A 121,157-nucleotide genomic window follows, 5' to 3' on the forward strand; every position below is an offset into this window, starting at 1 on the left:
CTATGGAGGTAGTACTTCTAGCAAAGAGATGAATCAGCAAATTTGGAGAAAAACAGAAAGCAGGAAAAGGTGCTTGCTCAGAGAAGCCAAGGGAAGAGAAATGAGAATTTGGGCTGCTGTTGGTTTTTGCCTCTAACCATCTCTTGGGCAAAAGCAGTCAGTGATCTCTATGGTGTGTTGGTGGCTTTCTAGTTGAAACTACTATTAATACTGAAGGCTGAGATGGGAGAGCTGCACTCTGGGAAAGGAGGTGTTCTTGGTCCAGGGAGTCAGGCCTTCCCTTGTGATCATTTCAAAAGGGACTTGAGAGTAGTTGTGATTTAAACATTGGCCTGTTGCGGCTTTCCTGAAGTGGCTTCTGAAGGAGGGATAGGGAGCATGTGGCTCTTGAGAAGTTGTTGGACTACAGCTCCCATCAGCCTCAGCCGGCATGGCCAGCGGTCAGGGATGATGGGAGCTGGAGTCCAGCAACTTCTCAAGAGCCACAGATTCCCCTTCCCTGTCTTAAAATATACACTCCCTCTCTCTCCATTTTCAAAGATTGCCCTTTCATATTTCATTCCAACTTGGTAGCCTTAACCAGCTCAAATCCATTCTTACACATTTGCTTCTATCGGGCAAAAGATCCCTGATACTGTTCCTGGAATTGTGAACCAGCCAAGTGCCTCCAGTATTCCCACAATGCACCTGTGTGTGGATCCTGCGGCACGACTCATTCAGTGTGCAAACAGGTCCTCAGAGCCCCTCTACTGAGAAGCCACCTTCCTAACTGAGTTGGCCACTTTGCTGCTACGTGGCCTTGAGTCCATTCCCCAACACACAGATGGCTATTTTGGGGGAGAGGGTGTTTTTGCCAGTGGCAGAAGCACTTGAACAGAGTGCCAACAAGTAAAGAGATATTTAATATCAACACAGTCCCTGAACAGTTTATCAGGTATCAGCTAAACCTTTAGGGAAGAGCTAAGCTCAGCCAGCTTTTTCTGTACAGAATTAAAGCATACCCCAACGGATATACAGCTACATTTTCTATATTTATATTTATATATACGTATATATACAGTACTATCTATATATATGGCAATGTACAAAACATTGCATTAAAGAGCCCCATGCTTTTGCTATAGAGGGCAACGGTTTTTGGTGGACTTCCCCAATAGAAGATCAGCCAAGCTGCCACCCTGGGATGCATTTTTTCCCTATCTTTGCAGATGAAAACAGAAGCAGGGAGTGTCTGTCTTAACAGCCAACATTACATACAGAACGAATGCTATGCTTTTCTTTTCTTTTCTTTTCTTTTCTTTTCTTTTCTTTTCTTTTCTTTTCTTTCTTTTCCTTTCAGAGAGACATGTGCAGCCAAAACCAAGCCCGCCCAGTCTGGCCACACCCAGAGTCCGAAGCTTTTGCCCCTGGCCACACCCAGAGTCCGAAGCTTCCCCCCCCCTGCTGCCTTTTAAAAGGTAATGGATCCAGGACATGGGCAGAACCAGCAGTCGGGAGCAGGCTGCAAATTGTAGGCAGACAGGTGGGTTTGCGCTGCAAGGACAATTCAGTTCAAGGCAGACAAGAGCCGCTGCTGCATCTGCCCTGTGCTGGGGAGAGCTCTGCAGGGCACAGCACGAGGCAGCCTCATCCTTGCAGGAGGTGGAACAGTAGGGTCAGCAGAAGATTTCCTCGCCCTCCGGTGCTGCTTCTGGCGACTGAGCCTCTGGGCAAGGGAAGGAAATCACAAGCAAACAACATCAGGACCATGCAGAAGGGGCACATTATTTCCTGCTCTCCCTGCTCATAGCTGTGAAGACCTTAATGCCCAAATTCACTATTCCAAATGCAACCTTGAAGATGCTCCTGACCTGCTTTCAACCCCACTACTGAGTATCGCAACAAATCTTTCCTTGGGCAACAAACCTGCACCTCCAAAGCAGGCAGTAGTGACAGATTTCCAGGTCCCTTTCCAAGGCACACCAGGAGCTACAGAGGCACCAATCTTCTCCTGTCTGCACCAGAGGAAAGAACTGCAAGCAGTTCACATCGAGGCATAGTGCACCCAAATCCTAGCCCCGAGAATCAGATGACCCTGGAGAAGATTGCCTGCATCGCTTAAAAGGCACTTCTTCCCCTCCCTCACTTCTTATTTCTTCTAAGTGTCCAAACAGTGCTTGCCTGCTGCTGCCTCTTCTTTCCTTGCTCCACATAGTTGCTTCCTTTCCAGATGTGAAGGCTGGTCCATTATGGCAAATGGGGCACTGCCCCACTAACCTCAGTCTGCCCAGAGCCAGCGCCCCACTTGTCTGCCTTCTTACTTACAACTGGCTCAGGGGGTAACCATGGCTGTTTGCTTCCTCCTCCTCAAGTCTCAGTGTTGCCCTTGTATAACTTAGCAGGGAGGAGGAAGATGGGGACAAAGCTAGAATTAATTGGCTCTGGCACCACCTACTGTTGGTTCCCAGTCTTCTGCCCTATCTGTCTCAATGGGCACCAGCAAACACTGCAGGTAACCTGGCAGAAGGAGGTCTCATGTGTCTTAATTCCCTTGGCTCCAAGAGACGTAAAGACATCTCAGCAAGTTCAAAGAGCCCTTTGCTTACCAGCTGGCTGAGAACGGTGCCCTTTGCCTTTCTTCTTCTTCTCCTTCTTCTCCTTCGGCTTGGCCAAGCCAAAGAGGCGGTTCTGCACCTGACCCTGTCCATCAGCTGTCTTGTTGGCTTGGCTTGACGTTGTCGTGCCAAGCAGGTGGAAAGCGCCTTTCTCCTTGTGCGTCCTTGTGAGGCTGTTCCTTTTGGGCGACGCAGACAGTTCTTTCTCCAAATGGTCCTGTTGCCTGGAAGACGAGTTGTCGGGCACGGGAAGGGAAGGTGTCCTGGTCATCTTGCCGTGCTGGTTGGAAAGCTGCAAGGCAGGAGGCAAAACAAGTGGTAGAAATAAATCAGGTGTGGTGGTGGCGGCACCAGCAGTCCAGGTGTCCCATTGATAGGAGCAATCCCTCCCCGCCATGGCTGCCTACTGGATGTTTTTAAGCCAGTGTGAAACTGTTTTGCAATAAGCAGTCTGCAGGTAATTTGGCTGCGCAATCTGTCCCACAACAATTTTCTGCTAGGAAGAGATCACAGGGCGGCCTGTGGGAAACTAAGCAGGACCCAAGCACAAGAACACCCTCCTCTCCTGCTGTTTCCAGCAATTGATATTCTGAGGCATGGCTACCTCCAGCTGTGAAGGCATAGCACTGCCATCTCGTCTAGCAGCAACTGATAGCCCTTCTCCCCCATGAATGTGTCTAATTCTCTTTTAAAGTCACCCAAATCGGTGGCCATCACTGCCTCCTGTGGGAGTGAGCTTCACTGCTTAACATGCATGGTGCGAAGAGATGCTTTCTTTCATCTGTTCTGAAACCTTCAATCAGCTTCATTGGATGCCCCCGGGATCTAGTGTTAAGTGAGAGGGAGAAAAGCTTTCCTTTCTCAAGTAGGGCTGGGAAAATCTACCCCAAAACCTACTGCTCTTCAACTGGTACATAAGGACCCAACACTGGGTCTAAGATGGGTCACAGCTGCAGCACTACAGCCATACGAATACGAAGTTAAAAAAAAATAACGGAAACGGGTCTCCTACTACTAGAAGTTAGGTCTGGTTTCTGAAAAGGCTCAAGTATTCTGGTATGGGCCAGTGGGATCAGACTCAGTACAAGGTGGCTTCCTATACACATCTGCCTTTGCCAAAAACTAGAGTGAGAAGGTGACTTACTGGACTGTGGTTGGGCTCCGCCCGCAGCTGGGAGATCTGCTCCATGTCCCTCTTGAGCTGCTCCTTCTCCTTCTCCAGCTGCTTCTGGGCTGCCCGGAGGTGCTCCAGGTCGAGCTGGTAGGTGGCCTTCTTCTGCTGCAGCTCCTCCTGCTCCTTCTCCAGGCTGTGTTGCCCCTTCTGGAGCTGTTCCTCCCGCTGGGCCAGCCGGGCCTCCCGCTCCGCTACCTCCTTCTCGCGGGCCTCCCACTCCCGCTCCCTCTTCCGCTTCTCCTCCTGGTGCTGGGCCTGCTGCTTCTGCAGGTTGGCCAGCTCCTGCCGCTGCTTCTCCAGGCTGCGTTGCTTCTCCTGCTCGATCAGGGAGTTGGGGCGCAGGGAGCTGCGGGTCAGGGCCCTCTCCGTCAGGAGAAGCTTCTGGTCCTCAATGTAGGTGTCCTGCTGCACGACAACAGCCTGTGGAAGGGAGAAATGGCTTAAGGAAGGCTGGAGATCGGGGCTTTGCATGCAGGAGACGTCCTGCTCTCTCCAGGAAGGGCACAGAGAGACTCTTCTCTGAAAGGGCAGGAAGAGACTCCTCTCCTTGGATTGCCACTACCAGGCATTGTAGAAAAGAGATGGAGAACCTGAGCCCATATGTGGCTCTCTAGACTTCTACATCTGAACTTGGGGCTCTACTCAGGCCATGTCACTTCCCTATACCATGTTGTCCTCTGGTCCTTCCCTGCACCCTCCTCTAGTGTTCTTGCCTGGCTGCAATGTGTCCTTGAACTGTGTTAAACCTCTTACTTGCCTGGATGGAGACTAAGAATGGTGTATTTCTGGCCATGCCCAGTTTGACCCCATTATCATGTGGCTCCCAAAAGGCTGCCAGCGAGGGAATGTGGCCCTCGGCTTGTAAAAGATTTCCTACCCATTGTATAGACGAGACAGAGCTAGTTGTGCCCATGGCCCGAGTGGGTATGAGGCAGCTCCCTCTGTATCGGACCTCTCCACGCAACAGGGCTGGCTTGAGAGGCATTGTACCCTGACAACATCCAATGCCATGCTTTTCCCTTGCACATAATCATTCCTGCTCCTGGGAGAGACCCTTTATTTCACTGGGCCCTTTGCTGGAACCGAGGGCTCCCCCAGCATCCTGCCAGCAAGTACACCAGCAGAGGGAAGCTTAGTCTAAGCCCAAGCACCCCAACCTTTCTGATATGGAGAGGGCTTGTGAAGACTTTAAGCCAATATTATATGGTGCATTGTGCAAGCAGAGAATCCACACAGCAAAGAGCCCTTCCTTGGCCAATGGCAGTATTCCTCCCCACCCCATCCTCCTGGGACTTACTTACCTGCAACATACCCAGCAAGCTGTGGAGGTGAGTGATGCTCTGGAGAACTTGCTGCAGGAGAAAAAAAGAAAGAAGCTGCTGTCAGCTGCTGATTCAGTTACTGGAGACACTGATCTTCTGCAGTGTTTTAGCCCAAGAGGGGCAGAAGAGAGAGCACACTCTATTGATCAACCATTAGCAAACCTCAAGTGGGCCTCCGTAGCACTGATCCAAGCATCTGACACAACAGAGTGTGTTCTGGACTGGTGTTCATTGTGAGATGGGTGCTCCTCATGCATGCAAAATTGTTTTGCGGTGTCCACACAATATGGTTGGCATCAAAATGCAAGCCCATATCCTGCCCCTTCCAGAAATTTAGTATGGATATCCTTTCCAGGGGAAATCTGCTATTTTTAATTTTTTTTAAGTCTTCTTGCAACAACCCATCTGCAGATTAGACCCTCATCTGGAAGCACCCATATTCTTTTGATATTGAGGTTTTGTGCCATTTCCCTGCTGGCTTAAAATGTTTTGGTTGTTTTTAATTGTGTTGCATGCTGCTCTGGAAACCATGATCCTGAAAAGCAGAGACCAGGTTCCTTTTGGCTGTGTTCCTCAGCAAAGAAGGCAAAGTGAGAACAGGAATGTTTACCTCATTGTTCCTTTTCAGCACAAACATCAAGTTAGCTGTTCCTCCCTGGGAAAAGATCAGACAGTCTTAATGAGAACAAGGCAGAAGAAGGACAGCAAGGATCCAAGTCAGCCTCAGGCAGCAACACTCAACCCCAGGAGGAGGCAACCTGTGACCCTCCACTTATGGATGGACTACAACTCCCATCATCCCTGACACATTGGCCACAGTGCCTGCAGCTGTGGGGAGATGGAATCCAACAAAATTTGGAGGCCCACAGGTTGCCTGCCCATGCCTCGCATCAGGTGCTTAGTCCATTTTGCATCAAACTCTTTAGAAAGGGGAGACTAGGCTGTAGCTCAGAGGTAGAGTGTTTGCCTCGCATGCAGAAGATCCCATGCTCAACTTCCAGGTAGGACCCTCTCTGCCAGTCAAGTAAATAAAATAAAATAAAATAATTAAAAACAAGGCTTTATGTGAAGGATTTTTAATTTTCCAGAACGGTGATTTTTTAAAAATTTTGTTTGTTTAAATTTGTTGTTGTTCAGTCGTTCAGTCGTGTCCGACTCTTCGTGACCCCATGGACCAGAGCACGCCTATCCTTCACTGCCTCTCGCAGTTTGGCCAAACTCATGTTAGTAGCTTCGAGAACACTGTCCAACCATCTCATCCTCTGTCGTCCCCTTCTCCTTGTGCCCTCCATCTTTGTTTAAATATCAGGCCTCAAAGTTCATGTTTTTCAGGAGGAAAAATAAGGTGCTGCTGAATGAGCCAGAACGAGCCCCAAGGAAATTGCCTGGGTGGGCACCCACATGGGAGACCTTTTAAAAAAAATAAAATGTGCCTTTTAAGTGAAGGCTTTTATCCCAGTCTGTATTTCTACTGGATATGAAATTGTTTGTATACATACAGCTGTTGCTTCGCTTATGTTTTGACTGTTCGTGGGGTGGGTTTTGTTTTGTTTTTTTGTTTAATTGATAAATTGCTCTGAGGTGTTTCACAGGAAAGCAATTCATGAAATATGTAGACCTCTGGCACATCGGATACAACACTGTCTCTTCCGAATTGCAGACACACTCCAAGGTCTTAATAGCTGGAGATGCTAGGGAACGGACGTAAGAACATCCCAAGAAAAGCCCTGCTGGATCAGGCCAATGTTCTACCTCCTCCAGCAGCCTGTTCTCACAGTGGCCAACTGGGTGCCTGTGGGAAACCTTCAAGCACAAGAGGACTGCCCCCATCCCACCCCACCCCTGAGGTTTCCAGCAACTGGTATTCAGAAGCATTGCTGCCTCTAACTTTGGAGACAGGGCATTGCTGTCATGGCTAGTAGCCGTTGACAGCCTTATAGGCAATGCATCTACTGCTAAGTGACGGCCCCTCCTCAGATCCATACCTTCTTCAAAACACTGTCTGACTCTGTCCTCCGAAGATCCTGCACATCGTCTCCTTCAACCTTTTCCACCCCTGAAAAGTCAAATGTTAACGTGAGTTCCTCAGGCCCAGGAAAAAAAAAACATAGAATGATTGCAATATTCCAGCAGTAGAGCTGAGGGCAGTCTAGAACCACCTCTCAGCATCCTTATTTGAAAGGAAATCCCCCACTTTCTTTCTTTTAATTTTTTTTAAATCATTTTTTTTTAAAAAAAAGCAGTTTACAGCAATCATGCGCAAACATACACACATATAGAATTACAGGTCACTAACTATTTCAGAAAATAGTGGTGATATTCTGAGGCAATCTGCTAAGATGGAGCACAGAAAATACTTTAACTTGTACAATCAGCTCTAACTATTATACAAGCCTGCTTAATATTTGAGTGTATAATTTACATTGCTTACACATGGGATATTCATTTGAGGGGGGGTGTTTGACACCATATAGGGATTATTTGTTCTGTGTATTTTCAGAAACAAAACAAAACAAAAAAAGTTTTGGGTGCCCAGTTGACAGGGCTTTGTCTGTAGCAGCTCCCTGTTAGTGGAATGGCCTCTTGCATGAGGTGTGTCTGTCTCCCTCATTATTGACTTTCAGGAGGAATTTAAAAATACTATCATGCATTTGATAGCTGAAAGAAATGGTCTCTGCCAACCCTGAAATCACTGTTGGAAATAGTGTGTGTGTGTGTGTGTGTGTGTGTGTGTGTGTGTGTGCGTGAGAGAGAGAGAGAGAGAGGGAGAGAGGGAGGGAGGGAGAGAGATTTTTATTGATAAGTTTCTCACCATAGACTCCTTCAGGAGGAAGAGTGGGAATATAAATGGAATAAACAGATTTTAATAAAATGTTTAAATGGTCTGCATAAGACTCAGAGGATGCCTGCTGAATCTCCATGGGAAAAGCATCCCACAATATTGGGCCAATGCCACTAAAGGCTCGGTTTCATGTTGATGTCAAATGAGCCTCACCAACTCGGAGGACAACCAGCAAAACTCCTACAGATGATCTCAGCGATTGAACTGAAGCAAAAGGGTTCAGGCGGTCCCTCAAGGTACCCCAGACCCAAGCTGTTCAGGAATTTGCTAATTAATACGAAGACCTTGGACGCAAGCTCAGGAGATGGGCATGCAAAGATCAACACAAAAGCAGCGTGAAGTTCTAGGGAACACCATGGCACCTGAGGAAGAGGTGAAAAGGATACTCACCCTTGCATACATTCATTTGGTGACTGTCAAATCCTCCAAATGTCTCTGCCCTCCTGGGGAGGGAGACGGGTCCAACGCCCTCTTGCTCCAAGGTGAGGCTGCTCATCTGTTGCCCAAGGGCACTTCCAAGGCTCCTGCTCACCAACCCTTGCAACAGCTCAACTGAAAGGAGAAGAAGCCAGCAACCAGAATAAGTTGATATGTATATGAGCAAACTCCATCCGTGCTAACCTGCTAAGGCAGATCTGAATGTTAGGAAGAAACTAAGCTGTAAAGGCATCATGAGGATTCATTCAATGCTTGCAAAGCATGCAGGGCTTTACAGAGAGAGTAACATTAAGATGAAAAGAGGAAGGGCAACAGAGGCAAGAGAAACAGGGCAAGAACACGTGCAAATGAAATTATAAATGCTTAGGCTAGACTTTGGCAACCTGGTGCCCTCTAGAACTGTAAGACTACAACTCCCATCAGCCTCAGCCAACATAAACGTGCTGCTGTATCGGGACCTTTCGACAATCCGTCTTTACTTTCCCTATGAACAAAACTCCCCAACAGCAGCAACATCTAACAACTGCAACAGTCAACGGGCTAGGTGGGGCTGATGGGAGTTGGGAGTCCAAATGTTTGAGGAACAGCAGGTTGGCAAAAGCTGGTTTAGGCTTAAGTTTCAGAAAAGGATGGCGCTTAAGGGATTAAGAATCGGGTTGTGGGTTGAAGAGAGATTTGAAATGATGGTCACCAAGAACAGGTGTCCTGGCTGGGAGACTATGCCCCCTGACTTGGGGCAAAGTGGTGGACAAAACGGGGGACCAATTCCAAACTTCATTTCCTGAATTAAATCTGTCTAACCACATTAGATCCGTCTCACCTTTGCTGCAGTTTAGATCCCTGGATCCTAGCTCAGGATTGTCTACACTTAACTGGCAGCAGCTCCCAGGCCTCCAGACAAGGGATGATGCCCCCTGCCTTACACTTGAAGATGCCGGGAACTGAACCTGGAACCTTCTGCATGCGAAGCAGATGCTCCGCCCCTGAGCTACTGTACTGTATATTCAGCTAAGGCTGAATATACAGGTGAATATACATTTCCTTCCGGGGAGAGGGCAGTGAATGGAAGCTTACCTTCGGTTATCACACTCTTCATCACACTTTCCCCCTTGGGTGCCTCTTCCGTGTTGGCCCGGAACAAGGTCCTAGCCCCCAAGCTGTCCTCGTGCCCGCTGCAGTCTGTCATGTCCCGGAAGATCTTCTCCTTCTCCTCCAGTAGTGTGATAATCTGCTGGTCTTTTTGATGGAGCTGTTCTGTGGGGTGGGGTGGAAGGGGAAGGTCAGTCAAAGAACTGCTGCAGAACACAGAATGTGCCTTGGCGACTCAGTGGGACTCGCAATCACTGAGGCCCAGGCCCCACCTTCTGGCGAGTCAGGGAATCGCAGGAATCAAGAGAAACTGAGGTTACAGAGAGTTATTACCATGGAAAAAGGATGCTTTGCAAACGAGGGGACAGGGCAAGGCAAACTGATGCAAAGCAAACCAACACTGTACCTAGTCAGACCATTACTCCTTCTGGCCAAGAACTGCGCAGACCAAGGATAGGCAGCCTGGAGCCCTCCAGACGTTCGACTGAGATTCCCACCCATCCTAGCCAGCCTGGCTAACAAACAGGGCCGATGGGAGTTGTAGTCATGTAACACCCGGAGACCGCCAGGTTTGCAAAAGCTAGCTTAGGTTTAGTTTCAGAAGGTTTATCTCGAGCGAGACAAAGCATGGATTTGGAAGACAAGTTAAAACAAAACTGTGGGTGAGCTCACAGCAGCAGCAAGACTGGAGGAAGAACGAAGTGGCCACAATGAGCTACCTCTGGGAGCCTGGCACATTCACACTAAACCATGGTTTGGCTCAGTGTTACATATGAATTGAGCCAATATAGAGTAAGTGAGGGGAGGTTTAAGAGCCAGTGCAGTGCTGCAACTAGCGTGTTGGGTCTCAGTACAGGGTATTTGGAATCAAAACTCTGTGAAGTTTCCTGGGTAGCTTCTAAAAGGGGGCCACACAGGTCTAGCCTGTGGCCCTCCAGTTAGTGCGATCATCACTGACCGCAGTGGTTGGGGCTGCTGGGCTTTGGACTCTCATATTTGGATGGGCGGTGGTTCCCTAGCTCTGCACATTTTTGGCATGTTTAGGCAAAGGTTTTGGCCACAGCTTCTGTTGTTTTTACCTTTCAGTTCCCTGGCTTTGGTGTCGAGCACTCGCTTTTCCTCCTCCGATTCACTAGGGATGCCTTCATCTTCTTCCTTATCCCTGCAGGGAGAGCCAAACAGACTGAGTAGAACAGGGCAGGAAAAACATCAACATCTCTGCATCTTTTTTGAAACCCCTGAAGTGCTCATTTGGGATCTGTCAGTGGGAAGCAAGTGTTTTAGGAGGAAGAAAAAGACTTTGCAGAGGTGACAAGATTTCTGGCAAGGCTTAGAAAGCCTGGACTTGAATATATGCAAACTTTTAACAAAGATTACAACAAGTCGGCCAGTAGGTGGCCAATTTTGCCTACTGATGTCCAGCACTGGGCAATTTTGCATCAGATGGATTTGTAACTTGCATTATTTAGTAATTTGTGTATTTTGTTGCTATTTGTACTGAATTCTCATCTGGCGGTACATCTTTTCCTGGTTTATTTAACTTTACAGTAAGGCACTATCAGTCATATTTAGTTTTATGCTCATTTAAAGTTGTATGTAGACAAGATACTCAGCTGTATGTACAGATGCTACTTATTTATATAACAATTCAGTTTTAGCAGCCTACGGCTAAAAAAATGAAGTGCTTGATTGATGATTAAACTGCAGAAATGCAGTGGAATAGCATATCTTAGAATTGCTTTTGTATACCTCATTAACTTTAACAACGATGTCAACACAGCTCAGTTACACATAGACCTTTTCCCAACAAATGGATCTGTGTCTTTTGCATGCCTGCTTACTATAGTCCTGTTTAATTGTTTACAACAACAATCAGCGTGTAGAATGCTTGAGCTGGTCAGAAATTTTGGAACTCCTCCATTTTATTCAATGTGATGCAAGGACACTGAGCTTAGGAACACAGGAAGAGCTGCCTTACAACTGAATCAGGTCGTTCGTCCTTCTAGCTCAGTAAGGTTAAAACCCCGGGACAGTTAAGTCCAGTCAAAGGTGACTATGGAGTTGCAGCTCTCATCTCACTTTCAGGCCGAGGGAGCTGGCATTTGTCCATAGACAGCTTTCCGGGTCATGTGGCCAGCATGACTAAACTGCTTCTGCCACAACGGGACATCGTGACGGAAGCCAGAGTGCATAGAAACACTGTTTACCCTCCCACCGCAGTGATACCTACTTGCACTGGTGTGCTTTCCAACTGCTAGGTTGGCAGAAGCTGGGACAGAACAAAAGGAGCTCACCCCGTCACAGGGATTCAAACCACTGACCTTCCGATTGGCAAGCCCAAGAGGCTCAGCGGTTTAGACCACAGCACTACCCGCATCCCTTGTCTAGCTCAGTACCCTCACTACCCTGTCTGGAAAGTTGCTCTCCAGGGTTTCAAACAGAGGTCTGCCCCTCTGCACTAGCTGGAGATGCTGAGGAAGGCGTGCAAAGCAGATGCTCTACCAGATCTATGGTGCTTCCATTCAATATTGCACCACAACACCATCAAAAGGGGACATGTAGGCCCTTGACCTGCACATCCTAAGAGCATTCAAATACTGGTGCAATGCTCCAGGGCAGCCTCCACCTTGATGCCACCCTGCCACAGAGACACAGCCAATCCTAAACTTGTTTGCAATTGCATTCCACACACAATGCCCATGCATTCCACAGACCAACCACCAGCTGCTTACATAGTATTCATGGTGTCCTGGATGCTTTGTATCCAGCTGTTGCGCTCTTCTTTAGAGCTGGCACGAACTTCCACCATTTCTGGGTCCTTCCCTCCCATGCTGATAAGGAACAAACCCTTCTCCTCATGGGCCACTTCTCGGACAATCAGCTTCTTTAGAGATATCACTGTGGATTTTTGATCCTTTTGGGAAGAAGAGAGGAAAACAAATCAATTGGTTTTCAATCTGATGCAGCTTGACGGGTCTCTTACTTTTCTATCTTAACCATTACAAGCCCTAACCCAGACGTCTCCAAAATAGGGCCTGCGGGACTCAATTATCCAGCCTGTGGCAACCCCCGTCACCTGCAGCTGCCGCCCGCTCTTACCGGCACAGCGTGGCTGCCCACTTCCAGGTCAGCGGAGCACTGGAAATAGCTTGTGCACATGTGCAAGCGTAATTTCTGGTGCACATCCGGGTCTGAGGAGGCCTGTGCGCATGTGCACAAGCTATTTTCGGTGCTCCGCCGACTCGGAAGTGCACCGGAAATAGTGTGTGCGCACGCGTATGGGTGCACGCTCCCCCGCCCCACTGCACAATCGGTGCTGGAGGAACCAGCCCAAGGCCCGGTATGTTTGCCGACCCCTACGCCTAACCAATGGATTATTTAATACATATCCCTCTCTAAAGTAATTCAGTTTAAACACACACACACACACACACAGGTGCAGGGAGTTTCTCAAGCCTGCAGCCAATCTTAGATACTGCGAATGACAGCAAGCGACTTACTAAAGCATTCCGGTAGGTTTTAATAGTAGGGAGAATTTGGACCAGGAAAACATCTTGGCTGAACTCTTCACTACTGCTCTGATTTGTCCAACACAAGTCCACCTACTATATAATGAAGCTGCCCTAAATCAGAGCCTAAATGAGGCTCTAGATAGTTTCTGGACCAGAATAGGCTTTGGTTTAGATTGGCTTCATTGTATAGCCGAGGAGGAGAACCAGTGGCCCTTCAGAAGTTCCTGGAGTCCAGTTCTCAGCATCTTTAGCCACTGGTCATGCTGGTTGCGGCTAATGGAAACTGGAGCCCAACAACATCTGGGGAGCCACAGATGCCCCATTAGTGTTGCAGAGAGTCCGGAAACTGACTCTCTTAAGCTGTGCGTTGCTTCCTGGCAGTGTATTTCCTTACTTATACCAACACAGGAGCATCATCTCAGATTGCCAAACACGTCTCTGTGTCTCTGCAAAGCATAGGACTGAATGGAAAAGGAGAACACAAAACTTTTGAAATGCGCAGTTAGGTAATCACTGCTGCATGTTATGGCCTTGAGGTCAGCTAATGCAATGAAGACTTCTGGGGAACTTAAAAGCTTGCTGCAATCTTGTGGCATTTTGGTTGGTCCTAATAAAGAACATTGCCCCACTGGGCATTTTGGAGTCCCCCCCCCCACTTACAGACCCAAAGCACCATTGCATTTTATAGGTTTTTGAAAAGATTTTTTAAAAATCAGCTTTTAAAAGTCCATTTTGTAATTTCATTCTGTACAGTTCTGCTGTTTTAATGTGCTGCTTTACTCCTGCTTTTTCTTGCTTTTTTTAAATAACTGTGAGCTTTGCCTAGAGGGGAGCAAATGCTTTAATAAAATAATAGTAATAAATTTGAAAGGTGCTAAGGAAAATGTACATAGAGACAACAGAGCCAGGAATTTTTTGCCCCCAAACAAATATATTCAAAGGCTGTGTGAAGTATCTCTGGCCTTTGCTTAAAAATGGTAAAAAGGAGTGAAAGGAGCAGATAATTTAAAAAACAAACAAACAAAAAGTAAATACAAGAATCATCTTTGATTCAGCAACTCGCTTTTTTTTAGCCCAATGCATATTTATCATCATTATTATTATTGATGAGAAAGTGCTAAAGATCTTACCAGAGATGCAAACACATATTTCTGGTCCTTTTCCTGAAGAAATATCAGAACATCTGAGAGGAGAACAGCCTGGACTTCTGGCAAAGAGAAACACAACAAACTATGTAAAAAACACACAAACATTTGCTCACTTCTAAACCGCAAGTCGTTTGAGAGACGTGGAAGATTAGGGAAGAGGTGACTAAGTGGGCACTCAGAGAGCTCAAATGCTCCTTATCCACAAACAATGCTTTTGTCCTAAGAGGAAAAGGTGTTAAGATGGCTGTTTTTCTAAAGAGTGGTTTTGCTGGGTATAACTCTCATTGACCGCAGGCAGCTCTCCATCCATCCACCTCAACCATCAGTATCAAAAGACCAAAGTGTCAGGTCAAGTGGAGTTTCTCCAAAAGTAGTGGCCGCAAGCAGCAAGCTTCTTCCACAAGGTGCCGCAATGGCAGTGTCTGCAGATCATCATTTCACTGCACATGAAGTATTTCTAGAATACTAGTTTCTGGAAACCAAAGGAGAATTCTTCTTGCCACATGGCAGGATGCTTACAGGACAACCAATATGCTCCAAGGTGAGAGTTCACCCAGAAGGAGAGTTTAACCATCTCCCCCAGACTGTGAAGGTGGCACATCCTGGAGCAACTTAGGAGGCAATGTCAAACTTGGCTTCCACAGCCCCCTGGGCTAAACACTAATACAGCTGAATCACGCTGTACAAGAAGCAATTCATTCTTTAGGATCCACCTCTGCTATTCAGGTGTACTTTGCATAGTTTCCCAGGCACCATATTACAAGTGTCCAGCAAGCATGATGTACCACCTGCGTATTAGAAAGGCAGCTATGTCTATGTGCTGGATGCGGCATGTATCAGAAGCATCACATGGTTGTGCAGGGAAAAATAACCCCACAGGTAGCACTGGGAGGGACTCGCTTCTGAAATCCTGGAGAGTCACTGCCAATCAGAGTAGACAATACTGAGCTAGATGGGCCAATGGTGTGACTTGGTATAAGGCAGCTTACTATGGAGGGGTGGGGGAAACTGTGGCCCTCCAAATGCTGGTGGGCTCCGACTCCCATCAACCCCAGCTAACAGGGGCAATAGTCAGGGATGACAAGAGCTGGGGTCCAGCAACACCTGGGGGGGGGGTTAACCCTGCATGAAGGTCATCCCCCAAGGCCCTGTTGGTGGGCAGCTACACAGGATGGGGCCTTTGCAGCAGTGACATCCAAACTCCCACACCAGAGAGATTCACCTTGTTTCATCTTGGCTGGGGTTTGGATAGCACATTAAAGCATTGCAGTTGCAAAAGGCTTATGGAGGTTCACTGCCAAGTGATGGTTGCTGCTGCTGCTGCTGTCTTATGCCAATATTGCTGGCTTTATTGGCTGTTATTATGGTCCTGGTTTTTCTCTCTCTTTAACAATACAACAGTTTAAAAGTACAGCCGTACCTTGGACCCCAACCGCCTTGCGCATCAAAAGTTTTGGCTCCTGAACTCCGCAAACCCGGAAGTGAGCATTCCAGTTTGCAAACGTTCAGCCCGATGGGGGTTTTTGTGGCTTCCAGTTGGCTGCAGGAGCTTCCTGCAGTCAATCAGAAGCCGCGCTTTGGTTTCCAAACATTTTGGAAGTGGAACGGAATTCCGGAACGGATTCTGTTCGACTTCCGAGGTACAACTGTACTGTAGGCCTCTGGAAATCCACTGAGAGGGGGAAAGGCAGGGTACACATTTTTAAACAAGCAGCTGTGCTTAAGCAGTCTAGGAATTTAAAAGACTGTCCCAATGTGGACACCGTGGAGGGTCCAACAAATTACACCTTCATCCAATATGCAGGGACAGGAAGGGAATACAGATGGCAGGACTCACTCACCTTTCAATTTGCTGGCTGCATTTCTCAGGGAGATGGGCCCATCCCGGACAAACTTCCTGCGCCGCAGGTCCTCTCTGGCGAACATCTGCCCGCTCTTCATTCTCATGATAGACTTGCTGTCTGTCCGGGTGTAGATTTCATTGAGGCGCATCTTCTTCTCGTAGTTGCTGACTTTGCTGTTCACAGCAGTGATTACTTCCTTCACCAGGTTTAGGGACAGCACCAAATCTTGATGTTCCTCGTCGTTTTCTTAAAACACAAGGAGACCCATCTTTCAGTTCCTGCTTAATTCTTTTCGCCCAGCTCTTGAGCTTAGCTTAACTTCTCTTCCGTTCCTTTTCCCTGACCCTCTCACCTATTTGCTGAGCAAATCATGTAGAGATGGGGAACCATGGGGCCTGGGGTCGAATGGAGCCCTCCAACCCTTTCTGGCCTTCAGACACTCCCCTGGCTAAACCCTTTAGCTGACCCTTCTTCAAACCCAGAGTGTTTTTTGGCTCTTGCTTGCCTTGCTTGTAGGGGTGTGCAGAGACAAGCTTAACTGTATGGAGGTAAAATTAGCATTGTGATATGGTACAAGTGCCTAAACAGGGATCACTGCCAGAAGCAGCATGAAGAATCAGCAGACCCAGACAAACCTACACTTGCGCAGTTGAACTAAACAGAAACAAGTTAGAAGAATGAGGGTTTCAGAAGCCGCAGGAACATTTCCATGAAATGGAAGCTGCTGTGGAGACGGCTTTCTTTCACCTAGAATATATCCTAAGGCAACAGTCTCCCAGCAAGCAAGCACAAAGGGATGCTAAAATGTTTTGCAATGGATGCTTTTCATGCCACAAGCCCAATTATAAAATGCCAAGGCTTCTGAGGTCCATGTGGAAAATGGCAGCTTTTCACCTACCTTTGGTATGCTGCAGTATTCTTTGTAGCAGCACAGGATATTTGGTGATCCTCTGTGTTACTAGCAAGATGCACTCGGGAATGCCCAGACGCCTCACCACAGAGCTGCTCATCTTTTTCTACAGAAAGAAGAATGAAAGATAAAGGGTACACTCCTCACCATTAGCCTACTGCTGCTGCTGCTACTGAGCAGTTATTCCTTGCAAACTATTCCTACCTCACCCCACTTTGATCACACACACACACACATTCTGCCTGAAAACTGGAAGCCCAGGGATAAATATCTGAAGGGCCACAGGCTCCCTATCCTTGCAATACGTGGTTGACCTCGGTGAAAAAATCTGGATGGTTTTAAGGAAGAAGCACAATATACAAGAAACTTCTCCTGCATGCTTCTTCCCCCCTATTCTCGACCCCACCTCTACGCAAGAGTACATTTACAAAGCACCAGTGTTACCTTGATGAATGCTTGAAACCGTTTCTCCTTGGAATGAAGGTCTTTAAAGTAATTCACCGCCTCATTGTGGTGCCCGCAGAACTTGCCGTAGGTTTTCTTCATTCTCTCAGCGTTCTCTCCAGAAAACTGTCATAAGTTAAAACATATGTTAAGAGTTCGTCAGTGGTCTCCCCAAGTGGGTAAGGCAACCTAATCATCAGCCACTCGCTCAGTTGAGGCATCACAGCAGACCATGGTTTGTGCTAAACGTCCCAGCACTTCTTGTGGGAAAATGAAAGTGGTGGCTCTCACGGTGGTATTAATGCTTTTATTCATTTAATAGTTGCTTACTTATATCCCACTTTTCACCATCTTAGGTCTCAGAGCGGCTTACAACTACAAAAATCCCATAAATTAAGCCCCAGGAATTTAATCTCTCAGAAAAACACTAGAAAATTTTAAAACAACAGAGAAATATCCATGATGCAAAAGCCTTCTGAAACAAAATAGTTTTAACAAGACACCTGGACACCAGAGCCTGTGTGACTTCTAGTGGGAGGAAGTTCCACAGCACTGAATGCATCATTTCTTGTTGATACAAAGCTGTGCTTCTGATCCATGGGAGACCACTAATAGTGCCCCAAAACAGATGATCGCAATGATCAACCTGGGGCATACAATTTTGCATAATATTAAGGGTCAGTTTTGTTTTTTAAAACCCCTTTTACACATTTAGGATCATAACTGGACCTCAGAGAGCTATGAATTATGCAATCTGACTTCCCTGAGGTTGTGCCCCTTCTTCAGTAAACATGCCTTTCCTTCTGTTGTGCTTCAGTTCTGCTCCCATTGTGGTTTTGCTGATGCGTGTTTTTCCATTGGATTCACTAAAAGGGCTATCTGACTCCAATCAAGTGAATGTTTAAATAATCTCAAAATAAATAATGTAAGTGTCAATCATTATGCATCACTTTACAGCATCATTTTGAGTGCTTCACAGAGATGTCGCAAGGAATCAGACTAGGTCTGCTTGCAAAAGCAAATAATGCCTTTGACTCCACTAGAACGGCTGGATCCTGCCTCAAGCCTACTGAGCAGGATTTGCAGCGATGTGGGGGCTTTAGGACCTGATATAGCTATTTGCTCCTGCTCACACCTGGCAGAATATATTATGTAAAATAGACACTTAATTTGCTAACAGGGGCTGCAGAATTATGCCATTCCTCACGCAGAATCATGGCTTTTAGTTTGCTGCATGTGCAACCCATATTAGGCAGACTGAAACACAGGCTCTGTACCCTGCGCTGCCCTCAGATACTCTTCCCAGTGCTTACTTGGTTCACAAGGATGTCCCCTATCCTCTTGATGACAAAATTCTTCTCGCTTCTGTCCGCCAGCGACTCCTTCTTCCTCTCCAAAATCCGCTGGAAGAACTGGGTGTGGATGTTTAGCAGGTCGTCCAGGCAAGGGAAGACTTTTTCCACCATCTGCTGCTCATACTGCAGTTCCTGCACCATTCCTCTGCTGTACACGTCGCTCATGATCTTCAAGGTGCGGACGTGATGCATTTCCGTCTGCATCAGTTCTGAAGGAGAAGAACAGAGAGGGGTGAAGGCAAGACAGACACAGGGGATGTTAGCAGAGAAGGGAAAGCCACAAAATGTAGCACTGGCCATTACAAGCACAGGGAACTTTTTCCAGCCTAAGGGCCACAGTCGTATCTAGGCAAGTTTCCAGTGGGCACATGACAGCAATGGGACAGAAGCAAAAGAGCAACTCATGCTAATTTTGCTTTTATATAGCCAAGGTGCTGCCCTCCAGATGTTGTCCGACCACAGCACCCAACATTCCTGACCACTGGCCATGCTGGCCAGGGCTGATGGGAGTTGTAGTCTAGAAACATTCAGGTGGCATCACATTGGTATCCTCTCTATAATATACCCTTTTCTACCCTCCATCCAAACAAGCATAAAGAATCATCTGAGTTTAAGGGCACATTCAACATAGGCGAAAATACTCAAAGGCATTGCAAAGTCGGACTAGTTAGTAGTGTGGCCACAGGGTGCCTCTATAGAGGTCCCCCATCCCTGGGTCTCGAAGCATCTCTGCTCTGGTTTAGTAACTGAGGACGTTCCTATGGTTGCAAAGCCTCAAGAAATACTTGAAATCAGAACTTTTTTGAGGCAGTTCACAGACAATATAAAAGACAACAAGAATCTACAAAGAATACACACATCAAACAGTAGCAACGTGATAAAACAGTACAGCAAAACAAACAACAGAATCTCAAAAGGATGAATTCTAGAAGAAAAAGAAAACACTAAGGGGGAGAATGCCTTCTGAAATAATGAATGAGATTGGGGGAAAGGGTCTTCAATCGTCTCTATACCACCTTATCCTTTCCTGGGATTAGCAAAATAAATAAATGTAAAAAAGAGAAACCACACACTTTTGCTAATGTACAAAGGTTGCAGAATTTCATTTCTGTGCTTGCAGAATTTTGATCGTCTTAGCGTTAAATTGTGATGCTCACCATAAATGACATCTTGCCGCTTCACAACATCCTTCTTTTGTTGCCGGAGAAACTTGGCATCTACGACTTGGCTCCAGGACTGGGCTTCCAGCTGCTTTGAGTCTGTTTCGAAATCTCCCATGAGCTGGCCTTCATTCATATCTGCACCTGGATAGTGGAGAGAGGAAATCTGAATGACAAATGCTCCTAGTATTTTTATCCCCAAGTTTGCTGAGCTGCAGGGTTGATGCTTTTATCAATACATATGCTACAAAATTTAGTATTGGCTTCCAGGTGTTGGTGTCTCATCAGATGACGGCCCAAATTTAGGATCACCTGTCCACAGGGGCATACGAAGTGGGGGCGGAGGGGCGGTTTGCCCTGGGTGCCACTCTTTTTTGGGGGGGGGTGACAAGATGGCCCCTGCCTCCCCCTAGCTGTAGAGCAGCCAAGGGCACACGCCATCTGTACGGGCTGCCGCACAAGCCATGTACGAGCAGCAGCCCATACGGAGTGCGCATGTGCAGTATTCCATATGGACTGTGCATGTGTGGCATTCCATATGGAGTGCGCACGCGCGGGATGCCACACATGCGCAGTCCATACGGGCTGCCCTGCCCCAGGTGCCGGAGAGGGTTCCTCCACCACTGCCTGTCCAGGAGGCCTAAGGATCGCAGAATTTATAGAACCTCCTTGAAGACATGTCAGAATCTTTGGAACAGCAACACAGACCTTTTGGGTGATGAGCTTCAGACCCTCTGTGCTTCCTCATACAGCCCCTTCATGCAAGAGAGGAAGCTGGAAACTATGGTTCAAGGATTCGGAAAAAACCAAGAGCTGGAAGCCAGCTTTAGATCACATCTTCATAGACCAGTTCACACAAAAAGGGAAAGTGCAGCTCCCTAGTTTGCTTCCCCACTTCCATGAACAGAGGAGCAAAGTGGGAGCAAAGGGGTGACATGGGTGCAGCACAGAGCTCACTAATATTCTGGCTTACTGAGCCAGGATTTGATCACATAAACCTGTTCCACCCACCACCCAGAAGCCATTCAGCACAATGAAAATGTACTAGGTTGGCTCTCGTCAGTGCTTTAGCCTCACCTTTCTCAACACCTTGACCTGCTCTCTCCTAGTAAGTAACAGAGACCCATCTGCAAGGAAGCTAGCATTGAGGCTCTGTCCCCTCCACCCTAGCAAGTTCTTTCTGCCAGTGGCTTGCTTATCTTCCACTGGGGAAGACGAGCGCCACTGAGGCCATTCCAATGCGCCATTTACAATTTAGTGCACTTTAGTTCAAGAGGCAAGGCTTTGGGAGGCATCAGGCCCTGCCTAGTAAGGGCTCAACCGAGGACTCAGCGTTTTGCAACTTCCCTGGGAGTCCAGGCCCCTGTTAGGTCTCTAAAATCTGCACTCAGCCTCTTCAGCTGAACTGCTCCTACTGAAGCTTACTCTCCTTCAGCTTAATACCCCAGGGGCTTGGAAGTTCACCAAACAAGGAGAGCTAACAGACATTATTTGCATTTATGAGATACCAATATTGGAAGCATCATTATGTGAATTGGACCGGAGAAGTAACTACTAGAGATGAACAGAGGAGGGAAGGGTGGTGCATTTTACGGGGCAAGGGGAACCTCCCTAAGCAATATCACACCCACCCAAGAAATAATTTTGGGGGAAGGGTCTTTTTTATCCCATTCTGAGTGCAGGCAAGAAGGAATACCCTCAGTGTGGTTTGAGTTCATGAGATTGTTGCACAGTAAAATCTGACTGGCTAAGGGTCGCTTTGATGCCTTTATCACATTACCGAGCATTGAGATGATCGTTTGTAGAACCATTAAGCTCCATTCGGGTAACCATGTAATTCTTTTACCCCCCTTTTGTTTTTCAAAAGTCTTCTATAAGTTACTTGGTAGTTGTTGTTGTTGTTGTTCAGTCGTTCAGTCGTGTCCGACTCTTCGTGACCCCATGGACCAGAGTACGCCAGGCACGCCTATCCTTCACTGCCTCTCGCAGTTTGGCCAAACTCATGTTAGTAGCTTCAAGAACACTGTCCAACCATCTCAGCCTCTGTCGTCCCCTTCTCCTTGTGCCCTCCATCTTTCCCAACATCAGGGTCTTTTCTAGGGAGTCTTCTCTTCTCATGAGGTGGCCAAAGTACTGGAGCCTCAACTTCAGGATCTGTCCTTCTAGTGAGCACTCAGGGCTGATTTCTTTGAGAATGGATAGGTTTGATCTTCTTGCAGTCCACGGGACTCTCAAGAGTCTCCTCCAGCACCATAATTCAAAAGCATCAATTCTACGGCGATCAGCCTTCTTTATGGTCCAGCTCTCACTTCCGTACATTACTACTGGGAAAACCATAGCTTTAACTATACGGACCTTTGTCGGCAAGGTGATGTCTTTGCTTTTTAAGATGCTGTCTAGGTTTGTCATTGCTTTTCTCCCAAGAAGCAGGCGTCTTCTGATTTCGTGACTGCTGTCACCATCTGCAGTGATCATGGAACCCAAGAAAATGAAATCTCTCACTGCCTCCATTTCTTCCCCTTCTATTTGCCAGGAGGTGATGGGACCAGTGGCCATGATCTTAGTTTTTTTGATGTTGAGCTTCAGACCATATTTTGCGCTCTCTTCTTTCACCCTCATTAAAAGGTTCTTCAATTCTTCCTCACTTTCTGCCATCAAGGTAGTATCATCAGCATATCTGAGGTTGTTGATATTTTTTCCGGCAATCTTAATTCCGTTTGGGGATTCATCCAGTCCAGCCTTTCGCATGATGTATTCTGCATATAAGTTAAATAAGCAGGGAGACAATATACAGCCTTGTCGTACTCCTTTCCCAATTTTGAACCAATCAGTTGTTCCATATCCAGTTCTAACTGTAGCTTCTTGTCCCACATAGAGATTTCTCAGGAGGCAAATGAGGTGATCCGGCACTCCCATTTCTTTAAGAACTTGCCATAGTTTGCTGTGGTCGACACAGTCAAATGCTTTTGCATAATCAATGAAGCAGAAGTAGATGTTTTTCTGGAACTCTCTGGCTTTCTCCATAATCCAGCGCATGTTTGCAATTTGGTCTCTGGTTCCTCTGCCCCTTCGAAATCCAGCTTGCACTTCTGGGAGTTCTCGGTCCACATACTGCTTAAGCCTGCCTTGTAGAATTTTAAGCATAACCTTGCTAGCGTGTGAAATGAGTGCTATTGTGCGGTAGTTGGAGCATTCTTTGGCACTGCCCTTCTTTGGGATTGGGATGTAGACTGATCTTCTCCAATCCTCTGGCCACTGCTGAGTTTTCCAAACTTGCTGGCATATTGAGTGCAGCACCTTAACAGCATCCTCTTTTAAAATTTTAAATAGTTCAGCTGGAATATCATCACTTCCACTGGCCTTGTTGTTAGCAAGGCTTTCTAAGGCCCATTTGACTTCACTCTCCAGGATGTCTGGCTCAAGGTCAGCAACCACATTTCCTGGGGTGTATGAGACCTCCATATCTTTCTGGTATAATTCCTCTGTGTATTCTTGCCACCTCTTCTTGATGTCTTCTGCTTCTGTTAGGTCCTTTCCACTTTTGTCCTTAATTGTGGTAATCTTTGTACGAAATGTTCCTTTCATATCTCCAATTTTCTTGAATAAATCTCTGGTTTTTCCCATTCTGTTATTTTCCTCTATTTCTTTGCATTGCTCGTTTAGAAAGGCCCTCTTGTCTCTCCTTGCTATTCTTTGGAAATCTGCATTCAATTTCCTGTATCTTTCACGATCTCCTTCGCATTTTGCTTGTCTTCTCTCCCCCGCTATTTGTAAGGCCTCATTGGTCAGCCACTTTGCTTTCTTGCATTTCTTTTTCATTGGGATGGTTTTCGTTGCTGTCTCCTGTATAATGTTACGAGCCTCCATCCACAGTTCTTCAGGTACTCTATCCACCAAATCTAAATACTTGAACCTGTTCTTCACTTCAACTGTGTATTCATAAGGAATTTGATTTAGATTGTATCTTAGTGGCCCAGTGGTTTTTCCTACTTTCTTCAGTTTAAGCTGGAATTTTGCTATAAGAAGCTGATGATCTGAGCCACAATCAGCTCCAGGTCTTGTTTTCGCTGAGTGTATAGAGCTTCTCCATCTTTGGCTGCAGAGAATATAATCAATCTGATTTCGATGTTGCCCATCTGGTGATGTCCATGTGTAGAGTCGTCTCTTGTGTTGTTGGAAAAGAGTGTTTGTGATGACCAGCTTGTTCTCTTGACAGAACTCTATTAGCCTTTGCCCTGCTTCATTTTGATCTCCAAGGCCAAACTTGCCAGTTGTTCCTTTTATCTCTTGACTTCCTACTTTAGCATTCCAATCCCCTATAATGAGAAGAACATCCTTCTTTGGTGTCATTTCTATAAGGTGTTGTAAGTCTTCATAGAATTGATCAATTTCGGTTTCTTCAGCACTGGTAGTTGGTGCATAAACTTGGATTACTGTGATGTTAAAAGGACTGCCTTGGATTCGTATCGAGATCATTCTATCATTTTTGAAGTTGCATCCCAGTACAGCTTTCGCCACTCTTTGTTGACTATGAGGGCCACTCCATTTCTTTTACGGGATTCCTGCCCACAGTAGTAGATATGATAGTCATCCGAACTGAATTCGCCCATTCCTGTCCATTTTAGTTCACTGATGCCTAGGATGTCAATGTTTATTCTTGCCATCTCATTTTTTACCACATCCAGCTTACCAAGGTTCATGGTTCTTACATTCCAGGTTCCTATGCAATACTTTTCTTTACAGCATTGGACTTTCCTTTCACTTCCAGGCATATCCGCAACTGAGCGTCCTTTCGGCTTTGGCCCAGCCGCTTCATCAGCTCTGGATCTACTTGTACTTGTCCTCCGCTCTTCCCCAGTAGCAAGTTGGACGCCTTCCGACCTGAGGGGCTCATCTTCCAGCGTCATATCTTTTATATGCCTGTTGTCTTTGTCCATGGAGTTTTCTTGGCAGGGATACTGGAGCGGCTTGCCAGTTCCTTCTCCAGGTGGATCACGTTTGGTCCAAACTCTCCGCTATGACCTGTCCATCTTGACCTGTCCATAGCTTGCCTGAGTAATTCAAGCCCCTTCGCCACGACAAGGCAGTGATCCATGAAGGGGACTTGGTAGTTAATGCTTAGTAAATCCGCAATTACAGTGTATATCTCCAAGAGCGAACCATTTATGTAATGACATGTAATTGCATTGTAATTAAGGTGCAATTTATCCGCCTTTGTTTACTCTGGTGAAATTAGCAGAATGGTTGAAAGGGGCTCTGCGAAGCCTGCAAATTCGAGCTATGAAAGCAACTAACAGACGAGCCTGGAGCCGAGGATTATCCAGCGTAGCAGCACTTCGTGCAGCAAGAAAGAGCAGGAAACTGCTTACTTATCCTCTGAATACAATTTTAGAAAAAATTATCCGCTACCAAAGCAGCCACTGCTCACTGCTACTTGAAAGGACACCATTCTGCATGTCTTAGCTGTGCCTAGCTAAAATGAATTAACGGATGGGCTATGTCCTGGAGCATAAAGAAATTTGGTTTCCAGGTCCAAAACAACCTACGCAGAGATTGAACAGAAAAAGTAATCATTTGATTTGGGAACTATGAAAAGATAGCAGGCCACATAGTGGCAGCAGTCACATGCTAACCCAAACCACGTGTGGTCTCCCGAGGAGGAGATTGCACCCACTCTTCTCCCTCGTCCTTTTAGTTTAGTAAGTTGAGGCAACTAAACCAAGGTTTAGTTTAGCACATTTTTCAAATCTGGGATTGTGGTTAAGATCTCTCCCCCTTATCCACAATCTGGAGTGAAGGTTTGGTTTATGATTTTTATACTGTGGTTAAGAAGGAAAATGCTAAACCATGATCCTGGGTTCAGGTGACTTAATACTGTATTCACTCGTATCTAATGAGCCATTAAATCTAATGCACACCTCAGTTTTCAGAACCTTGAAAAAAAAAAGGATTAGCTGGTGAATGTAAATGTGCCATCGAATCTAATGCGCGCCTTAATTTTCTCGATGTAATTTGGCCAAAAAAAAGGTGAGCGTTAGATTTGAGAAAATACGGTAAATCAAACCTTGGTTTAGCTGCCTTGCTGTGATAAAAAGGACCAGTAAGGAGCAAAGTGGGTACAATGCCCCTCCAGGAATGAGCACTGGATCACCATGACATGCAAACCAGACCAGTAGATAAGAGAGTGATAATTGTGTTATAAAAGTGAAACCCCCAATCGTAATTGCTAGCCGCAATTAAATTTGGAGCCTAGTTCTAACTGAGGCAATAATCTTGTGTCTAGGCTGTAGCACAGGAGTTTGGACCTCCTGGTGCTATTTGGCTACAAAGCCCATCAGTCTCAATGAGCCTTGTCAGTCCTCCCCCCAAAAAGCTCAACAACTCCAGTCAATCCTCTGACACCCACGCTGAGAGTAGATCACAGTCTCTTGGGAGTTGGATATGCTTGCAATAATGTATTTGCACATAGTAAACTAGTCCATCAGGAGCCAGTCTACAATTGACCTAATTTGATTTGGTGGATGTTTTCAAGGACATTTTGTACACATAGGAAGCTTCAAACCATCACCACTTGCAGTTGAATCTTGCTTGCTGATTTCAGCCACTGTGAGAACAGGATGCTGGACTAGATGGGCCATTGGCCTGATCCAGCAGGCTCTTCTTATGATCACTACTTGAGCCTGTTTTACTGCTGCCACTTACCTTCATCTGTTAATGACTCCATGGATTCGTTCACCCGGCTTATTTTATTCAAGGAGTCCGTTGACTGGGAGAGGAACTTCCATGAAAGTATGTTTTCATCGTTCCCAACTCTGGAGGGACACAGAGGCAAAAAAGAACAGGCCATTCAAAATTTTACCTTTGCTGGACAGCTGACTCAGGAAACCTGAGTCTCAACTGAGGAAGGCAGGGAGGGTGTTGTCAAGGAACTGCCTCCTGGCCCGGTGAGGGGAACGGAGGGTCCGTTAGCATACAGAGAGCCCCGACACTAAATGAGCAGCAGCACTTCTTCCAGCAGGGAAAGCCGCCACACCTCCAGTGGGGAGGGGAGGGAAGGAACCAGCCTGGCGGGGAGTTTAGGGATGCAACTGAGAGCCCCAGCGCCACTTCTAGCCAGGAGCCACAAACATGGAGCCTGGCAGGGAGAGGGCTTGGGGATGTTGCTGAGACCCTGAGCTCACCTCGCCCGGCTGGTCAGGAGAGAGGCACGCCATTTCCGGCACCCCAGTTGCACAGAGGGATGAAACGCAAGGAGGGTAGGAGGAGACTTGGGGTGCCAAAGTTATTATGCTGGGGGAGAAGCCGGAAGGGGCCACTCCTGGATTCTGCCAGCGACTGAGACAGACATGCTTTTTGTAGCTCTGCACTGTAAATAGTTTGCACAATAAAAGTGCAAAAGACTGTTTTGGGCTCCTGCTCTGTTACTTGTGAGGCACCATCACGCAAACCTTACAGGTGTGATATAAGATGGGGAAGGGGCAGCTGCCTGACTCTTCTCCCCTGCAACCCCCATTCCTCCAATAGCATTCCTACCTTGATCCATTGCTTGAAATCTCCAATTATTCAAACACATCAACAATTAACATCCTTCTGCCAACAGGAGACAGCATATATGCCCAGACGTGGTTATGGTATCCAAAACCAGGCACGGGGCACCTGCGATTCTGCAAACTCCCAACTCCCATCGTCCCTGACCATTCACCATGCTAGCTAGGGCTGATGAGATATGGATTCTAGTAAACCCTGGAGGAGGAGCACAGGTTCCCCATCCATACTTTAAATCATCTCACCATACGAAGGTGTGAATCTCCACTCAACACACAAGGTTGTCTTAGAAGGGTGAGGAACCTTTTTGGCTTGGTGGGCTGGATTGTTATCTGTCCCCATCCTCATGGGCCAACTTGGACAGGTGGGCAGGGGAAACCTCCTGTTAATCACCTGACATTATGACACCCAGTGACTGATAGCTGGGTTGTCCTACCCATCTGTCAAAGTCCTTTGCACAATGTTTGGGACCAGCAGCAGTAGAGGCTTTCTGCATGGGCCAGCTGTGCAACGAGAGTTCCCCCATGGGCGATTATTTTTGTGTAGTCAATCCAGCATATAATGGGACACAGAGACATATAACAGCAGGTAGACAGGGTTGGGCAGAAACAGCCGGAGTGGAAACCGTGCTGAGCCAAATATGGCCCATAGCCTGTAGCTTCTCCACCCCAAAGTGAAACCACGTACAGGAGTAAAACTACTGATTCATCTAGGCAGTCGCTCTCTGATTTGCATCAGTTCTCCAGAGTTTCAAGGCAGGGTTCTCTTGCAGCCCTGCCACTTAAAATCCTTCCAATTGCAAAATAATAATAACCAGGAACTAAGCCTGGGATTTTCTTCACAGGCTCTTCCTTTGAGTTCTGCCTCTATTCACTGTTGAGAACCATGCACTTATTAGCGCCAAATGTACCTGCCCAAAAAGAATGACCCTTACCCAGCAATGTTCTGGATGGAGACACTTTTCGAAAGGGAAGGGTTATGCTGGGATCGCCTGCTATTGAACATGGAGGTCACAGTGTTCTCATCAGGGGCTAGAATCGCAGATCGAGGTCTCTCCTTTGGCTGAGAGGCTGCAAAGGGGGAAATATTGTCATCACCTCTTTAGTTACAGTCAACAGGCCACCCTAACGTTTTGTGATAATTTTATAACAAATGACAATAACGTGAGTAAAAATACACATCAGTACAAATGAAAGACACAGATTTAAACAAAACACACACGGCAATCACGAGTGGTATAAGAAGAACAGACATAACTACAAAGCTTTGGAGCTGCATTTTCAGCACACCGTTCAGAATTCATGCACCACCAAGGTAAGAAAAAAAAATTGTTGGAAAAGTCCTACTCAGAGTAGACCAGCTGAAATCAATGAGCCTATGTTAGTAATGTGACCAGCACTGGCTACAACCTTATATTCTGCTCATGATCTTAAAGCACATACAACCACTTCTATGTCATAATTACAAAAAAGAAAAGAAACCCTGGTTTGAGGTGATGCAGTGAAAAGTAAAGAAGGAAGGAAAAAGGCTACTCACGCTTATTTCTCATAATTACTGTAGGTAACGAGGAAGTATCATTGACTAGAAGGCCTCCTCCTTTCTGGAGATGGAAAAAAGATAAAGAGACAAATGAATTGCTACTCTGCATTAGAAACAATTTATTGAAGGAGCTTGAAACATACATAGGCACCTCCACATATACCCTTAAAATGTGACACAGCCAGCCTGTTAGTATTCTGAAGACCTTTGTTTCATTCCAGCAGGAAATCTGCTTTTATAGGTTAAGTGGATTTTTACTCTTTTGTACTGTACTTTTGAAAATTGCTTGAGAGGCCTCTGTAGTTAAGCGGTATATAAATTAACAGAATAAATATGTCCAACCATGGTTTGCTTTGTTCAAGCTAACCATGATGATGAACTGAAGTTTGTTCTCACATATGCAAGAACCAGGGCTAGAAATCAATGTATGAACTGCCCCCAGTATGAACTGATGCAGACCCTGCAATCCTGTAATCCTCCATGTGCCCAGTCTATGGGAGGTCTGGAGAGCAGCAAAAGAAGAACAGGCATTTTCAATGGTGGCTCCCTGCTTGTGGAATGCTACCCCAGAGAGGCTCGCCTGGTGCTATCATTACATATTGTGGTTTTAACTTTCTGCATGTCTTAAATTATGGTTGTAAACCTCTTAGGGATTTGTAATCCACTTTGTAAAAAATAACCAAACAACCCTCAAAGTGGTTTACAATCAAGTACATAAAATTATATCTACCTGTCTTTAGGTGACAGGCAAATACAATTTCTCCTAGACCTCTGACTTTTAATTATCTGCTGTCTTGTTCAGGGAATGCAATGTTTAAGTCCTGGCTTTTCAAAATGGGAATGAGCTTTATATTTTTCTCTGTTTAAACTGGTTTTAATGTATGTTTGTTTATTCTTGTAGGTCACTTTGAGTTCCGCAGTAGAAAAAAAATACTGAATAAACAAACATTTAAAAACAGCAGAAGACGTGAAATTTTTCAAGGCAGAGAAAACCTGCTCTTCTGAAAAGCAGAAGTCTATACTCCAGACATCCTGGTCGTATTACTACCATACGATTTCTAGGCACAAACAGAAATTTTTGGATAATTATCTTTTTTTAAAAAAAACAAGACGATTCTTACCTTCATTTTGACTTTGGCACAAGCAACCACACTCTCCTTGCAGTTTTTATGGACCAGGACACCACAACCTGTATAAAAGAAAGGACAGCGGCACATGTCGATATTTGCCCAGTTTCTTGTGATGGTCTTCAGAGTTTAACAATTCGGACCTCCTTAGGTGTCCAGCAGCCATCAGGACAGCTAAAATTTGCTTTCTTTCGTGTTAATTATTTATGCCACCAAATCTTCCAACTTTAAAATGCAGAAGAATGGGGAAATATCAAGTTCAGCGGGAAATGAGATGTAAAAGAAAGCCAAAGGACAAACATCAAAGTAAATGGAGACCTTCTCCATTCCCTTACTACTCAGATTTCCAGTAAAGGAACCCTTTGCGATCTGCAAGTACCCAAAACTCACTTCCCATTCCTTCCTCTACAGAACTCACAAGGAGCACTGGTCTTGCTATACACATGTCCTATGCCATCACACCTGGGCCATCCTAGAGAATTCATGATAAAGCAGCTACAGCCAATCTGGAGCTGTTATCTGTCCAAAACTAGCTGCCTAACTAAGCTATATTTTTCCATTTCTGCTCTGAGCTTCTTGGGGGGGGGGGGGAATGTTATGTATTGTCACAGAACATCAGAATAAGTTGTCAACTCTTCCCATCACAAGCCCTACGGCGCTACGTTATGCATACAACACTTTGGGGGTGGGTGCAAAGAAAGCCGAGCTACTTTCGTTTCTCATAATCCTCGTCATCGCCACAGTCAATACCGGTTGGGCAACAGAAAAATGTCTCATCGGTTAACCTTTGCATTTTCACCTGAGTAAATAGCAACAAACCAGCAACTTCAGGTTCTCAGACAAGGAAATGCCCCGTGGAGATAACGTGGCTCAGTTTTGACATTGTACATGTTAGGCGATTATGCAAAGGAAAATACTGAATTGCGTCACAACCTGTGACTCAGGTATAGATCCCCCAACCCAATGCCCGTTTAACAGATAGCTTTGTTTTATGTATTTATTTTGCTCAAAAGCCTCACTTGAACCCAAACTCATTTTGATTAAGGGCTCACATGCTGACTTTAAAAGCCCTGACACAAGGGTCAGAATTCTTAGGTTTTAAAACGGGACTATACAAGGAATATTCTATTCCCCTTCTGAACACCTCCTCCCCCAGGAAACTAACTTGTTAGATGTAATGCCATCATTTTCTATCTGGAAATAATTCTGACCTGATTTTGGTGCTATGTTTCCTGGAATGAAAGGAGGAGGGGATTTGTCTCAGGCTACTTCCATACACAATGACTTACAGTTCAGTATTCACCCGCATCACTAAACAGAATTTTACATTCTGAAAGGCATCACTTTTTGCCTGGTCATGTAAACGAACTACTAAGCATATAAACCGAAGACCAGAACTACTACCAGTAGATGTGTGAGAAGTGATTGAAAATGAACGCATTGCAGTCACGAAGGTCATTAGCAGGGGTATGCAAAATCAGAACAGGAAAGCAAGGATTTTAATGAATACTTCCTTATGAAAATGGTCCTGACTGCAAAACCGATTTTCATTTTTTACGATAATGTCATACACCAAGGGCAAAGAGTTTCAGCCCTCCTGATACAAAATCATTCAAACACCTCCTGATTTCAACTTCTGGGGAGAAACACACCAGGACTCTAACAAAGAACAGCACCCCCATTTTTATATCCACAACAACCTTGCAAGCTAAGACTGACTCAAGGTCATCCATTCATTTGAACCCAGATTTCCCTGGTCTAAGTCCAACACTCTCCAACTCCGCCACAGCACAATGGATTTTTTTTGTTTGTCCTTGTTTCTTTGCTACTATTTAGTTTGTACAACACTTAGCACTGGTTGAAGAATGGATTCAAATCTCCCAAATCATCCATGGAGCTCAATAGGTCACCTTGCGGCCAGTCAGAACTCTCACTCTAACCTACATCACAAGGTTGTTGGGAGGATAACACGTAAAGGCAATATATAAAATAAATAAGTTTGGCTTGTTCCGGGTGTTCAAATTGGCCTTATTGTCAGAACCAATTTGGAGTCTATTAAACTGCTCTCTGGAAACAAAATGGCAGCCACTTTTGTTAATTTCACAATCACCCATCTACATTTTGATTGGAAAATAATGCTCCACACGTCTGTCCGCAACAGAACACAGGGCAGAAAAAAATGCCACTCACTTGCACAGGCAAAGGAATCCTTGTTAAAAGGCTTCAAACAGTGGCAACAATGGATAGGCCCCACCGTCGGGGTGGCACTGAAGAGATGCCCGTTTATCATCTTCTTGTCCTTTTCCTTGGAGTCTTTGTCCTTCTCTTTTGTTTTCTCCTTATCTTTCTCTTTTTCCTAAAAGAAAGAAAGGAAAGAAATGTGTGAGGATGGGAAACCCCAAAGAGAATGAGCTCTTTGTTATTTTTTTGTGGAAGACACTTTTCACCTGAGGGAAAACATATTTGGGAGCCATATCACTGGACAACACAGATATTCTCACCTCCCATTCTGTCTCACACCAAGCTCAGTTGTGAGTCATTGGCTGTGGACACTCAGAATGAGGCACATCTGAATCAGACGCATGACCGAGGCCGTAAGTATTTACCTTTGCAAGTGCCTGTGGACATTCACTCCTGTAAGATTTTTTACTATTTCACTTTTATTAATTTATGAATCACCTTTCTTTGCATGTGTCAAGGCAATTTACAAACATATCATAAAAACAGTTGAACTAGGTGGTGGTGGTTTATAAGTACAAAAAAAAAAACAAGCTAGGTTTAAAAGCAACACAAAGCAAACATCTACGGGAGAGATATTTTCATCTAGCTGGAAAAGCCTGTTGAAAGAAAAATGTGTGTGTGTAAAATTAAATTTTTCAAACATTTTCACAATAACCTTCAAATCAAACAATTACATTATTTCATGAGTTGACTTTCCACTCTCACCTCCACTGTGCTTTTGTTCAAACCTTTTCTACTGCATTTAATCTTTATCTACAACCAAAAATTCCTCTATTATGATTATCTTTTTGTTTTTCTTCTACTGCTTTTATCTCGAATCCCGCTCATGATTTCATTTGACTCTAATGCTTTTTTAAGTAGTCCACAAAAGACTTCCATTCCAAAGAAAAAACTGTATTTAATTGCTTCTGGAAAGCACAAATTGTGGGTGCCTATCACAGTGATAGCCACCAACTTGGATGGTTTTGTTTTTTGTTTTAATTAGATAAATTAACGCAGGATAAGGCTATCAGTGGCTGTTTAGCCATGAGGGCAATGGTCTACCTCCACAGTCAGAGGCAAGGCATTATGACTCTGAATACCTGTTGCTGACCATAAAAAGTGGAGAGAGTACTACCGGACTCAAGTCCTTCTTCTGAGGTTTCCATGGATATCCAATTGGTCAATGTAAGGGACACGGGTGGCGCTGTGGTCTAAACCACAGAGCCTAGGGCTTGCCGATCAGAAGGTCGGTGGTTCAAATCCCCGCGACGGGGTGAGCTCCCGTTGTTCGGTCCCTGCTCCTGCCCACCTAGCAGTTTGAAAGCACGTCAAGCGCAAGTAGATAAATAAGTACCGCTCCGGCGGGAAGGTAAACGGCGTTTCCGTGCGCTGCTCTGGTTCACCAGAAATGGCTTAGTCATGCTGGCCACATGACCCGGAAGCTGTCTGCGGACAAACGCCGGCTCCCTCGGCCTATAGAGTGAGATGAGTGCCACAACCCCAGAGTCGTCCACAACTGGACCTAATGGTCAGGGGTACCTTTACCTTTAAGAACAGGATGCTGGAATAGATGGGCCCAATTTGGTCTGATTCAGCAGACTCTTTATTATGTTCTTATGACTAATGAACTCGTTCATATTTAGTTTGAATCGGCAGATATTTATGGCACTTGTCAAGCCACGAACCTCAAATAGTATTTGGAAGGGCAGAAGATGATTTGCAAGTCTGTTTAATTCCATCTGTTCCAAGCAGCTGCCCAAGCAGCAGCGACACAGTTAACTGCAGGAGGGAAGCTGAAAGGGTTGGCAGCAATAGTGGAATTGAGACAAAAATTATGGCAAGCCCTGCAGTCTTCAGGAGGAAAAGCTCTGCGCCCCCTGGATGACACATGCAAATCTTGGTAACATGCTACGTAATTCTGCATCTCCGTGTCTCTCTGAATTCAGTCCTAAGTGTCTCTGGAAGCACAGCGCATACCTACAATTCTGACTGCAACCCCTGAGGGAAGTCTTATCAGCCCCATTTCAAGCACTACATTCCAAAGCGAGAATGCAAAGTTAGTTATACTGCTGTAGCAACTAGCAATCCTTCTTTCAACCAGGCCCTGTCTGAAGCATCAATCCTTCTAAACACTCTTCCTTGGAAGTAAGCACCACTGAATTTTGTGAGACTTACTTTCAAGTAAACATGAACAGGGCCGGGCTGCTTGTCTGCTGTGGCTTCCATACGTGTTTTATCCTGAGCCGTGCCAATCTAAGTTTGCTACCCTGATTCCAAGGATGCAATGGATTGGGAGAGTAGTGGAGGCTACTAAGCAAAGATGCTTTGACTGTGGCCTTAAACCTGGGATATCCTGCTTAATGCCACCAGATGTTGCTAGACTGCAACTCCCACCACCCCTGGCCATTAGATAATTAATTAATTGATTAATATTAATTAATAATTTATTGTTTATACCCCACCCATCTGGCTGGGTTTCCCTAGCCTCTCTGGGCGGCTCCCAACAGAATATTAAAAACACGATAAATCATTAAACATTAAAAAGGTTCCCTAAATTAAACCATGCTGACTGGCTGATGGGAGTCTGTCAGTATCCAGACTGCACTATGTTGGCTACCCTCGCCAAACACATTGCCAAGAATTGCTGAAAACTACACTCACTGTCAAGCCGGTTTCAATTCAAAACTTACTTCTTTTCTGAAACCACGGAAGCTTTCGTTACTATTGAACTCCTATCAGTGATACAAATCGTGAATTTTAATCTGGGAGAGACATTGCTGGGTGAAGAACGTAGCTCCCCCCCCAATAAATCACTGGAACAAAGAACAACAACACTGGGCATTGCTGCTTTAAAATATTCGGTAGCATCTGGAACATTGAGGACTAGGAATTTACAACACTGCCATTCTCAGGATTCAAATGAGATCCTTCAGTCTGCAAAAACAAGTTGGAGCAAAAGGAAACACACTTTCACCCCCCAAGTAACAGTGATGAGGAAGAAATTTTGCATCTGCCTTTTGCACAACATGTGTCCCTGCCCCTCCAACATGATCTGCACACAGCGTTTGAGGAACTTTAATCTCACTCTCAAGAAGCCCTTCTGCCATTTTAACCCCTTTGTTTGTTTGTTACACAAGAAAATCTTGAATAAAAACTAATTTTACAAACAGCCCTTCTGCCTCACTGTGTTGAACATGCATCTGTGCTGAACCACGTCATATTTCAGGTGGGGTCTCAAAGGATTCAACTCTCTCTCTCTCTCTCATGCACTCATAACCCCAAAAACCTACACATAAAAGGCTAGGCTGAAATCCTTGTCTCTGACATTAAAGTTTTCTATGTAAAGGAAATGCTTTTTATAAGGAGAGGTATTCTGTCACGCAGGGCCCCACCTGACTGAAATGGTACAACCCAGATGGAGGTTTATCACCTCAGTGAGAACTAGACCCAAGAATGCTGGAAGGAAGTTGCTTGGTGCGGTGGTGGCTAACATCGTGAAAGGGGATGCGTCCACTTTAAAATAAATTTACAAAATTACCTTAGTCATGAACTTACTACCGGTAAGTGGCCTGACGACACACACTTCTCTTATCTTCAATGCTTCCTGAACAAAGCAAGCTTGGGCCAGATTAAGCATATAGCCATTTGAGAGGCAATATCTTTATGAATGCCAGTTGTTGAGAATCACAAGCAGGGAGAGTCATGCTGTAGTAGTCAGGTTCTGATTGTGAGCTTCCTATAGGTATCTGGTTGTCCACTGTGAGGACAGAATGTAGGCTAGATGGATGGGCCATTGGCCTGATCCAACAGGGCAATTCTTATGCATTTTAGGAGGTTATCTGGAAAATCCAGAAGGGCCATGATATAGCTCCTAGAGTGTTGGCTGAGACCAGTTTTGTAAGAACATACAAGAATGGTTCTTAAATAGTGTCACTGGTTAGCTGCCTGTTTGCTGGTTTAGGACCCAGGTTACCTAAGGACTGTCATCTATGCCTAAATGAACCTTCCCAAGTATTGAGATTATCTTCGGAGGCCCCTGTCCGTTTGAGGTGACATGAGTTGAGACTGAAGAAAGGGCCTTTTCGGTGGTGGCACTACAGTCATGGAACCCTCCCCACAGAGAGACATGCCTGGTAATGAATCCATGCCAAGGTTTCTCAATGTTCCACAGCTTTTAAGTGTTAATGGCTGCTGATCCCTACTGTGTCCTCAAAACAAGCCTGAGAAGTAGTTTGTGCTGGACACTGGGAGTTTCAGCTGAAGGTCTTCCGGTGAGTTTCACGGCTGAGTAGCAATCTGGACCCAGAACTGCCTCGTTCCCCAGCTTTGTGCCACATTGGCTCCATATATTTAACTGCGAAGAACTATTCTATTCTATACTTGTAAGACGCCTAATTGAAATGACGGGTGCGATGTCAAATTTTTACAAAAAGCAAACAAACAAGAAAGTGTAAATAACACCAACTTATTGAAGGCAGCTGTTGCAAGGATTACTCAGTTAATATGTTTTGAGATGCTTTGAACGCTCTGAAAAGACTGTGTAAACACTAAGTAGCATTATTGCTTAATCCCGTCTTCTCCTTTTGACATCAAAGAGCACGGATAACTCAAAGAGGCTAACAAGACGCCTACACGCGCAGCATGAATTCTAAATTTTCTTCTCAACACCTATGGCTCAAGAAGGCTTCTGTGTGAGTCAACAATCTCTCACTTCCAGGACTTTAAGCATCCATTTGTCCATTAAAAATGTACCTTTTACCTGAGCGCTTTGCTTCTCAGCCAGCAGGACCAAAGCAAGCACCAAAATTCTGAATTCCCCAACAAACATAGCCCTTGTTTTTAAGGGATTGTATGACTTTTGTTTGGTTTAGGACCAGCCTCACTCCAATACAATGGTACCTCAGGTTACATATGCTTCAGGTTACATACACTTCAGGTTACATCCTCCGCTAACCCAGAAATAACGCTTCAGGTTAAGAACTTGCTTCAGGATAAGAACAGAAATTGTGCTCTGGTGGCGCAGCGGCAGCAGGAGGTCCCATTAGCTAAAGTGGTGCTTCAGGTTAAGAACAGTTTCAGGTTAAGAACGGACCTCCAGAACGAATTAAGTTCTTAACCCGAGGTACCACTGAGAGAGAAGGGGTGGGGGGCGGGAGGAGGAGAGAGAAGAGAGGCAGGCAGGCAGACACTGGCTTCAGTTAGAAAACAGGAAATGGTGTATAAGAGCTTCAGCAATGGAAAAGGCCTTTTCAAAACACCAATCAAAAAATGTTGTTGTTTTTTTAAAAGAAACCCACGACCCATCATTGAAAGCAGATAAAATGGAATCTTCTTCCAAATCCAGTAGAGATCGGCATGAGAGCTCAGGCCGCACCAGAATGAAAAAAATGTTTTTGGAAGATTTGTTCCACTGGACAGCCAAACCTGGACTTTCAAGACATCAGCCTCCAAATAAGGCACAACCAACTAATGCTTTCTGTGTTTAACTAACACACACACACACACACAAAAGCCTGAGCATCCAAGGGCCGTAGCTCAGTGATAGAACATTTGCTCTGCATGCAGAAGGTCCCAGGTTCAATCCCCAGCATCTCCCTCCAGGTATGGCTGAGAGTATCCCGTCTGAAACCCTGGATAGCCTTTGCCAGTCTGCATGGAAAGTACTGAAGTAGATGGCCCAATGGTCTGTTTCAGTAGAAAGCCGCTTCCTCCGTTTGTCTGGTGAGATACAGACTCTTACCTCCAAGTTCCACCGTCCTATCAGCCTCACCGTGATCTGGGGTACGTCGGATAATCTGTTCCATTTTAGGGACATGCTTCCCAAAGATATTAGTGCGAGAAGAGCAATGCCGGACACCTATCCATCCATAAGGTTAGTGCGGGGTATGTGGGGAGAAAACCCTCCTTGCTTGCTGCTAAGGCTGCTGTCATGAAAGGGAGTTTGGGGGAAAGGAAGTCAGAAACAAGTTGAGCAAGAGAAGGAGGGAGGGGAGAAGGAAGGGCTGTTTCTTGCGAGTTTCCTCGAAGAGGATCTTAACCCTTCCGATGCTAGAGAGGTGACATCTGTTATCTCTCAGAGATTCTAAAGAAATTTAGAAAAAGAAGTGGATGAGTGCAGGGGATGTGCTCTCTCTCTCTCTCTGAGACACACACACACACACACACACACACACAGAGAGAGAGAGAGAGAGAGAGAGAGAGAGAGAGAGCAGCAAGAGTTTATCTCACACGCTTGCTAATAATCATTTCCGATTGCTGGTGGCGAACCAGCAGACTGCAATGATTTCCACTGCTCACTATGGCTTCCCTGCAATTTTCAGGTACAGAGCCAGTTCCAAAAGAAACGAATTGCATCTTTAAGATCATGGGTAGGCAAACTAAGGCCCGGGGCCTGGATCTGGCCCAATTGCCTTCTAAATCAGGCCCATGGACGGTCAAGGAATCAGCGTGTTTTTACATGAGTAGAATGTGCACTTTTATTTAAAATGCATCTCTGGGTAATTATGGGACCTGCCTGATGTCTTTACATGACTAGAATGTGTGCTTTTATTTAAAATGCATCTCTGGGTTATTTGTGGGCCATAGGAATTCGTTCATTTCCCCCCCCCAAAAAAAAAAAATATAGTCCGGCCCCCCACAAGGTCTGAGGGACAGTGGACCGGCCCCCTGCTGAAAAAGTTTGCTGAGCCCTGTTTAAGATGGTGACGGCAACCTGCAATATTAAAACCAGGCACTGAAAAGAGACTTCCTGTTTCACTTCCTCTTTTGAGTTTTTTTTTGTGAAACAGAAAGAAAAGAGGGGAAAGGACACCCGTACACATTTAAAAACACAAGAAAAAGCCAATGCCTCCAGCAATTCAAGACGAAGGAAGCTCTACCTATGTGTGATGGTTAAAACAGTCAACACACAACCAGAAGTTCTTTAACTGATGGTGGACCTCATGTTAGAAGGAGTCCATGATGACCACCTCAAGTGGCAGGCATTCATCAGGCTCCCTGCTCCTGACATCATGGGAGTGTGCATGAGAAGTGAGCACAGGGATAGCATATGCGGCTGCCACAGACAGCCATGTTGAGACACACTGTCACGGACTGGCTGGGTGCAGAGAAGTGGTGGGAGGCACTGGCTGGGGAACTCCCAAGGGCACCCCCAGGGGAAGAAGGCTCAGAACCAAGGGTGGTGCGGCAACGATGAGTGGTCAGAGGGAGAAGAAGGAGTAAACTGAGAGGAGGAGGTGTCGGAAGCTGAAGAGGCAACCATGTTTGGTGAGCAGGAAGAGGCTGTGGCAGGGGTGGGGGGTGGGGTCAGTAGACAGGCTACAGAAGCAACCAGGGAGTCTCCCCCTCCTGCTGCAACCAGCTTCCCTACCCCTGGTCTCCTAGAACATGCAAAGAGGGCAGAACAGGGAACTTGTGCACAGGCAGTTTGCAACTGCTTGGGAAAGACCCTGGAGAGGAGGAGCTTTAGGACGTGGTGAGAAGGCAGGGACCTTCAGTCCTCGCAACTTCCTTATTGGAGGAAGACCTACTGGGACGAGCTGCTGGGATCACTAGACCTGTGCTGTTTTGGTTTCTTGAATAAAGAGTTAACTTCACTGGCCTCTGTGTTTTGCTTTGATTGCTGACCTACGCTTGACTCCAGTTCCACACACACACACACACACACACACACACACAATCTAGTAACACAGGGATGGAGAACCTGTGGCTCTTCACATGTTGTGGGATTCCAGCTCCCATCAGGACTAACCTACATAGCCAATAAGAAGACAATATGGAGCCCACCAACTGCTGGAGTACAGCAGGCTCCATGCCCCTAAGTTACTGGAATTTTGGGGGTGCAGTGAGAGAAATCTCAACACAGCTACTGATTTCAGAAGCAGCCCAGCCTTGGTTCCTTACAACATGTAGCTCTGCTTCAAGATGAGGACCATTCTTCTGAGTGTGGCATAGGAGTGTTGGGACCAGGACCAAGAGATCAATAATTCAAATCCTTCACTCAAACATGAATGTCACTGGATGGCTTTGGGCCAGTCATTGTGTCTTGGTCTAAACTACATGACAGGGTTGTTGTGAGGATAAAATGAAGAGGGGGAGAAAAGGTCAGATATAAATGTAATAAATCTATAGATAATTTGTTTAAGCCAAGGGTGAGGATCCTCCAGGTGTTGTTTGACTCGAACTCCCATCAACACCACCAGCTAGCATAGCCTATGGTAACGGATGATGGGAGTTGTAGTCCAGCAACATCAGGGGGAGGACAAGTCTTCCCACCCCCAGTTTTAAGCAATGAAACTTTTACTTTAAATTGTTCTTTTTTATCCACAGGAGGATGAAAAATACTAACAGTACAGTAACACTTAGCGAAAATATTGACAATTTATTCCTTTCTCCAAATTTCTTACTATAACCCGGAGAAAGCCTGGCTGTGAAATCGATTGAACTGATAAAGCAACTGGGACCTAAGCTGTTATATGTACGTGCAATATCACTTGGTGTACCCTGAACATTTTATTTTTAAGAATGTCTAACAGGCTTCATGGAGAATTGTGCAAAGCGAATTAAGTGGTTTACTGAACGTTCTCTCATAAAGGCATAACCTGCATAAGGCAATGGAAACTGAGACCTCCACAGCAAATAACTAAAGCAGGAGCAGTAATCTGGTCCAAAGGGCCACATCACATTGTGGTCAACCCTCCACCATGCACTTGTCAATCACCTGATACCACCTGACATCAGGTGGATCAGACTCCAGCCAAAAGCTGTGCAGCTTGCATTCAACATCAAAGGTAAACAGCGCTGAATGCAAAGTGTGCTTGCAAAGGGAAAATTGGGAGCAGACTCTAAGGTCGTTGCTTTACAGCCACAGCTTTTGCCTGTCCCACATCTGAGTGACAGAAGGGCATGGCTCATGAAAAGCAGCCTCTCTCACACACACTTTAAAATGAGGAGAGTGGTTTTCCCTCTCACCACCGTCAGACAAACTCTCACGAAGTCTGTACACACAAGAAACACACACACCCGCAAAAGCCGATGTCCCTTGCACAACTTTGTCTAACAGTGTTGTAATCTTTAGGGAAGATCATCATCCGCACACTAAGACAGATTTCTACAATCAAGTTGTATACAGCAACCAAAGTGCTATTGATACACAGCAACTCCACTTCATATTAAATAGCTGTTCTGCTGAATAATTTAAGCCTTTGGGTTCTTTCCTTATGAACTTTTAAATTCATTTTCAGATTACTGAATTGTATGAAAAATTGTGGGACAATGCAGTTATATTTAAGATACCAAATCCCTTAAAAAAAAAGGCCAGAAGGAAGAAATTCTGGGTGTAGTCAACCAAGTTTTACTCAGAGTAGACCCACTAAAAATAATGAACATGATTAAGGGCTTATCATCCATACTTACCTTTAGCTCCGCTCTTTCCAAGCAGAGCTTATAAACTCTCTGTTTTCCCTGGAGCTTTCCCCGCAAAAATCTGATCTTCAGTGTTCAACTGGAGTAAACCTCAATTCAGGCTTTCTGTGGATTGCTGTTTGCTCCAATTCAGCTTTAAAGAACGGTTTCAATCTAATCTAATCTAATCTATCTATCAATCTGTCTAGTTACAGGTGGGTAGCCGTGTTGGTCTGCCATAGTCAAAACAAAATCGAAAATTCTTTCTAGTAGCACCTTAGAGACCAACTGAGTTAGTTGCTGGTATGAGCTTTCGTGTGCATGCACACTTCTTCAGATACACTGAAACAGAAGTCACCAGATCCTTAAATATAGTGGGGGAGTGGGGAGGGGTATTAATACCCCTCCCCACTCCCCCACTATATTTAAGGATCTGGTGACTTCTGTTTCAGTGTATCTGAAGAAGTGTGCATGCACACGAAAGCTCATACCAGCAACTAACTCAGTTGGTCTCTAAGGTGCTACTAGAAAGAATTTTCGATTTTGTTTTATCAATCTGTCTGTCTGTCTATCATCTATCTATCTATCTATCTCAGGGGAAGTTCTGAAGCAAAAGAAAGAACACTCAGATATGGAGCTTTAAAGCATAGACCATGCCTGAAAAGAGCAGAGGAAAGTGTGGATAAGCCCTAAGTCAGGTCCATTAATTTCAAAGGGTTTACTGTAGTAAAACTTAATTGACTACCACCCCCTTTTTATATCAAAATGAGTCTTTGTTGTTGTTTTTGCAATTTGAGGATGGATAACTCTAATACTGAAAGAATTGCTATAGCTAAGGCTTTGTTTTCCTTTGGGGGGGGGGAAGGTTTAATTTAAGAAGAAAAACAACCCCAACAAACTTCTGCTTTTAAAGCTCCTGACTTTTACATCATCCTTCCAAGGCATCACCCGTACTCATCATACAGTCGTCTGCTTCCAGTGTCCTAGCTGTGGACTATCGCTAATGTGATCACGTAGCTCTGCCAAAGGAGAAGTTATTGGCACATCACATGGGAAAGACTAAGTTAAGCTCAGTTTTCCAAACCTCTCTTGACAAACATCCTTCCCACCAGCATTTCTTAGAAGAGCAGAAGGGTTGCAGGAGACAGGTGATCTCCTGTCGGAAGACAGTCAGAGCATGACTGAGAAATACAGACTTTTTGAGTACGTTTGAATGTAGGAACATAGGAGGACAATTCCACAGAAGCATAGCTGTTTACCCATTGAATACTGCTGTCAGTGGCATAGCTAGCCTCTGTGCTGCTGGGGGCGGCGGCAGCGCAGAGGCACCCCCCTGGGGGAGGGTCACGACGCACGTGTATGCAGAAAGGGGGAATTCCCCCCTTTCCGAGGCTTTTTTTCGGCGGGGGGGGGGGTGGCCAGCGAGGAGGGAGTGGCAAGCGTGACACACCCCCTCGCTGGTCGACCCCCCCCCCCGCCGAAAAAAGCGGCGGAAAGGGGAAAAAGAGAAGCAGAACAGGCGCTTGAATGCGCCTGCTCTGCTTCCTTTCTCCCGGGGTGACGGGAGTGGCGGGAGGGGCTGCCGCTTGTTACCCCCACCCGCCGCTTGGCACCCTGTCACTGGGGGCGTACCGCCCCCACCGCCCCTCCCCAGCGACGCCCCTGACTGCTGTGGTTATGACTGTAGCCGAACATGGTTGGGCAGACTGTGTTAAGAACATATGCATCCTGTTCTCAAAGCAGCCACACAAATGTGTGCGGGAAACCCACAAAGCAGCAGCTAAGTGCAACAGCACTCCCCTTTTCCTGTGGTTTCCAGAAACTAGCATTCAGAAGCGTATTCATTCTAAAGCACCAGATTACTGGTGCTATTGGGTATACAGAATAGACAGGATTACCCATACCTCCTTGATGACCCTGTGGATGCTGGGCACACTTCCAGGCAACACACAATCAACAGTGGAGACTGGTGCTCTGCCCCACTAACCTCAGCTTGCCCTCCGTCAGCCTCAACCCAGCTGCTTCCTTGCTTACAGCCAGTCCTGGAGGGGTGGCCCTACCTGCCAGTGTCCTCTTGCTTATTCTCTGTCGCTCTTGCAAAACGCCAGGAGTATGAAGAGAGAACTAGAATGAGTTGGCTCTGCCTGTTATTGGCTGCAGCACCTTTGATCTCTCTGCCACCAACCCTACCAGTACCGATGGGCACCAGCAGCCACTAATAGTCGGCTTTTATCTGAATGGGGATGCCTTACTTGTGCATGGAGTTTCCAGCAGACTTCTCTGTGACAGACTAGTTGAATATGGGCAAAGACCCACCACAAATAGGGAAACATTCAAGCCACTGAATCCCACCACCATCACCCATACTATGACATGATATAATCCAGGAATCATTTCCCCATCTCTCCCGCGGTTTACTTGAAATTGATTTTTGATTATCTCTGCCTTCAGCTAATCGTATTTTGTTGATAATTTTCTCTATTAGGACCAATTCTCTATCAAGCCGGTTTGATGCCTCTTCCAAGTCTTTTAAAACAGAGCTATAACATGTCTAACTGCTAACAATAAATAACCAATTTAGTAAAATACCTTCATTCTGACAAGTTTTCAACTGCGAAGGATAAATAAAGAATAGTAAGATACCTTCATTCTGACCATGAAGTACATTCAATAAAGATAAACTCAGGGGTCTGAATGACATGTTGAAAAGCAGTATTACGTATTTCTAGAAAAAAACCATCTCCCCAAAACCTTAATGCAATACCACCACAAAACATGGTAAGACTTTCCCCCTGAGTCTCACATATCTTCACCAACAGAGCGGGTGACAGGAAAGGTTAATACATGCAAGATAAAACAGGTTTGATGTGCCTGTCACACAGTTCCTTTGTAGACATCCAGCTCCTTCCTAAATCCAGACAGCCAGGATGAAGAGGCAGGAGCCTCAGAAATGGTCACGTTTTCCCCTGCAGCTTTCTGTTAGCAAAGAGTCATTTGCTAAACCTGCTGTTGAGAGTAAAGCCATTATGGCTCTCTGTGCTGGGAGATCCTTCCTGACTCTGGAACTGAGCGAGCACGCGCGCACACACACACACACACACACACCCATTCAAGTGTTTTGTACCCTCCACCGGAGGGGGAAGCAATTATGTAGGAAAAGAACCTCAGATTATGAGAATATCATATTTAACACAAGATCAACCTCCATGCTCTTCCTGCCATGCTCAGTGCGTTGAACCGCCAAGGCCGAGTGAGACACAGACATCTGGAGCTACTTACTTTGCTCTTCTTACTGCTGACCATTTTATTCCTGAGGTAGCTGAACGTGCGGCTGACTTTTGTTCCACTTTTGCTGTCCAAGTCCTTTCTGGATGGGCTGGGAGGCAGGAAATTGCCGCTCTCCTCGCAGATGCTGGAAGCCAAGAGACACAACATTGTCAGGGAGCACACAGAACCCCCTTCTCTTTCCCACTTCAGACAGCAGAAACTGATTTTGTTTTGTTTTGTTTTGTTTTACTGTTCTATGTTACCAAGAATTCCAGCCCATTCGTATCTTTAGATCGATCATCTTTTTTAATTATAAATCCAGCATTAAGTTAATGACAACTGGAACTGCCAACTCTTCTTTACTGACCCTGCTCCTATGCGGAAGGAGACCACAGACACGAGGGGCTGCTAGTTTGGAAAGTGAGCACTTTCAGGAATCTGCCAAAGGAAAAAACCACCCTTTGGGATAGATCCTTTGGAGGATTCCAGTCACTGCCCAGAAACCCTGCTCTGCTGGCGGCAGCAAAGGGGCAGCAACTGCAACCTCCTCCTCCTCCTCCTCCTTATTATTATTATTATTATTATTATTATTAGTTGTATTAGTATTATATAATATTTTTATTTGGTTTTCTACAAATGTAACAAACATCACAAAGAAACAAAAAAGAATAAGCACTACAACAACAAACTAAAAAATAAAGAAAAAAAAGAGAAGAAAAAAAGTTTGCATCAAAACAGTAATATAACCTTAAAATGGGATTATCCTAATCCCATGAATCCCCCCCCTCCCCTGGTTCCTTAAAGTTCTTTTTTTAACTGCATATCATTTCTACTCCAAATTTCTATTTTAACCTCAAGTTTCCTGTACCATCTCCAAAATTACAGGTGTTTTTATAATCCTGCCAATGTATTAAGATGTTTACAGTATTTTTGTAAATATATAATAAACATTTCCCATTCTTTTAAAAATTTCTCGTCGTCTTAGTTTCTGAGATTTCCAGTTAATTTCGCCATTTCAGCAAAGTCCATTAACTTGGTTTGCCAATCTTATTTGGTAGGGACTGCTTCCTCTTTCCGTCTTTGGGCTAACAATATCCGGGCTATTGCTCATTATTGTTTTTAATGATACTGTTATGACCAGGTCCAGTTCAAAGTGTTACTATTCATACATAAAGACCCTAACAACTTGGGACCAATTCACCCGCAAGATTGCCTTACCCAATAAATGCACAATCAACTGCTTCAATCAGTGCAACTAGCGCTGTTTACAGGTGCCACTTAATGCTTGCTCCACAGTTGTAAGAAATTGAACTTTTAGCGAGGCAGCACGTACATTTTGGAACTCTCCCCGCCTACTGCCTTGATTGTGATTTTTCAAACCTTTTTGTTTAGACCAGGCATAGGCAAACTCAGCCCTCCAGATGTTTTGGGACTACAACTCCCATCATCCCTGACCACTGGTCCTGTTAGCTAGGGATGATGGGAGTTGTAGTCCCAAAACAGCTGGTTGGCTGAGTTTGCCTATGCCTGGTTTAGACCAGCCTATCCAGATGTGTAGAATGCCAACGTTTACTTCAATCTTTTTTCTTTTGCTTACGTCCGATTTCACTTTTTGATTTATTTATTTTTAATACTTGCTTTATACTGTCCCTTATTGATAATTTTAACATTTTAATCTTTTTGTAAGCTGCTTAGAGGTTGTATTATAACCAAGCAGCATATAAATGTTGTGAAATAAATATACCAAGCATGCCATTAAGTATTTTATGTTGTATCTTTGCTGTTTTTCACTGCATGCAACTCTGAATACTGTTTTAAATTTAAAATGGTGCATAAATATTATGTCCTGGCTAATATTTTGACAGGCAGAAATTAAGCAGGTGAAGCTTTATCTATGGTTTCATCTTTGCTCAAGGAAAAGCTTCACATGTTGTTGTTGTTTTTTAAAAAACAATTGCTCTCAGATTTTCTACAGTCAAGCAGTATATAAATTGCATGAAATAAAATACATTTTAAAACGAAAAAGAGGTAAGGAACATGGGGTGGAAGGGGAAATCTGGCAACTCTAATGAAAGCTGTGTTGCATATTGCAAATGGGCACAGCACCTTCTTATCTCAAACAAGGCCTGTTGTGCCTTCAACAGGTGAGGCTTTTTTTTACCCCCAAACTTCTCTGGTTGCCATTTTTCCTTAAAGGCCAAAGGAGCCCTGCCAAGAACAGGCAACCATCCTAAGTGCAAAGAATCATATGCATGCTCCAAATACCCACAGTGCCCTCTGCTGTTTGAAAGTGCAAGTACAGCTTCCAGGAAGATGAGGAAGAAATAGAAAGCATTTTGTGTTGTTTCCGGTAGGCATTTAGGGTGTATGATTTCAACCCCTTAGATTTAAGTAACATGTTTTTAGTGGAGTTACTACATTTAGCCAATCAGCACACAAACAAAATCAACAAACTGGGAAGGTATCTTCCACTCTTCCCAATTAATTAGTAGGCTAGCTAATCTAATTATTTAAAATTATTTTAATACAAGAACTTACAAAGATTGCAGATAGCTAGGCCCAGTGTTATTTTTCTTTTAAAAAATGTTTAGGGCTATTCTCCTTTTCCTACTCATATTGAAATACTGCCCCTCCATGAGGCCAAACTTAGATTCACAAAATGTTTGTGGGAATGCGTACCCCCACATCCCCCCCCCCCCGAAAAAAGCACTGGCTAGGGCATCTTTGACGCACCCCCACCCTACTCCCATGGGTAAGAGAAGGAGTAACACCTCTTTTTAAAGCTGATATCTGCTTTTACAGGCATACATCATCTAAAATAAGTAACTGAAAGACAAGAATGATTTATCCCCTATTGTCCATTCCTATCATATTTTGCAAAGTCATGCTGTTTTAGTCAATTAACTAATGACTTGACTAAAACTCACACAGTTAGATCAGCATGATTTCTCTTGATTGGGTGACAGCCCTGATTTTTCTATTTCAATGAAATGAAGAGAGTTTTAAGAGTTTGCAAAACAGAACAGAACAAAACCCTGCCTTCAATTTTAGGGGGGAAACCAAAAGCTTACCTTTGAGTCAATGAACTGCCAGTACTGCTGAAAGATCTGTTACCTGAGCAAAGATAAGGAGAAAAGGTTTTAAATTAACAATAATTGCACCTGGGATTAACCTTGATGGCACATTCTAACGCAAAATCCCTGTGGAAAATTGGTCCATTGGGTCCACTAAAGGTTTATTAACCATGGCTATAAAAGCAGTAATTCTGAATGGGTTTTCCCCATTCTTTCTTTATAAAGTCCTGAATAATGAAGACAAGAGGGGCTTTCATGTTCACTTGTCTCCAGGTGTTAACACAACTGTTTCCAGAGACACCCTCCAGAGCAGGCATAGGCAAACTCCAGCCCTCCAGATGTTTAGGACTACAATTCCCATCATCCCTAACCACTGGTCCTGTTAGCTAGGGATGATGGGGAATTGCAGTCCCAAACATCTGGAGGGCCAGAGTTTGCCTATGCCTGCTCCAAAGTATCCCAGAACTGGTTACTACTGGCATTTCAGGACCTATGATTTACAAAATAACCAACACAAAAGCTGCACAGAATCCCAAGCAGATTCCTGCATAGCTGGAGAAAAGTGACTCAAACATGACTGTGCAAGCATCACAGGCTCTTATTGGATAGCAGATATGACATCACTGGTGATAACTGGGAAGTAGCCTGCAACCCAAAACTGACAGCTCTCAAGAAAAAGTACAGAGAAGCCCCTTGTATAGTTTCACCTCCAGGCAGCAAACTGGGTGGATATCAGGTTTTGACCTTTGCAAAACTATCTTGCAAAAGCGGAGACGCAGGCGGAGCGTGCTTTGAGCTAATTGTCAAGATGACTTCATGGCAAGAAGCTCACTATTTGAAATTCCTGTAGTCTTTAGAGCCCCCCCCCCAGTTTAAAACTACACAGAGTTCCAGACTGTGGCTTTCCAAGTGCTAAAGGCAAGTGATTATATACACTGCTTTGAGTTCTATCCACCTCTCTCTGCAAATTAAGAAAGTGATCATCACCTGTTTTGATTATCTGGACTGCATCTATGGAGGTCCATGCCAGTTAAAGTCTCAACTTCTCAAAACATAATGGTGTTGGAATAACTTTAACTAGGAGAACTGCCCAGGACCTCCATTTCCCACGCGTAACCTGGGCAAACCAGGGATCTCTATATCATGTGCACCAGAAGCATCATCAAGAAATTCCTCAAGTAAATAATTCAATGAATAACATTTCTTAAGAAATTATGACCGCTGTGATGAGACTCCTGTTAAATTGTCTGAATATTCATTGTTTTCCCCCACCTGACGGAGAAGATTGTAGGTTTTTTTTTCCCTTTTGCTTCTTTTATTGTATTTATTTCTTACTTGAAAGTAAAAAATGCGTAGCGATTGTGTCTTTTGTTTTTAAAAAGTTGTTCTTCTTTTCCAAAGAAAAGCTGGATATCTAGTAAGGAAGTCTCTATTCTATTTAAGTAGGAGCTGCAGAGTAGCACCTCTCCTTGGGCATGTCTGAGTGACGAGGCACAAAACCTCTAACACGCCCTAAAAGTATGCTGAAAACATAAAATGATTTGAGGGCACACTAGAACATATGTATCAGCGGAGAGGGGAGCTGAAGACAGCTCTGGCCTGGGGGAATTATTGTGCCTGTTAGTCTCCCCATTTGGCCCATGGTGTGGTTTGGCTCAAACCAAGCCGATCTCTCCATCACATGACATTGTATGATGCCATGTGATGCCAGGCACAGGGCAGGTAAAGTCAGGAAACCACATTCAAAAGGAAGAAATGGGAGGGCACTCTCAGTTCTTTTCCTTTTCCAGGCACTGGTAGAATTTGGTGCCTTTTTCTGTTGGCAGAAAAAGACATTTTTTTAAAGCACTCAATTGATGCTGGAAAACAAAGAAGCAGAAGTGCCTTAAAATGGGCTCCTGGTTCTTTGCAGCCATGGATTTAAAGATGAATCCCCTGACACTGGATGGCATCAGGTAAATGGCTAGGTGGGTGGACCCAACCACCTGTCAAAGTAGCCCACGGCAAGCAGATCCAGCCCTCCAGCCAGATTCAGTTCCTCACCCCTGCTATATATCAAATATACAATTCTCAAGCAAACACACACGGTTTAAAAACATACACATATCCATGACTCTTACTGTGAAGCTTTCGACATGCAAGAGTGTGATGTGGCAAAACTACAATGGTGGCATTGAACCATTCCCCAAAGCAAACACCTTCCCCTTCCTCGCCAAGGAACGTCCCGCAGTGAAACAGCAAAACAGATTTTCAAAAAGCTCGAGCGCCGTGGCATCTACAGGAGACAGCACAAGAGCACTCTTGGGAGTACCAACGTTTGTAAGCAGTTGTGAAGGGAAGGCATCCCTTTTATGATGCAGCATGTGAAGTTCAGAAGCACAAAGAAAGGGATGAGGAAACTTTAGCAAGCAGCACTTGCATTAAAGACAAGACAGAAAAGCCAGGTAAAATGTAGACGCTTCCCTGCCTAGCGCCACCCCAAAGCCAGCTTCATTCTGCCCAGGCAGATTACTTACTATCCAACTCCTCATCCTCATCACTGGAAGAAGAGCCAATAGAAAAGACAGTTTTAGACTTAGGAATGAGTGGAGAGATGCTGAAGGAGAAGGAAATTCGTCTGGATGGCCGAGTCCGTCCCTGGGCTGAGAAGTGGGTTAACAGCAGACGTTAAAGCATGCATTTCAACAACAACAAACAATAGTAGATAAAGGAGAGGGGGGAATGGCAACAGGAGCAGCCAAGAGCAAGCCGAAGAGGGAAAGGAAAACCAATGCAGAGCAGAAGGCTTTCTTTTTTAAGGGGAGAGAGAGAGAGAAAGAGAGAGAAATAACGCAGGTTGCATTCAATCTGTAAACTGCAAGCTTGAGGCTTTTTATTTACTGGCAACCTTTCCCCCAGCAATTCTTCAAAGGCAAAGGTTCAAGAGCAATGCTACAAGATGCAGGCATCTCTCTTTAGTGACCCCTGGATGGCCAGTCCTCATTCGCGCAAGGATCTGACTGAGCATGGTGCAACACAGCTATTCAAATCCGCAGACACCTTTTCTTCAGCTGTGAGCACAAATCCTCTTCAGCATAATAGCTTGGGGAAAAGAGGGCCCCACCCCATGACATTAAGACCCCTCCCCTCAAGCAACTTGGCTGCGGAGGGTATAGCAGGTTTAAGACATGGCTTATAGCATACCATGCCATGATGAGCCAACGTGGCTAATGTTTATAATCTACAGAGAGTGCAAGTCATCCCTCTGTGATCTACATCAGGACTTGGTGCAGTATTCCTTAAATCAGTTATATCCCAAACCTCTTAAGCGCTTAGGGTACATTTTTGGATGAATTAAAATTGAAGGTGCAGCCACATTTTGCCCATTAAGTTTGCTTTTGGAGTATAGATGAGACAGAATCAGACAAGCACCCACCTGTCCACCACCATTCCCACAAGAATCATTAGTCTGGATATACCTCCTGGTTGGAAGGAGGCATGCTCAGAGCAGTGACTCTTGCAGGGATGCAGCAGGGAAGCTCCTCCAATGGTAGGTAGTTTCAGAGACTTCTCTACATCAAGACTGATTGGATGATCCCAAACATATCTGGTGTAGAGAGAGGGCCAAAATTACCCTTGGTCCAGTTCATAGGAAGGAGAGCAGAGCAGAGCAGTAATGTGAACAGAGTCACAATGGGCAACCTCCTCTGCATGTTGGTGGGGACTTTGGGGTCACAAAAGAAGCTATTAAGTTTGTTGATTGAAGGACCATAGCTAAGGAGTGCAGTATGGCCTTTGTATGCAGAAGGGCCTTCAATCAGTTAAAATGAGCATTATTCTATGCAGATCAATGTTTTTAGATGGAAGAGGGTTTAAGCACTGAGCGCTTCACCTGCAAATCTAAAGTATGACTTGCTAAGATGCAGTGGGAAAGGACTACAGTGCAGCTACAGAGCATTTGCTCTGTGCGCAGAAGTTCACAGGCTCAATCTCAGTCAGCTCCAATCAAAAGGCTCAAGCTCAGGTTATGGGATACCGGTAGATGTCCCTCTGTCTGAAATTTCAGAGCTGCTGCCAGTCAGTGTATACTGAGCTAGATGAATATACAGACTGCCCTTGGAAAAGATTCCAAGTTGCTGTCTCTCATAGCACACTAATGGGCCCCTCTACAGAGTTTGGAAATTACTGATTTAAAACAAGACAAACAACTAAACAGAATTTAGAGGGTACAATACAAGGCAGCATCACCACAAGTAGCAGCAGAAAGCCACCACACTGAGCAGAACTATCTCCTAAAAGGAACAGCTCTCTACTACAGAAGGCTCCAAGTGCAACCTTACCTTGCAGAAACCTTTTTACAAGATCCATGTAATTCTTTAGGGTTCCTCCTGCCCATTAACCCCACAAAGCAATAAGGGTAAAAATAAGGGTAGTTAACTCTCACTGCTATATAAAAAAATATTTTGGAGAGTCCTAGCTCTCAAGATATTCTGCATGGAAATATATCCAATTTCTTTCAGGGAAGCTTCCACATAATGAACAAAATCCAGCCCAAATTGATCATACCCATAATCCCAATCAATTCATCTATGGAGATTTTAAAGACACGCTTGACTTTTCCACTGAAGTTAATGGGGGCACTGTGCATGTAACCCTAAACCTTGGTTTAGCATTACATCCACAAGCTAGAATGAGCCTGAGCGAAGCCTCCGTATGCATCTCCATCTTCCCTCTCCCATACAGCCAGGAAGAAGAACTTTGCTAAAGTTTAGTTTATGGTTTTAAAGAATCTAGGGTTGATATGTCGGATCATGCTTTGAAATAAACTCTGGTCAGTTTCTTAAAAACAACCCAAATCCAACTCATATGAGCTGCTTGGCTTATTCAACTAATCAGAGTTTGTTTCAAACCACAATCATTGGTTTGTACATAACAAACCTGGATTCACTGAAACTAACTGCTAGCAAAGCCCTTCTCCCAGGATCACAGGAGAAGGGGATGGCAGGGAGAGCACTCAAACCCAAGGCTTCGCTCAGTAACTTGTTTGCATTCATTCGTGTAGGTTCAAACCATGGTTTAGCGTTATGTGCAAATTCAGACCAATGACACCTGAAAGATGCTTCATTTTAGCTGGACTGCACCCGATGTATAAGTACAGCACACAGCTTTGAAGACTCTTGATGCTCTTTAGTAAAAGCCAGGCCCCATCTCAGCAGTTAAAAGCCTCTGCACAAGCTCAAGGTTTTGGAAGTGGTACATTTGTTTAAACTTTAAATGAATTAGCAAGCACAGGAAAAGGAACAAAGTCAAGCTATTGTCTGATGGCTTAAATCCTCAGTTGTTAAGGTCCTACCCCTTTAGAACCACGGTGTGTGTGTGTGTGTGTGTGTGTGTGTGTGTTTAACAACTTTACTTCCCTTAGCTGACCCTTACAGTTGTTCACAAATGGCACTATTACGTCAAAACTGCATGATCAAGGTAAATACCAGTACACACCCTACTGTATTAAGCTATCAAAAGGGTTCAGTAGCCTTCTTCAAAGTATTCTGGCTATTCTTGGAATTCCCCTGAGATATGCCACCTTTTCTACTGGGCTCCTCTTCTGGCTTTCTCAGATACTTCCCTGCAGAAGGTATTTCCCTCCAAATTCACTACAAAATCTCAACTCACTACAAAATCTCAATCCAAGCAAAACGTCTTTGAGAATTGTAGCTTACAGCAGGAAAGGCAAGCAAGACTCAAAGCTTAAACAGATTTGCTCCCCACCATCACCAGCATGCCCTTGGTCCTTCCTTCGCTGGGGGGGGGGGGGTTGATTTCATTCCTTAAAAGCTTCTGGCTGTCTTTAACTACCCCTCACCCCAGGATTTTCCCCGCTGAATTTTTTTTAAAAAATTTATCCCCGAGTTAGGTTGGGACATTCTGGCAGAAGAGCTCCTGTAAAGCCTCCACTTCTACAAAATGCTGACGATGAAGAATGGCTTGGCTGAGCATCTGCTTGCCAGCAGCCTTGCAGGGGGGAGGGGGGGAAGTGCAACAGCTCAAGGCTCGTACTGGGCTGAGGTTTCCCTCTGGAATGCATCAAGCCAACAGATCCCACATTCTGAGAGAGACAAAGAGAGAGACTTAAGCCTGCTTCACTTTCTCTCAACTTGTACCCAGGGAATGCAGGAACCCTCAGGCGAAAATGCCTTGTTGGTGCTAATTGAGATCTGAATTCAACCTAGGCCAGAACCAGACCTTTGGGCAGGCATCTGGCTGTCACCCAAGAGTGGTAGATCCATTCCTCCTCCTCCTCCTCCATCCCCACCCCAAAAATCTCTGGGACTACAGAGCATCCACTGCGCTGCATGTTTCTCTGCTGCAATTCACTGGCTCACTGCAGGGGGAAGACCCGCCGTGCAGTGATGGCATTTTTTGGGAGTGGGTAGGATGAGGGGAGAACAGCACAGTGGCAATACTGGCAGAGCATGTCCTCTGCAGGCAAAAGGCCCCTGCTTCAATCCCTGGGATATCCAGCTATGTCTGGGAATGGCCCCTGCATGAAATCCTAGACCAGGTGTAGGCAACCTAAGGCTTTATTCCTTGTGAAGCATCCTTAAGAAGCTCCCTAATCGAAAGGGTCTCTCTCCTATAAGAGCACCCTCTTTGCTAAAATGATTCAGGAGGCTGACACTTCTGCTTAAAAATAAAGAGTCAAACAAAGGCTGTGCTGGCTAATATTGATGGGAGTGGCTGTCATCTGGGAAAGAAGGAAATGGCAGAAGTCACCTATGAGTCAAAATCCAGAATTCAGAATGGTAATGAATACGGGGAAAATCCAATCAGATGCTCAGGGCTGGCCCAACACATTTTGCTGTCTGAGGCAAATCAGCAAAGTGTGCCCTCCTTGAATTCAAGTCACATAATTCCATTACTATTTTGGCACCCGAGACAGAAAATTTCACAAGTGCCTCTCCCTGGCAGTAAAAATAGAACAGAAACATATCCAATAACTAACCCGTGATCCATTTTTTTTTCATGGGTTTTTGCAACCTTTTTATAATAAACCAAAATCAGCTGCCTGAGGCAGCCGCCTCACTCAGCCTATTGTTAGGGCCGACTGTGCAAATGCCGTAATCTCAAAACCAATACGGAATGGAACTCCTCCACCTAGCACAAACACTATTATCAGCACACTGCAGAAAATGTTCAGGCATGGGTACAAAGCATTATAGCAATGACTTCATTCTCACGTAAGAACAGCATTGCTGGATTAGGCCAGAGGCCCATCTATAGTCCAGGATCCTGTTTTCTTGATGTTTGTGGGAAGCCTACAAGCAGGACGTGAGAGCAACAGCACTCTCCCTGTTTACAATTCAGAGGCAATTCTGAACTTGATGGGCCAAAGGTGTGACTTAGCATAAAGGCTGTTCCCTATCACCTAAGGCACCTTTCCCCATGGGAGTTGTGGTGGTCCGTAAGAACATAAAAAAGCCCTGCTGGATCAGATTGAAGGCCCACTTAGTCCAGTATCTTGTTCTCACAGTGGCTAACCAGATACCTTAAGGAAATCTTCAAGCAAGACATGAGTACAACAGTCCTCTTGCCACTCTACATTCCCAGTAATTCAGAGGCAGAACACAGTCACTGCACACGTGTCAAAGCTCACGAGATGCTCAGTGGATCTGTGCAGACCAGCTCTTACTGACATAGCTCTGGCATCAACAAAACACCCTCAGGGTGCACAGTCATCCAACAGGTGTGTCATCGCATATCCGCTGGAGAATAGAGCAGATGTAGAGATTACTTGTTCTCCATGTCTCTCAAAACTCCAGAGATACGTAAAACCACCGAGTTGATATTTTTCAAAAGGGGGAGAATGTTAGTCATGGGGTGCGCGTTTGTGCTTTTTGAGGACCACTGAAGAACCAGCTGCTTCCGAGGTCAGCTAGTGCTGTTAGTAATGGAAAGGTGCAGCAGTGCTGTGTTTCGGGAGGAATGAAGTCCATCCTTGTTCTCTGCAACCACCTCCACCCCAACTTTGTTTATCTGAAGATTGCCAGAAAAGATTGACAGCTCAGTGGGAGGCTGCATGCTTTGTATTGCTAGGTTCAATTCCAGGCAACTCCAGTTAAAAAAACTCTCTGGCAGCCAAGCTGGGGAAAGCCTCACCCTGCGTCTCCTTAGAGAATCACTGCTTATTGGAAGTGGGCAGTACTGGCCGTGCTGGACCAAAGGCCTGACTCAGGATAAAGCAGCTCAGTGTGTTTGTGTTCTGCTCCAGTTATTTATATCCAAGCTGCCATGGCACAGGGAAAGGGGAAGGTGCTATTAGTACACTCAAGGTGCAGTCACCACCAAACGCTGTATGAAGCAAGAAAGACAAAGAGCCACGTGTACTCACTGTCTGGTCCAGCTTGGCCAATGGTCATCAATGACATGGACTTAGTCAGTGGGGGAGAAACAGGAGTTGCAGTGAAGCTGAAGGCACGGGGCTGAGATCTTTGGCGTATCTGCAAAAAAACAAGACCGCAAAGCTGAACTACAAAACCCCACTGCACAAAAGGGGGCAGGCAACCTGTGGCCAAGAGGTCCAATCCCTGGCATGATCCCGTCTGAAGCCCTGGAGAGCTGCTTCCAGTCAGGGTAGACAATACTGAGCTAGACAGCTCACAGGAAATTCCCATCTGACTTCCAAAGCAGCAGACTCCAATCCCAAGCATGAGTTCTCCATTGTTCACCTGAGTCGATTTCTCCTGTGCAAGCTGAGACCCACCAAGTAAAAGGTTGTTTTAACTCTTTCCTCACCAGCATGAGCAAGCAACAACATCTTCAGCAGAGCTCTCCCCCTGTGCATCTTATCTGATCAGTCTCCATTGGCTGACTGCCTTGTGCTGGGGAGTTAAGCAGCTGTTAACGCTCACAACTGAGGAAGAAGAAGTTAAAGAGCCCTTTGCCTGGGTCTTTGCTTAGGCATGAGTGAAACCAATTTCATTTTTTTTTAAAAAATGGGGGGGTGTCCTCTGGAACTTGGGAACAGAAGAAACACTTGGTGAATCTAACGTCCTCCAACACTGTGGAACCAAAAGGGCTCCCCATTGTAGGACAACCTTACACACAGGTACAGACACTAAGTATCACACAAATGCTAACCAGGCACAACACAGAAAGGTGAATGCAGAGTAAATAGCTCAAAGTGGCACAAGCAGGCCAGTCAAAGCTAGCCACATGCTGTACAAGGGTCCCACACCACCACCCTAGAGTATCTCCCCAGGTGATATAAAAGGAAGAGGCGTAACACAGTGGCAGAGCATGTGCTTTGCATGCAGAAACTCCCAGGTTCAATCCCCAGCATCTCCACATAGTGATGAGAAACTCCTGCCTGAAATCCCAGAGAGCCACTGCCAGCCAGCATGGGCAATGCTGAGTGAGCTAAATGGACCGGCAGTCTGACTCTGTGCAAGGCAGCTTCTTCCTGTGCTCCTGTGAAATGGGCTTAAACGCGCAAGTTCGAAAAACTGCCCAGTTTTTATCTCCATAGCAGCCTTCCCTAACCTGGTAGCCCAAAACATGTGGAGCATACAACTCCCACCATCCTTTGCTACTGGTCATACTGGCTGGGAGCTGTAGTTCATCTGGAGGGCAGCAGGTTGGGCAAGGCTGAAAGTGATATAACAGCTTAAGAGAAGAGGGTGAATTATAAAAGCAGTGTCACAGAGTGGGAGGCAGGCAGACGAAATGAGGAACAACCTGGTAAAAATCTATTAAAGAAAACTGGAGTTCCCTTCTGGCAGGAAATGGTCCCCTTATGTCCTCACTACAACACGACTGTCATTCCTTTGACTCATGTCACTTCTGCCGATATCTGACTAGGCCACACTCAGACCATACATGGGAGCCACTGAGAGTTGTTAGGAAACCCATATATTCCCCTCACAGAGGTACAATTCCCAGAGTTCCCTGTGATTAACAACTCCTGTAGCTCTGGAGTATCCTCTCAGGGCCCTTAACAAACTACAGTTCCCAGAAGCCTTTGGGGGGGGAAGCCTTTACTGTTTAAAGTGGCATCAAAATAGTGCTTTAAATATATGGTGCGAATGTGGCCTGGATGGGCTACTTAGCTCACCGTAGATATAATACAGATGGTATTAAACTCTTAATGAAGGGGGGGGGGAGAAGAACCTTGTTTACCTGGCGGTTAAGACTTCTAATTGCCCCTTGCTCTAGTTCCAGCTCCTCTTCGTTGAGTGAGACTAGAGAACCACGCTCGTCATTTGCCAGGGGGCTTTGCCGGAGATCTTTGGTGTTCAGAGTTGCTGTTTCGAGGCTGGAGGGTGGCTTCTTAGTACCGTCACCCTCCCCAGCAAGGCCTTCTAAGCTGTAACTAAAGAGAGAGAAAACAGATCTCAAGCTTCTGCAGATTATTGGTGGATCAACATACAAGCTCACTGCATATCTGAGAGGACGCTTCCAATCAAAAATAGGTTTTAAAATCAGGGGTCGCCAACCTTTTTGGAGCTAGTGGGCACATTTGGAATTTTGAGGAAGTGCTATGGGCACCACTCATAAAATGGCTGCCACTGAGGCATGGCATAACACCAAACAACTGCCACATCTAAGTGAGCAGAAGAAGATAAAAGCAGGACCACAAAATGGTTCAACCATACTGCCCCCGCCCCCTAAACACATACTCAAAGCTAGAAGCTGATGCCTGCAGGCACCACTACATTGGCGACTCCTGGTTTAAATGATTGGGTTGCAAGCACACTCATATCTCATCTCATCTCCTTGGTTAGTTAACATGATCTACTGTTAGCGCAGTTAGCAGAAGAGACAACAACTGAATAGAATATACTGGAAAAGGGCTTCATTGGCTAGTTCAAACCCTGAACAGGCGCACTTCACACTGCAACAATTTCCTCAAGGTGAAAGATGCTGAAAAGAATGACCAGCTCAAAAATGGTATTTCGTTGGTTTTATGATTATGCTATATAGAAATGCTTGTCAAACTTTTTGAGAATTTTTTAAATATGTGTTTTCCTAGCAGCCCTTGACAGCATTATCCTCCTTGAATTTTTTCTAGCCCTCTTCTTAAGCCATCCATGATGGTAGCAATTGTGGCTGCGAATTCTGTATTTTTAAATATGCACTATGTGAAGAAGTTCTTCCTTTTGTCAGGCCCGAATATTCCAATGTTCAGATTGAATTGATGGTCCTGAGTTCCAGTATCAAACACAGCAACATACCCCTTCTTCAAGTTAGCGTGGAGGAGGGGCCACCACAAATTCTGGCTTGCCAAACTTTGAGCATGTGCTCAAAGGCTTCAAAACGAAGCCAACCAGACAGAGACTGAACAATACTCAAGTCAGCAGACACATAGTGACACCACAAGGCTACGAACACCACACCAGAAGCCGACAACTCGGGGTTTGCAAGCTCCCCCTACTGCTGCAGAACATTTATGTATACTCTACCTTCTGCCATTCAAATCAGCACCCATGGCAGTGCACTGGACATCAGAGGGACACCAGCTCAGACTGAGGACGCCAAAAGGCAAAAGAGAGAGCAAGAAGGCAGCCATTACAGGGCAGTCAGAGAGGCAGGTGCTAACAAATCCTGCTATCCATTAAAAGGAAAACGGCTCTTTTAAAACAAAGCACCTGATGCTCATTTGTTAATGAGGGAGAGTAGTGGACTGGCAGGCATGCCTCAGCTTTGCAGCAATGATGTCAGCAAGAGCTGCTCCCCCCCCCCCCCCCGGTTAACTTTGCACGGACCAGTTTGTGAATGGCTGGACATGTGCTCAACACATACTCTGCACAAAGAGGTCCCCTTCTTCTGATCTTAACATACGAGAGGGTCTGTAGCGAAGGAGGTGGTCTCTCCTTAGACAGTCAGAACTTGGGTGGGATAAGTCCTGGCCAACTGTGCCTCAGAGAAAGCTATGTCTATGTAATTAACTAAAACCTAGACTAGCTATTGGACGCGGGTGGCACTGTGGGTTAAACCAGAGCCTAGGGCTTGCTGATCAGAAGGTTGGCGGTTCGAATCCCCGCGACGGGGTGAGTTCCCGTTGCTCGGACCCTGCTCCTGCCAACCTAGCAGTTCGAAAGCACATCAAAGTGCAAGTAGATAAATAGGTACCGCTCTGGCGGGAAGGTAAACGGCGTTTCCGTGCGCTGCTCTGGTTCGCCAGAAGCGGCTTTGTCATTCTGGCCACATGACCCGGAAGCTGTACGCCGGCTCCCTCAGCCAGTAATGCGAGATGAGCGCCGCAACCCCAGAGTCGGACACGACTGGACCTAATGGTCAGGTGTCCCTTTACCTCTAGACTAGCTATTGGGTGAGCTGTTCTGATGTCACAGAAAACCCACAAACACTGCAGATCCTAGGGAAATTTCAGTCCACAGAATATTGACCAACAGGGGGGGGGCACGGTTAGTGAGAGAAAGAGAACAGCCAGTTTGGATGGGACAGCCCCAATGGAAAGGATATGGCTGAGAGAAATAGGGGTAGGAGTGAGTTTAGGAGACAAGAGAGTTTAACAGATAAGGCACCCAGTAGACAGGGTAATTGAGAATCATGGAACCTTGGGAAAGAATGAACGGAGGAGGTGGAGTTCTGAATGGATGGATAATTCATGAAGGTGATTAATGGAACAGACACATGAGAGGGAGGGTTGAGGAAGAACATCACCCAGGAATAGGGATAGCAGGAACTGTGTATTATTGGCACTGAAAGGAATGGAAAGGCAGAACAAAATCTATGAAAACTACAGAACTGTGGGCCAAAAAAGTCTATTTAGGGGACCAGGAAGAAGGGGGGTGTGCCTGAATACTGAAACAGTTCAGTTATGTTTGGGCTGCAGACCTTTATTTAAAAGTATGTCTAAACTCCCAAATGTTTTTAAAATCTCTAAGTGGTGTACACTGTGTACAATATACAAATATCCATTACAACAAAAATACAGCCTAAAAATCAATGAAGCAGAATAAAAACATAAAAGCATATAAAAGCAATTCAAACAGATTCAGGCATATAGAACAGGGTCCAATCTTATGGGTCAGGGATAGTCTCGCCAAAAGGTTAAGTTTTTATAAGGCATCTGAAGCAACTTTTGTATGCATTATTAACGCAATCGTGCACTAAATGTTTTGAGACTGACATTTTGCCTTTTCTTTAATGGGTCTTACACAGTATACCATGGCAGGAGTCCTCCTCTTTCAGCATTTAAAGCTCAACAAAATGTTAAACAGTGGGTGATGATAATAATAATAATAATAATAATAATAATAATAATAATAATAATAATAGGCAGTCAATTTTCTAAGCCACCTTCTGCCAAATTTGTAGAAACATGTTTTGCAAAAATCACCACTCAGGCATGGGATGCCCTATTAATTCTGGCAGGATTAGGCTTGCTGAGGTTTTTTGGTACGGAAATCTACAAATCTGCCTCAAGCAGCGTGTTTAAATTTAAATTAAGAGGGTGGAGGAAAAATTCGTTGAACACAGAACGTAACAAAAAACAGGGAGCAGGAACAGACTTATATGCCCCCAGCTTTCAGGGGAGTTAGACTGTTTTTGTTTTGTTCTTAAAGGAAAGTTTGCACTGTCTCAAACTTGAGGGGGGAAGCTGCTAATTGGCATAAAAGCAGGAAGTTAGTAGCCATTCAAATGCAACATGGTTAGTGAGCATCTGAGTATGGTGCTGTACCTTCTCCTATGGGTGGGAGGCTTCCTTACACCATCCCCCAGCACTCGCATTGAACTGAAAATGAATCATGGACAATGGTCAGTCAGCAATGACAAAGGCGCAACATGAACAAATGAGAAATCCCCCAGACTGGGATTGGCTGGGGAAGTGCTGGGTAAAAGAATGCGGCATAGGAAGCGGAGAAAGGCAACGTGTAAATAAGGGCACGGGGAAGGGAGTCTGTGAGGGCTCCAAATGCATGTTTTATAAAGCTCCGGCAATGTACCCAGAGAGCAGTAAGAAAGTCACCTTGGGTCTAAATCAACAGAATCAAAGGGTGAAGCATTTGCAGGACCAGTTCCACTTGTGAACAAAGGTGTAGGAGAGTTGTACGCTTGGATACCAGGCATAGGGAGCCTGAGGCCCAGGGGTCTCCAAGCCTCTCTGTCTGGCCCTTGGGCTCTCCCAGGCCCCCTCCCCTCCCCTCCCCAACTAAACCCCAAACTAGCTGTGCTTTGTGCTCTCTTCTTTTGCAGGTTGGAAAGTATCCTTGAACTCAGATAGCGCTTGCCTCAATGGAAGATAAGAGAGGGATACAGAAACTAGCAACAATTTGCATTTTTGCTTTTCGTGTTTCAGCCTCTGGCCCTGCCTACTGGCTGGAATGTGGCCCCCAGAAGGCTGACGCTAGGGGAATGTGGCCCTCGGACAGATAGAGGTTTCCCATCCCTGTTCTACACACATGGGAAAAGCAACATGTCAGGGTGAAGGTTCAGAATAACCTGACATGCTATTTTTCTACGTGCATGGAGGGTGTTCTCACCATCACATGATCATGGGCATGAGCAGATTTTGTTCTTTATTCTGCTTATTGTATTTACTGACACTCAGTCTGTTGATTTAAATCAGGGTGGACCCAAGCAATTTTAATTGCCCCCAAAGCCATCCCAGAATTATATGCATGGATTTCAATTTCATAATAAGAATATATATATTGGAAAAAACAGGTGCACAAACTTCAGTCTGCACTCACTTTTAAATTTAGCTTTGGCATGCAGCCCATGGAGGGTTTGCAGTGAGGCAATATGGCTCTCAGATTAGAAAAAATACACCTCCCCTGCTTTAAATGCACAGCAATGGTGTCAGATGACCCACCCCCCAACTACCTGCCAAATGCCTTCCTTAATCTTGAAGCCTGAAGTGTTACCTGCTTTGCACCTGTAAGCTCATCAGCCACTCCCCCCCCCCCGCCCCAGTGCATGAGGGTGAGTAATAATGAGGCAATAATACAAGTCATGAGAATCACTTTGTCCTAAGAATCCTACTAGGTTATAATCACACCATTGATTGTACACAATCTGGCTTTCTAGTATTCTGTCAATTTTCTTCAGCTATCCCGTTTTTACTTGATCACACACAAACAACCTGAAATTAAAGGTTTCCGGCTGCCCCATAGTGACAGACAACGGGGGGGGGGGGAAACAGCTTCACTTCAATCTGTAAAACCTAAAGTAACATCTGGGGTTGGATTTTATGGCAAAGAGCTAAGTAGCTATCTGTTTGCTTCTCTTCATGCCATGACGGAACTGGTGCAGTCCAGCAATACACTTCTACCAAGCAGACATGCAGAGGAGGGAATCAAGCAATCCGCTCCTCTTAAAGCAAACTGTTGCATTTCCATGTGGGTTGCCAAGAAGGGCTTTCCTTCCTCAGTAGCTAGGATACAAGAGCCACCTGCCCCCCCCCCCGCTCTAATCCATTCACTCACCTGTGTGACACTTAAGACAAAAGGCTGCTTTAATCCTTTCTGTGGCTTGCTGCGACCCAAGCGCACACATTCCAAAACCAGGGACTCGTGCTTGCACTTGTGGGACACATATTCTGACCTCTCAAATTGAAACAGAAAGTTTTGCTCTGGGACTGTACAAATACACGTGACACCTCACCGTTGGCAAGTGCAACTTTCGTTTTCTTGAGAACTTGGGAGAAAAGGGGGCAGAATCTGTGACCATCACCCTTGGAGAAGTTCAGAAAGCAGTGCAAAGTGTCTCTCTGCTTTCTGAGCTTCTCCGTGGCTCAGTGCAGCAGGGAAGAGATAGCCACACATGCCTCCAGATTGTGGAAAGAGGCATGTTATATTATTCAGAGTGCGTCCAAAGTTTAGTCAAACACGACAGACAAAACCCCTGGTCTGTGGCATGCATAATTTTGTCTGGCTTCTAAAGCTGGCCCTAGTTTTTGCCCCCCCCCCATATTCTACTATGCTGCATGTATTTATGCTAACAATTTGTTTTTTTGGGGGGAGGGGGGTAATCATAATCAGTTTTGTCAGTAACAAAAATATCCAGCCAGTATTTCTACAAATGAGAGGTGGACATGCTACTGTTTTGTCTCAATACAACTTCATGGGTAGATAATTTCTAGCTAATAAACACTGTGTGTCAGCTAACTGAATTTACTCACTGGAACCCATAAAATTATATTTTATGCTCAAAGGTCAAAATAATGTGGTTGGGGTTTTTTAAAATGACATGGCGACTGACTGTCACCGAATTCCCCCCCCCCCTTAGAACTCAAGCAATAAAAGACAGTGGTGCTTTTGCTGACCTTAAAACTGTCTTACTGCAGCCTTGTATTTAAGAACTAGCCAGTAACGACAGGCAGGAAAGTGAGCAGGCTGGCAAGGGAGGGACCGATCCTTCTAACCCACTTGGTTTCTGTGCTCGCTGCAGAGGAAGTAAAGCATCTTCCCTCCACATCCAGCACAGCAGCTCCACAGGCAGGAGCGGGGAGACAGATCACCCCGTCCCTCTTTCACTAGTTTGCTTGGTAGAAGGCTATTTTTAACACTGCTTTGAGAAATTGATTTTCACGCTGGCTGCAGAAAAAGGAGCTCTCATTCTTCCACATGGAAATATCAGCTACTGTTCCCTTAGCTGGTTAGTAAAAGAGTAATAAAACAGTAATAAAAAATACTGGGTTGTATTCAACTAAGTCCTGCTCAGAGTAAGACCACTGGGTGGTATTCACTGGACCTGAGCTAGTCCTGTCTGGATCTACTCTGAGTAAAACATCCTTGCATACCGCCCCAAAATTGCAGGCTAATAATTTTCATGGGCTTCTTTGCAAGGCTGCCTTACTGCCCTCCCCCCCGAAAAAAAGATCACAAGGCTGAAGTTGCCACAGCTATGGATCACTGGGTGCCCACATCCAAGAGGCCTTTACTCACCTTCGATGGTTCATCTCAGCCTCGTGGCTGCCATTCTTCCCAGGGCCCCAGCTATGCCGGCGGAAAGGAGACAACGGCCTCATGGAGCTCTTCAGGGCAGAGGCAGGAGGGGGCACGTCCGTGATGCTGTCCAGCTCTTCATCCAGCTCCCCGGAGACGCCAGCTTCACCATCTTGGCCCTCGGCGCTTGTTGCCATGTTGAAGCAGCTGCCATCTAGGCTGCACCGATCTTTGGGCCTGCTGAAGCCTAGCGCCTGAGGGAGGGAGATGTCACTCCCAAGAGATGAGTTCCTTTCTAGGGACAGCGTATCGTCGGCAGAGAAACTAGAACTTGTGCTATCGCCCGCTGACTGCTCCTCTTCGGGCTGCTGTGAAGCAGGGGTGGGAGCAGAGGAGGAGGACGACAAAACAAGCAGAAACTGTATTAATCTATTTAAAATAATTTGCAGATAATCAAGGCTGCATGCAATATTTACACAGACCTACATGGCACAGTGAGATAATGAGTTATTTGAAACATATGATCCACACATAGTTATAAAAGTCTTAAAACTACAACCAAATCCATCAAACACCAGCTGAAGGTTGCTGAACGTCTTGTAGCCTTTACAGAAACAAAGAAGAGAGGATCTTCTTTTAGGGGGTGGGGGAGACCTGTTCCAAAAGTTGAAGCCCACTGCAGTAAAACCCCTGCTTCTCACAGCCACAGTGAAGAAGGTGAAGACAAACCCTGCTGGATCAGGCTGAAGGCCCATTTAGTCCAGCAGCCTGTTCTTACACTGACTAGCTACCTAGATGCTTATGAGATGCTCACAAGCAGGAGATGAACACAGTGACATTCTCCTGGCCTAGGATGCCCAGTAACTGGAATGCAGAGACATAATGCCTCTGGCATTGGAGGTGACATTAGAATTTTAGGAATTCCAGGTGCCGAAATCCCAAGGAAGTAGAAAAGACTATTTATGGATGCAACCACGGCTGCGCAGATGTTATTGACCCAGAGATGGAAAGAAGATAAAGTCCCTACTAGAGAAGAATGGCAGATCAAGTTGATGGATTATGCTGAAATGGCTAAAATGACTGGGAATCAGAAATCAGGAAGACCAAAATTTTAATAAGGAATGGGGAAAATTTTAAATTTATCTTAAAAACCATTGTAAACAGTTAAAATCGTTAGTAGGATTGGAATAACCATTGTAGTTTAATGGTGAATTTGGATACAATGGAGAGGTAAAATGTTTGGATTACAGTATTATAAAATATCCAGGAGGAAATGACTAACAATAGGACCCACAAAGGGGAGGAGGGAAGTCCAGAAAATTATCTGGAATCTTGTTTCTATGTTGTATATGTTGGATATGTGACTGTAAAATTTTAATCTGAATACCAAATAAATAAATCTATATTTTCAAAAAGACATTGGAGGTGGATCTCATCTCCTCCAGGAGCATGTATAAGCCCCTTGGAAAGCCTTCTCTACATCTCACAGGAAAGAATTCCATAGTTAAACTATGTGCTTTCCATGCTGGCGCTGTTCATATTGGAGGGCCACAGCTCAGTGGTAGAGCATCTGCTTGCAAGCAGAAGGTACCAGATTCAATCCTCAGCATCTCCAGGTAGAGCTGTGTGTATCCCTTTGGCTGCAACCTTGGGAGAGCACCTGTCATTCAATATACACAATACTGAGCTAGGTGGACCTATGGTGTAAGGGTCTTCCCTGACCATTGAGGTTGTTGACCGGGGCTGATGGGAGCTGGAGTGCAAGAACATCTGGATGGGTGACAGGTTTTGCATTCCTAGCCTACTATCAATTTGCAAGAGATTGTCAACAACGCCTCAAGGAAAGCTGCAGATTAACAACACGCCACCCTAGGTACTCCTATTTCTCATATAAAAGCAAATCAAAATCAAAATCTAGCTGCTCTGTGGGTAGACATTTGATTTAAAACTTGTAAAGGTTTTAAATATTTCACAGCCAAGTTCTGAGATTAGTATTTGGCAGATGCCGTTGGCTTTCTTTCTCTTTTTCTGAATCTTTTTTGAAGTATGACATAGGGTATAACTGTTCAGGATAGCTAGATTTTTAGTCATGTGTTTTAAAGATTATTATTTTTTGACCATGTAACTTCCATTATATTTTTAAGAATCATGGTACTAATATTGCCCCTTTTTGTCTACAACTCCTGAAGGAGTTCTTAACTCTGAAACACCGAGAGCCAGAGCTTCCTCCTGCTTTGTTAACCTCGGGCCCCAAATTAAATTTAGAAAGATGAGGCAGCATAGATAGCTAGGAAGGGTGATCTCACTGGGAACCAGCTCTCCCGGTGGGGATTTACAAAACCCTTGCCCGTTATTTACAAGACAACGTAAAGAAGAAGTGCCTCCCACATCCTCCTTACATAACTGTGACTTTGCACAGAGATGTTAGTTTGAAAGAAATCCCCTTGAGCATATTTTATGCATAAACTGACATCAATACTGCATGCAGCATAAGACTGCAGCCTCAACACATCACATGGCTGGATGGGTCACAAACCTTACATGAATATTGTTGGAAGAGGTTGTTTTTGAATCCAGGATTTTTTCCATCGCAGTAAAATCAGTAAGATGCCACTTAGATTGCAATTAGCATGGTGCGGTTATTACAGTGTTCACAAGGACCGAGAAGACCCAGGTTCAAATCGTGACTTGGCCAAGAGGCTCACTGGGTGACATTGGGCCAGTCACTATTTCTTTTTTTTCTTTTAAAAATTATTATTATTATTATTATTATTATTATTATTATTATTATTAATTTTATTTACAACATAAATCCACCACAACTGTAATAAATAATAATATTGCATCCTCACCAACTCTGAGCTAATATCCTGTGAAACTTCCTAGATTTGTTTCAAGGAACTGTAGACACCTCCTGAAATCTCTTACTGCCTTTCTTTTTAAGAACACAAGACCAGCCTGCTGGGTCAAGACCACTGGCCCATGTAGTCCAGCATCCTGTTCTCAAGGTAGCCAATCAGATGCCTGCGGGAAGTCTGCAAGCTGGACATGAGCACAACAGCACTGCACACATGGTGGTTTCATGCAAGGATTATCTGCATTCAGATGAAGGGATGGCGGCAGTTGGGTTAGAGATGTTGGAAGATGGAGTTAAGTTCAGGAGGAGTTTGACAAATGCTAGAATTAGAGTATCATTGTGATCTACCAAGTGATCTTGCTTAGGAGGCGCACACCCTTTCACCAGACACAGGTTGACAGGTGAACCTGAGAGCCAAGGACAGTGCTGGTGTCAAGGCCTAGAATCTGTTTTTAGGCCTCTGCCAAAATGCAGGACAGTCTGCAGATGGGTGAGACAAGAGACGTGCTGCAAACATGGATCTCCACAGAGCATGAACCAAAATGCACATCAGTGGTCAGATTGAGAAAGAGACAAAGAGGGCCGAGGCAATCGTTTGGGCTACTCAATGACCACAAAGTTGCTCAAACTGAGATGTTGGTTTGGATGTGAGGGCTTTGTAAGACCAGGGGGGATTCCTGTTCCCTTTGGGTCAGCTGTTCATGTTTGGGGAAAGTATCAGCTGACCATATTCCAGCTAAAACTGCAGCCTGTTTTGTTTTTTTATTTATATACTGCTTAATTGTAAGGGGATGGGAAAAGACCTCTAAGCAGTTCACAATAAATGTGAGATACTGCTTGCTAATACTGCTTCCAGGCACCCTCTCCTTGCTCAGTTACAGTCAGGGCTCAGGGAAGCATATGACACTCCCTGGGTAATGGTGAAGCTCTCTTGGAATGGCTTCTGTCACATCCTGGGTTACCCTCTTGGGATGATGTCACTGTTCATCATCTACTTGCAGAGGGAGAAGGAATGAATGCCTCATGCAGCTTCCCTGCTCTCACAAGCAATAATTGAGAGGACAGCAATGTGGTTTCCCCAAACAAACTTTGGCCAGCTCCAATTGCAGCCCCAATAACAGACCATTTATGCACCCCAGCACATAATCTGAGGATGCACCGAAAAAGGTAATGCAATAATAGGTGCTTTGCAAGCAGTTCCGAGAACACTCTCATCTGGTTTCACTACTGCGCTCCAAATATTCTACTTATAAACAACTTCCTTTTCAATTCTTTGGTGCTACATTACACAGATGCACGTTAAAAAACAAAAGTCTCTCACAGAGAACAAGACAGAATAGAAAACCGTTGCAGCAAAGCCAACTATTAGGAGATTTTTTTGTGTATGGGGGGAAAAAAAATCTGAATTGCATTAGTGGTAGTTGATTCCCCCCCCACCTTTTTTCCACCCCCCACCCCCGGCCAGAAACCAAAGCCAGAATTTTACAGATGAAAATTACAATTCATCTCTATGCCTCACCCTTTCCTCCGGCACTCCCTGGGTTGTGCACACAGCTGAAGGAGTTGGAAAGTCGTTTCCCAACTCCATGTCCAGAACTTTTAGTCTGCTGGCCAGACGCCCTGTGGCTCTTGTCAATGCTCATCAAAGCACCACCGAGCACAGCACCTATTTCTGCAAGGACCTGCACGCTTTATAGTTTCAACATAGCACATTTTCTAGCTTGTACAAAGGACTCTGAAAAGAAATTAGGTCTTGGAACACTAAGGTCACTGGACGTTCAAGGGTCTGCTGGGGAAAGTGACTGGGGCGGGGTGGGAGAGGGAGAGAGGCTTTAACAGAGACGACTGCAGGAAATGACATTAGCGAGCGTGATTCACTCAGATGGGAGAATGTCGCAATGTCTGCCCATAGCACTGAGTGATCATTCTGAGAAAGGATAATGAAGAATAAATCCATTGTGCACAAACAATGGAACCCAGCCCGGGCCATTGCACTGGTGTTGCTGAGTGCGTATCATATCGCCAGATCTTCCCAAGATACTTGCTACAGGGCATTTCACAGGGACTAATAATCTCTTAATAAACATCTGTGAGAACAGGATGCTAGACTAGGTGGGCCACTGGCCTTATGCAGCAGGGCTCTTCTTGTGTTAAGAGTTTCATTTAGCTGCATCTATGCAGCACCAAAAAAAGCAATAATCAAACATGACCGAGACTCAAGCCTTACCTTCCCGAAGTCCACCTCGTCCACCCCATCTCCTGAGAGAGGAAAGAGATCAGATTCACTCTCAGATCTTCTTTTAAGTATGTCTTGCGATGAGGTACAATCTCCACTTAGTCCATCTTCTAGGAAATTATCACTTTCTGGGGAGGGGGAAATGAAGGGGGTGGGGAATGTATGGCAGTTTGAGATTGCTCACCAGACTAATGCAAGTGTCATTCAAGAGCTACAGTAGCATAAACACCAAAATTTAAAATACCATTGAACTATGGTTCTTCTCCCCCCCATTCCAAGGAATAATAATAAAAAAGCTTAACATTTCTATAGCATCTTCTGGAGTTGAAAGCACCTCACAATCAAGGGTTATTAAATCAAGAACCCTTGCAATAACCCTGTAAGGTAGGCCAATGTTCTTCCATGCTAAGAAAAAGAAGTAAATTCTGCACCCAGGAAATCCCAGATCTGCATTAAGAAAAGCTAAAACTCTGACTGTGGCATGTATTCCTTTCTGCAGATTTGCAAGATTTCTCATATTCAGCCCATTTCTGAAAATTGTCATTCTGCATACTTTAGGCTGCAGTCCAATAGCTCTGAGGAAGATCAAGTCTTCCCTCTCTGAGGGGAACAGAGCTCTGACATCAGAGAGGGGACTCCAATGAGAGATCCTGCTTCCCTGCCACTACCTGATCCACGGATGTGCTGGCCCCAACCACCAAAGTTGGAGTTCTAACACTGGTGGGACCCCAAAAAGGGTGCACCAGGGAAGGACCCAAGGCCATCTGGGTCCCAACATGCCCCTAAACTGGGGAGAAATACAGGCAAGTTCAGGAGTTCAGCCAAATCTCTTCTTCTTATTTTCCTTCCATTGTTCCCATTGGGAAAGTTGTTTTTTTTTCTTTTTAAACAAAGCTGCAAACAGAGTTGAACCTTTCTCCGTCTTCACAACGCATGCTACTAAAGCCAAGCCAAATAGGAATCTTATCCATCCATCTCTCTGGCTTCACAGATTCTACCCACATCTTTCAAGTACAGTATATCTTCCCAACCATAAGGACTAGAAACTTTACTTAAAAAAAAACCAAAACCTGAGCTTCCCAGAACTGCGTATTCTGTTCTCTTGTAGAATCATGGCATAGACACATCCCTGCCATTAAACAACATCAGCATTGTTGTTCCCATGTTGCAGACTATGGCTGCAACACAGCTAGGCTTCCTTACAGCTTGCATAGCAATTCTTTGGCTGTGAGATTTTAAACAACAACTCAACTCACATTTTGGGATTCGGCAAACCCGCCATTCTCAATGCAATAGGCCTATTTCACGCACCAGAAAAACTCTGCTGAGGAAGATGAGTGCCAGGAGTGGAAATACTGGCATTCCACAGAGGAGCTTCCACACCACGGAGGGAATAGCTGTTTTATTTTATCAGGTGCAGTTTCTTTCCCTGCACCTTCTCCACTTTCAACCCAACCTTGGCAAGTCTGGGTTTCTTTTCCATTGTAAGTGGGAAGGGGGAAAGCTGGGATATGTATGGGTTGGGGGGGGGGGAGAGAGAGATTGAGAGAGGCAGGGGCGGGAGAGAAGACGTAACAAACTGCAAGCCAGCATTCCCACCAAATCCAGCTGGCAATTTAACAGACCATGTCCCACCACATTCCAGACGGAAAAACAAGCCGGCTCCGCAAGAAAGCTTAGATGGAAAATTGAAAAGGACGTTCCAGGCTGGCCACTGGGCACATACCTTGTCCAAAGAAGTTAATCAACTCACGTGCTGAGAAAAGGTACAGCTAGGTCAGCAAGAGGGCATGAGGAAGGTATGAAAGAAAGCACATCTGCCCTCCTAGTAGTAGTAGTAGTAGTAGTAGTAGTAGTAGTAATACTAATAATAATAATAATAATAATAATAATAATAATAATAATAATAATAATGGGAACTGTACCTTACCCCTCACACGAACTACAATTTCCATCACTCTTAACAATCTACACTTCCCAGAATATGGGGAGGGGGAGCAAAAGTGTTTCAGGTGTGATTTAAATGTGTATACAACCTCTCACCCCGCTTTAACCCTCACAACGTTTGTCAAAATCACTTTACTAATCTAATACAGTTGTACCTTGGTTCTCAAACGTCTTGTGACTCAAACATTTTGGCTCCCAAAGGCCGCAAACCCAGAAGTGAGTGTTCCGGTTTGCAAACGTTTTTTGGAAGCTGAAGGTCCGACACGGCTTACGTGGCTTCCGATTGAGTGCAGGAAGCTCCTGCAGCCAATCGGAAGACACGCCTTGGTTTTCGAACGTTTTCAGAAGTTGAAAGGACTTCCAGAACGGATTCTGTTCGAGAACCAGGGTACAACTGTAGTGGGATCATATTGACTCTTTGTCACTGTTTTTAAAAAGACATGTATAAAATGAGATGCATTTGACAATGGCCTGCGTCCAGGCACAATACAAAACCATGGTTCCCTGCTATGAGAAGGATGGGGAATCTGAGGTCCTCCAAATGTTGTTGGACCACAACTTCCATCATTCCTGACCATTGGGCCATGATAGCTGGGCTGACGGGAGCCCAGCAACATCTGTTAAGTCCCAGGCTCTCTGTGTGAACAAGCCACAGCAAATCTTAGCGCATCGCAGGTGGTGACAGGAAGCTTTTCCTTCCAATTTTAAAAGCACACCACAGTTCCCTGTTACATCCAAACATGGGAAAATGTGGTTGTTGTTTTTTTTAATAAATAAAAAAAATATTGAGCTACTGAGCAAACCAGGATCAGAAACCGGGGTGTTTGATCCTAGCTTCTTCTCACTAACAAGAGTTTAAATAACCACAGATTCCCAAGCTGAGATGTAACAGGGAACTGTGGCTTGCTGAAAATGAGAAGCAACAGTTTCCCATCTACTTCTCTGGTGCATGGAAGGAGAGGGGGGAAATGTGCAAGTCAATGGCTTGGTAGGGTGTTATTTGTGTAGTATAAAACCATGGCTTCTCATTGCCTCCAAAATGGTCTACCGATTCCAAATTAATGTAAAAATATGAATGTGTATTAAGCATTATTTTCAGGAGAGCGCTGGAGATAGGAATGGAACTATGGTACTGGATGGCATCTAGGACTGTAATAACCCCATATACCTTTGTTGTGCTTTTCCTCCTATAACTCTAGAACTCCTGCAAATGTGATTTTAAAAACACACACCCAGAGAATGAATTGTTGAAACCTCTTTATGATGGATGATGGAGTTAAAATAACATAATTACTGGCATGAAAGGATGTCTTTCATCAAATCTGGGCAAGTCAGACCCCAAATACCTTGGAAATGCAACTTGCTATTTCCTTACAATCGTTTAAAAATTGGGGCCCAAGTGACCACAATGCCCTTTTACTGAAAGCCTCAAACCATACACACATGCCAGGCTTGAAACACCAAAGGGCAATTAAAGCCTCTACTATGGAAGAACAAAGGGAGTTATGAAGCAGCACAGGTTTCAGGGAAATTGCTTTTCTCCCACTAGAGTTAGTTATGACCAGAAACTTGTAGAAGGAATCAGAAACAAAGAAGTGTTGAGAAATGGGTGTGGGGGGAAGAGAATAATTTGTCCTATGTGTGCGGAGAACTTTCCAAACCCAAAGGTTGCTTTGGAAGTGTACCATGTCTTCTCGGGTAAAACCTGGTTTATTTGGGGGGGGGGGGTGTTATTGCCTTTGCTTTAAGTGTGTGCCTGTGTTGTGCAATCTGAGCTCGTCTCCACCTCTACTGATGGCTTGATAAGCCCCTACCAATGAGAACACCATCACAACAAAGCTGGAAGGATGACAAGTTCCTAGCACACGTGCCACGGGTTTCCTGAGCACGAGCGATCTAGGGCTTGCATCCGTCAACATCCATCACTTGCTAAGCTCACAGCAAAACGACACTGGGGACCTTTCCAATGCAGAGACTGGCAGAGGCTCCCTGGTCTAAAACTGCAGCAAGAATGAGGTGGTTCAAGGCCAGGGAGGGGAGAAGACATGGCTGTACCTCAAACAGCATTTGGGGAAATCTATTGTCACTTTTATACATTTCCCACCATATTTTAGTACAAGTCTTTACAAGGTGGCTCACAATCAAACAACTCGCTTGTTTTTAAATGCTCTTCTATGTTAAAAACTTCCTGCAACAGGAAACCAGCATAGCAGGCAAAGGACTAATCAAGAACCTCTACCATTGCTGTGCTAGTTCTCTATCTGTAGAGAGGTGTCCTCTCCCCTCCCCTTTAAAATAAATAAATAAAAGGAAGCATTTTAAAAATATAAGGCCCTGGACAACCTGTGGCCCAGTCACCTGAGAGAAGACCTCCTTCCCATCCAAGTTGGTTGGAATCTCAGGATCTCTTGGTTGTTCTACCAACTGCACAGCTACATCTTGCAGTGACCAGGAGGTGGGTGTTTTCTGCTGTGATGCTCCACCTTCGGAATCACCCCCACACACACACACACACCAAATGTAAGACAAGCACCATCCATGTCAAAGTCCCAGCACCTTTTAAAGATTCACCTGCTCACCCAAGCATTTGCTGATGTGTTTTGTTATTACTACATCATCTTGCATGACCTAAGAGGAAACAGGGTTTGCCCATTGAGGTGCAGCTTCTATTAAGACTGTCCCTTTCCACAAGGCAGGACTGTTCCGCATACAGAAAAGGTTCTACCATCTTGCCAGCAACGATAGCAGCCGGGAGGTTATGCGACCACCAAAGGGCATATTTAATATAAACTCAGTTTGCAGGGTGATAATATAATGCCGGCTGCTTCTTCAGCATTTATTCCGAGCTGCTTGCAGGGAGGTTACATGGCATTAAGTCAAGCAATTTTGATCCCTTGTGTTCTAATGCAATTTCCCATCACTTTCCTTACAGCAAAAAGCCCAATTTTGGGGGGGGGGGGAGATTGAGTTTGTTGCACACAAGCATTAAATCTCATTGCACAATTTGAGTGTTAGTGTAAGATGCATGGAGGATCACAGGTTCATCACCCCTGGTCTACACTGACTGGCAACAGTCAGCGCTGCTGGGTTCCAGACAGGGTCCTCTCCAATCCTTCCTGGAGATGCCAAAGATTGAACCTAGGACCTTCTACATGCAAGGCTTGTAGAAGGCGTGCCTGGCGTGCTCTGGTCCATGGGGATAGGCGTGCCTGGCGTGCTCTGGTCCATGGGGTCACGAAGAGTCGGACACGACTGAACGACTGAACAACAACAACAAAACATGCAAGGCATGTGCTCTACTGCTGAGCTAGCCCCTTCCCAGAGCCTTTTAAAGTTTAGAACTTGCACTGAATTGTGCTTGGAAGCTAACCTTGCCCATTTTAGGCTAGCAAAGAGTTCAACAGAACTCAAATGCTTTGTGTAGCCTCTCACCCAGAGAAGCCAGCTCAATAACGACAGCTTGCCTTTCTGATTTTATATCTCGAAGACTAAAGAATTCATCTTACCTGCAGAACGACATGGATGCTTTGGCTCCAACAGTGATGGATCCTGAGCAGTTTCAACAGGACTCCAGCTTTCACGGTTAATCTATTAGACAGCAAGAGAGGTGAAAAATTAATGGGGATATTTTCAAGTTGCCTCTGTACCTTTGAGTTACTCATGCCAATGGCATCAGGCTAAACAGAATCAAAGTTCAGCAAATAAAACCCATTGGTGCCTGGATAAGAGGGAATAGTCTAAGGGCTATGCAATACTCAGAGTGCTAACTTCAAACACACACACACACACACACACACATCTATCTCTCTCTCTCTCTCTCTCTCTCTATATATATATATATATATACACACACCGGTATATATAACACTCTGCAAGTAACTGTTTTAAATTTTCTCTCTTTTTAAAGAAAGTGGTTATGTAAACTGCTCCTATCAGAAATATATGATAGCTTGTTGGTTTGTTGGTTTTTAAGAAAACTATTTGGAGGAACAATTTAAGATACAAATATAGATGGGTTATCAACTCCCTGATGATCCATGTAAGAAAATATACAAATGTAATTTAGCAACAGCACCACATGTAAATATTCATACAAGTTTCAATAAAATACCATTATCAGTAGTATTTGGCACCCAAAAGACTTCAGAGAATATATAAATTTACCTCACTTTGTTTATACTGCAGACACTGAACACAAAGGCAGGGCAAGTTCTTATTATAGAAAAAGTTTGAAGGAAACTGCTAGACTATATACAGTATATTGTTTGGTTTCTTCCTGCTAAGCCTATGCACCCTGAGAGAAGAAGGCTAAAACTCAAAGCCTTTGAGTCAACCCTAGAGACTTGGCACCCCTATGTGAAACTAAGTCTTTCCTCTTCTATGCTCTTGATCCCAAATGAAAGGTGGTGAACCTAAGAGAGATACAAGCAGACTTGGGAGAATCCTATGTCTGGAGAAGCAAATGTTTATTTATTTACCATATTTTTCCATGTATAAGACGCCCCCTACTTTGGGGGACCCCAAATTTAGAAAATGGGCATATGCATTATCCATGTTTAAGACGCCCCCAGATTTTTAACCTTATTTTAAATTAAAAAAACAACCTAGTCTTATACACAGAAAAATACGGCATTTAGAGAGAAATGGGGGAGGGGGGAATGGGACAGCTGAATGAAGACATAGCAAGTGTTGGACTAGGATCTGAAGCCCAAGCAACCTAAGGCCAGCCACAGTCTTTCAGCCTAACCCACAAGGTTGTTGTGAGGATAAAACAGAGAGAGAAAGGAACTAGGTACACCACCTTGAGCTCCTTGGAGAAAAGCTGGAACATAAACATAGTAGTAGTAGTAGTAGTAGTAGTAGTAAAAAGAAATATAAAAATAATCTCACTGGGAATGGAACCAGCTGTTGGGACAGAAAAGAAGTACAAAACCTGAACACGAGCACTTCGCGCTGCAACATTTTGTTGTAGATCCCACTTATAAACATGTAAACATATACACACCTGTCTTGTACAGAATTGGATGGTTGGTCCATAGAGCTCAGTACTGCCTACTATTACTTATTACAGCACTTCAAGGTTTGAAGCAAAGGTGTTTTCCATCACTTGCTATCAAAGAATTCCTTTTTTAAATTGGAGAGGACAGGAACTGAACTCAGGACTTCACGCATTTAAAGTATGCCCTCCACCAATGAGCTATGGCCCCCTCTCCCAGGTCACCTCAGTACACTTTGTACATTTTTTGACGCTGGAAAACCTCCCTAAATACAAGTGTTTTGCAAGATTCACCCTTGCTGATATAGCTATAAAATCAAACTAGATTCACTAGGGGTAGGGGGAGATTATTTTTAGCTTTCATTTCCTTTAAAAACCCTCGGGTCTGCATTTCCTTTAATCATGTTTTAATTTAGCCTCCAGCGTGCAAAGGACACGTTTTATTTTCCTGTTTTGTTAAAAGGAGCTTCTGATCCCTGTACGATATCAAGCCCACGTCTGTATTTTGGAGGGAAAGAAAGAAAAGTAGTTCAGATGCTCTAAGAAGATTCCTAGTCATGAAGTTGATAAGTCACCCACCTCCCCAGAGTTTTGACTATTTTGGATAACATGGGGTGGCTAACCCCACCCCACCCCCCAAAAAACCCTCGCAGGGCACCAAGCCGAGGGGGCACAAAAGTAATAATAATAATAATAATAATAATAATAATAATAATAATAATAATAATAATTAAAAAAAACAACGCCCTCCTACCAGATGTCAAAGAGAACAACAACTATCAGACTTTTAGAAGACATCTGAAGGCAGCCCTCTTTAGGGAAACTTTTAATGTTTGATGGACTACTGTATTTTAATATTTTGTTGGAAGCTGCCCAGAGTAGCTAGGGAAACCCAGCCAGATGGGCAAGGTATAAATTGTTTGTGTGTTTGTTCATACCCCACCCATCTGGCTGGGCTTCCCCAGCCACTCTGGGCGGCTCCCAACAGAATATTAAAAACATGATAAAACATCAAACATTAAAAACTTCCCTAAACAGGGTTGCTTTCAGATGTCTTCTAAAAGTCAGAGAGTTGCTTATTTCCTTGACATCTGATGGGAGGGCATTCCACAGGGCAGGCGTCACTACCGAGAAGGCCCTGTGCCTGGTTCCCTGTAACCTCACTTCTCGCAGGCAGGGAACCGCCAGAAGGCCCTTGGCGCTGGATCTCAGTGTCCAGGCTGAACGATGGGGGTGGAGACGCTCCTTCAGGTATACAGGACCGAGGCCGTTTAGGGCTTTAAAGGTCCGTATGAACACTATGAATTGTGCTCAGAAACGTATTGGGAGCCAATGTAGGTCTTTCAGGACCTGTGTTATATGGTCTCGGCAGCTACTTCCATTCACCAGTCTAGCTGCTGCATTCTGGATTAATTGTCATTTCTGGGTCACCTTCAAAGGTAGCCCAATCATTGGGAAGATCCATTTGGGGTTGCCAAATTTTGGCCTTGCTCAGAGCACCATACTACCAAATACTACCGAACAGGTACACCATGCTTGCATCACACATGCAAGACACGGGGCATTCACGCAACACATCAGCGCGCCCCACAGACTTAACAAGTGACGTCAGCATGCCGCAGGGCATGACCACACCATAGGGCATACTAACATCACGCGGACACACTGCGGGGCATGCTGACACCATGAATGCAAGCTGTGGGGGTGTGCATGCATGGCATGCTGATGTCTCGCGGCCCCAGCCCCCTCAATTGCGGGGGCAAGGCAGCGTGTGTACTTCCCAAGTCAACCGTGGAGGAAGACGAAAGAGAACAGCTAGCACACAATTCCTGCATGAACAGAGCGGTCAACATGCTTCTCTAACTAGCTGGTTCTTTCCAGGTGGACCAGAAATAGCTACCAGTAATTCACCAAAGTGCTCTCACACACTCACTTAATATGGGAGGCAAACCTGTATGGTTGATTATAGCAAGGACAGAGTTGTGAAGGCCAGGTGGGAGAGAGAACCACCATTCGTTTTTCCAAGTGCAGATATCCAAATCTCTCTATCTGGCCCTTGGGACTCAACCTAAAGCCTCACACCCTCTCCACAGACCACACCTGTCTTGGGACCTGCTTTGTATTCTGCATGTTTTTGCCTGGCTGGAATGCATCCTTGAACTCTGATAATGCCTCTGATAATACCATAAAAGTTAAATTTACATCCACTGCTCCGCCCACTTTTGCTTCTGGCTCCGCCCACCACTTGGCTCTTAAAAAGTTCCCCATGAGGGAATGTGGCCCTCACCTTGGATGACAACATCAACTCAATCTATTATTAACACATTAAGTCACTGGCCAATGAGAGAAAGCTATCACAGCACTGAAAAGTCACATTTACAAACACAACCTCCAAGAGCGCCGTCACAATCACTCTTATTAACAGCATCTAGCAACAGCATCTGGCCAAACTAGCTATCCCATCACTCAGCACATCACATCACACATTTAAAGCACACAACTTCCCCAAAGATACTCTATGGCAAGATAAGACGGGATATGAATGAGGATTTCCTAACACCTATCCGTTTCACAGTACAGGGCAAAAGAACAGTGACTTCCAATTATAGGAAAGTAGTCAGAATCTGGTCCAATTCACCTGATGGCTTTCTACAAACCTGCCTTACAGCCCAATCTTTGTTATGCCTTGGTTCTGTAGGACTGAAAGGAAAGTATAACATTGGATATTAAGCACAGAATCCAGATTCCTAATAATTTCACCTTCAGTTTTAAAGGACTATGCTTTCAGCCTCCAAACTGCAACAAGGTGCTTCAAAGAATAAAGGCACTGTTGGCTAAAACCTCAAATGCCACAGAGGTGGCCAAATGAAATTTCCAGTGGCTGGAGGCGTAACTTAAGCAATCCTTTTCCCAACTCCATGAAAGCAAACCAGAGTTATATCTAAGAGAATGGTACGACCAGTTCTGCAAAAATATTGGCAGAATTTCTGTACACTTGCAGAATTTATGCAACTCACAGAACTCTGCCCCGTGGGATGCAGGATTCAAGTAACCTTAGCATTCAGAATTTTTTTCATTTTGAACTTCGCAAGTTTGATCAGGACAGTTTGGGTTTCTGCTTTGCTTTCCTCCATCGATGAAAACCAATTGAACTAGACACTTTTGAAATCAGAAACGGCCTGGGAAATCTTATGTGCAATGCCCCTTTAGCCTCCATTTCAGAGAGCCTCCCTCCTTCCCAACTTTATATCCTAGCCAGACTGCAGTGCCCGTTGAACTGGCTGCCTTCCTCCAATCGCCTTCTCTGCCAGGAAACTAAAGCTCTTAAGAGTGACAAAACATTCCCAGACTGCCACCTTACTGTTTAGTGGAGCAGTTACTAATTTTAGACTTGGGGGCGGGTGGAGGGGGTGAAGAGGGAGAGGGAATGCTAAGAACCGTTAGCCAAGAGAGGTATTTGCAGCTCCCGCCTACACACCCTATTTAAAGGCAAAACTGAATCTTTATTCCAATGAGGAAAAAGAAAACACATATACACAAAGTTTGGGTGGCGGAAGGAGGGGGAAGAGGGAGACACCCAGCTTTATATTAAAATGCCTTTTTTAGGCAGATGACAAAGTCATCCACACACAAAAAGGGAAAGTCAAATCACTTGCATTTTCAAAATCAGTCTCCTGGAGTGTGGCAACTTGCATGATTTGTACAGAAATTTTAATTTCTGGGGGTACACAACTCTGAAAGATTTGTATTCGCACACACTTGGTTAGACTGTACACACTGGACAGCATTGGGTTCAGAACTGAAAGGAAATGGGCTCACACAGTTATTCACTTGATGGGAAAATGTGGGTCTGTAAGAAGGGAGGGATTAGTGAGTTCCCATCCATTGGCTGTAGAAGAGCAAAAATGGGAAGGGGGAGAGGAGTAAGGAATTGGCAGTTAAAAAAAAACAAAAACCAACCACCAGAAAAATCTTATATTACCACCACTACTACTACTACTACTACCAATTTACATGCCATAAGTAAGTAGTTCCTGCACTAAGTAAAGGGGGGGTATTCTCAGGAGGGTTGGACCAGATGACGCTTGGGAAAAGCAGAAATTGCCCCCCCCCAATAAAACTCTGTTGCATTAGGATGCAGAAAGTTCAAATTCTCTCTCTACCATGAAGCTTACTGGTGACTGGTTAGCTGAGCATAATCCAGTGAGCTAATACAGGTATGATCACATCATTCGGAATCTGACTGGGGGGAAACCCATTCATATCCATCACTTAGCAATGAACTTTACTGGATCACCGTGAGATCGCCCCTCTCACTCAGTTTAGCCTACCCCATAAGGTTGTTGTGACAATAGAGAGCGCCACTCTGAACAGCTTGGAGAAAGGTGAAATATACAAACAAAAACAGTGACCAGCAGTATGACTACTGTACAGAGTATAGCAAATGCAACCGAGTCAGATAACTATACCAAAAGCCACCGAATGGACAAGTATTTGTCCGCAAATAGGATAATGCTGTAAAGAGAACATAACCCGTCTTTCTATTTTATTTCCATTGTTGTAAGCGCAGTTGTACTGGGCTTATTACCTCTGCGTTCACCTATCGAACCACCGAGAAAGATGTTTAAGTGAAGGTTGTGTGGGGTCCCCCCTCTTTTCTGAAAATCCTATGCAATTTTGCCTGTGAAGATTGCACACCAACCTCACTTCTGAGTCAACGTGCATGGGATCACGCTGCAAAATACTTAGCTCATTTGCAGTTTTAAAGCATGCAATTCGAAATGAACGGATTTCCATGTCCTACCAAGTCCCATCATGACAAACAGCTGGGAAGAACAAGAGCGGGAGAGAAAGCAAGAAACATCTGGCTTCTTCCTGCAACAGGAGCTAACGGAGATGCAGACCATGAAAACCATGAAAAGAAGCAACAGCACCATACCTTTAAGAGCACAACATCCACAGTCCTGTCCACCTTCGAAATGTCACACAGGCTATATCGTCTCTTGTGACGTTCGTACATTTTGTCTGAGGATTGGGGTTATGAAGAGCAGAGCTAATCATCAACTCCAGGGTAGATTCAGCAAGCAAGAGAGAACTCAAAAAAACCAAAAACCTCTCTTCCAGATGTGTTTTTGCTAAGGGTCCTGAAGTCTCAGCAAGATCTCTCTCTCTCTCTCTCTCTCTCTCTCTCTGAATCACATTGAGTCTGGCCAGTTCTCTCAACAGGAAGAAAGGGGGGAGAGAAACTTCACCACTGTGACTGGTCGATTTTTTTTAAAAAAAGACTTATTGGAACATAGAGCTACTTGTGTAAAAGATGCAAGCAGTACGCAGGATGGATATGGTTGGCTATGCAGAAGGAGATTTGCTGCTTGGGAGGGGAGCACGCCAAAGCTTCCTTGAAACTTTTTGCCACTGAAAAGTTTCCCAGTCCAGTTTGAATAGACTTCAAGATCCAAGGAAGAAGAAGAAGAAGAAGAAGAAAGGGGGGGGGGATAAGGACCCAACAACCAACAAAATCCAGATGTTTGAAACAGGAATTTTCTATAAACAGACAAAAATAAAATAAAGGCACGTTGTCGTCTCCCCGTGCAAAAATAAAATAAGATCCAGGCTAGACTAAATCCCAATGTGCCTAATTAAAAAAAAAACGCAAACGTAATTTTGCTGCGGAGAGAGAAAGTGACTGCCAGAGATGTGCCACACTTTTCCTTCTGATCTTCTCTGTGAGTATAGTCAGTTTTCACCAAAGGTTGCTCTAGAGTAAGTCAAAAAGCCTAATGACAGCAGACAGCTGGAGGTGGCGGAAAGGAAATAAAAACCACTCCCTCCTGACCAGAGTTGAGACGTCACCATTTGCTCACTGCCCTGGTGTTGTGTGAGAGCTGAAAACTTAATTGTAATTTTGGGAATGTGATTCATCTCTTTGGCTGGGAGAGGAGAGGAAGAGGTTCCTCCTTTTGGTTCGCCTCTTCCACCTTGAGAAGTAGCCACTCTTGCTGCAAGGATAAAAACTGAGGCTAAACCCCCCAATTTTGTTTCTGAACAAAAAACTCAGGGCTCTTAGAGGATTAGTCCCACCCGCTTCTCTCTCTTGTCCTGGCCCTCGCCTACAAGCGGTGCCCCTTTTGCTCCCAATAGCTTATTCACATTGGCCAAGCCTAGAGAACGAAACACACACTGCCACACAGTTCCTGATTTCAAAATTGATGGTCTCCACACCGGCCCCTGGTCTCTCAGGGGACAGGCTCTTTTTTGTATTTCTGCTTACTTTACTTGAGTTCTTTGCTTCAGAGTCAAAAAGACTCTGTGCAGGGAAAGTCGGGGGCGGAGAACTGGATGATGAAACAGGGGGGGAAAGATGGCAACCTTTCCACCAATTTCATTACAGGAGAGCAGCTATGCCAGCTTGACAAACTAAACACCCAACACCTGCTTCTTCTCCAGTGAAAAAGGGGTACTCGGCAATAAGTAACCCTTGAGGAATTCAGTCTTTGCAAACGCTTGCATGCACTGTGTCCCAAATGCAAACCTTTCAGGATAACACGCAGATCACCATTTAAAGCAGAGATAATGGATATCTCTGAATGCTAAGATCCAGTGCTCAGCTAATGGATCAAACTATGTACACTTTTTCAAACTCCATAAACCAGTATTTTTAAGTATTGGTTTCAATGAGGCTGGTTGATTACTGCTGTTGTTTTTTTAAAAAAGAATGGAACGGAAGTACAGGTAAACCTATGCAAAAATTTACACGGCCCAGAATTAGTTTTGTCCTTCCCCGATCAACAAAGCAGTAACATGTTGGGCAGAGAAACAAATTATTATTTTTATTATTATTATTTACTGGCAAACATGTTGAATATAGCTGCAAAACTGCTCTGGTGATAGGGAGCCAGGTGCATTGGGAATGTCACAAATGCTTGCCGATAGGTGTCCTCGACAGCTGGTTTCTTCTTTGTTTTAAAGGAGGGGTGAATAAACCTTCTGGGCCTTCCAGATGTTTCTGGACCACAACTTCTATCATTCCTGACTGTCCTGGCTGGGGATGACGGGAATTGGAGTCCAAGAATATCTTACTGGGCAGGGGTGCCAGGTTGGGGAAGTCAAGGATAAAGGATTCACAGAGCATAATGCTCTCTAATGCGCCAGGTTCAGAGGCAGCATGCTAGCAGCAGAAACTGGAGAGGTCTATTTGCCTGGAGGGGCATGTGCAGCACATCTGCTTCGCCACTGTGGGAAAGGTTGCTGGACAACACAGGCCTTTGGTCTGATCCCACAGGGCTCTTCTGGAGTTCTTATTGTAAAATAAGGAGCATGGGCTACGTGAGATGAACCCAAAAAGCAGGTCATACATGATTAGGCAGATGTTTGCCTGATCTGATTAAACGGGGGGGGGGCTGTATTTTCCCATTAAAGATGAGGGGAAAACCACGTTAATGGTTTCAAAAAGGAGGCATGACGTGTGGGGAAACAGATTAACGGTTTCCCCTCCAGCCGATGCCATCACCAAAGGATTTTGCAAAAAGGTTCATTCATGCCTGTTTTCCACTGTACTGATTTCAGTGATCGGCATCCTCCCCCCCCCCGGCCCACCTTTGAAGGGGTACACAGTTCAGGCAGGCCACAGCATTAGATGCAGAGTGCTGGAGTTATCAGGCACATTTTCACAGGCCACAGAATCAGATGCTGAGGACACCACAGCCGGAACAAAGATTTGTGGCAAGAAGAGCGTTGGGATTAGCAGAAAGGGCCCATTAATGTCCTCATCAGTCTTTCCTGGAAACCTGAAACAACTCCTAGCACCTTTAAGAGTAGCTAGCTGTTAGCTGGGTCCATCAGCTATGTGTGTGAGCATCGAGGCCATGACATTATTGGGCCCTGTATTTCCTTAGTTGTTTACTTGCTATGTTCATATAGCCATGCCCTTCCTGCCAATGCCCTCAAGACTGCTTTCAACTTGAAATAATGGCATGCCATCCATCAGCTGTGATACAAAAGGAAAACTGAATGGGGAGGGCAAAGGAAAATAAGCACCTCCGTGCTCTCACTTTCACAACAAGGTTACCAAGTCGTTATAATGAGCAGGTTGAATGGCTGCTGAAGGAGATGCTTCTGGGCCGGGAGGAGCATAATGGTGGTTAGCTCCAGCCAAACCTATGAAGAGGCCTGGCTCTCTTCCCTCTCTGCTGTAGCCAGTTGGAATGGCTGAAGGAGGAGCAGAGCCAGTGGAAGGGGCCTCAGTGGCCACATTCACACCATGCATTTGAAGCTTCCCCCCCTAATGGCTGTAGTTTGTTAGGGGTGCTGAGACCCCTAACAAACCCCTTAGGAGACCCCTATTCCCTTCATGCAGCTGCAATTCTCAGTGACTTGACAGTCAATTACTCTTGCCAGGGAACTCTGGGGATTGTAAAGCTGAGGGGACAAGGGGTCTTATGGCGACTCTCAGCACCTGTAACAAACTACAGCTCCCAGGATTCTTGGGGGGGACTGTTTAAAGTGGTATCATAGTGCTTTAAATGCATGGTGTGAATGTAACCACTGCCTCACCTCTCCTGCTATAGAATAGCCACAGAGGGGCACAGTTTTGGTCAGAAAGGAGTCAAGGGCCAGAATGAAGGTGTGGGTTTTGTTGTCTAGCCCTCTCTTACCCTACAGGCTAAAGAAAATGGGAAATGGAAGGCACCAGCCCAGGAACAAAGAGAGGCGGCTGCAAAAGGTGCACCTAAAACAATTTGAGCTCAAAGCCTTTTCAAGTCTGAGCATTCTTCTTCGGGGACAAAGGAACGTACCCCACCAAAAGATAGCTAAAAAACATCTGTTAACGTGGCCTGTGCAGTTCACATGATGTCAGAGAAGTCACATGCTTCAAGAAGGAGTCTTCTTTATCAGAGCCGCTGGGCACAAACTCATGGCATTGGCGTTGTGCAATCCAGGGGTTTCTCTGGCTCTGCACAAAGCCAGAGACAGAGAGAAATTACGAAGGGGATCAATAGTCACCAAACTAATTGAGGCTTCTTCTTCTTCTTCTTCTTCTTCTTCTTCTTCTTCTTCTTCTTCTTCTAAACAGGCAAAGTTTACTTGTAGGCAGGGGTGACTCAGCTCCACTTCCTTCTTGGACACATAAAATGAACTTTGATGAGCTCTGCTGCAAGAAGACCTTCTAAGCTAGAGACTTGGGAATTAGCAGCGTTAAAAAATGGCAAGCAGCAAAACCGGTAACATGCTACAGCTCAGGGTACTCAGGATTTGCCCAAGGTACGGCACACTCTCGTTGCCCCGATCCCCTTTAACTTGGAAGACATGGGGAAGGCAATCTGAGAATTTCTCCTGACTGCTTCCAGCTTTTTCAGGCCCTCCATACAAAGCAAGAATGGTTGTGCTGTTTGGAGTGGCGGGCGCTTTGCCAACCTTGGGATCCAAACACATGTTCTTGCTCCAGTGTCAAAGGCAGCATGTGCTTCTGCTGGGAATCACGAGTGGTGAGAGGTCCTGCTGTATTCAGGTCCTGCTTGTGCGTTCCCATCCGCATCTGGTTGCCCAGTGTAAGAATGGGATTGCTGAGCTAGTTGAGTCTTCTTATGACATTAACCATGCGTCCTTCCGGTCTGTCCCATTAATTTTCTTAAAAAAAACCACACACACATACTAACAGCACTTCACTCCAGAAAGTATAGTTCTTTGAAGCTGGTTCTTTTGCTGCATTTAATTTAATATACATATGAGAAATGGTCCCACCTGATGTATGCCTACCCTGAAACAACATTAATGAATCATGCTCTGTAGCTTTGCCTTCGGCAACAGAGAAACTCCTGAAAGATTGGAAGATTGGAAGTCTGATGGCTCCTCTAACCTTGTCTTCTACTCTTTTGTATATCCCCAGGTTATCCCCATCCTAGGAAAAACAGCACTGGACCGCTAGCAGTACTCAGCCTGCTTGGCCCAGAAGATGGGGCCTGGAACCATTGATCAACATGATTAACCCAGACACTTCTGCTTTCAATATTACGGCATGTCTTTGCAAGTAGCAAGAACCAGGAAGGGGGACTTTTCTGGAGCTGCTCTCTGCATCCCTGCTTGTATGCCACCAAACAGCATACCATCTCATGACAGGTCTTCCCCATTACTCATGCCCCAGTACAGAAAGTGGGGAAAATCCGGACCCCACAAATAATTTCCAGTTTACCTTCTGCCGCTTGATCCAGGAAAGGGAGACAACGAGGAACAACGATGAGTGAAAAAGAAGATGTGTAACATGACAATGAAATGCTTTGGGGGAACTCCTGTAACTTGCTGTGACGTCCTGTGGAACCCCAAGCCCCTATCGCAGACAATCCCACTTTCTGAGAAGAGCAGCAGGAGTGACTGGCAGTGCCACAGAGGAAAGTGGAGTCCCTTAATGTAAGAGCTTGCAACATTTCACATCACTCCTGAGGGACGGTGGTGGACTAAAGGATCCTATGAAGCCTCAGATGAAAAAATAAATACAGCCTTCCAGTTCATTTCACTAAGGGCTTGAATTGATTTATGTTGTGTGTAATCAACCCTACTGATATGTGCTTTCCTTTGGACCACATCAGCGAGGTCTTGTCATCTGGGCAGCCCAGGACCTCCATACACACGACTCAGACTTGCGCCCTGCTGAGGTCACTTAAGTGCTGATACACAGCGGTTTGACTTCACCCCTGGAGGCGCACTCCATTGTCTCTCAAGGGGAAGGCCAACAACAAGCCTTCAGAGCTGATATTATTAATCCCTGCTCCACTCCTAATATTAGAGATGGGGAAAGGTGTTTTATTTATTACCTTTATATACCCCACCTTTCCTCCAATGAGCTCAAGGTGGCATATATGGTTCTCATTCTCCCCATTTTATCCTCACAACAATCCTAGGAGGCAAGGCAGACAGTGGCTGGTCCAAAGTTCACCCAGTGAGCTTTATGGGCGAGTGGGGATTTGAACTTTAGTCTCCCCAGTCTCAGTCTGGCACTCTAACCACTACACCACAGTGGGACAATCCTAGTCTCTTCCACCTTCCAGATTGCAAGTCCTAACCATCAGCCAGTGGGCAAGACTTGCAAAGCACTATGCAGGTACAACTCCCCTTTTGGCCCAGCCATGGCTTTTCCTCACCCACAATATGTCAGGTGTAAGGTGGGTGGACATGGCTTTCCCAAAACAGCCTCATGGGTCAAAGGGGAGGGCTCAGTGGGTCACATTCTCCTTCCCCACCCTATAGAGCTTGCATATCATAGCATGATACACTTCAGATGTTGCAGGAATCCAACCTAGTTAGCCTGACCAATGGTCAGGGGAGGTGGGAGTTGTAACCCAACAACATTTCCAATATACCAAATGTTTAGTTACAACCCCCCCCCCCAGCATAGATAATTATGTTCTAAATGAAGCACCAGGAGTACTTGCTGGAAAACAGCTTCCTAAATCTGTATGAAAAAGTCTTCTGCTTATAACTCCACAGAATGTTTCACCATGGTCGAGACCTCATTCTACATGCCTCAAGCTTACCCAGATCTGGACAATAAAGCCCTGCTGAACTGAACCATAGGTCGGTTGCAATGGATTTCAGCAGTAACACATGCATGGCAGATAATATCAGACAACGCTTGCTTGACGTGATAAGCTGTGTTGGTCACGTGTAAAAGGTCTCTTGCATTGTGATGCAAGGTCCACAACAGACCAAAATCCAAGGAATCCAGAGTTGCAAACTTGGCTACCAAATTCCATCTCAAACAGATTTCTGTAGCACCCGCAAATACACAAAATGCATTACTGTTGTACACAGATCAATCTTCCTGCTCCCCATGACCACACCTCCCTTATTCAAATCACAGCTTCCTTGGTTTAATTTTATATCTGCTTCCATTTCTCTGGGCCTCAGCTGTATACGATTACCAATCGCAGTCCCCTCCCCTTCTTGGTCTGGGGTTTGGCCCACCTCAAGCTTCTTTATGCTGTAAACAGCTGTGGTAAGGAAACGGCCAAACTGCTTGCACTCACAGTTGTGAGAAAACCCACTGCACTCTTCTCACATTTGGATAGAATCTCTGCTGCTCCATCGCCCACAGATGGCAGTTCTCAAATTTCAGACGCAAGCAAAGGGCTTTAAACTGTTGGGTCAGGTCAGAACAAAGGAAACTGCCTTCAGTGGTACCCCGTGTTACGCACGCGATCTGTTCTGGATCGCGCTACATAACATGGGCGTGCTTAACACAAACGCCCCGAAAAAAAAAAACCCGAAAGTTTGCGCATTTTTGCGCTTCTGCGCAAAGTGCGCAGAACGCTTCTGCACACCCGTGCGTCGCACGTGCTCCTGGGAGGACTTCCGGGTCGCAGAGGTCCGTAAGTCGAACGTACGCAATATGGAGCGTACGCAACTCGAGGTATGACTGTACTGAGTCAGACTTGCTCAGTACTGTCTACAATGATGGGCAGCAGCTCTCCAGGGTATCAGGCAGGAGTCTCCACCTGGAAAATGCTAGGGATTGAACCTGAGACCTTCTATGTACACAGATGATGCTCTGCCACTGAGCTGCAACCCTTCCTATATGTATGCATTTGTGTTTCTCCAATTTAAACTCATACAGGTAACCTCATTCAGCCCAAGGGCCACATTCCATTGGGGGCAATCTTCCAGGGGCTGTGCACCAGAGGTGGCCGGAAAAATACATGTTTTCCTTTGTACAGTAGTATAGTTTTCTCACTAACTCAAGCACCCTTTTTGTGCCAGACGAAACAAATTCATTAAATAATTAAGATCCAGCGTACACCATAGTTGTCAACTTTCCCCCTTTTGAAGGGAAATTCCCTTATTCCGAATAGGATTCCTCACAAGAAAAGGGGGAAAGTTGACAGCTATGGCATACACACACCAAGAAGGAGAATACGGTACACACAGTTAACAAATTTCCAAACTATCTCCAAGGACAGGGGTAGAAGACTGGGTGCTTGTATGGGCAACGGCCATTTTGTAAGGGGGTTCTGTTCCTGACAACCACCAACCCCCCCCCCCCCGACACACACACATGCATGCATCAGCAGAGTGCTCATAAGACCAACCCTGTTTGCAGGCAACTTCTGGGTAGGCAGCAACGATCATAAGCATGTGCATGCGTCAATCAGACACGCACAAAATGCTTGCTGCCTATACACAGCAACCTTTTACAAAAAAACTATGCTGGCTACCAATTTGTTTCTGGAACAAAGCTGCAAATACCCTTAAAACTTTTTATCAGAGGCAGGGAGTCTTTTTCAGCCTGGGGGCCCCAATTCCACAGTGGGTGTGGCATGGCCAGAGGCAAAACTGGACTGGGCGGAACAATCGATGTGACTACATTCCAGCCATGCAACCACTGTAAAAGCAGGGTTCACTAACAGGCTGGCTACCTTTTTCTCCCTTGAAAACTGCATAGAGCTGAAAGAGGAAACTGAAAGAAGGATGCTCTCTCTCACTTCCTCTTTCAACTCTATGTGCCGTTTCAAGGCTCAGATTAATTCTACTGGATTCCACTCTTACACAGATCCCCTTGGAAAAGCAAAGTGCGCACATGTGCACTCTTATATTTGTCTCTGATGCTGGGGAGAAGTATCGATCTGGGGAAGGGGGTGGGGAGAAGTAACCAGGGGAAGTAGCGCCCACAGCACTCACTGAACAACCCAAGTGTGCCCACGGGCCAAATAAGCTTGGTGACCCCTTTTTTAAAGAAACCTGCAAACGAGAAGTGCTCAAAACAGAGCAAGGACAAGAAAACCCAGCAGCTAAGCTCTCTAGAGTGCTGATGCGACAGTTCCAAGCTGCATTATTAAAAACATCTGGAAAGAGCTGCAGAATTGTGTGCTTTGCAGAGCTTTCTTTCTTTTTTCTTCTTCTTTTTTTTAATGGAAGCTAACCAGTCATTTCAATTCCAAACCAAAGTCTAGGGCTGCAGTTTTCAAAAAGACACCCCCCCACACACACAGACAGAATTGTGTGGTACTTTATCCAGAAAATCCTCCTTCCCCGTATTATCCCCTTCCACTTGCTGACCTTTTAATAAGGAGGAAATCACAGCCACGCCAAAAACAGAGAACCTCTTTGATATCTGTTTTACATTAGGCTTGTCATGTTGTTATGAAAGCCTGAAAATGATGCAATCTGCAGAAATACTGCAGCGCATTAACGTCCTAAACCGTGTAGCTCTACAGATTAGGGAAAGAAGATGTCAGCTGCTCTTCTTAGCCTGAATCAGACTGAATACCCAGAATCACAACACCAGGCTTCCACAAAAAGAAATAGACACAACCCTAAGAGGTTAGCGTTTCAGACTAGGACTTGAGAGGCCCAGAATCAAATCCCCACTCTGCCGTGAAGGTCACTGTGGGAAAGTAGCAAGCTGCAGAAGCGTGAGGAGAATTGAGGTAAGGGCTGCTCATGGTGGGTTCAAATTCTTTGCCTTATCCCGAAGCACCTCATTGCTCCCGCCTTCTGGAAAGGTTCGCTGCAAAGCAGGGGGAAATCCCTTTACTCAAAGGGACGCACACCTCCTCTCAACCATTCACAGCAAACTGTGGAGGACAGGATCTTTGTGCTGGATGGGAGAATGAGGGGAGGTCACTGTTAGCCTCCTGGCAAGTGACTGCATAGACCTCCCGTTTTCAAATTTCCTCTGCAGAGAGAGAGCTTGTTTTCATTGATCTGTTCATGGAAGAATATGTCCATCTCCGTGCTTTTGCAGAGGGTTCCAAACACATCCTAGGACACACATACAGGTCACAAGGGACACAGACTGGGCCTCACTGTGTTGCATTGCTTGAACAGAGTGTGCCCCCCCCCCCAAATTCAGTTACAATGGGCAAGCTGCCTTTTGAGAAAACCGTTCTGCCATTCTTGATATTCTCCAACAGGAACTGCTGGTAAGCCTTGAAAAAAAAAATCCCCAAACACCACTCAGAAACCTCCAGGTAGGTTATCACGCTTCCTGTTCTTTGATTCCCCCATGCTCAAGTGCCTTCCAGGTAGGAAACATATTTATTGGAACTACCGGTATATTCTGTTCAATTTGAACAACTGCCAGAGAAATGTGTTCTAGACGGAGATGCTAGAAAACATTTTGTTTCTTTGGGCAGAAGTAGTTACAGGGGAGAGGGAAGCAAGCAACAAGGGGGCAGTCTTGAATTCTGCTTTGGGGGAGGCATGCTTTTTGTGTGGAACAGAGAGGCAAAAATTCACTGGATTTAGAATTCGGGTGGAGAACAAATTGGTTTGCATCCCTGTTTTATGCAAATCACATTTTTTATTGTGAGAAAAGCTAATTGCATATTTGATATATATATTTAGTCTCTAATGATCACTGGCTGTAATTTTTGCATCTCATTGCCATTCAACTCCTGCCTTACTCTACTTTAGATTTCACTTTGTGCATCTCAAGAACAGGGTTTGAATCCATGAAAGCTCATGGCCATAACACATTTGCTAGCCTTTAAGGTTGCACAAGACTCTTTTGATTGTTTTTAGTTAGGTATGGTGCTTTGACAGGTGTACAGGTGACTCTGCAAGTTGCCACTGTGAACCAGTTTCTAGGGATCAGCAAAAATGGCCTCTCAAAATTCTTCACATTATTTTTAGGCAGTGAAACTTGGGAAGAATTTCGCCTTGGGAGAAAGAGGTGCATTTCTTCAACTATTTTTCTTAGAAAATCATATTCCGCTGAACACAACTCTTACTATTAATCCATACTGAAAAATCTAAATATTAAATCTGAATCTACAGTTGCACCCAAAGTTAAATGATGGTGAAGAGGAGGGGACCATCTTGCCAAATATTCTCCAGAGGAAGAAGTAAGTTCTCAAACAGTTGTGGAGGAGCTGGGGGGGACGGGACGGGACGCGGAACCCAGTGCTTTTAACCATTTTCCAGAAAACTCTTTTGAGAAATTTCAGCTCAGCCCTGCCAATCACTATTTAGGATCACATTTAAAGTGTGCAAGCATACTGGAAATTATGATTCTAAACTGGGAAAGCAAAGCAGATTCATGATGAGAAGACAGCTTTCTGGAAGTGAAAGGAGCTTAGTCTGTGGTATCAAAAATGACTGATGGGACACAAGCTGATTTATTTGTGGTTACACGCTCTCATGGGGCAAGAGACATATAAGTGAAGGACTATACTTTGCTCTTTATTTTTTTATTTTTTTGCATTCTTCACAACATTATGAAAGAACAAGCACACTGGCAGCTGATGTGGCAGAGACTGCCAAGAGCTCGCATTCTGAAACACAAGTTCCCCACCTCGAGATGGCATCCACAAACTTACTAGATAATGAGACAGCTAAGACCCCGTCTGCACTTCACATTTAAAGAAGCATTACTCTACCTTAAAACAATCATGGCTTCCCGCAAAGAATCCTGGGAACTATAGTTTGTTAAGGGTGCTGTTAAGAGACCACTATTCCCCTCACAGAGCTACAATTCCCAGGGTGGTTTAACAGTCAATTCCTCTTCCCAAGGGACTCTGGGAATTGTAGCTCTCTGAGGGAAATAGGGTCTCCTAACAACTCTCAACATCCTTAGCAAACGACAGCTCCCAGATTTTTTTTGGGGGGGGGAGCCATGACTTTTGTAAGTGCTTTAAATGTTTAGTGCCGATGGTGCCTAGATTAACAGGCAACAAACAGACACAAATAATAGGTGGCATTAGGCAAGTCTTACTCAAACTCCTAACACAATTGCACTGGCTGATTAGTATTCAAAATGCTGGTGTTGACCTTTAAAGCTTTACATGGCTCAGGACCTCAATATCTTAAGGGCTGCCTCTCCCCATAAAAACTGTTCCAGACCCTGCACTTGTCATCTGAGGCCCTTCTATATGTTCCCCTCCCAGAGAGGTTCAGAGGGTGGCAACAAGAGAAGAAGAGGAGGAGGAGGAGGAGGAGGAGTTTGGATTCAATATCCCGCTTTATCACTACAGGGCCTTTATGATGGTGGCTCCACAACTGTAGAATGCTCTCCCCAGAGAGGCCCGCCTGGTGCCATCATTTCATGTCTTTTGGCACCAGGCAAAAACATTCCTCTACCCAGGCCTATGACCATTAAATAATCTATGGCCTGTAAAAGCAGGGGGGGGGGTGTTATTATGATAATTAATTTATTATTCGGCTGACTGTCAGTATACTTTTTACTATGTTTTTATCACTTAAGTTCTGTAATATGTTTTCTATGTTGCACAAATCTTTTGATGAAGGGTGGTATATAAATTGAAATGATGATGATGATGATGATGATGATGATGTGCAATATGGGGATCAGAGGATTGGCCTGCCTCACAAAGTTCTTGCGAGCGTTACTTGAGATATGACTACGGCCATCTCGAGACTTTCAGCAATTTGCAGAGGGATTCAAGCACATACCAGAAATTTAGTTTTGCACAACTAAAGTGGATTAAAGTGCTCTGGCAGTAAGAAATCACTTTAAAAAACAACAACCCGGTAACTCAACTTTTTGCAGTTAAGTGATAGGGAAATGCACTGAAAAGTGTGGGAGGAATGAATGATTAACAGGAAGATGTCTAACCAGCCTACAAGCAAATCACAATGAAAGCAGGATAAATGCTAATTGCCTTAAAACTGCCCGTAAACATACAAATACAAATGTTCAATAAACCTATAGTCTAACCTCCCTACAAGCTTTGTGCAAGCGAACCAGGATGGTCAATAAACAGAGGGTTTAGCATAAATGCTATTACTTTCTGGAACAGAATGGGTCTTGCATAGATCTTAGACAAGATCTAGAAAATCTAGTTACAGGTGGGTAGCTGTGTTGGTCTGCCATAGTCGAAACAAAATAGGAAATTCTTTCCAGTAGCACCTTAGAGACCAACTGAGTTTGTTCTTGGTATGAGCTTTCGTGTGCATGCACACTTCAGCTGAAGAAGTGTGCATGCACACGAAAGCTCATACCAAGAACAAACTCAGTTGGTCTCTAAGGTGCTACTGGAAAGAATTTCCTATTTTGTTTAGAAAATCTAGGTTAGGCAAAGGACATGCCTTACATGCACAAACCCCAGCTTAATCTCAAATAAGGCAGCTGCCTAAAACTTCTGGAGCATCACTATGGACAACATTGAGCTAGATACACCAATGGTCTGGACTCAATATACAAAGGCAGCTTCCTCTTTTCCTAAGAGCTCAGCCTCTTTTTTCACCCTCTGTTAAACAGAGCTCAGAGAAAGACCCTACACGACAAATAAAGATTTCAAAGTAGATCAAGCCTGAATGCCACCTAGTGGTACAAGTGTATCAGAGCAGAGAAAAAGGGCTGGGCTTCTGAACTACTGTACTGTAGTTTTATGGGAGGCAACGACAGACGCTGCTGACTCCGGACATCAGCTAGTAAAATCAGAAACAACTGAGAAGCATCAACCAATACCGTCTCACATCTTATTTATCTCGTAAAATATCAGTCTTGGTGTACTGACCAAATTTCGCTGCGCTCCCTGGCTCTTCACAACAAATCCCTACCAATTTGTTTCTGCAAGCTATAGTTTTACAGCTTGGCTGTAGCAGCAAACTATGGTTTGCCACAAAGCTGGAAGAAAACTAATTAAGCAGAGCATGAGAGAGGAGAAGGGTGGAGTGCCTGATTAGAGGACTCATTCCCACAGGCCAACGCTATGGCTTGGTATGATGCATGAACCAACCTAACTTATCAGTACACCATAACCATGACCACAATGAAAAACAGGCTTCTTTCTCATGTGCTCCCACCAACATACTGTTCCATTAACAAATAAGTGGCTTATAAGAAGCAGGGTCCTTTTGGTAGTGGTGCCAGGTTCATGAGCTGCTCCTCTCCAGAGAGCTCTGCCAAACCCCCAACACTGGCTTGTTTCACTGCTGTCTAGAAAACCGCTGGCTAACATAGTTGTGATTAGAATCACAGAATCATAGAGTTGGAAGGGACCCCAAGAGTCATCCAGAACACCCCAAACAATGCAGGAATCTCAATATGGGGTCACCCATCCATTTTGAAACCATACCGGACCCTGCTTAGCTTTGCAAATGCGCTAACGGGGCACCACTAGGACGGGTTTGTTTTGGTTTTGGTTTCTTCCACCATTGGGAATGTTCTCCAATTACTATTCCAAAAGAAAACTGAGGCATGCATTAATAAATTAATAGTAATTATAATTTGTGTAAAATGAGGGGGCAGGAAAGCTGAATAGCTTTGATCAATGAGGACTAGAAGCCACAAGGTGATGCAGAAAGCAGAAGGAGATCAAGTGCAGAAACTTCACAAAGAAGTAGCAGTGATGGGAGTGGGAAAGTGTTGTTTGCAAATGCTTTGACAGGACGTGGCTACACTACCAACTTAAATTGGGTTTATACACTTTATGGCACCTGCCCCACAAAATCCTGGGTGATATAGTTTGGCAAATAGAATTCTCCATTAGAGCTTCCTTTTCCAAAGAACTAGAGTTCCCAGGGTTCCCTAGCAAGGAGGAGTTGGCTGTTAAACCAGATTAAGTGTGGATATGCCCAAAATTAAGATGGATCATCACACCAGCAAAAAAAAAAAAAAAAAAAGTTTTAGCCAACACTAATCCACTTAGAGAATATTTTCTCCTATGTGTTTTGTTTAAAGATATCACAACACTTGGAATCCATGTGGTTTACTTTACAGTTCCTGCTGGGCATCCTGATAAAAGTCTGAATAAGAAAGGCAGTTCTCCCCTTTCTCAATCTAGCAAGATAATACACCAGACAAGGAAACAGTGAGATTAAAATTGATGTACAGAAAGCATTTAGCATCCAACTGCATTTCCTGGCCAACTATTTGCTTCATTTCCAATAGCAAGGAGCAGAAGTGATGAAGACACTGGCGTTACTTGTTTCATCCCTCTCTTTTTTCTATTTAGGGCGGTTTGAGGCACCCTTGGACTCCATCATCAGTAATTGGAACAGGTCTGTGATTACAGCAAAGGAACATCTCTGCCCAGGGAACAAGCCAGTAATTACAATTCTAATTGGACCCCATATCCTTGCTTGTTTGGAAACAAGACAGTTGCAAACAGGGAAATCTAATCCTTCGTCTCCAAAACCCCTTGCAACCAGTGGGAGAATTTATAGTCAAACGAATGCACTTCGTAAAGCAAAGGGAAACAATCAATAATAATTTTAAAAACTCAATAAAACAGAACTTGGCATGGTTAAATTCATTGGAGAGAGACAGAAGTCCCAACTTTTCCTGACATCTCTAAACCCTAAACTCTCGTGACACTTTCAAAATGTTCTCAGCCTTGATTTTTGGAAATTCAGGATGTTCAGGAAGGGTACTGCATTGTCTCCTTATGCCCTGGGGTCAGGAAGACACATGTTTGATTGGGTCACTATGTCAATATCTCCCTTGTGAAAAGCTAGCCTATCCAGGAGGTGGGTGGGCGAGGTTCTGCACGGGGAGAAAGAATTTAACATGGAGCACACACTTGCCATGTTAAAACTCTCAGAAGGCACCTTCCCTTCTCGACTGTACTAGATGCCTTGAAAGGTTTCCTGGGAGCGAATGCAGCCCTTGAGATGCCAAGTGCTTCCCAATCCCTACCCCCCTGGGTTTAGAGCTATTAAAAGTTCGGGCATGGACCACTTTGAATATTGTGCCCTCAAATATCAGCTGGAAGTTTAGGGGGGAAAGATGAAGTAGAGGAAATGTCCTTTGAAATTCCCAGGACACTGAAGCACCCAACCATTTATTGAGCCAACCACAAGGAAAAGCCCACGGATAAATCCCATAAAAGCAGATTCCAGTGAAATCAATACAGAACAACAATAAGGGGATTTGGAGGCCTAACAAGGATTACAGGAGATTATTTTGCAAAGCAAGGAAAGAAGGCGGAAAAAAAGAAAGAAATTCCGTCCAGTTTGGGGATAGTTAATTAGTTGGTCTGGTCGGCAACCCACTCCTTGTCTATTTACCTCCATTAGCAGCCTATTGTTCAGGATCAACGTCTGATTATTATTATTTTTACATCCACAAAAAACAAAACAAAAGACCTCCTTCAAAACACAACACACAAAAATTAATGAATCCCATATGGAGACATTGACATTATTCCTTGTTTTCATAAGAGGATCAAGTTCTGCTAAAGAAGCTTATTTAATGCAGATGCCGGGGGGGGGGGGTTAGTGGGAATACAGCATAAGATCTAACAGAGACACTCCCCCCCCCTCTAATTTTCTAGCAGAGAGAAGAAGGGACAGGCTAAGAAGGCTGAACAGCTACAAAGAAGCTGGGCTGAGCAGTAAAGTATGCTTCCAGCCCACAGACCTGGTGGATGGGTCACTCGCCATCCCTGAATACTGAAGATGGCCATCCCTGAACTAAGCTAGACGTCTGCAAGGGGGGGAAAACCTGGTTTCCCCTTTCATTTTGCATTATAGGAGCCAGGGTAAGAAAAACAAGCCAGAACTGTGGCTAATTAGGGTTCAGCAGTCAGCCAGAACCAGCTCTCTCTTCCTTCACCACACCTAGATTAGGAATCTGACATCAGGAAGCTGCAAGTGATGATGGCTGTAGAGTAGGGTTGCCATAATTTCCCGGACATAGCCTGTATTCGGCCCTTATAAACAGAGTCTTTTGGAAACAGCAACTTTTGTGTCCGGATTTTCACTTTTTGAAATATATGGCAAACCCTACCATAGAGTCTTCCAGCCTCCACCCACTACGGTGCCCTCCAGATGGAACTACAACTCCCATCAGTCCTAGCGCTGTCTGGGGCTGATGAGAGTTGTAGTCCAAAACATCTGCAGGGAGCTAAGCTGGCGAAGGCTGCCCTAAGCTTACATCAGCTGCTTGCCGTCATTCTTTTAAAAAGGGGGAAGGAATCTAATTCCGTCAGAGTCGGGGAGGGAACATATACAATACATTTCTCGGAAAATTTCAGAGAATTTATTATGTTTACGTTTATGTTTGTTTGTTTATTTGTTTATTTATTTTTGCAATGTATCCAAACAAAAAGGTGCAAAATAGGGATGTTGAAGAATTCCAATGAAAACAAAATGCAGAGGGCAGTGCTAATGCTTGCATATTCGTCTTGTGTCTGGAACAGAAATCCATCCGACAAATACAATCAGTATTTGTTGCTGTTGTTGCTTTTGGTCTGTAAAATACACATAAATCATTATGTGCCCCCCACACACAACATTGTGTTTACTTTGTATTGAAATAAATGTGGTGAAAGAACGGGGTGACATTATTTTTTTTAAGTGGAGAAGGAACTCTTAAGCACCTTCTCCCAAGGGAAAATTCTTCCAAGAGAAATCTCTCATCGATTATTTGCCACTAGGGCTGGGCGGTATCTGGTTTTCAACATTGTGACATATCACCAGCTAAAAATATTGTGATATATTACCGATATATCACAATGTCTGAAATAAGGATGGAGATATGTAAAGGCATTGGCTAGCTTCAAGGTTTTTCCTGCATCGTGATTTTTGCCGGAGCTGGCTCTTGCAATTCGCTGCCCCCTGCATGAAGCAGGGGACAGTTGAGCCAGTAGAGTTAACAGGGGCTACAGACATCGAGAGACCCATTGGCTGGCTTCACAGTTTTCCCACATTGTGTTCCCACACCCCATGATTTGTGATATATTGCCAGGGGAGAAATTCTGAAACCGATATAACAATATGGACTCCAAATTGGGTTTGGATGATATATCAATATATTGCCCGGCCCTATTTGCCACTGAGGTGAAAGGCATGAGCTTTCTGCCAAAAACAACACGTCGTTTCCTCTTGCAGGGAGAACACAAGGCCAACCACCTTGCAAGGTCCAGAAATGCAGGATCACACACACACACACACACACACACACACAGAGAGAGAGAGAGAGAGAGAGAGAGAGAGAGAGAGAGAGAGAACAAGGAAATAAATGACTAAGCCTCCCCTGGTGATAGTGACATGGCCCAGCTGTCTCCATCCATCAGAGTTCGCGTGTCAGATAATCATCAGTTAAGAACTGCACCCACAGCACTCGGAAAAAGCAAGGGAGACTTCAGGGTGCCAAGCAGCAGATTAGAATCAGAGAAGGAAACAGTATCTCCATCTTCCTTGTTGCTGCACTACACCACCAATGCGGAATTAAAAAAAAAAAAATCCACAGCCCAGCAACATTTGAAGATGCTGCGTCACAGCTGAGCAAAGAGGCCGTGGACAGAGAACTGGGATTCCAGCAGGGAGGCACAGGTTCAAATCCTTACTTCACTATGAAGAAGACCCCTGCGTGGGCTTTAAGCTCTCAGCCTAATCTACCCCGCAGGGTTGTTCGGAGGAAAGGGAGAGAGGATCAGAGCTCCTTGAAAGAGGGGTAAAAAATTAAAGGGGGGGGAAGCATTCAGGCAGTTAGGATCCAGAGCTTGGCTCTGAATTGTTGTGACATGTACTATTATCTCAGACGGAAAAAAGTCCTGATGTTGAACAGACCCAATGCCAAGTCTCTGACCTAATGTGTTTGCCCGGCGCTCCTATCTTCTTTCAAGCAAGAATTATCAGCGTATGAAATGGCCGTGGTGTGGTTGGGAAGGGGAGGGGGGCATGAAGCTCAAGATATTCCCCCACATGCTGGAGGTAACAAATGGCTGGAAGGTTAAGAAGGGCAGCCTCTTCCAGCATGAAGGGTGGATATGTCAATCTCTGCTCAGCTCTCTCTATCTTCTTAAAAACGTTGAAAGCTGGCTTGCAGTTTGAGCTTACAGTGCATAGGTAGGCAAACTAAGGCTCGGGGGCCGGATCCGGCCCAATCGCCTTCTAAATCCGGCCCGCAGATGGTCCGGCAATCAGCGTGTTTTTACATGAGTAGAGTGTGTCCTTTTATTTTAAATGCATCTCTGGGTTATTTGTGGGGCATAGGAATTTGTTCATATTTTTTTTTCAAAATACAGTCCGGCCCCCCACAAGGTCTGAAGGACAGTGGACCGGCCCCCTGCTGAAAAAGTTTGCTGACCCCTGTTACAGTGCGCCTGTCTGGTAGCTGCACTGGGAAGCTGAGCTTTTGCTGAAAAGCTCACCTAGCCTTGCAGGTTCTCTCTTGCAAAGTGTATCTCCCTTTCTTTCAATAAGCTGCAGGGGTGGCGATACCAAAGAAAATTACGGTACCTTCAAGGCTGCATGCAGACTTTTAACGTCTTGCCCTCAGTTCTGCCAAAAACCTGTACACAGGCCTAACGTTTGGGAGACTCAGCTGCAGCATCCAGGACATTGACCCTGCCATGCGTTATAAGAATGAAGTAGATGCACCCGCACAGTGAGTATTTGTGCTCAAAATGAGTACCTGGATATGTGGGTGGTAACTATACAAAAAGGACCAGAATTTTACATTAGATCTTCGGTAGCCAGCATGGTGTGTAATGACTAGGACCTGGGGAACCAGGGTTCAAGTCCCCACTCGGCCTCTCGGTCTAACATACCTCACAGGGCTGTTGTGAGGATTGAGACAGGGAGGAATCATGTACACCAGGCCTGTCCAACAGGTCAATCACGATCTCCTGCTTGTTTGTGGGGTGCCCCTGGTCGATCGCGTTATCCTGAGCGATCTACCAAAAAATATATATGCTGCGTGGCACTCAACGTCTGCGAGAGACGCTGTGGCTTTGGAGCATGCAGGCTCCCCGCTGCCGAAACTGTCCGCCACTGGCTCTCCCTCAGCTGTAGGGCGGTCGGCAGACTCCACATCACAAGGCATGCGATCTCCCCCAAAAAAGCTCAACAAATTTGGGCAGATCACTGCCATTTTTTAAATAGTGGGAGTAGATCGCAGACTCTTGGGAGTTGGGCATGCCTGATGTACACCATTTTGAGGTCTTCGGGAGAAAAAGCTGGGATACAAATGCAAAAAACAAAAACAAATGTTGAGGACTATGCTGGCTGGGGTTGATGGCAGTTGTAGTCCACAACATCTGGGAGGACGCCACAATGGCTAAGTAGGACAATATGAAGAGGTGGACGACCACCACACTTCCTCATTTTCAACCTATTTCATTGCTTCCAAGGAGCACCCTTTCCCCATTGAAGCTGCTAAGATACTGCAATAGACATCTGACATCCTCTGTGCCCCACTAAGTACTGGGGGCGCTGGCCAGAGAAAAGGCCTTCTCTGCAATAGCCTGCCCCCAGAATACTCTCCCCTGGCACACTAAGTGCCAACCTCACTATCATTTCGGCATCAGGTGAAAGTGTTTTTTTAATTTAATTAATGGCATTGTTACATCTATGCAATCCAGGCATTAGCATGGGTGGTTTCTTTAACAATTGTTATTACGCAGCTATTTTGTATTGTTTCAAAGTTTTTCTGGCGCTTTATTATCTTCTACATACAATAGAGACAAAGGGGTCTCTACACAATAAGCTGCCTTATACCAAGTCAGACCACTGGTGCACCTAGTTCAGTATTGCCTACACTGTCTGGCAGCAGCTTCCCAGGGTTCCAGGCATGGGACACTCCAAGCCCTACCTGGAGATGCTGGGGATAGAACCCAGGTCCTTCTGCAGGAAAAGCAGGTGGGTCTACCACTGAGCTATGGTTCTTCCCCTAAAACAAGTCTAATAAATCAAAATCAAATCACTTCCCTCGAACTGAAATTTCCAGACAGTCCTCATGCACAAAGAGCACATTGCAGGATTTTAATCAAGGCAATGAATGATTGCTTTCATACTCAATGCATTTTGTTTGAAGGGGTGGAGGGGATCGTAGACCTCAGCAACACATTTCAGATACAGTCCAGTGTTCTTTTTGCTTCTCCATTTGTAACTCTCTATAAACATGCCTAAGGAGCCAGGACTTCAAAGCTCCTTGCTGGAGTAATCCAAAAACAAATAGTTTATCCTGAGATCTGCTGGGCTCAGAGGCAACGTTTGCAGTGAACATGACCTTTGCACGGTTCATTCATGAAGCAAATTGAGCTGGGTATTTACCAGCGGTGAGATTTGCTTCATTCAGAAATTAACTACGCTCAGAAAATGGACAGGGGTTTCTAAAAGGGCAAAGCCATCAGCTGTTCCAATGCCCACACGTCCTCATGAGCAGCCTTCGCTGCCCTATGGCAGACCCCAGTCAGAAAGAGGATGCTGGTGGGTGTGAGAGAGGCAATGACTCTACTAGCTATGTCATGCTTCCTGGAACAAACAAATCTAGCAGACACAGCCCAGTCGGTAAAGCGCCTGAGCTTCTCTCATCAGGAACCACAAAGTGGAACAACACTTAGATGTAATCATTTAGAGCACTGGGTTGCTGCACCCCACATTTGCCCCAGGTTCAACCCGATACTGATCCCATAAGAACACAAGGAAAAGACCTCCTGGATCAAACCAAAGACCCATCTAGTCCAGTATTCTGTTTTCACGGTGGCTAAAGGGATGCCTAATGGAAGCCAAGCACCAGCAGGAAACTCACATCCAATGCATTTATAAGATGAAAGGTTCTTTCTAAACTTGTGCATCTCCTTGACCAGGAGAATGAAGGACAGGGATGCAGGACAGAAACATCCTCCTCCTCATCATCATCAATAAGTTTATTATACTAGCCAAAGGTAAAGACTATTTCAGGACAGTTTGCTGAACTACAAACCATAATAAAAAAACATACGCCAAAAATATAAAACAAACATCAGTAACAGGAAGAAAGAGAAGTCAGAAGAACCACTGGCTAGCTCAAACCCAGCTCAGCTTCCAGTTAAACCTCTGTTTCTCCATAACAGCTTATAGCAATGTTATTCCCCCCCCCCTCATCATTTTTGCAGCCAGTGCATAAAGCACCACATTATGTGTCACAAAGCTATTAGCGTCACTCAAAACTGAACCATTTTTGCCACAGTATACCTACTTCCATGTATTAGCAAAGGTTTCAAAAATCCATCTCTCAGATCCCTGTAGATGGGGCAGATTAACAAATAATGGATAATGACTTCCACCTGTAGCTGGTCACAAATACAAAAACTGCCACCCGGATGGGACATTACTGTAGCAGCCATCCAAGACTGCAGTAGGCTTCACTTGAAATCACATCTCAATAAAAGCATTTAAAGAGACAGGCATGAGTTTAGTCAAATAACAGGTTCCAGCTTCTGCCAACTTAGCATTTAGAAAGCATACCAGTGTAAGTAGATAAATAGGTATCGCTGTGGCAGGAAGGTAAATGTTGTTTCCATGAGCTCTGGCACTTGTCACGGGGTCCTCTGTGTGCCAGTAGTGGTTTAGTCATGCTGGCCACATGACCCGGAAAGCTGTATGTGGACAAACGCCGGCTCCTTTGGCCTGAAGCAAGATGAGCATCTCACCCCAGTCGCCTTTTACTGGACTTAACCATTCAGGGGTCCTTTACCTTTTTTAAAATGCACTGTTTTTTTAAAAAAAATAGTACCATGGAGGAAAATTGGGAGTTCCAGATAGGAAAATGGGAAACTGCCTTATATAGAGTCAGACCATTGGTCCACGTAGCTGAGTATTGTCTACACCAGGGGTCGGCAAGGTTTATCTTGCCTGGGCCAAATCGGTCCCGCTGAGATACCTCTGTGGGCTGGATCGTGTGCGCACGCAATTTTTGGCATCAGCATGCACGTCCATGATTTTCGGCATCTGCGTCTGTGTGCCTGCGATTTTCAGCATCTGCGCAGACACGATTTTCGGTGCCACTGAAGCGAGTCCCCGAGCCGCGCTACACTGTTTTAGTGCAGTGTGCGAGCAGGCAGCTTGGCTCGGGGGCAGGTCAAATGACCTCCGTGGGCTGCTTAGGTTAGTGACCCCTGGTCTACACCACTGGTCTGATTTAAGGTGGTTTCCAACAGGAGCACTACCATCATGCAAATGTACAGTAAAAGAAACGGGTCCCCAAATGCATGTTTGGGTTAAAAGTGTGTCCAGGGTCTGAAAAGGTTGACGGTACCTTGACGGCTTTTATGTGTTTCAGACCAGCTTCCCTCCCTGAGATGCTAGGGATCAAAGCTTAAACCTCCTGCATTCAAAGCAGGTGCTTTACAACTGAGCTACAGCTTAGTTAAATATTACCTCTCAACCAGCCACTGCTCAGGAACTGGGTGTCATGCTTTCATGGCAGAGCTGATGCTTCAGAGATCCACCCACACCCATATCAAGCTGCACAACAGTTGGTTTCAAGGAACCTTGGCAGATCCTGACTCCATCTTTCACAATGTAATCATCAAAATTAGCCATGCCCATTAATCTGGCTCAGAGTATGGTCTAGAGTTGGATATTGTTTAAATGTTTTTAACAGTTTTTAATGTTTCATTTTTAAAAAAAATCATTTTCAATTGTATTTATAGTCACAGCTCTTTGGAGATGATGGGTAGGATATAAATTCAATAGATAAATGAATAAATATATCCCTTAATCCACAATGGAGTGGTCTGTGCGCTTTATGCAACCCAATGAGAGGTGGTTTGTTGTTGTTGTTGTTGTTGTGACCCAGCTTTCATCAGTGGCAGCATTTTTTACCATGACCTTTTACCTTGCACGGTTGCTTCTTGAGCTTCCTCAACTTAAGTCTTTATGGTGCATGTTTACATTTATATGTTTGTAATCCCCTCTTCCCCTCTTGCAAAGAGTCCCAGGTTCAATATTCAGAATCTCCAGGTAGAGCTGGGAGAAAACCTTGGTTGAATATCCATGCAGACAAGTGGCACTGTGGTCTAAACCACTGAGCCTCTTGCCGATCAGAAGGTTGGTGGTTTGAAACTCTGCGATGGGGTGAGCTCCCGTTGCTCTGTCCCAGCTCCTGCCAACCTAGCAGTTTAAAAGCACGCCAGTGCAAGTAGATACAGTGGTACCTCGGTTTACGAACTTAATCCGTTCCGGAAGTCCGTTCTTAAACCGAAACTGTTCTTAAACCGAGGCGTGCTTTCCCTAATGAGGCCTCCCGCCACCGGTGCCCTTCCACCGTTCGGATTCCATTCTTAGACCGAGGTAAAGTTTGCAAACTGGGACACTACTTCCGGTTTTGCGGAGTTCGTAAAACGAATCGTTCGTAAACAGGACTGTTCTTAAACCGAGGTACCACTGTAAATAGGTAACACTGCGGCAGGAAGGTAAACGGCGTTTCCGTGCGCTCTGGTTTCCTTCACGGTGTTCCATTGCACCAGAAGAGGTTTAACCAAAGGGTGGAAGGAAGAGAAAGTTCCAACGAAAGAGGAGTGGTAGATCAAACTATTTGAGTATATAGAACTTGGAAAGATGACAGAAATAATCAGGAATCAACCAAATCAAATGTTTAAAAAAGAGTGGGATTGTACTTAAAAAAAACATTGTTCCCAAGTAAAATCTTTGATGTGTTTTGATTAATTTTTGCAAAATATGTCGCAAAAGACAGATAATGTCACAAAAGACAGATAATGTATTACATATAAAACCGGTGAAGTGGAAGGAGATAAAGGATGCAGTTAAAAAAGGAAGAAAGGACCCGCAGTGAGGTGGACGGACGTCACATTCAAACATTAGAAGGTTAATGATTTGTGATTTATTGTATCGGCGGCATATGATGTTGAATCTTAGTATCATGTTCTGGTGTTTCTCATGTTTTGCTGTTGTGTTTTTTGTGAGGGGGGGTTGTGTTTCCGCAAACCCCCCCCCCTTTATTTTATTTTTAACAATGAACGGAACAGTTGTAACACTGAATAAATCAATAAAGAGCATTTACAAAAAAGAGAGAGAAAGGGTTTAGTCATGTTGGCCATATGACCCGGAAAGCTGTTTGCGGACAAACGCCGGCTCCCTCGGCCTGAAAGCAAGATGAGCACCGCAACCCCATAGACACCTTTGACTGGACTTAACCATCCAGGAGTCCTTTACTTTTTTTATTTACCTTAGATGAACTGAAGATCTGACTCAGCCCTTTCTTCAGATCCATGAGAACTAGAATCTTACTTTATTTTTAGGGCAAGGGCCACAGTTCAGTGGTAGAGTATCTGTTTTGCATACAGAGGCTCCCAGGTTCAATTCCCTGCATCTCCAGGAACCCTGGAAAGCCACTGCTCATCTAGGTAGATAATACTGAGCTAGATGGACCAATGGTCTGACTCGATATAAAGCAGTTTATTATGTTAACACCTGCACACAGAAATTAATGGGAGGTATATACTGGTGACAACTCATTTGCGATTTATTGCGAACCTAAATGTGTCGGAGGGTTGCACAGAGTTCTGAAGATTTTAAGCGGCGTTAATACAGTGCTGTTGGCTTTTGTTAAAAATAAAAAATAAAATATTCCGTCAAACTTAGCAACAGGAAACTGTGGTCACCAATCCAGCCGCAAACTTTCCATTTGCCTTGGCACTCCTAATCCTATACCAGAACAGCCAGATTCTGGAGATGGGGAAGAGAGGGAGGGAGGCAGGCAGACAAACAAACAGAGAAAGAGAGGCAGGAAATGATTGGTGCAAGCTCATTTTCCCCCTGCAGGGGAACAAAAAGAGAAGAGCAAAATAGAAGTTCCAACATGTATCACATAATGGTGACACTTGTTTTCAAAAGGGTGGCTGCAAAAAAAGAGAGAGAAGAGGGCATTTCGATGCCAACTTCTAAGAGGCACCAAGTGCCCTCTAATAAGAGGCAGGTTTGCTCACAAGACGGAACATAAAACAAAATACAGGGTGTATTCTTGTGGTGCTCTCTTTGACAGATGGCCTTTCTGCGCAAAGCAAACGCCCAAGGATTAGTCACAGAAATTATCTATAATAAGATGCGTAAAGCAAGTCAGCAGCAGCACCTTTTAACTTTCTGGTGGCTGAACTCACATTATTTATTTAAAATGTTTTAACCTTGCTCTCCAGCTGGAAAAAAGGAAAGAAAAGCAGCAGCTCCCCATCAGTAATGAAACTATCCTTTCCCTCAGGTTTGCAACAACAACAACAACAATAATAATTTATTTATACCCCACCCATCTGGCTGGGTTTCCGCAGCAATATAAAAGACACAACACAAAAGGAAAAGGGAATGGGAGGGAAGAGGAAAAAACGTAAGTGCAGGGGTGGCACATGCCATTTCATCCTGGCGGTGCCCCCGTGCCGCCCACTCAAACTCCACTGGCGCAGAAATCTTGCAAACTACGCAAAATCCCATGAGATCTCGCTATAAATTGGCACCAGCTTCTCTGCTGGTGGGGGGCAGAAGGGCACCTGTGGGGGCACTGGCTTGGGGGCTTCTGTCACCCATTGGGGCAGCTTCACCCCACCTCATGGTTGGGATATGCTTGCGTTAAGTACGGACCCTAGTTCTTTGTCCTAAAAGCTCCTGTTAGTATTCTTTCCTGCCAGGGAGAACAGCAAGTTTTTTCTTCTCTGCCTGATGGATGGAGCCAGGTTGGGCTCCCCTTGCCATGCTGTTTTTCCTCGGAGGCAGAGGAAGCAGGTCAGAGTGTGCTGCCCTTCATCTGGAAGTTGAACGTTCTTCTAGGCAAGAGAAGCTTTCCTTCTTTAGCTGACAAACAGGACCAGGCTGCTCTCCCTCTTGCCACAGCAGTTTTTTCAACAAAGTACATATGCATCCCATTTGGGGGGGGGGGGGGGAGGAAGGCAACTGATTAGCTTGGTGACCAGCCTAAAGCAAGTGCCTAGGAGATCAAGCTACAAGTCAGCAAGTCCCTGGTTTGAATTTCACCACAGCCACAAAATCAACGGGTGGCCTGAATCTCAGATCCTGTCTCTGGGTTGTATCCAATACTATGCCTACTCAGAGTATATAAGACAAAGACACACAACAATTTTAAGTTCAATAGTTTCAACAGGTCTACACACTTGGAAGAACACGAGACTCTTGATCCCAGGGTTGTGGGTTCGAGCCCCACGTTGGGCAAAATATTCTGCACTGCAGGGGGGGTTGGACTGATGACCCTTGTGGCACCTTCCATGATTCTATGCAAGCCTTTCCTTCCCCTACCCCACAATTTTCAACATGGATATAATAATAACCTAACTTGCACAGGATTAGAGCAATATAATATATGCAGAAGGCTTTGAATACTCTGAAATGCTATACAGCAGGGATGTCCAACTTACAAGAGGCTGCCCCCACTGGCAGTGATCTACCCATTGGATTGACTAAAGTTGTTGAGCTTTTTTTTAGGGAGTCAAAGTTGTTGAGCTTTTTCATGGGGGTCTGTCAGGGAAAACGACACTGTGGCAGTGGTTAGGCAACCCAGAATGGACAATAAGAGAGGGGTGATAATCTCATTATAAAGAGTGCAAGAAGGGAGTGCGCCACTTATTTGGTACTGCCATCTCCACAGGGACATACATGTTTTTTGTGTGGAATCTGTAGGAATCGTCGCTCAATTACAGCCGAGGGCAATACATTCAACTTTGCGAGGGTAAAAGCGCATCTATATTTTGGGATTGCTAGGTTATGCAGATGGTTGAGGGTTTTTTTAGGAAGCCAACAGCTTTTTGGGCGGGGGAGAGATCTTGCAATCATCCATGGGACACCCCCCCCCCCGGCAATCAACCTGTAGATTGCGATCGACCTGTTGGACATCCCTGCTATATCGGACTCTGACTCTAACCACAGTTTAGTGTGAATATGCAGGTTTCCAGAGAGAAGACTGCAGCTGCTTTGCTCCTCCCTCTCGTCCCTACTGGTACCAAGATTGCTATAAGCCATGGTGAGGCCCAGCATGTCATCCAAACACGGGCTGTGTGGCTTCTCTTGCTCCAGAGCTGTAACCATAGTCCACAGTTCATGCTTGGTCTGCAGACAGGGCAACCAGGTAAGCGAAGGTTGTTGTAGGCACACACTCTGTGGAGCACTTGCAGAGCAGCCCAGCATTCCCAAACTGTGCACATATGAATAGAGTATGAGACTTAGAACTCACCCCAGAACGCTCTGCAACATGTACAGAGATTTAGAAAGTGATTGGGCCACATCCATCCCACCAGCCTTAGGTTGCCTACCCCTGTGGTATATGGAAGGAAAATGGGGCCGATTCAGCTGCCAGTTACTGGTCACTGGCATACACAAGACAACTCAGTGGAGGACAAAGACCAGAAACCAAGGAAGCGTGTTCAGAAAAGAGCAGAACAGTCATCCCTTGACTGTCAGTCTAGCTCTCTAAGCTACTCTGGACCAGAGCAGTTTCTTTCATCTAGCACAGGGGTCCCCAAAGTAAGGCCCGGGGGCCGGATGCGGCCCAATCGCCTTCTCAATCCGGCCCGCGGACGGCCTGGGAATCAGCGTGTTTTTACATGAGTAGAATATGTCTTTTTATTTAAAATGCATCTCCGGGTTATTTGTGGGGCCTGCCTGGTGTTTTTACATGAGTAGAATGTGTGCTTTTATTTAAAATGCACCTCTGGGTTATTTGTGGGGCATAGGAATTCATTCGTTTTTGTTTTGTTTTTTCAAAATATAGTCCCCACAAGGTCTGAGGGACAGTGGAACGGCCCCCTGCTGAAAAAGTTCGCCGACCCCTGATCTAGCATATGTCAATGAATCACCCCAAGGCAAGCAGGCATGCAATGACAACTCCATTCTTGGAGCAGGACAGGAAATATCAACCCGCAAACTGACTGGGCATAATCCGCAGGAATTTTTCCAGAGATGGAGAGAGAGAAGGCTAATATATCACAAAAAATGAGATTTAGTGCCTGTACATTTTGCTTCGTATCTCAGGTTCTACAAATGCTAGAAACTTATTCTTTTCTCCTTTTCTACGAAAGCAAAGAATCTGGGAATTATTGCACACAAAGGGTGCCTGTGGTCACCCAAGACAGCAGGCGGGCAGATGTGGGGGGGGGGGAGACAGCTCACAGCAGCAAACCAACTGGCCCAAACCATATTCCTTCCACCATGAGGCCAAAAGATCTCCCAGAAACAAAACTTCAACTTCAGAAACAATGGTGGTTTTCACAAAAGGGAGAGAAGAAAAACTCGAGGTCGGCTTCCTCATAACAAGTGGAAGGGAGAGAAGGAAAATGGCCATTTATTACACAGAGATTTACTTTCAGACATGATTGAAACAGGGGATATACACAAGAACTCACCATTCCTTCGGAAGCCGAACTCTCAGCAAGATCCCTCAAGAAATCCACCTCTTCTTCAGTCTTCATCTGCACAGCCTCTGCAGTGACAGAAGGAGAACCGTCATGGGGCTTTTCGACAAACTTCCCCTCTCGCACCACCAGTACTGCTGATACAACTTTGCTCACCCAAATGCATTCTCAGTAACTCAGCAAGCTCTTCCCACCAACTCCCCACTCCCCACCCCATCTGCTTTCCACACAGCTGGTTTGTTTTATGCCGTTTCTTAAAAACAGCTTGATTTTTCAGTAACTCGAAAAGGACAGCACAGAGTGTTGAGAAGCTTCAGGACAAAGATAGTACCGGGATGTGAATTTGGAGAGCAGGCAACAAACAGCTCATTGGTAGAGCACACTTGCTTTGCATGCCGAATGCCCCAGCTTCAATCACTGCCATCTCCAGTTTCAAAGGATGGGGTGGAATCTGATGAGAAAGACCTCTCCCAAACAGAGTAGGGAACACAAGGCTAGCTGGGCCAATGGTCTGACTCAGTATAAGGCAGTTTACAGGCATGCACCTAAGAGTGTTTTTGTACATTTGATGAGAATGTTCCGGCTGCTACTATGCCCCACATTGTACTGGCCTGCTGGGCTAGCACCTTTGCAGAGCTGGCTTAGCAACAAGTGATGGGCTGTTGGGACCATCCTCTAATACTGGGGTTGGGTGCCTTCTTCAGGCTGCATTCCCTCCCAGACAAACTTCCACTTGTCACACATCAGTGGTGGGCAGGGTCAGGAGGAAGGGTGGACAGAGCAACTAATCTACACATACTCACACACCCTCTCTGTATCCTCCCATCCAGACAAGCGAGAAGCCCTTTTCAGAACTGAAGGACACATTTCAGCCAGGCAGAAACACTTTGGATTTGATGCAGGACCAGCGAGGGCTGTGACCTGGGGAGAATTCCAAGGGCCAGACAGACAGGGCTGGAGGGCCACAATTGGCCCCCGGGGCCCAAAGTGCCTCACCCCTGCTTTAGTAGACATTCAAGAAGGAACACACATACAGACACTGTTCCTTCAGGTTGTCTAAACAGTGACAGATTGAAGAGATCGAATGTGAGGAAAGAAATCAAAATTTGGTCTGACCTAGCAATGTCAAAATTGTAATGCTGGATTCTAATTATTTAACACACACATCTAGCAATCTGGGGAGTCATCTTACAAGCCTGCATAAAGAAACCCTACCACTACGAATAGGAGTTTTATCAGGCAGCAGCATCCCCCCAACCCCGGCATAATTTGTGAGGGAGGCACTTCTGGTAACACAGCTCAACATTTTGACAACTTGGCAACAGCTGTAGAAAGATCCAGAGAAATGATGTTGCATTGTTGTTGTTTGGTTGCGAAGCCCCTCTCCTCTCACACAGCAAAAGGAGCTGCCAGAAGAGGATTTCATGTTTGTTTTTGTGGCGTAGCAGTTACTTCTCTACAGACTCAAAAGAAGTGCAACTTACGCCTTGGCAAGCAAGAACAAGTTCAGCTCCAGCTCAGAACAAGCATTCCAGGCATCCTTGGCCAACAATACACACACACACACACACACACACACAGAGAGAGAGAGAGAGAGGGGGGGAGAGAGAGAGAGAGAGAGAGAGAGAGAGTGGTACCTTGGTTTATGAACTTAATCCGTTCCAGAAGTCCGTTCTTAAACCAAAGTGTTCTTAAACCAAGGCGTGCTTTCCCATAGCAGCAGTGGATCAAATATACAAATGGAACACAGTCAACAGGAAGCGGAACATGTTCTGCTTCCAAGCAAAGTTCACAAACCAAAACACCTACTTCCAGGTTTGCAGCGTTCTTAATCCAAGTTGTTCATAAACTAAGCTGTTCTTAAACCAAGGTACCACTGTATATATATAAAGTCGTGGTGATTTGAATCTTTCAGCAAATTTTGCAACAGAACCTTGGAGATAGACAAAGGGAAAGAAAACCAACCACTTCATCTTTCCAATGAGAGCTGGGAAAAGTTAGAGAAAGGGATCAGGGGATCAAGGGCAAACTGTTGGCCCTACAGATGTTGTTGCACTCCAGCTCCCCACAGCCCTCAGTCACCATGGCCAATAGTCAGGAAGGACTGGCGCTGTGGTATAGCAAACATCTGGAACGTGCCGGGCTCACACTACTCATGCCACAGGAGGAAAGTCAAAGGTACACGGGTCTCTTTAGTTTGGAGGAGAGAGAAAGGATGGGGCACTCATGAGAGAGAATTTATTATAATCAGTCTGTTCCTCCCCACTCCCCACCCCAGTATAATACAGGGTGGGAGAGAAGCATGGAGGTCACCCAAAAAGAATCACCCAGCAGGAAGTGCTTGACTGACAGAAGGAATTACTTATTCACCTGATACATAATCAATTTATGTAATTCCCAGATGCAAGATGTGCTGAGGCCCACCAGCTGAAATGGCTTTCCAAGGGGTTAGAGGCCTATCCTTCTCATGGCAGTTTATTCAGTTTTCACAAGTCTTCCTTAACTGTTAATGCTCTGAATTGCATTTGAGCTTTTACATGACGTATAAGCTACTTCTGGAACTACAGTGGAAGATAGTTCAAAACCAGTGCTCATTTCCATGTCATTTGCTTCCGGGGGGGGGGGGGGGAATCATTTGCAAATATGGAAATGAATGCTAAAGATGCACTATGTTCCACTACAGTTCCAACGTTACTCCACTTCGGTTCTGGAAGAGACTTTTACATTGTGTGAAAGCTCAAATATAATGTGGAAATTAATAGTCAGAGAAGCATCGTGAAAATGGAATAAACTGCCCGTGAATGCAGCCATTGTAAAACACAGATTACCACTCAAGGATTCAAGGAGATTTACACAGAATAAAACAAAGCAGATAAAATATAGAAAGCAGGGAAAACAAAAGATAATAAAAGATAACAATTAAAAAGTGGTTAAACAATATTAAACAATTAAAACTATTTTAAACGATCTATTAAAATACTGATAGTAAAAACAGCACATCACTATTTAAAAGCGCTGTTAGTCACGTTCCTCAAAAAAGTGACCCAAAGTGGTTTACAAACACATAAGCACTTATATTTGCATGATTCAATGTCAAAAATAATAATGCTAGATTCAAATTACGTAACATAAACATCTAGAACCCTCCATAGATGCACCTCTACTAACTATTTGTATATGTTTAATTTACAAAACTGCAGAGTTGGAAGGATCATCTAATCCAACTAAATTAATATACAAATACAAATTTGTACTTGTGTAATAATTTAGTCTGTTGCAATTCGCACTGTGTTTACATTTCATTTTTAACATTGTAGTATTTTGTCGTTAGCTACCTGGGCTCTCTTGAAAGGCTGGGCAGCATCAGTAGCAGAAACATCACCATCATTCATGGTTAGAAACAATACAAGAACAGAAGAACATGAGAAGAGCCTGCTGGATCAGGCCGGGGGGTCCATCTAGCGCAGCATTCTGCTTTCACAACAGACGACCAAATGCCTGTGAGAAATCTGCAAAGCCCAACCCAAGCACGAGAGCACTGTCCCCTCCTCAGGTTTCCAGCAACTGATGTTCAGAAGCATTAGTGCCTCCAGCCATGGAGGCAGAGCAAAGTGAACTAGGTGGCCTTTTAGTCTGATCCAGCAAGGCTGCTATTATTATTATTATTATTATTATTATTATTATTATGCAGCTGGACTTGGCAGAAAAGGGAAGGAGAGCACCTTTCGCCTCTGCGGCCAATAACACAGCAGGAGAAAAGTGCTGTAACCTCATCTTCTCTTCCCTCTCAGAACAGCAACAACAAGCCAGGAGGGAGGAACCAGCAGGTGCTCCAGGGATCAGCAAGGAAGGACTGCCAAGGGAATAAGAGGCAGAGGAGACACACAAGGTGGAAGGGGTAAAATGAAGGCTATGGATGCCGTCTTTCCTCCAGGGTGTCAATGCTTTCTCCAAGGAGCCTGTTCGCCACACATTGGAGGCAGAGGGGCAGAGGGGCACAGTATGAGCAATGGGAATAAATAAATCTAGGACACACTCTAAATCTGTAGAGACGAGGCAGGCACAAGGAGGTTTTCAGAAACATGGAAAAACTGGGTTGCATCCAATGTTAGTCACACTCAGGAGCAAATGGACATTGCAGGGCCTCATCCTCTCTACAAATTTAAAGCAGCATCATTTGTGGTCAGGACTTTTATTGCCTGGGTTCAAATACTCAACTTGGCCACAAAATTAAGGCCCGCTTCACACTAAGGCCCTTCTGTCAGCACTGTGCGTTCAAAGCCACATCGTACCACTTTTAAGGGTGTTGTGAACCCTATTCCCCTGACAAAGCTACAACCCTCAAAGTGGCTTAACAGACAATCCCTTTTCCCAGGGAACTCTGGGAACTGGAGATCTGTGAGGAGAATATGGTCTTCTAACAATTCTCCGCTCCCTTGACAAACTACAGCTCCCAGAATTCTTTGGGGGAAGCCCTTGCTGTTTAAATCGGTATGATACAGCTGTAAATATATAGAGCAGATGGGGCCTAACCTGGGTTTATTAATTACAATGGGTCATCCCACAGTGATTAAACTACATGCCACACTCAGCTGTGTTATAGACAAGGTGGCATGCCTTTGTTACTTATTATATATGTATGGATTGCCCCGTAAAATAAATTATCGAGGAATCATACAAATAAGAGAGTGTAAAATAAAAGCCATAAAATCATACTCCAATAAAACCACAGTAAGCTTAAGAGAGGCAGACCAGCATAAAACCCCACACCCAAAACAGCACTATAAACTAGATTCAGCACAGAACTAAAATCAATCACCAAATGCATACATTAAAACCACCAACCACACTACAGATCTTTAAAATCCTGGGGGAAACATACATGCTAAGCTGGTGCCAAAGAGACAGCAATATGAGTGCCAGCGAGGCTTTCCCAAGCAAAGCATTCCAAAAGGCCCTGTGTTTTGTGGCCATTAAAAAAGACACACTCTTGAAAAGCATGCATTGGTGAGTACTCAGGGACAGACTTGATCTCAAAATCCTTGCCCCATCATCCCATTGTGACCTGTTAGACCAACCTTTCTCAACCCTGGGTCCCCTAATGTTTTTGGCCTATAACTCCCATCATCCCTGACCACTGGTCCCGCTACCTAGGGAGGATGGGAGTTGTAGGCCAAAAACATCTGGGGACCCAAGGTTGAGAAAGGCTGTGTTAGACAACTCAAGGTAAACATGACAGGTCTCAACATTGAAAACAACTCTGCAGATTCTGCCAGTCATCCTTGAACGAGCCACTTGGGCAAAGATGCCTAAACAACAACCACCCTCTGCTTGCCATTTCCGCCTTGCCCTATTGCCTGGAAACCATGCCTATTTTGCATAGGCACAGAGACTCTACAACAGCCTTGCCCTGAACTGGTGCCCTTCGGACATTTTGGACTACAATTCCTATCATTTTTGGGGAGTTGTTGTCCAAAACATCTGAAGGGCATCAGGTTGAGGGAATGCTGCACTACCAAAAAACAAAGCAAAAAACAGCAGCAGCAGCAACTACTTAGCAGACCCAGCTCTGTTATCAGTGAACACCCTACCTTTTGGCTGAGAAAATGGCGGCGGCTGGTGTTGACAGGAGAGGAGCGCTTCCCTCTGCTGTGCTCTGGCATGGTAGGAAAAACTACAGCTTAATCCTGTTTCTGTTTGTTCTCTTCAGCTGCCCAAGAGCCAACACCAAACTGCACTTAACAAACGGTGCCTGGGCAAAAACAGCATCTCTCCCCACCCACCCCTTCCAGTCCCAGCATCAAGTTTACAGCAGGTGCAGAGCAGGAAGTACTTCTAATTATAGGCTTCCATTCTCAGCCGCTGGCTTGCACCTTCCTACACTTTCTGGCCAACGACACTCCCCAACAAAGCTGTTTTGGATGCACCGATACCTTTCTCTCTGTTTAAGCTTCCTGCAAAGCCCACCACAGGCAGATAAACATCCTCGCTTTCCTGAGCCCTCCAGACCTTTCAAGACCAGCAGCAGCACTATTGTTACCCACTTGCCAGCCCACCTGGTGAGCTGTCCTTAATTATATCTAGAAGCCATCACTGGGCGTGGCGCTATTCTTTTTAGCTGAAGTTGCAAATGCTGCGGCGTGGCTTCCACCCTTCACCTTTTCCTATTATTCCCTTCACCCATCAAAAGCTTCCGAGAGGGAAAGGCGGAGAAAGAAATTTTAGGAAGCAGCCGCTTACATCCGGAAGGAGGAGGAGGAGGAGCTCTCATGAAGCCAGCACTCCAGTGTCTCCCTTGCAACCACTCCCATGCTATTGAAACATCAAACTAAAAATACAGCGCAAAATAAAAATGAAATGGGAGCTTGTTAAATGCTGATTCACGCCAAGCAGAGGTGGCAGCTAGATTTTCCACTTTCACATCTAGTTCTTTTTTTCTTCTTCTTTTTTAAAGGTCACCACCTGTACACATGGCCCTAAGACATTTCAGCAGCCAGAAACTACTCACATCTTTTACTCTCTTTGCCAATCAGATGATTATTATTATTATTATTATTATTATTATTATTATTATTATTATTGAAAGAGGGGAGGTTTAAGCTTTGATTTCATGCACATGCAAAAACACCAGCACTTCGGTTTGCAGTTCTACCTTGTATTAAGTCTGCTGGCACTAATTTGTTGCGGATCAACCTTTGCTTGAAATGGAATGGGGCTGCTTGCCACACCTGTGATTCCTCAGGGCAAAACAGCATAATAGCACCAGACACCATACACATACGCACACAAAAAAGGGAGGGGGGAGGGAGGGAGGAATCAGCTGTTTACATTTTAACAGCTGTCTGAGCAGGTGGGGGCCAGAAAGCCTGCATTAAAACTATCATTAAGCGTTGCTAAAGATTCCGCCTCTAGGATTTCAGCTCAGATTGGAAAAGGTCCCTCTCTTTCTCACTTTTTGAACCTATTTCGTTTTTATTTTATTTTTAAAAAAAGAAACTAAAAAGTGTTCAATGAACTCTTGTTGCAGAAGAGGCAAAATGCTTTAATAAAGGCGCCCGACCGGTTTGTCCTGATGCCGTCAAGTCCTCTCCTGTCAAAGTTTGTTCATCAGCCAAAATCCATCAGCCCTTTGTTTTGTCAAGTCGGAAATAAAGGCTTGAAACCCAGATCCAGCTCTTAAATGTGCTGGGAAGGGAATAATTGTATTTGGTCAGGGTTTCAGAAATGCAAAAGGGGGATCTGGGTGGTGGCGGTGGGGGGGGACGGGGAGTAAGGCTCTTTCTCTCACTGTGCTGTGTGTGTGTGTGTGTGTGACCTAAAAGTACCACATTTAGAAACCGGCAGGCTCAGACTGGAAGGACACTTTTAGAACTTCAACAGCTGACATGAAGGAGAAGCTTCACACATAGCGCTTCTGGGTTCTCCAATTCCAAGTTAGCAGAGAAAGTTAGCACAAGTGAAGTTTGGATCAGCTTGGGCACTTGTTTTGGAAGAAAAACGTAAGGTATAAAGCCCCAGTTGCTAACTATTTAACCATAGCCTCTCTTAATACAATAAAACATTTAGTGTTCGTTATCCTGGGCTTATTTATACAGCAGCACAGGTGCACATTTATGGCAATTAAAAGAAGCAAAATACATGCAAAAAAATGAGGACAGGGCAAGGTCTCTGCCTCAAGTGGCTTACAATCTGAATTTCAACTACAAGAAAGAGATCAAGCAGCAGGGAGCGACAGGAGAGAAAAGCCAGGGAGACATAAGATTCTCTATGGATTATGGAAATGCCAATTCTGGGAGATTGCTGAAAGCATCCATGGAAAAAAAATAATGGAAGGAAGATGGGGAGAAGAAAGGAAGTGTTAACCTCACCCCCTCTTTCACACACAACAAGTTCCCATGAACCAAAGAACACATTCCCTTTGCTTGCCTAGGAAAAACACAAATCCCATGGCCCCTAATGTAGAATCAGTCTCACTTCGCTTACCTGCAACAGGTGAACAGCTTGGAAGTGCTGGGCTTGCAGCTCCCTCCGTCAGTCCGCCAGGCTGCAAACTTAAATCTGCTTCTCCATTAGGGATGGATCCAGCATCCGCCACGTGCTGGGCCTCAGATCTGGACTCTGCTTAAGGGGGCGATCTGCACAGAGCTTCCAGCCATAGACACCAAGGGACCACATGCTTCTGCCACGGCTGTTGCCTGATCGGGGCTTGTAACTGTCTTGTCAACATTATCCACCAAGGGACCGTCAGCTTCTTGAACAGAACCTGCTGCCCTCCCCTTTTCCCAGCGGCTCGACAGCCACGCAGGGAGAAGGTTGCAGAAGCTGGGAACCCTGTTCAGCTTGGCTCTCCTCCCCTTTGCCATTGCTGGGCTGAGCGAGGCCCTCCAGCTGGGCTGCTTCAACTCCAGGCCTAGCTTCCCCTTTGCTGGCCAAAAAGAACATTTCAGAGCCAGGGTCCCCATCGCATGGGGGCTCTTCGGCAATCGGCTGAAGCAATACTCTGGAAGACACGTTCTCCACCTCCTCACCTCCTTCCCGTGGAAGAAATGGCTGCAACAGGTAGATCACTAGTGACCAAGGGAGCTTCCATTAAATCAGAGGCCCCACCAGGTGGAGGGGCTGCACACGGATCTGGGCAGCTGGGCTCAAGTTCTTGGTTCAGCGTAGCATCGGGGAAGGGGGCCTCGCAGGGACACAGAGAGCCATCCTCTGGCGGTCCAGGGCCTGGCAGGGCATCCCCAGAGACACCCGCCTTCGCATTCTCATCGGTGCCTGAGCTGGAGGCTTCCCCCTTCAACCCTGCTTTAGCATTATTTTCGTTGCCTCCGAGCTCCTTGCCCTGACGACAAGGAGGAGGGGATTGCACAACAGCTGCTGGGGCCGGGCCCTCCGACAAAGCCTCCTCCTTGCCAGGCAGCTCCTGTCCACTTACAGGCAGCAGTGAGGCAAAGCCCTCTTGGTTTTCTCCCCGGCGAGCCACCAGAGAGAGAGTCTCTGCCGTTTCCTCGCTGCAAACAGGGCTTCCCTCTGCGGCAGCCGCCGTCGGCTCTGTTGCTGTCTCTGCAGCTGCTGCTGCTGCTCCTACTTCCTGGATTTGTTTGGATTCTCTATTATGAATAGCAGAGGGTGTGCCCATTACATTATCCTGTGCACACTCAGTGCCCTTGCCACACAAAGGCAGGGCAAGGTCCTGGTGTTGCAGAGATGCCTCCTGGCCAACAGGGGCCGCTCTGGCCTTGCTCTCCTGAGCGATGATCAGCTGGGCCTGCTGGATCGCTTCTTCGACAAGCAAGGAAGAAGCCACGGCAATGAATTCCTGAGCACTTTTGCTAAACCGGTCCAGCTCTCGGCCGCTTTCCTCCACCTCTGCCTGTTTGGGAGGCTCCTCTTGAGCAGGGGACGACACTGGAGGGCTGAGTGAGCCTGCCTGCAGTTCAGAGGCATCAGCAGAATCCGCACACAATACAGGGGCGCTAACTTGTTCCTCAACGTTGACAGCTCCTTTCTGAGCATCGCAAGTATCAGATGCCCCCTGGCTGAGGCTGGTAGAGGCAGCACTTCCTCCACAGCCACAGCTAGCAGTTTCGGTTCCCAATTGCATCGGCTCAAGGTCTTTTTGCTTATCCCCCACCTCACCCACAGGCTCTGTTCTCGTATCAGTGACACCAGGGGCTTTGGGCTCCACCACAAACGTTCGACCCAGCTCATCATTTTCCACATTGGCATCAGAATGAGTGTCAGTAGGCAGGTTTCCACCTTCCGGTTTCTGCCCACACTCATGCACTTCCACCCCAGGGTCATGCTTTGGAGAAGACTCCGAAATCCCCATCACGTTCACTGCTGCTGCCGCCGCTTCTGTTGCAGGGCTCGGGGCTGTGCTCTGCGCCTCCTCACCAGGAAGCTCACAGCCCTCCGGACACTTTGTAAAATCCTCCTTCCTGCTGTCGCTGGGTGTCTCTGATCCTGCCGTTTTGCTACTTCCGCTCTCGAAAAGACTAACACCTGCACCACTATCTGCAGGTGCATCACTTTGTAGATCCACCGCTTCACCCCTCTCACCTTTGCGGGCAGCAGAAGCAGCCCTGTCTCCTGGGAAGTGTGCAGCAGTCTCTCTCAGCACTGCACCGGCTGGAAGCAAAGTTTCCGTGGCTCCAGCAGGCTCACAATCCCTCTCCCCATTCACCACACGCTG

The 121,157-nt window shown here is 45.2% G+C and overlaps 1 protein-coding gene across 6 annotated transcripts; it reads right to left on the reverse strand.

The window, feature by feature from the left end:
• Window positions 1-1,424: 1,424 nt before the first annotated feature.
• Window positions 1,425-119,052, reverse strand: AKAP13 (A-kinase anchoring protein 13). 6 transcript variants are annotated; one of them, XM_033166804.1, is made up of 33 exons: window positions 118,949-119,052; window positions 110,957-111,033; window positions 75,442-75,523; window positions 69,980-70,116; window positions 64,896-65,263; window positions 61,688-61,741; window positions 59,445-59,507; window positions 58,162-58,354; window positions 56,375-56,483; window positions 50,526-50,651; window positions 48,007-48,049; window positions 44,948-45,080; window positions 32,234-32,399; window positions 30,038-30,105; window positions 28,914-28,977; window positions 28,312-28,447; window positions 26,535-26,644; window positions 19,830-19,976; window positions 18,631-18,881; window positions 17,318-17,443; window positions 16,862-16,979; window positions 15,961-16,209; window positions 14,102-14,178; window positions 12,192-12,373; window positions 10,539-10,621; window positions 9,445-9,624; window positions 8,323-8,484; window positions 7,076-7,146; window positions 5,701-5,745; window positions 5,070-5,120; window positions 3,739-4,188; window positions 2,586-2,886; window positions 1,425-1,705 (listed from the first exon to the last, which is right to left on the reverse strand). In XM_033166804.1, the coding sequence occupies exons 2-33, from the start codon at window positions 111,020-111,022 to the stop codon at window positions 1,656-1,658; spliced, it is 4,461 nt and encodes a 1,486-aa protein (XP_033022695.1). In that variant the 5' UTR covers window positions 111,023-111,033; window positions 118,949-119,052; the 3' UTR covers window positions 1,425-1,655. The 6 variants fall into 6 exon arrangements, with proteins under 6 accessions (XP_033022695.1, XP_033022694.1, XP_033022693.1 ...); XM_033166803.1 differs by lacking the exons at window positions 110,957-111,033; window positions 118,949-119,052 and adding an exon at window positions 81,871-82,051 and having other exon boundaries at window positions 64,896-65,260; XM_033166802.1 differs by lacking the exons at window positions 110,957-111,033; window positions 118,949-119,052 and adding an exon at window positions 81,871-82,051.
• Window positions 119,053-121,157: the final 2,105 nt, after the last annotated feature.

This window comes from Lacerta agilis, chromosome 13 (genome assembly GCF_009819535.1).
Source record: "Lacerta agilis isolate rLacAgi1 chromosome 13, rLacAgi1.pri, whole genome shotgun sequence".
NCBI classification, from domain to species: domain Eukaryota; kingdom Metazoa; phylum Chordata; class Lepidosauria; order Squamata; family Lacertidae; genus Lacerta; species Lacerta agilis.

Coding starts and splice junctions, on each gene's coding strand:
- AKAP13 (XM_033166802.1), bottom strand. CDS start 81,951: ATGTACGAACGTCACAAGAGACGATATAGCCTGTGTGACATTTCGAAG. Junction 58,355..59,444: donor GCTGATTTGAATGGCAGAAG/GTAGAGTATACA, acceptor CTCTCTCTTTAG/TTACAGCTTAGAAGGCCTTG. Junction 45,081..48,006: donor GGCAGTTCATTGACTCAAAG/GTAAGCTTTTGG, acceptor CTTGGCTTCCAG/CATCTGCGAGGAGAGCGGCA.